General features: G+C 40.3%; 2 protein-coding genes across 7 annotated transcripts in view; one reads left to right on the top strand and one right to left on the bottom strand.

Moving 5' to 3' along the window:
- The window catches only part of SS18 (SS18 subunit of BAF chromatin remodeling complex), a 370,104-nt gene extending 319,645 nt beyond the window's left edge, over nucleotides 1-50,459 (bottom strand). The window contains exons 1-11 of one of the 5 annotated variants that reach the window (XR_009742561.1): nucleotides 50,256-50,455; nucleotides 46,270-46,346; nucleotides 44,877-44,961; nucleotides 32,221-32,374; nucleotides 26,589-26,810; nucleotides 18,777-18,944; nucleotides 17,939-18,043; nucleotides 15,696-15,788; nucleotides 14,840-14,962; nucleotides 12,134-12,267; nucleotides 9,139-10,068 (exon numbers count right to left, since the gene is read on the bottom strand). Coding sequence is in view for 4 of the 5 variants with exons in the window: in XM_061448623.1 (XP_061304607.1) it covers nucleotides 10,042-10,068; nucleotides 12,134-12,267; nucleotides 14,840-14,962; nucleotides 15,696-15,788; nucleotides 17,939-18,043; nucleotides 18,777-18,944; nucleotides 26,589-26,810; nucleotides 32,221-32,374; nucleotides 44,877-44,961; nucleotides 46,270-46,346; nucleotides 50,256-50,324 (1,257 nt within the window). In the remaining variant the exon portion in view is untranslated. Of the gene's footprint in view, nucleotides 1-8,374; nucleotides 10,069-12,133; nucleotides 12,268-14,839; nucleotides 14,963-15,695; nucleotides 15,789-17,938; nucleotides 18,044-18,776; nucleotides 18,945-26,588; nucleotides 26,811-32,220; nucleotides 32,375-44,876; nucleotides 44,962-46,269; nucleotides 46,347-50,255 lie in introns of those variants that run through there. The other 4 variants (XM_061448623.1, XM_061448624.1, XM_061448625.1 and 1 more) reach the window with 4 other exon arrangements.
- A 20,291-nt stretch (nucleotides 50,460-70,750) lies between these two features.
- On the top strand, nucleotides 70,751-142,873 carry TAF4B (TATA-box binding protein associated factor 4b). Of its 2 annotated transcripts, none has more exons than XM_061448622.1 (15): nucleotides 70,751-71,216; nucleotides 85,238-85,386; nucleotides 86,230-86,337; nucleotides 90,543-90,710; nucleotides 90,803-90,925; nucleotides 93,118-93,207; nucleotides 96,741-97,319; nucleotides 102,298-102,430; nucleotides 103,001-103,106; nucleotides 108,470-108,639; nucleotides 111,378-111,508; nucleotides 117,044-117,169; nucleotides 118,194-118,250; nucleotides 130,015-130,134; nucleotides 141,034-142,873. In XM_061448622.1, the coding sequence occupies exons 1-15, from the start codon at nucleotides 70,922-70,924 to the stop codon at nucleotides 141,199-141,201; spliced, it is 2,523 nt and encodes an 840-aa protein (XP_061304606.1). In that variant the 5' UTR covers nucleotides 70,751-70,921; the 3' UTR covers nucleotides 141,202-142,873. The 2 variants fall into 2 exon arrangements, with proteins under 2 accessions (XP_061304606.1, XP_061304605.1); XM_061448621.1 differs by having other exon boundaries at nucleotides 108,467-108,639.
- The last annotated feature ends 1,306 nt before the right edge of the window (nucleotides 142,874-144,179 follow it).

Here is a 144,179-nt window from a genome sequence, read left to right as displayed (position 1 = left end):
AAAATGTGAGGGGATTGGAGATAACAGAAATGTTTGTTTTGCTCCTGTGGTCTCAGATGTTACAGGACGTGTCAAAATATGGATAATATGGTTGTCATCCCACAGTATATCCCCCCCTCCATCGCTCCCAGGTCCCTGTGCTTACTCGCTAGGAAATATCCACAGATGGTGTGAAAATATCTTTTCAGCACTCCTCAGAAGTACCTGCTTTTGTGTACACACCAGTAGCGTGGTCTAAAGCAGCAGGTGTACGTCAATCAAATACCTCTGAAGAACAGTTTCTGCTGAGATCCGTGGCTTGCAGGAACTCTGTTGTGCCACCCCAGTGCTGCCCACCCTAGCAAGTGCAGTTACCCCCTCCCGGCTCAGGCAAGGGTGTCTAGAGAATGGGACCTCTTTTTATGATGGTGACGACAGCACAAGCACTGTCTGCAGCCCCAGATGGCACATCTCCAGCTCAGCTGAAGATGATGGTGGGAGAACATCCTTAGCATCCTTAGATGCTTGGTATTAAAAAGACAAACCACAGAAGACAGTGGTGCTTAAGAATGGCCTATTTAGTAGAGACCTTGGATTCTCATCTCCCCAGAAGCCAGTTTCTCAGCACCAATTGGGAAATTTGCACTGATGCTTAATCAGGTTGAAAATCACTCAGGAGTATGGGACCCACTGAATCCTAACATCGTAAATCTGTGTAGGCAAAGTTAAAAATTAAAGGATGTTTTCTGAAATAAGAAAGGAGGAACAGTGCAACTGAATAGCAGCAGCAATTGATGTCTGAAATGGGAGTTTTACCTACTGGTTTCCCAGCATCCATTTCCATGGGATGAGGCAGCTGGCAGGTTCTCTGCAAGACCATTTATTTACTCCCTTGCCATCACATCCTTTGCTGGAAGTTCATGGCTCCCTCAGTGGCGGTGGGGATTAAAAGTAAAGGTGTAATCTATGTTTGACCTAATATATGTTTTGTACTATAATGAGACAATATACTATTATGGATCTTGTGGTCAGCTCACCGTGTTTGATAAATATGATCAATACATGCTATTCCCCTCTGAGATCCACCCACCATCATCTCTCCATACTCATCTCTTGCCAGTAGTCATCTGGGGATAATTATCCCCACCAAGATCCTACCTCTAATGTGCCCACTGCCTTTCCTCCTGCCATAAATTGGTCTGACATGGGCACTAAGATAACAAATCTAGACTCTATTGTTACTATCGCTGTTACTTTACTAGTTTTTTAATCCTAAAATAGGGGTTGCAATCTCATCATTTGCTGTAAACATAGTAAAGTCATACGTACGTAATGAATCCTTCCTCGTCAGGTAGTTGCATAACTGATTATTCCTACCTAGGTCTAGAAGCAATATCCTAAGCTCGAATACTCTTCAGCAACACTGCCTGCATGTTTTGTTCTTTGTGAAGTAATGGACACCTCCTCCTTTCTACCAGTATCTCTGAATAGTTACAGTTCATTCTGTGGCTTGCCTTTATTTTATTTCAATATGTTCTACTATTACAGAATCATAGAATAGTTAGGGTTGGAAAGGACCTTAAGATCATCTAGTTCTAACCCCCCTGCCATGGGCAGGGACACCTTACGCTACGAGCTTAATCCTAATAATGAGAGCTTTTGATCCTCCACATTGAGACAATTTGTATGTCTACTCATAATACAGTTTCTGTAAGGACTTGCCAGCTCTCTGAACTACTTTTTAGACTTCCCCCCCCAAGACATTTCCTCTTTATTCTCTGAGATTACAGACATTTTTTTTTGTGGAAGTTTGCTGTTTGTTAGGGCTCCTGAGGAAAAGTGGACTCTGACAAATTTCAACTGACAAATTTCACGCAACTCTCAGAGAGATGTTTCAAGACATTACATTCCTACAGGGGTCATGAAACAGCCCACCTAAGAAAGAAGAGAGATTTAATACCTCAGTTCAGCAAAGGCTGTTGTTAGAGCTCACGTCGTTAAGCGTCAGAGAATCCAATCATACAGTTGTTCTTGATACTACAATGCAAAGATAGGCAACATTGGTTCTGCTGTTGAAAACATTATTTGCTCCTCTCCTTCCTTCCAAAAGTAAATTTCTACCTCATCATGATCTTCTAATCACGCTGTCTTTAAGCCCTGATTTGAGAGGTGATTCCTCTTCACTGATGAGAACACAGAAGACCTCTTCCATTTGGCTGCATTCCCCATGCCTTCTGTATCAAAACTCTCCTACGAACCTGCCTGTATTCTACTGCATCCCCTTCCCAAGACATGTTTGTACAGCTACCATTCCCCATTACCATCAACTCCTGCTGGCTCCAAGATATTATTGTATCTCCTGCTCTCAAGACCTACATATGCAGAAGATGGTGCTGGAGAGGGCTGTCCCAGCATGGGCCAGTGACACCAGTCAGTACACCTGTGAAAATCCATGAAGCCCCATATAAAAGGAGTAGCTACATCTCATTGATGTAGTCACAAGTGCCCACAGTCCTGAAACTGTGAATTCTGTGCTTGGTGAGGCTCCACATGACCTTACGGATTCTGCCAGGAGCAGGTGCACTTTGTTGTCCATCTTCCTTGCAGCAGACACTCCAAAGTCATCAACCAGTCCTGCCCCTCTACTCTGCTCTTGTGAGACCTCACCTGGAGTATTGTGTGCACTTCTGGTGTCCTCAACATAAAAAGGACATGGAACTGTTGGAACAAGTCCAGAGAAGGGCCACGAGGATGATCAGGGGACTGGAGCACCTCCTGCATGAAGACAGGCTGAGAAAGTTGGGGCTGTTCAGCTTGGAGGAGAGAAGGCTGCATGGAGACCTCATAGCAGCCTTCCAGTATCTGAAGGGGGCCTATAGGGATGCTGGAGAGGGACTCTTCATTAGGGACTGTAGTGACAGGATGAGGGGTAACGGGTTCAAACTTAACCAGGGGAAGTTTAGATTGGATATAAGAAGGAAATTCTTTCCTGTTAGGGTGGTGAGGCACTGGAATGGGTTGCCCAGGGAAGTTGTGAATGCTCCATCCCTGGCAGTGTTCAAGACCAGGTTGGACGAGGCCTTGGGTGATATGATTTAGCGCAAGGTGTCCCTGCCCACCGCAGGGGGGTTGGAACTTGATGATCTTAAGGTCCTTTCCAACCCTAACTCTTCTATGATTCTATGATTCTAACCACTAAGAAACAGAAGCAAGCCTCACAGGCACCCTCTCCCGCACATGCATTGGTGCTTGGAAATTATTGTGCTCTTTTAGACACTCAGGGAGTAGTCCTCTATATTGGTACTCACCCGAAAGCCCAGCCTCCAAATGATAAGTATGATTTAAATCCACTAATTCATAGCTGTCTCTTGAGCTCAGAGCTTCCTCATAGCAAGAAGGTGGTCTCAAACACACAGGAGGCACTATAGATTATCTTAGCAACAACATGGCCAGCTCCGTAAATACTTGCTATCTCTTCTTTGTCACAGGTATCTTCCAGTATGCCCAGCAGCAATTCTACCTTTGCATCTTTGAAAGGCTTCAAGATGAGTCTTGCCTGCTACCCTTGTAGAAGATGGGCACGGTCAAAAGGTAAGCTGTCATGGCTTATAAAAACAGAACAGATGATTAAAATGGTGCCATGATGAGAGAAACAGCAGCAGAGAATTTCTCAATATTCATGTAAATATACAAACTGTCTGCATGACTGATAGCATAATGTAGGGTAGCCTACGAGTTACTGAGTCATTAGACCAATGTGTTGCAAAGAGACAAATGCACACCAGCCAGCGTGACACCCTGCAGCATTCTCCTGCAACAACTCAGTGGAAACATCAACAGCTCAACAGAAGGTGCTTTGGCCCACCAGCTCACTTCAAAACACTGATTTGAACTGGTCATGCCAACATGCTGCCAAGTGTTCATTCAGATAGCGACCAGCTGTCGGTAGTCACTTCAATAACGGCAATAGGGCAGAGTATCAAGAAAACTTAGTCAGCAGGTCACCTCTATTGTGCTTGGCCCATAGACTTCAAGTCTACTACATTTTAAACTCCAAGTTTCCAAACAGTCAAAAGAACTACTGAAGCAAATTCATTTATCTCCGTGTTCTTTGCTACTTCATCAGTAGAGTGGGTCTCACATAAGACTCCTGGTTGTCTGCCTTCCTTGTTTGCTGCCAGAGAGCAGGAAAACATGAAGCAATGTGAAACTGAAGGGCAATAATACAGGCCATACAGAACTAAGCTTCTGAGGTTATAAAAGTATCAATGCTGTTCTTTATAGCAAGAGCATAGCAACAGTCTTACCAAGCACCAGCGAACACCAGGCTCCATGCATGCACACAAGGTGCTTGTAGCAATTGCAGATACCCTGGTACACACCAAGCATCTATTTATGCTCCTAAAATCAGCCACTTGCCATCAGCCAAGAACTTCAGGGGATGCAACAGAAACCTTCACGCCTGCCTCAGTTTTGCTGTGTTCTTACCTTTCCTGAGCCCACATGGGTACTGAAACAGGTGATAAACAGGAAACCAGTGTCAAGCTAGCAAATACTTCATCATACTCACAGCCAGGCTCTCTGGGCTTAAGAAATGAAAACCTCTGGCTCTTCATAGGCAGAAGAACCCTTTTACCCCAACAGTGAGTTTCTAAATAACGGATTTCATTATAGAAGGCAAACATTTTATCCAAGCTGGAAACATGGGTGGGAGCAAACAGATGTGATTATTTAAGATGCTCAAATGAGAAGAGATAGACCTAAAATGATCCCTTTTGTTGCTGGGAACAAACAAACAAAAAAAGATATACTCATCATTAAGCTCTGAGACTGACACTGTATTAAGTTGGCAAGAAACTCTCTCAACAAGTGAAGCCATAATCAGTATTTAGATAGAAACTAAGAACTGAGGCACTTGTTTATACTGTAGCTCCATAGAAAGGAAGTATAAAGGCCCTGCTGGACTGAGAAAAGATAAGGATGGAAACTGTAAAGTCAGCACTGAATACTGAAGACTAAAAACTCTCCACTTGATTTGAAGTTTGCTAAAAAGCAGACAGGAGGTACCACTGATGGAACTTAATTTCATAAAAACAAAATGTGCATTTCTACCAAGCCTGCCCTAGCAAATGGCATTTTTCTGCAGAAGTATCTGTAATGGCCCTGTGTCAAGATGCCAGCACACTTCTGGCAACACCAACTGCAGTAGGTGATTAGAATTTATGCTGTGTAAAATTAACTTTTAGATTAAATGAAAATTATGAACCAAAATGCAAAAGCATTTATATGGAAATTCACCTACACCACTTATTTAGTGTCAAGGCAAATGAATGTAACACAGTGCTCTGAAGAATTCACAGACTATTAGCTCTGGCTATTCCGGCAGCTTTCTTTCCAGCCCCACAGCTCTTCCCCACCAGAAACCTAAGCTGTACATCTGTGAAGCCACTGACATACTTTTACTACCTTCATTTCATAAGACCAAGTGAAAAACAGGGTAAATTAGAAAACATTATCTCTAGAACACTGCAAAAACCTCCTCTTTAAAATCATCAGATCTAGGCAGGGGAAATCAGACATGGATTAGTCAAGTTTTCCTGAAAAACTTAATCACTGGAAGCTCATGAGAACAGAGTGAAAGCATCCAGCATCTTGCAAGCTTGAAACATAAATATTTCAGTATTCCTATTATTTTGGTGATACATTTTACCACAGTGCAAAAAAAAAATTTTCTGAGCAGAATATCACCACCCAGTTCAGATTTAAATCTAATTCTGCAACCTAAACCAGCCGTCTGCTGCTAATGATGCCCGTTTCCAGGTTTTGCAGGGAGGTTCTTAAAAGTTACGATAAAAAGAAACCTAAATATACTCCCAGTATTTACTGTCAAGGCACCAACAGAAATACTTTCTAAACTCTAACAGGCTGCTTGTTGTATAAAGCTGTGAAGCACAAGGTTTTATATTCTTTCAGAATAAACTGTTTCATCTGATTGAATGTAACTGTGTACATTCTCATATATATATATATGTATCTCTAATACCATTTTTTAAATCTTACTAAGCCCCTGGCTTCAGTAATATCTCTAGGATTGAGTCTGCAGTTGTGCTTGTCATAAAAAGCATCTCCTGTTAGCAATTTTAAAAGTGTTGCCTTTAATTTTCATCACGTGGTCTGCATCCTTGCAAAATTTACACTGTTCTGTACCACTGGTTTATACATGCTGGCTTCTGACGTTCAGAATCCCAAACAAACATACTTCATTTGGTCTTGACCACTCATCACCCACTCATCTTTTTTCTTTGATATGGGAGAGATAAGGACGAACACAACAATTCAGGGGGTTGATAAAACTCTAATCAGTGTTAAGGGACTTTGCCAAGTGCTCCGTATCACTGCTTTTTGAACATTTAGTTTGGTGGCACCGTGACTGGAAGTTTTACTGCTCTAGCCACATAATTTCACCCGACATTTGATTAACTGCATATGAGTAAATTGGTATTAACCCACCCAGAACCTCCTTTGTTGTTCTTTGTAAACACTACCTATTTCTTACCTTCTGCTACAGCCCACTGCATTTCCAAAATGTTTTAAGTCCTGGGTAATCTAAGCAGCACCACTTCTACTTCATCTTGCTACCAGAACATGTATTCTTTTCTCCAATTTATTTGGTGTTCCATCAGTGGTCCTAGTTCTGGCATAACTTACTATCAATCTTCATAATTCTGTATATTTAGCATTTATTCCTACTCTGCCCCCAGCTTGCCTAATTTTCAGGGCTTCACAGTCCACCTTACTGCAGCTTTTCATGGTAGCCACTTCTTGGAGCACTTGAGGCTTTGTGAAAATACAAATAAAGCTCAATTCTATCAGATTGTATTATGATATTTTTACAGTAATTCTAGCGGATTGAGGGTCTTATCATAGAATCAACTAGGTTGGAAAAGACCATTGACATCATCAGGTCCAGGCTCTACCCCAGCACTGCCAAGGCCACCACTAAACCATGTCACTAAGGAAGAGCCTTCCAGCTGAATTCCACCTGGCCTTACTGACGCAACAATTTCTCTTCATTTTGTAAATTTAAGTATTCTTTCCTGTTTTTTTTAATCCAAAATCTGATCTTTTATTTTTTCTTAATCATATTAAAGTGTTTCAGCATCCTCTGTGGTGAAAACTGTAGAAGTACAATGGTATTTTTGCATTAAGTCCTTGCTCCTCTTCAGTCAGGAGCATTTTCTCAAAAATGTTAATCACTTTTAACTTTAGAAGTAATTTTAGATATGAAAGTGGGACTACTTCAAAAAAATATACACATATCCTGCTCTAGAAAGTGGCATGTTTGCTTACTTATGTTACAACATTATGAAGACAACTTCATTTGAAACAGTGAGCCAGCTTCTCCCTTCTGTGAGTCATTCACAGAGCGGGAAAGGAAATAAAAACTGTCTGAGAAGGAAGAGCAAAGTATGATGGCAAAATCACAGCACTATGATAACTGTCACTGAATTCATTAACTCCTTTTTACTTTGAACATCTGTATAGTATCTGTTCACATATATGATCTGCTGTGTCAGTCTCCTTCTTAGGTCTTATTTTCTACATTCTACATGTAAAATGCCAAATGTAACACCTTTCTTACTGGTCTCCTGTTGTTTGGGTTTTATTTAATAAAGAATACTTACTAAAATGAACCCAGTATCGGGCTGTCTTATCCTGGTCCTGTCATGCATTCCTGCTTCTGTTTCGTTTAGGGAAAACTGGTTCTTTTTAATATATAATTTTAGTAGGAATACTTTCATGTGGAGCCTTCTCCTCTAAAGTTGTTCTTCTGGCATTGTATCAGAGGAATAAGGTAATTTTTGTCACCACCAATTAAAAAGTTTTACGAAACAGGACCGTTATAAAACAATTAAACCTTGCAAATGCAGTAGTCTCTAGGAGGGAAACCCTGGAGGAAATTCTGCTTATTAAAACTGCAATTTTAGTTTCCATTAAAAAGGAGAATAAGACAACACAAGATGGGCTGGCAAGACAAATTATTTCTTAATGTCAGTTGAGCTTATTTCAAATGAGATAACATATCTACACCAGGCTGGGTTCAACACATTTTTGCCTCCTCAACTCATTTATCTAATTCAGTCATCTTGATTATAGCCTCATGGACCTTCATTTTCAGAGGAAGAATTTTGTAACAAACAACCTACACAACATGCTGATTACTGAACAGTTAATTCTAATTAACTTGGCTATGGCAAGAGAATTTTGATAAAGTCCTAGAATGCAAATACAGTTTGGTTATTCTGGCCAAACTTCTATAAAATAACCCACAGCAGAGTCTCCAGATGAGACATCAGAGTGATCGGGATCTAATTTAAAGAAACAAATGAGAAAATTAAAATCACAAATAATTTATTCTTCCGTTAGAATTGATGGAGTACAGTTTTAAATAGCGATGAAGTACACAGTGGTGGAAAATTGGCACAGAACCTACAAGCATTTCATTCATAATAATGTTCCTCATGCCGTATCTGTTCAAACCTTGATGTGTATTTTCTATCAACTTTAAGAAAACTGTTTTCCCTTTAAAAATGATGAACAAATTTAAAATCTTGTCTTCCATGTGTGATGTCGTACGTATAATGAATACCAGCTGGTTTTCTGGTTTTAAACCCCAAATATGATCAACTAAAACTGAAATATTGTTTCACCCCTGGGCTAATTTTAAGTTTTGTCCTTTATAAAGGTTGCCAAGAATTCCTGAATGCATATATTCCTGCACAACAGAATATCCATTTATCTGATATACAGTTTCAGGACAGTCTCAAAACCAATTTTTTGTGTGTACTATGCTATTGATCAAGGTGCTGCCTCTATCTCACATGCAACACTATAAGCCGTAACGTAGTTCAAACCAAAATTTGGCATTTATCTCACCAATAGGTTTTATATTTGATGTTATAAAACATCCCTTGGTCTCATGTTAACCGATAAGAAAATGGACACACACAGAAAATGCCCCCTTTCTAAAGATATTATATCTCCCAGTTAGGAAAGTTTAGATAGGTTTTACAAAGTCTTCTAGGCTATTTTGATACATACAAATTATTCAACTAAAGATTAAAATACACTTATACAATACAGTCCTGTCCTCCATACTTTTTTCAAGTTCTTTGCATATTCAAGCCAAGTAAAATTAACACTTGTCATTTTCTTTGTTATTGCAATTATTAAGAGGGATTACAGCTTGCTTTTGCAAAGCTGTGACAAAACACTTGAGAAATAAAACCCAAACATTTACCTTGTTACCCAAAAAATGTTGCAGAAAACTGTCAAACTATGTTAGAAATAATTTTTATAAAACTGCTTCACTCAGAAAAATTGGAAAGCTTAAAAAATTAATCTTTGCACAAGACTATATTATACTGTCCTTAATTATGTTCCCATTTAGATAACTGGGATTCTCATTCTCTTTGTACATGAACCTATCAGTGATGTATGATGTTCTCCATCTTTTTTCACTGTTATCTTTATTGTACACCATTTCGAGATTTATACAATCAAGCACTTATCATGCCTCTACCTATTTTTAAGAGTAGATTTCTTATCCTGCCCAGTGAGTAGTGTACTGTCTTGCATATTCACCACATGAAAAACATAATATACAAAATATTGCTGCTGTAAAAAGTGTGCATTTCCCCTTTTCCCCTACAAAAAAAATCTGTGGAAAAAATATTAAATTCCCATAACCTTCATAAACATACAAAGCTGTTCGCACCTTTCAGTCTGTAACAGTCTATTTGACATATAGTCAACTCACTGCAAATTATGTCATGTATTTTCTGTCCAATATTGCCATCTAGAGTAGAGATGTGAAATCAGTTTCTGAGAATCTACAGTCTTTAACAATTAACCCATAAAGACTGTATACCATAAAACAGCCACAAGATTTTTCCAAAAGCTAGATGGAATGGGAGGTTCTCATCTCAGGAAGATGTCCACAGTGCTGAGGAGACAATATGGCTGCTAAAAGATATTGCCTACTGGAATGTGAGTACTTTTTCACTGTTGGTAATTTCCATACTGACCCTAAAAAAAAAAATTCAAAATACATGATTAGATCACAAGACATATTTTTCCTGTATTAAAAGCTGAAATCAGAAGACCATCCAAATAAACCATGATGTTGTTGAAGATCAAATAACAATAAACAATATGCTGATGTAAGTGGTACAGTTTCATCTCACTAAAAACCCTTTACGTTTTACAAGGAAGACTGATGATGCAGACTGAAATCCAGGATGCTAATTTGATCAAAAGAGTGAAACTTTAAATTCAACAGACTGCTGTGAAATTTGCAAAACACCACCAAAAATAAAATATAGGAGTTACTTCCCACCCAAACTTTGAAAATTATTTCAAAAAGACCAGGTCACTCAAATTCAAAGTAATTTAGGAAATTACCTGCTTTTAGAAATACCTAAAAATATTCATACATCAAACATCACAGAATGGACTGATATATGCATCTCAAAACCCAAGGCACATCCCTGTGAACACAACTAGTCAACATATCCTATGGGAACCAATTATTCCAGGTATCTGATACATAGAATTATTACCCTTATTGATATTCTCTATTTCTTTTGACAGAATGTCATGTACTGCAGAGCAGGGCAGAGGTGAAAGCATCAATGCTACATGCTTGCCATGATCTTTCACACAGGCTTCAAGGCTTGCAGAAACAGGTAGTGTGGTAAAAAGTAAATGTTCTCCAAGCTACTGTCCTGGCACCATTCCATGTTAAGTACCATTTTATGTTGCAATGTCATTTTTTTCCATGAGACAGTCAAAACAACTGCCAGATCAGAATTTAATCAATGCAATACCTATGGGAATGGCTAGTATGAAAGAGAGGCCTTCTATATTTGAGTTTCCCAGTGGAACTTAAGACTGCACAAACTGGAAGAGTAGAGCCCATCTACAGAGAGGGGTATCCAATTCTACTGCAAAGAAAGCTGGAAGAAACTCAGCAAATTGAGATTAAGTTCCCTTGACCCTACATTCACCACATGCGAAGCAATTTTCCACAGCTTATTATTTACAGGAGGAAGTTATTAGTTTAGTGCATAAGCATTTTGTTAATCAAATAATGAGAAGTAATTGTATCTCTAAACTGCCACACTGAAAGAGACAGTTCCTTCTTCCTTGTCTTTACTAATATCTGTAGAAAGCAAGCCAACTGTTCTCCTTTAAATATATGGACAACTGTAGCTATTCTCACTTCCACGGGAAAATTCTTATTGAAAGTTCCACTGATCACCTGCTGACATATCAGGATAAAACACTAGGACCTCAAATTGATCATAATGTACATTTAGCTAATCTCCATTTTATTTATGCAAAGAAAAGTAACAGTGTACATCTTAATGACACTTCTGAACAATTCATATTGCAAAATTGTATTTTTATAGTTTAGTGCCTTCTACAGGAATAAACTTTCCACTTCAGGCTTTTTATACAGAAGCTTTTTTACAGAAGTCCTTCACTAGAACTCCATCCCCGAGTTTTAGGCACTACCTATCTTAGCAGCAATGGAAACAAGCAGTTGATTTCCAGGTCACTTGTTTCCCCTGTTCAGTGTTCATTATACTGCTCAGAGAAAATCTGTGTCAAAACAGGATTCATGTCTGCCCACATGGCTTTACAGTAGAAGGCCATCAGCTGCACACCTGAGGTGTTTCTGCAGCTGGAGAGGAGGCTTAGTGGATTGTGTTTGTGGAAAATAAATTCAACCATTTTTATTGCAAAGCAGTAATGAAGAATGATCCACCATGAGATTTAAGAACCTCATCTATCATATTAGTCATCCACCATGAGGCTTATGAAACAGATCACCTTAATCTTTAAGGTCCAAAAATACTGCCTGGAGTGCCTTACAAAAAATTGCATTAACACTTTGCAAGAGAATGACTAATCATACCTCCAGATAAATGATTCTGGGTAACTCACCAGGAAATAAAATCCAAGAGAGTTGTACATACATACCTGAGAGACCATGTCCTCTAATTCATTAGTTTAAATGTCCACAAGAAACTAAGATTATCAAATAAGTGTGTCAGAATCACAACTTTCTCATCAAATGAAAGAATACCTGGTCATATCCATAAGGCCTCTGCTGTGGTGGCTGTGGTGGCCCAGGCTGAGTGGGCCTGTATCCCCCATACTGCTGGCCTTGTCCTTGTGGATAACTGGGATACTGAGGTCCTGGACCACTCTGGGAGGGGCCTGGAAAACATTAAAATGGAAACAAAAAAAACCAACAAACAAACAAACAAAAAAAGAAAATAGACTGCTTAAAGTGCTAGTAAGAAAAGGAACAGTAAAAGCTTTGAATTTTACAACTGTGCAGGGCTAAGAAGTATCACTACTGTCCAATTAGTTTTCTTCCTACCTAAAAATGTATCAGGGATCAGTAGCCCTCCTCTTACCCTGGAAAGCACCCTGGCTGACAGGGCCTGTGGTCCAATTACAGAAATATTTACCTTTATTTATATATTCATTTTTTATTATGAATGCATGTAGTTTCACACATTGTCACAGGATCATAGGACAGAGAAGAACGAGGCAAGAAATGACAAATCCTAAATATGAGCACTGTTCAGGCTTTGGGGAGACAGGCTCTCCTCCTGCTGTAATGCCACTCCAGTCTTAGAACTTTCTAATGCCAGGAGCAGCCAGATGATCAGCAGTGTTTAGCATCTGGACCCTCTGAAGAGCCTAGCAGGGCTGCACTGCCAGAAGTCAGTTCCCATACCATGGCAGGCAATCATAAATGGCGTATCAGGCAAGCAAGTTACATTCACAAAATGTGAGATGTGACAAATAGTAAATGCTACTGTGGGATGGAAAAAAGCACTCCCTAACTCCATACTCTGCTGGTCATCCTAATTTTTCAGAAAAAAAGATGGAAAATCTCACCACTTGGCTCCAGCCTTTTTTGGCTATAAAAGGAAGCAGTTCTTTTGTCAATACAAACTCTGTTACTATTCACAGGGACTTGGTTTGTCTACCACTGGAAGCTAACCTAACGGTTACTACCATCAGGTTAGTAACCTAAGGCAGCCACATTTGAAAGCAAAATTAACTTAATTCCCTTCCACCTTGGGAAAGATGGCCTACCATCTGCTTCAGTGACACTTCATATGGATTTTTTCCAGTGGATTTAGCTTTTCACCACCACCCCTTAAAAATGGGCAGAGTCCAGGAAATTTGCAACTCTTCAGAAGTGCTTTCTTTTAAACAAAATAATTATTTTTTTTTTTTTTGCTCCCTCAGAAGAAACGGATATGTTTTAGCTGTAATGTCATTCAGTGGTAGGGAGGGTTAGCTTTAGCTATAGGCACTGGACATCAAGATGACATCAGCTGGTAAATCTTTTAGCAATTCTGGATCTATATAACAGTCAAAAAGATGACCTGGAAAAGAAAAGTTCCATAGGCTATTAACATCCACCTCAGGCCTCAAATCTCCTTCACCTATGCAATTTCAGCTTTCTACATGTAATGAAACCTTAAAGGTTGATAATAATATCTGTGATCATGATTTATTTTTGCAAATTAGAATGAAAACTAATATTAAATCAAGCAAAGATACTACAATCCTAAAAAGTGCTGACAAACGAAACTTGGTTTTATTTATTCATGGTCATTCTTTATAGCTGAATTCTAGATATTCAGTGACACATTTTATAAAATAAAAATGGAACATCAGTATCCATTTCTGCTAAAAAATGAAAACTGAGAAGCATGCTATTTGGGTTTACAAATTACGGTGGGTGAGTTCACTCCAACAGATTTCTTCACTCCTTTCCTCCATTTCTTAACCTAAGGTTTTAGAATAAGTCAGATTTCTTTATTTACAAAATTTAGAAGAGTGAGCTAGATGGACCTTCACTTTAATGTTCTTTTTGTTCCTGTGCTCCATTTAGTAGAATATAAGTCCCTAAGTATTATTTTAAAACTATCCATTTGTAACCTCTACAAGGCAAAAACTTGCTAAATCTCAGTGGATCCTCTTAAAATTTAACTCTGTCTCAACGTAACTGGATTTAATGTGTTAACTGGCATTTATCTACACGGCAAACAAGTCATTCATGCACTCCTCGCATACACAACGCTGAAAAAGTTTCAACACCTAAACCTGCAACAAAGCTAAAAGTTAAACATATGAAATTAGGTTTCAAAGATTCCTTATTCTGAAATAAATATGCAGAGCTTTACAATATGCAAGCAAGTAAAACCTGAAAGAGCAGTATTTTCAGTATGCTCTTCTGACCTCAAATTTTCAGATGTAATGCACAGTATTTACACACCAATACTTTAAGTTCCCTGTTTGGGACGCTTTCCTTGAATTTAAGGACTGTATTATCTCACATGCGGCAGTGGATTTCTGATTCCTGCCACACATCAGATGGTTTGCATCACTTGTACAAATTTATGAGGCAACCTCTCTTGAAATCTGCATTGGTAATGCTTATTTGTTTCCTTACTGATCAGGGTATAAATGGCTCTGCCGTTTTTGTGAACTCCTGACAGTGTTCACCTACAGAGGACACAAGAGAGCAGAGTGCTTCTGGGTCTAAATTACAGACATCTTTGTTTTTCTGTGCCACCACACTGTCCCAGACTGACAACACAATCTACTTCCCAAAACATGCTGTCTTCTACGCTTTCTTGTTTTGGCCCAGTGAAATTGTGGGCAGCTTTTTTGCACAATCTTGGCCTTTCAACCAAGTAAAATATGGAATGAATAACATATGTCTCTTCTGCGATTGCTGCCTGTGTCTTCAGGTTCTTACCATAACCCTGCTGTTGTCCTGGATAGCCCTGCTGGCCTGGATATTGCTGCTGTTGTGGTGGATAACCCTGCTGTTGGGGTGGTCCTTGATACGCATCTTGCTGCTGACCATACTGCGAGTTTCCTGTAAGATGATTGCAAGAAAGCAAAAGCTTATAAAGATATCTACTTCATTAATTTTTTTCCCCTCTAAGATGCACAGCCAACAACACAAGAACAAAATGAAAATGCAGTATTGATTTCAAAAACTGAACAAAACAAAGAAAACTCAAACCAAAGAGTAGGAATTCGGCCAAATAAACTGCAGTTAAAGCCAGTATTGCAAAGTTGAACTGCAGCATTTTCAGCATCTCTGCCAAACGAGCATTACATTTACTGGAACATCACAGTCATAAGACCATGACTATGCTAAATAAAAGGAAAAAAAAAAAAAAAGACAAAATTAAGGACAGCTACAAGAGCACAGACTAGCTACACAAGATCAGCAAGCTGTTTCCTAACGGCACTACAATTATACAAAATATATATACACACACAAAAAGATAGACAACTGAACCAACAAATTTATGTTTAAATAAAAATTTCCATTGAGGTAAAAAAAAAAAATAAGTCTCTAGAGTGTTTTAGTCATTTTACTGTTGTTAGAAATTGCAAATTGTGGTTATATATTTTAGGTGTTTGCAAGAAATTATTCTGAACACTTCAAGTTCCCTGCAATTTTCAAGACAGCCAGCAACTAGTATTCTACAAGAGCTTTGCATGGGTATAAGTTGTGTTGTGCAGGAATTTCTGTTCCCGTTGCGGGTGAGGGAGGAAAGGGAATGTATGTGCGTATGTGTGTGAAGGTATATAGATACCTCCTTCGTAGTAATGTTGTGAGGAATCCTCATAAGGCCTATCGTAGCCTTGTTCAGGATACGACGGTTGCTGATAACCGTAATCATTATGACCTACATCAATTCGACAAGAGACAGGAAGAAACGTTAATGGCCTCTGAGTGAAAACCCTCAAAATATTTCATTTCTCAGAAAAATGAAAAAAATTTCAACTGGATATACATGAAAAAGAATTTTCAAATGTATTAGCCAAAGACTTATTAATATGATTTCCTTTCATATTGAATTAACATGTGACAGGAAAAAAAAAAGGCTTAACGCAGTAGTTTTATCAACATCACAGCAAGGGATGGTCTTAACCTACTGATAATCCTTGTTGGAGGGGAGGAGGGGAGTACTTTATCTTTCACTCAAAAAAAAAAAAAAATTTGAAAGCATTTAGGCCTTTCACATGTAAATAACCTGAATTAAATTAGAATGAACAAAGAAAGCAATTATCATACTTTGTCTAACACCTGTTCCGCTGATCTCCAATTCAAAAGCATATGCTAAAAGCAGTGTGAAATATAACAAAAAAAGCTCAATGAAGTTATGAACCACAGTCTACATTAGATTTTGCTTTTAAGCAACAGAAAAACAACATTCTCAAAATTTTTTCTACAAACAGAATTCCTACAAGTCTCAAGAAATCTTTTCCTCTTACATTTCAGTCCTGAGTAGGATCACTGCAAACAAACCTTCCTTTTCTGGCATATCTGATTAAGAATCCAATATATGCAGTAAGCACCCTACCTGTTGTTGCTTTTTATAAGAAATATATTTTATCTTACAGATGACCAAAATATATCTTACTGCTAGCTTCAAGAAAACAAGCCAAAATTATGTTTAAATTTGAAATTAAAATTACACAGATTATATAAATTTGGAATAAAATTTTGGAATTAAAAAGAAATGAGAAAGTTCTAAAACTAAGAAGTCATCATATTTAGTTCTGCTACTCTACCATACATCATTGACTGAATCTAATATAAATGCATACTCATTAAAACAAGTACTACAATACATTCTCTTTAGGTGCTACATGAGTAATAATGAGGTAATGATAAAGACTGACTAGAACAAATAGGTCTTAGAGAAGTAATCTGTGCTGCCACAGAGCTGTTGATGGTAACACTGAATTGCCCTTACTTAAATTGCCTGTAACCCTTTAAAGTTCATGTGCATAACATAAAAGTTCCCAAATGAAAATTTATTGATGAGCTAACGCAACTTGTCAGATAATTAAACAAATAACACATGTAAGCTTATACAGACGTGGGTCAATGTACCTTAAAATCAATTTGATAGAAATTAAAATTCAAACAACCAACTTGTATCCGTTTATTTTCAATGAGTAGCTGCATTGGCAATTACTCTACTTTGCTGTGTGTACATTCTTAAAACATTAACATCTACCACATTCCTTGAACTTTGTAAGATACCATTAAGTTGCGCACACTGTTATCAGAGTAGTCATGAGTCAGCATCTGTGTTCTCCCAGCCTCTGCTCAGCCCAAAAACACGTTAATTGCAACTTTTCTAACTCATAACACAATCTAATAGCCTTCAGCACTCTAAATTCCAAGAAGTAGGAGGACAGATTTATGAAATTCAAAGTTCCAGTCTTGCCTTGAAAGGACTGGGGGGACTTCTAAAGAGGATTCACAATTATGATCTCCCCAGGGCAGGGACCATTTTATCCCTTTGTAGAAATTAAACTGAAGGCCCATACCATAGCAGCAATAACACATTTGTGCAACTTACATGAAAACTAAAACTAAGTTTAAAACCAGAATATTTACAGAAAACCCACATCTTTTTACCAAGTTTTTCAAGTTTGATAAAATCTTTAATAAAAGGATATCGCCCCCTCTCTTAATTACAACAAAATTACAACTGTTTTAATTCAACTCAATTATACTAGATATGCTAAGGAACCCTCCACACTTTTAGATAAACCAATTACAGCACTTCATTTTGAAATACTAAAACTGTTGGTAGAGTTTCAAGTGGGAGTTACAAATTACATGCTTTCAGTAAGTTGTAAAATTAACTTGTCATAGTAACTTAAACTGTAGTAACAATTCTGAATTTGGAAGGTTTTGTAAATGTGAGGTATGACATCCAATTACTATTCTTGCCATATTCCCTAATTTTGGGCATATGACTACATTAGTATTGGGCAGGTATAGAAAATGGGAAAGTTAACATTTATGAGAGATTACCATCAGGGTAATATTGCTGGTTCATGCCTTCTGGAGGACCTTGTCCACCATGACTGTATTGGTCCCCATAATAGTCTTCCTGGCCTGAGTACTGCTGTGGTGGGCCTGAAAAACCACAACCAGTCAATACGTAAATAACTTGTTTTCTCTGTTATAAAGCCTGCTAATTTCTGATTTTAGTATGAGAAATCTTTCTCAAATGTACTCCCCACCCATACTGTTGCATTTCAGACAACATATGTAATCTGGTTTACTTAAAAAAATATAAAAATTAAACTTATCTATCTATATATACACAAACACAGTTGTTTGGCTGCATTAGATTGAGCACATATATAAGAAACTTCAGTTTTGAGCTCATTTTAGCAACATGCGCATAGCAGACTAAGGAGCTAAAAATAAAGTTATTCCTTTTCTAAAAGGACTGGCAAGAAAAAAAAAAGGAAAAAGAAAACAGAGAAGCAAGATTGTGGAACATTGCTCCTTTTTTCATAATTGAGCGAATTCAGAACCAAGCAGGCACTCTGTTCCTTTACTGTACCTATCATTTAAATATTGAAACAGAATTCTGCATCAGCATATCTGAGATGCTGAGTATTTTTACATACTTTTTGTCAGAAAGAACTCAAAACAAAAGAAATACTTGTCTTCACGCTTCATGGTTATACCAGTAATCTGTTCCTGCAAGAACCACCCTTAAAAGGGTAACAAAAAGAGTCCACAAACAGTCTGTGACACCCAATAATTTGATTGAAATTGTAAGCAAGAAAAGTGATTTAAAATAGTTTTAAAGATGGCTATTTAAAGCCAATGTAAAAACACTGAAGTGAAGTCCTACCTTGCTGTGGTGGCCTGTATGGAGGAATCTGCCTCTGACCCATTATGTGATTTCCTTGGTTAACTTGGCCCATCATTCCCATAGGTGGCTGCTGCCCCTGGTAATGCTGGCCACCAGCTTGTGGCATGTTGTATTGCTGGGAGGGAGGCTGCTGGTGCATCATTGGACCTGTAGAAGGAAAAGTAGCAAACACATCTTCTGTAACACATAACCTGCGATTAAACCCTTCAAACAGAACATAGAAAACCCAACCTTTTAAAAATAGACAAAAAAAAAAAAAACTTTGAGGATCTGTTGTTCCTAGACCTATACAAACACAGATGATCAACTCATGAACCATGTTACAAAACAGAACTGCGCCTCCATGAAGCTGCTTTCTAGATGATTTTTCTTCAAACTACTGTCATGATTAAAGCCCAGCTGGTAACTCAGAACCATGCAGCCACTCACTCACTCTCTCTTCCCCCTTATTCCCCCCCCCCCGCCCCCCTCCCAGCCGGATAGAGAAGAGAATCAAAAGCATGTAACTCCCACAGGTTCAGATAAGAACAGTCCAGTAACTAAGGTATAACACAAAACTACTACTGCTACCACCACCTATAATAACAGAAGTAACAAGGGGAGAGAATATAAAACTAAAAAGGGAAGAGAAAAAGAACAATAAACACAGATGATGCACAGTACAACTGCTCACCACCCGCCGACTGATACCCAGCCCAATTCAAGCAGCGATCTGGGCCTCCCAGGTGACTCACCCCAGTTTATATACTGGGCATGACGTGCTGTGGTATGGAATACCCCTTTGGCTAGTTTGGGTCAGGTGTCCTGTCTCTGCTCCCTCCCAGCTTCTTGTGCCCCTCCTCACTGGCAAAGCATGCGAGACCAAAAAGTCCTTGATCGGGGTAAGCATTAATTAGCAACAACTAAAACACTGGTGCGTTATCAGCATTGTTCTCAGACTAAAGACGAAACACAGCACTGCACTCGCTACTAAGACGGAGAAAAATAACTGTTGCAGCTGAGGCCAGGACAACTATATAGACATTAAGTTTACTCATGCACAAAGGTAACTGAAACACTTTCACCATTTTTTGTTTGCTTATTTTAAAAAGCATCTGCAGAGAAAGTGTAGATGAAAACCTGATGGGGAAAACTTGGTAAGTCACAGAAATTATTTAACATTGCCAGCTCCTTAGGAAATAGTTTCAATATACATGTTGTTACAGTCCATCAACAAGCCACTTGGCTCTTATTACAAAATAAAGAATTGTATTCAGCCTGTAAAGACAAACCACATGTACCACTGAGTCAGGCAAGCACACAACAAGCAGTATGCTGAAAAGCCCACAGGAATCCATGCTCTGCCCACCACTGAACAGTCCCAAGCAGCCTGTAACAAAAATCTTCTTTCATACAAAGTTGCACCACATTGCTATGAACCACAGAAAAAGACCAGGAGAGATCAAGTACTTCTCATGTTTTACCAGCTGAGAAAATCTGATTAAGGCTGAACTGAAGAAATGCAAACTTCAGTAATGAAAACAGACAGTAAAGAACACCCTGCTGACATAATACAGCAATTAAAATGATGATTAGGCCATTTCATTATATGAGATTACAGGTTAGGTCAATATGACTTTTAACAAAGAACTCTTTCTTCACTTCCTCTCTAGTACCACTTCAGAAAAGAGTGGATCCGGTATTAAAAATTTGACAAAAGAACTGTGAAAGGAACTGAACTTCTTAACCTATTTTTATAGTGCACTAATTCAAACCACTTAACACATACTAGTGTTATAAGGGTGAAATCCTAAACTTCTTTTGCCCCCCCCCCCCATGTTTTATAAACTATAGACAAGACTAACTAAAAAAAACAAAACAAATCAAAACATCTAACTAGCACAGCCACTCCTTAGCTCCATCCCAGAGGAAAAAAAAGGCATCATCCAGTCTTCTGTGTGCTAGATCTCACCATTGAATTTAATTATTTTTAACTAGGTGCTGGAGTACAAGGAGAAAGTCCTACATGAAACCACTCCACTGAAAATCTACCTAAAGTCAGTACTGACAATGGATTTGTATAAGGAAAGGAATATATAGTCACTTATATCCTGTCTTTGTGGGGTTTCAAGAGAAAGTTAAGCCAAATTAATTAACAGTATGAATTCAAAGGTGTTAGTTAAATCCCATTAAACCCCTGTGTGAAATCTCTCTGTGAGAAGTGGCCTTAGCTCTGTTAAGCTTCATTTTCCTCTGAAGATAAATATTGGCCACTTTTAAAATGATCCAGTTATGCTTCTATCCTTCAGCATGGCAATTTCTGTGCCTGGTTTTCAAGTAAAAAAATGGTTTCAACACAGATACCATAAGTGGTTTTCACTTAGCAAAAATCTATTTAATTTTTTGATCTTCTGAACAAGTAGGTAATTTATATTATTCCATTTCACTGCTCCTCTGTTTGGAAGTACTGAGAAACATTAGGCAGCCTTGCAAAAAAAATAGAAACTTCTTGCCATAATATTCCTAGATCTCAAGAAAGCTTGTTAATTAACAATATTAATATTAGTCACAATACAATGTGATAAAATGCGTTGGGTCCCCATGGTGCAATGTAGAGGTTTTCTGTTTGCTTTTTAAATTAGAACTTCATTAACGCTTTGTAGAGCCACAATGAGAATTCACTACCCTGTATCAGACTGTGCAGTGTGTTAATAACAGAGTGCCTGGCTTCCTTCCAGTTTGGTCCACATCTCCCTCTCTTATTAAGAAGATACCTAAAAGAAGAAACATGTTCTCTATCGTCTCACACAGCGGAACCATTTTATGGGAAAGTTCTGAGGAGCAAGGAGGTTCAAATTTGGTGGCTTGCTGGTTTTTTTTAAATGAAGCCTATAATAAAGCTGATTTATTAATTATATAATACTTAATATGATACAAATCTAACACAGAAAACCCTGACAATTACTCAAGGAAACTGACAACCTAATCTTCAGACATGTAAGGTGAATACTGAGGAACAGAAATGCAAACTAGAAGTGGCTCCCAAATAAACCTACCAAATCAAGACCAGAAGTGTACTGAGGATGAAAGAGCCGCAGAAAAAAAAACCTGTGGTTTAAAAATGTCTCCTTAGCTTTGTCTCTTCTGCTGAAATTCAGATACTGGTGGTAAGTGCTGTGAGAAGACAAGAATAACTGCTGACATGGTTGAAACTTCTGAAGAACCAGTTCTTCATCTCAAACTGAACCATAATTTCAGATGTCACTTATGAAAAAAATACATTAAAAAGAAGTAATACAAAAATATCCCTTAGTTACTAACATTACCTTTCACATTTTACACTAGAGAAAACAGATAAAAGAATGAGCACTGTGGCGCCTGTTTGTACCTTTGTTTTTTCAAGATAGGAGAACTGTGATGTCTTCTGTGTCTAGACACCCTACAAATCCAGCTACAGCATGACTGCATTTCAGAACATAGAGATAATTTTATTTTTCTTTAATAAGCTTGATGTCCAGAAAATTGAGACTGCCACAAGGACGATCAGGGGACTGGAGCATCTCCTGTATGAAGACAGGCTGAGAAAGTTGGGGCTGTTCAGCCTTGAGAAGGGAAGGCTACGTGGAGACCTCACAGCAGTCTTCCAGTACATGAAGGGGGCCAACAACAATGCTGCCCCTGGCAGGGGGGTTGGAAGTAGATGATCTTAAGGTCCTTTTCAACATCATAGCTACTATAAGCAGCTAAGGTATTGCAATGTAATTGCCTGTGCTTACATGGGAATGAAGAGATGGCAAGACATTCACAAAAGGTTCTCAACCTCAGAAATAATTTTAATCTGATCTATCATACCGAAATAGGCTTCTATTTCAGATAACACTGGATGTTCCTATCTTTATGTTCCTTATGTGGACAACAAAAGAATACGAAGTCTGTACCTGCCTCATCTTTGCTGTCACCATGATCTCTTTGTATTTGCTTGTAATTGAAAGAGCTCCAAAACTTTAATGGACTTTTTCTAAGTTTATGTAAATTAAATTGTAATTAAAAATAAAATAAAATAAAAATATGAGCACCAAATTCAACAACTGGTCTTCAGCAAATGACTCAGTCAACAGGGTGCTCTCATGCAGAGCTCACCTGTTAAAAGTAAACTAGTCCCCTGTCTCACCCCAAGCACCTATAATGCTCATTAAATACAAACTGGGGAGTTTGGCAACTTTTCTTCAAATGCTCCAGGCAACAGAACGGAATCCTAGCAAAAGGATCTGAGAAACACAGTCTCTGAGATGGCCAAGCTTAGCAAAAGGATCTGAGGAAAAAAAAAAAGTTTCTGAGATGGCCAAGCCATAAGTTCTTGGTCCTTATTTTTAAAGTATTTGAATTCTGTTACTTATTATTAGTCTCTGGCTGTGACAGATCTGTTCAACAGAAGTTAGAGGAATTTCCACGTAAGTTTCAGGTTCCAGAAAAATCGGGCTTGCACCTTCCATCTGAAAAGTCAGTAACTGGCAAGACTTGAAATATTTCATTGAACAGAAGTAGCTTCCCATGCAAAAGAAGAAATGTACCCATAACAACGGAGTTTCTTCCATATTCACTCAGCTGTGCTGCTTCCTATCTTTTCAGAAAAGGTAGACAATATTCCAGATGGATGACCCAGGCTGCCACAGTAGCTTTTTAATCAAGAGTCATCTACAGTATCTCCCACTTAAAACAATATGCTACTAAAATCCAAAACAACTAAAATTCTTCTTTCAACTGGGCTGACTACATAAAAAACCCAATGCTATCAAATTTTGCTTCTCATTTAACATATTCCTCTGGCTAGCATTTTATAAACTAGTGCAAACCAATAATAAATACAAAGCAGAGACAAAGTAAATCCAATAATGGGTTCTGTTACTATGCATTTTATTTCTTAATTAGCACTTTTTCAATTTTTCTTACTAACACCATCTGCCTCAATATCTGTATATACAGCAAGATGTTTTGCTAGAAAATGCACATAAAAATTATGCTCAAACCACCCAAAAGTTAACATCAAACATTTCTGTGTTACGCTGTCTTTATCTGACAGCGTGCTTGTTTTCCAAAACCACTTGCCTCGTTCAGTACACAATAGATATTACTCACTGAAAAGCTATTTTAATATTTCGCTTCCTCTTAATTGTTCATGTGAGGTGCCATGCCTACTCAAACACTGAAGGAAGACAATTATTAATTTACTCATAGGTTTTCTTAAGGCATTTGTAACTGAATGTCCAAATCTTCATAATGAATATACTTTCACAACACTCCTGTGAAATCAGGTGGTATAATCTTACCATCAGATTAATTCCTCTGCAGATGAGGAACCCATGCAGGAAAAGATTAAGGTCAAAAACATCTACTAATTTTTAACAGCCAACTTGAGATGCAGAGACCTTATCTTGCAGAATATTTAGCATTATATATAGCTAGTGCTCTTATTAACTGACAGACACAGTAGAAACTCTCATTCTCAATATGGATTACCCTTTTACAACAAAAAGGAACAAAGCATGTTTAGGGGTTCACAAATGTCTCCTGAAAAGAACAGAGAGGTTCAGAAATTTTGGTTAATTTCTATTACTGACTGGCAACACACATAACCAGTTCGGAAAGCTTCAAGTCACAATCTGTTTGTTTACTTTCTGTTAAACTGCATCCTAATGCATTTCCTAGTGGTTCATTCTTATTTCTTCACTTAGATGAGAAGCCTGCTCTATCCATGCTTTGCTGAGACCTCTGCCCAGCCACACTAGATCATGGCTACCTACCCAAATCTCAGAGTTTCACAGACTCCCATGACATTTTCCCCCCTGCCATCCTGGAGTGACAAGACAGTAAAGACAGAAAAAATATTACCTCTAATTTGTTACTAAATCTCAATACAGGCATATTAGCTAAAAGCAGAAAATGGAGGAAATGTAGTTAAGTATTTAAAATCTGACTGATTTGGGACAGTATTTTCATTGATACAGCAAGTAGCACCTTGCTGGCATAACAGACAAGTTTCAGAGCCTTGCTCTAAAGCGAGGCGGACAAAAACAAAAAAAAAACCAAAAACCCAAAAACCCCAAAACAAACTGCAACAAAAAACACCACTAAACAAACAAACAAACAAAACCCCAAACAAACAAAACAAAACCAAACCCAAAACCCCAGCCTTGAAGCAGACATCTGGAACGGAAAAAGTGTCAGTCTAAAGGGTCAAAATTTGGAAAAAATAGTTACCCAATTGAAAGCTTACTGTGGCCCTGAGCAGCAGGCAATGGCTCCAGCTCTTGCTCTCACTAGAGAATTTGCTCTTGTTCTTGAACCTGTAATTCGGTTAGATACTGCTTTATTCTTTATTCCCCAAAGCCACTTCAGTACTATTATTTGTTCAGAACAGAAACCTTTTAAGTACCTTTCTGCCTTAACTCTGACTGAGCAATTTTCAAGTTTGACAGAGTAGTGAAAATACAGCAGGGGAATATTACCAGGAAAAGAACTCTACTTTGAGATGGAATAGTCACTAGTCCTAAATTGTAAGCCAATCATACAAAATAAGTTGTTTTCTGCAGACTGACTTAGTGGATGGCTCCCTCACACATACTGCTACATATTTATTGATAACTCTCTGCAACTGAGACATTTTAAAGTGAGCATGCACAGGACTTTTCCAAAGCATCTTACAATGTTCACAAAATTAGTCCATTGTGTACTGCTCAGAATATACAGATAACTTGCCAATTCAGAGAGAGAGTAAAAAATATTCCCCCTTGTGATAGCATCCTCTGCTATATGCCTATCTTTTGTTTCCTCTGCCCTTAAATTTTAAGAAAAATGCCATTAACAATGTGTACAAGGATGGACTCAGACTTGCCACTTTCACTACTGATAAGAAAAATGCAGAAACTTCTGTTTTGTCTTATTTTTGATCTCTTGTTAATTTAGTCTCTTGCTTGTTTTGAACTTTTTGAGTGATATAATAAACAAACCAACCAGTTTCACTTATCTGTCTGTACTCCTCAGGAACAAACGGTCCCAAACTTCTGCAGCATGTCTCCTAGCAGGTGGTACACCCAGATCCAATTAGTAACAGACTTACGTTGACAATACTGCTTGTTGATTTGTAAAGCACATTGATAAGAATATGCAGTATATATATATACAACTCAATAATTTGGTCTGTTGTGATCCTAATGCAGTATTTTAATTGTGCAGTATCCTTGCACTTCAACAGGATACATCATCTCTGTTTATGCTATGCAAATATTACAGATACAAAATTAGTTCTGAGTTTTACTACCTACTCAAGGGTATTTCCTGAAAACATTAGGGAGTAGTGGATTTGTTCCTGGAACTGGATTTTATTTTTTCAAGATTAACAGACATTCCACACTAAAACAACATGCAGCAGAGAACAAGGATTACTTAGGTATAAAAATCTAAAGGCTACCTGACTTTAAATTTTCAATTTACCCAAGAGACTGAAGAGTAGAGATGTATTTTATCAACTCAAGCAATAACAACACTTAGATGGAAGTGTAAAGTCTGAGAAAGATAAACAGCAGTTCAAATTTGTAACTGATGAAAGCAGCTCCAATCCCAGATTCTCACACAATACCTGAAAACAGTTCAATGTCTGCAAATAAATAAAAAGTCACTGACACATGGGAGAATGAAGACGTTGAGTCGTACAAACATGGGTATAGATGCATTTAGAGCCAGAACTCTGCTGGAAAAGAACTTTAAAGATGTCTGTACCTGAGATAAATCCTTTTTACAGAAGCTAACACTTACCTTGGTTTGGTTGCATGTTCATGTTTGGTCTGGGACCGTAGTTGCCCATCGGCTGTCCCTGGCTCATAGTCATCTGGTTCTGCACTGGCATACTCTGAGAGGATGGCACTGAGTGATTATAGCCGCCCATTGACCCATGGCTACTTGAAGGCATGTTCATGGAACTGTTTGTCATATTGAGCTGGTTAGGTCCAGGTCCTTGCATAGGCATATGATTAGGTCCTTCAGAAAGAAAAACAGGGAAGAAGGTTCTACATTAAGTATCATAAAATAAGCAAATATAGTCATACTGAATCACAAAAGTAAATAGAAGTCATTAAATACAATTACATTTTAAAAAAGCTAAAACAGTTCACTCATTATTTCAAAACTTAAAAATAGCAGTAGAAGTTCAGTTCTACTGTGCAATTTTTTTTGTTAAGCAACTGAAGCTAGTACAGCAAAAGTGTAAATTATCACACAGTTCATCTTACATCCATACCATATGCAATCCCAGTCTTTCAGTTTCACACAACAGACCACAAATTCCAACCTGAACTGCACAAGAGCAGTTTAAAAATCAGCCTAGTAGCTCTACTACAACTATGTAATTGTCAATAGCTAAAACATTTCTGTTTATTCAAACAAACCATACTAGACACTTTTCTGCAATGGTTAATCCTCTCTCCCTCTCCCCCTAAAAAAGCTTGACACTACTAACACTGACATGGTGCGAACACATGCAGAATAAAAATGGCTGAAGGCATATTTAATATTGTTTGAAATTTATAATCTGTAGCCATTATTCTGTAACTGTATTTACAGATTACTAGGGTAGGAGATGATGTCTGGAAGGACAGCCACCAAATTATCAGCTCACATCTCATGCTTGCAAAGATGCAAAGGAAGAACAACCTGTTCATAAGATGTCACTGCTCACTGCGGGGGGATTGGACTAGATGGCCTTTGAAGGTTCTTTCCAATCCAAACTATTCTATGATTCTATATACTTATGTACCAGCTACATCCCTTCACCCTTTATCTCCCCTCTTTGTGACAACACAAATTGGCTTGTTCTCTGAATTAAATCTACTCTCAATGGGTATTTTTAAAAGTCTAAACATTACAGTACTATCTTATCGGCTTATTCATTATTTTAGCTGGGGTAAGAAGCTAGTAGGAGTAAAATTAGTAAGAGGTGTGACTGGATATAAATATGACAAGTAAATGAAATGCAAGGATTATGCATATGACAAGCACCACGAGGAGTTTATAAAGATATGTACCACCCAAGAGCATGTGACAGAGTAAGTCAACTGCAAACAAGGCAAGTGCTGATATATATAGAGTTCATCAAGAAGATGCCATGGTTGTCAAACATACCACAGATTTTTTTGTTAAGCTACAAACCCCTAAGAAATACAGAAAACTCTGAAAAGTAACCTAAAAGTAACCATGCCAGAAAAGTTGTAAGAAAATAGTGATTTAGTTACATATCTCCCCTCTGAGGAAAAAAAAAACAAAACCCAAACACCAGAACACGTATCTGCCTTGAGATGTAAACAGCTCCCAAGTTCTGTCTTGGCTAAAGAAACAACTCCACTAATATAGGACAGAATGAATGCAAAAGGAAAGACACAGAGTTGTACACAAGGTCTCAGAGGCAATACCAAATGACCTGCAAACAAAAAAGATGCAGAAGAAAAAGATACCAATGATGAAGGAACACACCTATTAAAAGCCAACATAAAAAACAGAGTAAGTTCAAGAGTATGTTTATCCTTTGCCCTTTTCAAGACACCTTAATGAAACGAACATGTAAGCTTATTTTATCAAAGAAAGTGAAAAAGCTGACAAAGATATCATATATGCAGTTCACTGTTCCTGCAAAACAAGGTGAGCAGAGATTCCTGAACTGTACAAGGGTGGATGCAGCACAAATACAGAAAAAGTAACTCACTGTACAGAATTATGACCATGACAGAGAACTACAGGTGCCTATTCTGTCCTCTCTTCAATTCAACACTGCCTAAATCTGTGAGAACATGAAGACAATTTAATTCTGAGAAAGTGAGATAATCTCTAACCATGAGATCAATCATCAATGTGTTAAAGCTAAGATGAAGAAAAGCATCAGACTGTAGTGCGAAGCAAGTATTGCAGGACTGCCAGAAGATTACCTTCTTAATTTCCTTCCTAAGAAAAGGAATACACAGGGTTAGTGCCAGAAAGTCCAGGCCTGGGAATGGTTTTGTTCCTCTTTGCTCGAGAGGAAGAAACTGTCAATAATGGATCTCAGAGAGCTAGCCAAACACATGGTGGAAAAAGTTTTTAAGACCAGTAATGTAAGAAGCAAAATGAGGAAGGCAAAAATCATCACAAGAGAAAATACGCTGAAAAAATAAAATAACTTCCTTCAAACACTGGTTTACACTGCATGCCTCAGTACCAAAATAGAAGTCACTCATAAGGAAAAGGTGGCATAAGAAATGACAGGCACGTGTCATGCTCTGGGGTCAAAATCAGATAGTTTGTTAGTGAGAAGCCAGAAGACAAGGACAGAGGAAAAGCTATGTCTGTAGTAACAAAAACCCTTGCAAATGAAAAATAGTAAGAACACACTTCACAAATTTATTTAAGTTTGCCAAAATACTGCACAGGGTTCTCCTGCATATAAAGACAACACAGTTATTTTCTATTTCTTTTTTAATACCAGTAAATGAGATAGGAAGAATGGAATATGAACGAAACATGAAGTGTGCATCTGCCATAAAAATAACTGTTTCAAATGCTATACTAATTAGATTCTGTGTTGTAACAAAGTTAGTGGAATAAGTATCTATCTTTACTATAAACAGAAGTCGTTTTTTCTCCTAACCACTTACGGACCATATCTTAGCTCTGAGAAGTTTTAAGCAAGCCTAAGCACATTTGAAAGTACATTTTCAAGACGGAAAGATTACTTGGAGAGAACTTGTTAATACACAAGCACCTGTTATTCAGGAAGGCCACCTACCAAAGTGCCATGACAAAGGTCAGAAAACCCTAAGGCTAGTCTTACCTTCAGCTTTCTACATGTGGTAAAACAAGCTCAAGAAATTGGGAAGGTAACTTGCCACCAGCACAACCCAATTCATAATCTCCTCCCAAATCTAAATGTACTTTATATCACACAAACTCTCAGCGTAAGTCTTCAGACAGTAACTTTTTTGGGTAAAAACCATGATCTGTCACAGGTATAGATAACACTTGGCTCCACTACAGGCTGAAAAAGGTTCACCAGGACTGTCTTTTCTGGTAAAAGGACAGAGATACTCATTTGTCAAGGGATGCAATTAAGGGTTTCAGTAGCACTCTAGGTCCTTTATTAAGTAGAACACAAGTATGAGAAAAATTATCCTCTGCCCTTTAGGAAATGGGACAGGTCTACGCCAGAACTTTAACTCATGCTGTCCATCACTAGGCAGTTCTTTTGATCCTCCTATCAACCCTTTCACCCATACTCAGGCCAATGGAAGCCCATGCTCAGATTAAGCCTTCCAGAAATCCTCAACTGGTATATTTAAGAGCCTTGATTTTATTTCTTCCAGGCTGGTGAACTTGTGGCTGTCAAGCCTAGATTCTCTCAGTTTGCATGTTAGTAACTTTGCTCCTTTTAGAAAGATCACCTATCTCTTCAGATATTTAAGGGTTTATATCTGGCTTCTACCACAAAGCGTCTGCGTAACATTAGAGTAAGAGCCCCATAAACAGAAAGCAAATGCATACACTGCAGATATTATTAGATACATGTCTGTGAAATACAGAAAGGCTCATACACAGGTAAACTAGCAAACAAAAAACCCCAAAACACTCAGTAATCCACTCAACAAAATGATTCTGTTTCCCCTTTTCCAACTATGAACTATGAAATGATTTTAGCATGCCTTTCTGATATTAGAGATGCCCTCATCCTAAACTGTTAATCTTCACATCCTCAGAGACAACTTTAAACAGAAACAGAAGAAACAGATATTCAAAAAAAGGGAGTATGTTGGAAAAAAAGGCTAAATTAAAGCTTAGCTGGAAACTGTATTTAAGTATCCGTCTAGGTGAATACCAAAACAAACCTATTTACCTTTCACATATTTTCGTAAGAGCTCTTTTCTTATTCTATCTAATTACAAAATATGTATGTTTAAGCAGTAACTTTTATCCCCTGTGGCTCTGCAGTAAAGTCATTATGCTCACATTGTGACTTAGTAATCCTTCTCCTTGGGAAAGATCACTATAATAACAATAATATGATTACTCTAGAGGGTCAAAAAGACTGATTTGTGAAAGGCAATGCTATTCTCCATGGGAGCTGATGGATCTTAGATGGATAGAGGACTTCACAACCAGAATATCTCTGACCTACTTAGGGAACAGCATATATCGCTCTTTCCACTTGCAAATGCAGACCATGACCAACATGTATGATGAAAGCAACTTCTTCTCTAGATCTTTTATTACACTTCTCATACACAGTCCCTGGAGGCTATTCAGCTACTCTTCTCAGAAAAGCTGTCACTATCAGGTCCATTTTATCAAGATTTGCACAGAAATTAAAGACTACAGCAATCATTCTATTTTTTACGTTATATTAAGTTTTGCATAGTTATTTACTGTGTTTACTGTCAAGGAGCTTTTCCTTGTGACCACCAAGAGATGAATTTTCAAAGATCCTTTGACAGCAGTTTCCTTTCTTGGAAGTATCAATACCTTGAAGAGCTTTTGTATGAAAACTTCCTCAAAAAAAAAAAAAAAATGAAGGGGTCCTGAACAAAAGCAATCCTGGGAATGCAACTTTAACATGAAAGCCAATTCACATGAAACAGGCAGTACGACTTTATGAGTGGAAATTCTGGGAAACAGCCTCTATATAAAGAAGCAAGCTTTTCCATGGCCTATTCCATTCTGATCTGACTGCTAAAGGGAATAGTTACCCCAAAGCCAGTACTGGCAGGTACAATGTGGAATTTTATCATCTTGTTTCACTGCTTTGTTTCTGACTTCCAAGCACTTTTCTTTTTATTATGAAATAGGATGGCATAAAAACTGACTTAAAATTTACACCTAGAACAATAAGCTGGAGGCCATTTCTTTACAAATCCCTTACGATTCAACACATCTTCAGTCATAAAGAGCACAGAGGATTAGTGAAAGCTGGATGACTTTCTGTATAAAAGCAATGTGTTATTTTTTTACATTTACCCACATTTGAAACGCCCTCTTTGAGGTGTATCTATTTTATTACTATCTAATTATTTAGCTGCAATGATTTCACATTATCTTTTCATGGAAGGATTTGTGTTCACTCAGCCACAGGCCAATACCTTTCCCCAGTAAGCCTTCTAAAGCCAGCTGTACTGCATGGTTTCAAACAGACTAAATTTAGCCAGTTCTGTTCATCAGAGGAATGCTGTGTGTCAGCTACATCAAAGCCCAAGGGCAGCCTGATAAACACTGAATACAGGTCACGTAGCTCTGTAGCTAACAAACTCTAAGAGAGCTCGTACTCCGGGGCATTCAAAGCAGTTTTGTCATCAACAATCTAGTATCCCTTGAGCCCCCATGTCGTTTCAGTTGCCAGGCAACACTGGTGTTAATGTCTTAGAGGAGAAAAACTTACCAGGCATCTGGCCGTTCATCTGGTTCTGCATGTGTGGTGCAGGAGGGCCCCCACCTACCATACCATCTGAAGACATGTTGTGCGAGCGCGGCGGTGGGGGAGGGCCACTCTGACTCATCCCTCCAGGACCCATAGGCATATTCTGTGTGGGTGGCTGAAAGGAGACAGTTTAGTCAAACACAAGAAGCAGTTAGTCTGACAAATATATTATATGTACATATGGTACAGCAGTTGCCTATATTGTTCAGCAGGGTTTGAAAGAAAGCACTGAAACGTGTTTCTTGCTCTTTCTGATAAGGTTAACTCCTCCCAGTATTTATTTTGGTAAAATGCTTAATACTCCAATCAATTTTACATGAAGTATTACATGCAGGCAACACCACAGTACCTTCGAGCACTGCTTTCAAATAGAAAAAATACAAATCAATGCCCCATGAAAAAAATTATATCTGAACAGTTCAAGATTGCTGGGGTCACCCCCTCCCACACACACACAAGCTTTCCCTTCAAAGCAACATTTGTTGAGCAGAAAAACAGCTCTTCATTGTAATTCTCTCGCACCAGTGATTTGTTGCTGTTGCCAGAACTTGCACCAGGACAAAACAGGTACAACATGAGAGGAAAGCCTCTGAATGCTCACAGACTAGCAAAAATTTGCACCTGGTTGTGGTAAAGTGTTTGCGATCTCTTCCCATCTCTCCCCCGAATCGCTGAAGGCCTAGTTCGTAATTCTGTGCCAAACACCCCCTACAGACTGAGAGCACATTAGTGCTGGCCTCCAAAGGTCCAGAGACAGCTGCCTAGAAAGGATGTTTTTGGCAAATTTCCTAATGAAATTGTGAGGAAAATAACTGAATAACCTTGAGAGTTCAAAGAGGGAGAGCAAGAAAAACAATAAATACAAGGGGGAATTTACCAGTAGGTTCTACTCTCAGCAATGTAAGGAGACACAGAAACCGCTGGTAGCCAGCTTCGCTTTCCTAATAAAAACACCTGCGAGACCAAATGATCCTCCTCGCATACCTTAGCCAAACGCTTTCAGGGAATAAAAACCATCTCTGTGAGAGCAAAATCCTGGGTCTTTGGCTTTTGAGGACTCTCTCTAAAAGGCTGTGACTACCCATGCAAAACCCTTCCTGTGACACAATGATGTGTGTATTTTCTATTTCTGTTCAGAGAAAGAGCCAAGAGGGTGAATCCCAAGTTCCTGTCTAGCTAGCCCCCATTATACCCATACCTACTCATCAGGAGGTTGGTAGACAACTAATAATACAGTAGGAAAGAGTAACATTTTCCAAAGGAATACAATGCAGGGCCCCTCTTCGGCCCTGGGGACGGTAGCATCAGGGTAGTAGAGAGACACATACTCACTTGGGTGACAATGAAGAAGGGGAGCAGTACTTATTTATTTTCTCAGCATTTCCTCAAATACCTCAAGCAGATATTATTTTCCCTGCAATAGTTTTAGAAATTCCTTAAAAAATCAGTGAAGGCTTTTTTCAGCAGGAGGAAGAAAAAGGGAGGGAGGAAGGAAAATGGAAGCAAGTAGATGACTTCTCTTACTAAATTCTTTACCTTCCTCCCCAAGGACCTTTTATAAGCAAGTCTTCCTCATCCTATAGCAGAAATGGCAGAAAGTAGAAGAGGTAAGAATGAAAGGCAGCTCTACTCTGAACACTGCAAGTAAAATACTGCTCAGTTTTGCTTGATCTTCCTCCACTAGTGAGCAATCAAAGTAAGAATGCTGCAGTTCAGTCTTTTTTTCCCTTCACTTTCAAGAGCTCTCATCCTGCTTTTGTATCTAAAAAACTATGTAAAACAGAAAAATACACAAAAAAGAAAACAGACTGGTTTTAAGTTTTATTTAGAAAGCATGTTTTGGAATACCAGCAAAACCAACAAACCAACACTGTTGGTATCCACATGAGCAGCTAGAGCTCAGAGCATTAACAACAGCCCCATGTAAGCAGAAAGCAAAGCCAAAAACTCATCCAAGTTGAATTATTTTCAGAATTAAAATGAACTACTTGTATTCCAAATATAAATCATTAGTAAACCCAGTGTTCACAAAACAGGCTGATAATGAAAATACTATGAAGTACTAAAAAATTAGATCTTAGTCAGATTTGAGCTGTCCTGCAGTGTAACTGCACCAGTACAGGCATGCCCTTTTGCATGGAAAGATGGACACACACGCACACACACAAAAATCTCCATTTAAGACAAAACTACATATTCCAACTCTGAAATTCACTCCGGCAGTTTTCAAAATAACTACTGTTTAAGACAAACAGTAACAAACAGCACTGAGAGGGCAGACAACCAAGGACAGGGAAAAAAGCACAAGGATTTTTAAAATCCCATTAGATACAAAACCCCACAAGAAACTTCATAAACTACAAGGAATTGAGAGAACTGAGGGGGTGATTAAAAACACCCCAAAAAGCACTACCAGAAAATAATTTAGCAAGAGGAGCTTCTGGATATGGAAAGAGCCTGAAGACCTGTGTGAACCCACTTAAGATTCTTGAAAACAAGGCAAAAAAAAGATCCAAGCTGCGAAAAACATTTGATATTTCATTAAACTACCCAATAAGATGAAACAAAGTAAATGAACAATGTACAATTCTGGGAATCAAATCTGTGATACATGTTCCCCAAGCTACAAGTAAATGATAAAATAATTAGGGTATTATGAAACTCCAAGGATGATAAAGATGAGTCAGTAAAGTATCAATAAGAGAAGTCAAATCTTTCTATTAGAAATTCTAAAAAAAAATAAAAGTTAAAAACCACTTAGCTGTATGCTTAACAAAAATTTCTTAACACAAGTTTTTGATGAAGCCTTTGCAGAAATATGTTGTCTAGTGGTGTATGCTTCCACTGATCAGAAATGGCTGAAAGGGAAGAAATAAGCAATAACCTTTCATGAAGTTCAAATAAGGAAGGAACATATAGAGGTTCCCTGAAAATATTTGTTAGTAAATACCAACATCTGAAGATGTTGCAAGATTACTGAAAACTGTAGAAGAAAAAAAGTAAGTCAAATAGTGCCAGGGTTCACCATGGATAAATACACAGCAAGTACACTGAATTCCGAACTACTCTTTTTTCAGAAAGGGGAACTCTACTGCAACTAATCCAGAAAATAAGTTAAAAAAATAAAAATTGACCACGACCCAAACAGTTTGGTGGAAAAAAAAACAATTAAAAAAGATCCATAAAGAACTTCTGGATTATCTTCAGTACTTGACGTATTGAAAATAAGGTATAATATGCAAGGAAAAAAAAAAGTCATGGTTTTTGTGATCATGACAGTTCAAGTTGAGAAAAGCAATCACAAAAAGATACTGTGAAAGCAGAAGGATTGCAAAGACAGGTAACCAGTGATTAAAGACTTTGAATGGTATCACCTGAAACAAGTTAAAAAAGGACAAATTTTTTTTTTCTACCTCAAAATGAAATGAACATAAAAAGATACGACAGAAATACAATTTAATGTATGATCCATACAAAAAGTATATCATCCAATTTATGCTTTAACAACAAAGAAAACCCCAGGAGAATAGTTAATAAATTGAGGAATAACATTAAACATACAAGACACTACATAGATCACATAAACTGAGGGATTCATCAACAGAAGACACTAGAAAAAGTTTAAGATATAGAGACAATCGTATATATATAATTAAGACAGTTATATAGGATTTTATACAGTATATTTTGAAACTGTCTTACAAGCCTTCATGTCAGGGTCATAAACCAGTCACTACCTGCTAGTAATTAAAAAGAAATGTCACCTGCAGATATAATTATTCCCCAGTGAAATTTCTCCCAAGTGTTTTTTTCTTTTGGTCACAGACAGAAGAAAGCACAAAAAATTGTTTTAAAACAGCAGCTTCCCTGTATCTATCAGAGTTGATGAAGGTTTTTACAGCTGATAAACTTTTAAATCAGCATAAATTCAGCATATCCCATGCACAGTATTTGAAAGACAAATACTTAACAAAGAAAAAAGAAACTCCCCACCTTTTGTGAAAGGGAAGTTACCCAACAGGAACCCTACACATTGAGTGTAAATATAAAGAGTGAACTGACATCTAAATGCAGTTAGGTTAACAGAACCAAAAGAGAAGCTACTCCCCTCCTGCTGGATGCATGGCAGAAAGGAAATTAAAATAATTGCTGATTTTATTTCCGTTATAAAGCAGCAATTGTTAATTTTTTTACTATCAGTAATAAGTAAATTAAAGAATGAGAAGATGTTAGACACAGCTTCACTTGCTAAACACTCATTTTTGGCTCACTTTCCCAAACACACAGATACTTTATAGCCGCTATGAGCATTTAAAATCTATCTGAGCATAAAACAAATAAATTAAAAGCTATTTTGTCCAACTCTGAAAACCTGAACTTGAGAAAGACTGAAACTAACCTGCAGTGATAACCAAAAAAGGAGACAAGAAAAAGGAAAATAGGAAAAAGAAACAAGACCCATTAGATTTTACCAGACAACTTTTCAGCAAACAAAATCCTACTAAACTCAAAAGTTATTTGAAAGCATACATTTAATGCAATAACCAAACTACATTTTTGTTAGAGGATTTTCTTTTAGATAATAAATCAGATCAAATGCAAGACAGCAAACAATAAAAACTGCCATGGTGGAATTGTACATCTGGAACTTTCATCTATCATCTCTTCTCTTGCCCTATTAGGTTTTTCTTACCATCAGCAGCAGATTGAAAGATTTGGTTATAGAACATCTATTGTTATAAAAACGGAGGTGGAATATCAACTCAATCATCAATAAAATGTGAAAGACAGGAGATACTGTTAAGCACACAATACTGCTAATCAATACAAATAGCAATAGCTATTTGAAATACACTATGGAAAATACAATTTTCATGAAATTCTCTCCAAATAACCATTAAAAGCTACATGGAACACAAACATAAGAGCCTTCTGATCTGTCTGAGAGAAGCTCTAACTCGATTTAATCAATCATCTTTGTTTTCAGTTCTCAAATCCCATTTTCTGTGAAGCAAAATATCCCGTCCCAGGAGATACCCTGCCCTGCTAATATCACATTGCTAATATCACGGCACCTGTCCCAGTCTCAGAGGCAGTACTCTGTTGATAGGTGGTGATGGCACCTGCAGAGTACTTACTGACGTGTCAGACTGGGAAATAAGATCATAAAGCAATACATTTTTGATATTTGAAAGAAACAAGGTTTATTTAATTGGACTACAACTCCTCTTCTGCAAGGCACAGGCTATTCTAGTACTGAGAATATCTTAAATGAAGAAAAAAAAAAAGAAAAAATAATAACTTGTATTAATTCTCCACAAGTGTAATATTTTGGGGTAGGAAGGATTTCTGTGAAATGCACTTATAGTCATGTTTAAACAGTGAAGTTAATTACAAATATAATATGGCCTCTCACTGCTGAGTACTAGTTGTGACACCAGCAGTGAAGAATTCTAAATTCAGAATGACAAGCAGTTTCTAAATCTCAGTACCTTCAAAAACCAGAGAAAATCTGACTTTGTATTTCATCAAAATGTTAAAATAGTGCAAAATGTAATACTTAAAACACTTTGTTTAAAGAGGAAATTGGAACCTTTAGTTATTTCAAATTGCATGTATCACTGTATAAAAGTATTTCTCTGTACAAATATTCTTTAGCATCACTTTAACAACCAGAAAATCTAACCCTAAAATACTTAATGTCCACATAGGAATAGCTCTTCTGATACTTACAAAATAATCACAGAAAATTCTTTTGATATACCTAGAAATCATTTCAATAAAAATTTAAATAGTCTGGTACAAATTCAGATGGGTTTTATTTTAAGTGACTAGAAATATGATCATTGTGGACATTAATTGGGGAACAGTAAGCTATAGAAACTAGATTACTTCAGAGATACTCTGGAATTCCCCCATAAAATGCAGTTCTTATGTGTCCTCAAAAGCAGGCACTTTCTCTTCCACAGCTATTTACCTCCTGCTTCTTTGACTTTGAAGTCGTTTAACATCTGGTCCAGTATTTACAGGTTTTGCCTGCATGCAGTAATCGAAGAGAAAAATTCCACCTCCATTCCAGCTAGAAGGCTTTACACAAATTCAAATAAAGCAGAAAGAATCCTGCAGAACCCTCAGAATGTTTAAATCAGGAAAACAGCAGAACCATACATGCTAAAGGACTCAGCATCTATGTTACCTGACTGCCCAGTACAGCTCTCAGAAAACTGACAAGGGTTGAAATATTTACTGTGCAGGTATGGTACTACAGACAGACAACTCACATCTCCAAGTATGAAAGAAATGCACTTCAGAGCACACTCCTAAATCAAACTGGCTGCTATTTTTACTGATTTCTCAATTAGCCACAGAAGTTAGTAGGCAATAGAAGCATTTTTTTTGTGTACAGTGCACTAGCTCCCCATGTGGACACACCTGACTAGTAATACATGCAAAGTAGCATACAGGAGTTAGCCTGATCATCTTTAAAGTGGAGTATGCTATGAATTCACTTCTAATATGCTAACATCTTAAAGACCGATATTCTGATGTTTGGGGTTTTTTTAATGGAATTGCTGGCTTCAGAAGCTTCCAGTGCTCCCCATTTCCCAGTAGAATCCTTTCAGCTGTGCCAACAAAGCCATTTACACAGTTCTGCAGTTAACGTCCACTAATCCAGAATGAAAATATCCTGCTTTACACCTAATTCATCTGGACTGCTTCTCCGGATCATAACACAACTTTAAAATATCACACAGCAGAACCATAACTGATGAGAGTACAGCTCTTACTATGTCAGCATAACCATTACTATCAAAAGGAAATCTCGTCCAACAACCACCAAACTTCTTTCCAACATTTAAAAGCCTTTCTGGAGCAAAATGAACAACTTGAGAAAGCAATTTTATTACAAGACCATGGCATACATGGATAAACTGAAGATGCACAATCTGAAAACTCTTTTAAAAATGCAGCATACCCAATTCTTTTGCTAAAGGCAGATGACACTGTTGGCCCAGAAAACTGCATACATACAATGAACATGTAGGCATCAGTGTTCACTAAGTGCTCGGAAGTGAAATATCATGAAAAAACCCAAAGAAGGAAAATGGATGCAGATGATCACATGCCAGCCTTGGAGCGAAGACAATTAAGTGATATGGATACACTAGATTTGAGAGCTAGATCATAACACGTTGTTTCTATAACTGGTTATTGCAGTCATACCTGAGAACTAGGCTACTGACAGCAAGAAAGAATTAAACTTCATCTTTAACAGACCCCTAGTACTGCACAATTTCAGGAAAAGTCTTATCTACCATTCCGTTCAAAGCGCTGAGTATCTGAGACTACTAACACAGCAGTCAGGGTGAATTCTTGGAGTAAAGTGGCACTACAACATGAACCTAAATGTCCCACATTTCCCATTTTGTAGTGACAAAGCCAAACTAACGGGGGGCTGGAGACTATTATCAGAGGAGGCTTATCCCATGCGTTTCTTGCTCACAAAACACAGGAATATTTTTTTTCTGATGAAAAAAACAAAATAGCAAATAAAAAGGTAGAGTATGAAGAGCTGGAGAAAGAAATAATTTAAGAAATTATGTTCTACAGGGAGGATGCAAGCACAAATAGATTAGCTTTTATCATTCATGGATTTGCTCTGGCTTGACAGTTTCTAATAACAGTACAGGAATGTGAAGCTTAGTTCTTTTACCCATCCCAACCACAGTGGCTCTACTTGCCAGTAGACTCTACATTTAAAGAGCAGCAGGAAAGTTCCTTGGAGTGTACTCACATACTATGGTATATATAAATGCCACATCTTCCCTTCCTTTCTCAAAAAAATCTGCTACCTAATGTTTCTCTTTTTAAAAGCCTTTAGAAATTATTGTGATTTTTGAAAACTGTTTAACAAACATTTAATCAGAGCAATTATTCTTCAAAATCAAAGCACCACTTCTGACTAATAGCTCACTTGCCTTTTGACAGGAAACATTCAACCTTTCTTTTGCTCTGTTCTCTATTAATTCAATTTACAAGTAGTTGATCTTCAATTTGGCATGGACTTCTGTTCAGAAAGACTAACGCAGGCTAATACACCATACTGCTTTGTGTATCTACTTCAAAACGAATTCAATCAACACAGGAATATTCAATACACACAAAATTAAACCACAGGTTTAAAGACCAATGCCAGCTGTGATCAGCAGGAAGGCAGATACCACAAACATACTTCCTGCTAAATTATCCTGTTTCAGCTCAGATAGAGTTAATTTTCTTCCTAGTAGCTGGTGCAGTGTTGTGTTTTGGTTTTAGCTTGAGAATAATGCTGATAACACACTGATGTTTTAGTTGTTGCTAAGTACTGCTTACCCTGATCAAGGACTTCTCAGTCTCTCATGCTCTGCCAGGGAGGAGGGAACAGAGCAAGGACAGTTGACCTGAACTAGTCAAAGCGATATTCCGCACCACAGAATGTCATGCTCAGCACATAAACAGGGGGAATTGGCTGGGAGCCACTCCATCGCTGCTCAGGGACACACTGGTCACCAGTCGGCAGGGGGCTAGCAAGGATATTGGGCATCACTTCTCAAGTTTTATTCTCCCTCTTTTTTGTCACCTCCCTTTTCATTACAATTATTAATATATTTTATTTCCATTATAGAACTGTTCTTAACCAACAGGCTTGAGCTTTCCCCCCTTAGTTCCCCTCCCCATCCCACTGGAAGGTGGGGGATGTAAGCAAGCAGCTACATGGTACTTAATTGCTGGCTGGGGTTAAACCATGACACTACCACAGATACCAGACTTTCTCAGGCATTTAGTACATAATTGGACAAGAACTTTATTAATTTAGTGTCCCTCTTATCTTCAGCAATGAGAGTTTTATTTGCAGATTTTATTTTAAGCTATTAAAGGTAAGGCATATTTTTCTTTTCTGGATGTGATGTGCAGGTGTCTCTACAACTCTGACAATCAGTTACCTTGGAATTCACTCCACACACAGAGTTTAGCTTGCTACTGTAAGAAACTGGCACTTTCAATGTAAAGGAAAACTAGTATAAGAAGTCAGCAATAATCACAGGTGTTTATTTTTATCACCTTCTTGAAATACATACTGAAAGCAAGTGACCAGCATGCTGACAGAAGGGAAGCTGCATTATGTAAGAAAAACAGTGGGAAAAGAAAAAAAACACTTTTTCTGTGTTTAAAGGAACCAAGACAAATGTTCCTAATCAAATCATTCCTGCAGACCTCAACATTTGCCTCTTTTGAAACTAATGCCAAAATGAAGAGGCAGGACAAAGTACCTCTTCTACTTTTCCCATAAAGTGATGGTCATATTTGTTCTCTCATGCAGATTTAGCAAAATGAAGACACATGGGGGAGGGAAAATGTCCAAGTGGAAAAGTTTGTTGTTTGGATGGGTGTTTGGGTTTCATTGTTTTGGTTTCCCCCCTCTCCCCATTCAATAGATTGCAAGTACTTTTTAATGCCACTAAAGTGCCCTCTCTCAAGAAAACAAAAAATAGAAGTCCAGGAGGATGAGACGCCGATTCTGCAGTTTGAGATTTAGTGTGTTCAGAAACACATGCACGTAATACTTCCCTCCTATTTTTTGGAGGTTTTCTTGGAAGCCCTAGTGAAAAACTTACATTGCATTTTTGGTCTCTACAGTTCAAAGAGACTCCCTTAAAAGTAGCACCAATGAAAAACAAAAGAATGCAAGTGTTGTGTTCCTCACAATACTAGCCCTTTGGGAGAAGCTAGCTTATCCCATATGGGGGCAGTAAACAGACTTTTAATTGTTCTCCAAGAAAGAGACTACCTGCTGTAACTCAGGAAGCAGCTGCACAAAGCTTCATCAACTCCATACATGGACTCAGCCACTACTCTCAGCCAGCTGGGATGACACCCCAAAACAGCCCTGCCCTCAATAACGCTGCTGTTCACATGGGCGAGGGAAGACTGGTTGACTCATGGAGATTAACCTCATACCTCTTCTGATGAGAAGAAAGGACTCTTACCCCTGAAGTCGTAATTTAATACTCTAAATTTATGATGTATACAAAGACAGCAGAAGCTTCGTTATGACACTGGAGTTTCAAAGTCTTTCTAGCTCCCACACCCTGTAATGCTTGCTTCATCTGTTTCACCTCTTCCTCAGTTGCAGGCCCCCTTTATAGAAGCCTTTCTCTGCATAACACAGTTGTTTCACTATACTTTTGTTTAGCATAAGATCTACCTTGTTTTCTCCAGGCAATATCACAGTTTCAGGAAGGATACACAGTCACTTGTTTAGAATAGCACATTCTAAAAGATGTGGAGAGAGGCACTGAAGCTGACTACAAAAATTCTTCCCCAACAATATATTGCATTAAGTCTGAGTAGTATTGTGAGAGGGTACAACAAAGTTATCATAAGGCTCAAGCCATTTTAGCTTATATTAAAAATTCAATGACCCTAATCATTTAGGTCTTCCGTTTAGTGTGACTGCTATCTTAACAGCATAATTCCCTTTTCAACCTCATTTTACCACAGAACATTTTATAAGAAGCAATAGTTAAAGTTACAAAATTTCTTGAGACTGTATATTTACCTAATTAAAACAACAAGAAAATTTAAACAAAAGAGAACATGTAGTTTTCTCGGGGAACAACCTTCCAGATATGTATTGATCAGACAGAATCCAGCTTCAGAAGCTTATCCAGACCCAAGCTCTTCCATGTTAAGTGGGGAACTGCAACGGTAGTACATGAAGTTCATGTATTTTACTATCAAAAACAGTAGATGTTTACACACACAGTATCTTGCTCCATATCTAACTGTTGCCACCCACAACCCTTGAATTTACTAAGACTGTTCAACAGCTGACACAGAAGCATGGTGAACAGAAACATAATACTTCCAAGTCAACTTGAGCCTCATCAGCTCTTAAACAGAAATCCAATATAGGAAAAGGGTCTGAAGCAGTTTACCTTGCACTGAAAAAGACAGTAGCACAGTCGCTCACATGTTCCCAAATCCTTCTGACCAAAATTTGTTGGGAAAACAGTTTTAAAAACATTTAAAAAATGTAATTTTATTACCGCATTTCAGGCAAACCTTCAAAGAGTTATTTGACTTGGTAGGTCAGAGCACCTACAAAAAATCTGTCTGAATTAACTCTGTATTTAAGTTTCAAAGGAAAATCATGAAGCTACTTTTTTATTTCCCCCTCAGTTGTCCAAAGGGGACTCTCCACCTCCCACACACAAAGACACACTACACTATTTTCTCATTACTTACATTCAAGATCAGAAACGCACTTCAGTCCTGATCTGCAAAAGTCTTCCCTGGCCCTATCTTCATTTTGTTAAGAAGAGAATGTCATCACATTCAACCTTAAGAACTGGGCTGCTCACCAGAGACTAGGATAAGGTCAAATTCATTTCCAGTTGTCATCAGAACCAGGATATGAATTAAGCCTCCAAAAAACATATTAGTTGAGTAATTCACACAGCCCTCTTAAAGGTTTTTCTTCCCCTCCCCCTTTTCCCCCACTACAAGCATGGATTTATAAAAAGAGAAACCTCCACAGGCACAACAGGTTGGATATAATGAAGCACTGTTTCTGTAGTCCTCTAGGTACCAACTTGAAAGGATGCTTTGCTAGTAGCAATGATTGGAGAACACTTCTCCAGAGACCAAAGAAAAAGTAATTCAATTTCAGCTGGTGAAAACTAGTATCTAGGAATGGCTGTTTTATAGACATTCTTTTTAGCTTCATATTACAGAAATGAATCAAGACTATATTAATTCAAGAAAAGTCTTATTACTAAAAACCAAAGAACTTCCTTGTGTTACTCACAATGAACTCCCCAAGCTTTCTGATTAACACAAAAAGCAAACAAATAGCAAGCTATTTTAACATTTGTTGTATTTTTCCTTACTGCTGCATAAACAATAGAAAGGAGGAAAAAACTGAGGTATCTTATAAAGAGTTTGGGAATTCCAGATTTAAAAAAGATAGCAAGTAATATCCAAGAAATGATTCATTTGTAAAGTGATGCAGTGTTTCAGGTTAAGCCTGTACAACCTTGTATCTTGTATATTATCATTATTCACCTTAGAAAGTGTTGCTTTCTGTTTGAAGAGAGAGGCAAAGAATGAAACTCACCTAGAGTACAGAAAAGCAGACAAAGATGTACCCAACCCCATTCCACTGAGGCAAAAGAATAGGTGATATTCCGGGGGGGAAGGGGGGGGGAACAAAACAAAAAAAAAGTAAGAAATTCCATACCCAAACACCTTTCCCTAGTGTAAAGGTAAAAACAGAGTACTGCTGTAGAAGCCAAAAGCCACACCACTACATTAACTATGAGGCAGGCCAGATTAAACATGCACTGCATGGTTAACTCACAGTAACAGTCTTCAGTTAAGTCAGATTTTGAGCAGTGAGATTACTCCAAATACAGCATGAGGAGGCACTGCATCACGTATTCACTCTACAGTAAATCAGAGGCCAAATGTCTGGTCATTACCTCAAACACTTCTGTTTGGTTTAGGGTTTTTTTTTTCCCCTCCAGGAACCCAAATGAAATCTATTCCCTACTTTTGCACTATTTTGTACTTACTGCTGGTAGTAGAGACTGCATGTTCTGGTTGGAGTCAGCTATAGTGGCTAGGTAAACCAAGTTTGTATGCAGCATCTGCTGATACCTATCAAAATAAACAACAGCAAAATAGATCCTAAGTCATAAACGCAGCAACATCAGAATTTACTTTAATTCTATATATGTAAATAAAGTTACCTATATAAAACAAGATTCATGGGACTTGCATGAGTACCATTATTAAGAATGAAAAGCCTTTTCCCCTCACATTTACCTATTACCCAGTCTTTCCCAAATGTCTCCACCAAATCTGTGCTTTTATCTTTTCTACAACTTCTCTTTTCTTACAACAAATCTAAAGCTGGATGACACTGTTCTTACCTATTTCACTTCCTGCCCCAAAATAAGTCACTAAGAGACACGGAGTTTGTCTGTGTCTGTATGGTGTCACTGCCATCACAAACACTTGGGAAAGACAGCTATTATGCCCCCAGATACATGGTATCTGGATCAACGTGAACTGTGCACAAGAACCGTGCAAACATTTCATCAGGAGGACCCTGATATTTGGAAGTTTGCTATGGAACCAATGATTTTTCTTCTTCAGAACCACATTCTGGAGTCTCCACATCCATTCCACAGTCACAAAAATAACCCTGAAAGCAGGAACAGACTACAAATACATCACTACAGGCTTGCAAACAGCTTAATATAGTAACAGTGCTACAATAAAAGCACCTACTTAAAGCAAAAATACCTACTATTTATGACCCCCTCCTACTCCCAAATTACCGGTTCTCTTAGTAAGGACTCAAGTAATACTGTGATGCTCTGTCTGTCACATTTGTGATTTTGTATTTGTCAAATTACATGAGCATTCCATGCCAGAAAAAAAAATGGAAAATAGTATTTCTTAGTAATTCACTCCTTCCACAGTTCTCTCGGATCACTCTTTAGAGACCACGCTAGACAGTAAGACTACATAAGATATTCTGCAAGCCAAACTCTAAGACAAGCTGGTTTGTTCTTGGGCAAGTGGTAAGAAGGTGGTTTTCAAACATGCTGTCAGGAAGAAAGTCCATCCCTACATGATTTTGCAATGTTTGAAAAGAAAACTGCCTTTTTTCCAAAGTGTAATGATGATACTGACGAAAAAGATCTTGGGTATACAGTCCCCACTTTTATGAGCATCACATAACAAACCTGAAGTAGGCAAGCTGCAACACTGAAAAGTGACAGAAATGACAGTCATATGGCAAACAAAAATACCCCTAAATTTTAAGTGTAATATCTGTAGCAATACTTTTCTTCTCTTCACAGTACAGTTCCCCTACAAGGTGAACTAAACAAATCAAGAACAGTTATCTAGATGGAAATTCACCCAGTCCACAGTAGATTTGGATTAAGGTCTTACTGAGAGCATTCAGACGTCTTTCCTTTGTTCTGATAGTCCATTATACACTGAATAAGATGGTTATTTTCATCCAACATCTGAAACAATAAAGAAGTTTGGTGTAAGTTTCATGTTCTTTGTGGAAAGGAACTGAAGATAAGTTTAAATCTTGCTCCTCAGAGCTTTTATAAATAGCCAAAATTGAATATTCCAAAAAGTTCTACTTAATCAATTACACACAGAACACTCATTTGCTCCCATTTCCCCCCTCCAATTAGTTTTACAGATTTCAGTTTAAGGGTGTCTTATCACTATTAGAGCTACATTTGTGGAACTTCCCCTCTGAATACCAATGCTTGTTCTGCAGCAAGTTCTTAGGAAGTTTTCCAAGTTTTGCATATCTTTGATCTCTACAAAGAATTTACTTAAAAACTTATTCCTCAAATTTCCCTTTTTATTCCAAAGCCTGCATATGTTCATAAATTTAACATGAAAAGACACTGAAATTGTCATTGGTAGAAACTGAGCTTACCAGACAGGTCTGTTTCCGGGAAACAGACTGGAAAGCAAGTCCATATTTGCTTTAAGAATCTCTAATTAAGCTGCATTTTATAAGTATCCTGTATAATGTGCACAATAGATCTATTATACTTAAGAACTGTCCAGGAATATTAACATATATGAATTAATTTTCTGACAAAAGAAAAAAAAGATGTTCTAAAATCATAGGAAGTTACAGATCTCATTCCTTTCTATAAAAGCTCATGAATTCAAGGGGTTTCAAGCTCCATAAAGAGGGGGGGGGGGGGGGGGGAAGTGTTCGGTTTCCTATGGCTGCATATCCCCCCCCCTCATGTCTTTTGAACCATTCTCCTGCATTCTGATCAGACAAGAGGCAGCAGAACCATGGCTAATCTGAGCTACCAGCCAAGTTATCCAAGTCAGATGAACTAAAAGTGCAAGGCACCCCTGCCCATGGCAGGGGAGTTCGAACTAGTTGATCATGGAATAGTTAAGGATGGAAAGGACCTCCCTCTGCCATGGGCAGGTACGCTTCACACTTGACAATGTCAACCAAGGCTCCATCCATCCTGGCCTTGAACACTGCGAGGGATACAGCATTTACAACTTCTTTGGGCAACTTGTGCCAGTGCCTCACCACACTCACAGCAAAGAACTTCTTCCTTATATCCAACCTGAACTTTCCCTGTCTAAGTCTGAACACATTACCCCTTGTCCTATCACTACAGTCCCTAATGAAAAGCCCCTCTCCAGCACCCTTGTAGGCCCCCTTCAGATACTGGAAGGCTGCTATGAGGTCTCCACGCAGCCTTCTGTTCTCCAGGCTGAACAGCCCCAGCTTTCTCAGCCTATCTTCATACGGGAGGTGCTCCAGTCCCCTGATCATCCTCGTGGCCTCCTCTGGACTTGTTCCAACAGCTCCATGTCTTTTTTATGTTGAAGAAAAAAAAAAACTGTACACAACACTCCAAGTGAGGTCTCACAAGAGCAGAGTAGACAGGAAGGATCACCTCCTTCGACCTGCTGATCATGCTGCTTTTGATGCAGGCCCGGATACAGTTGGCTTTCTGGGCTATGAGTGCACACTGAAGCCAGCTCATGTTCATTTTCTCATTCACCAACACCCCCAAGTCCTTTTCCTCAGACCTGCTCTGAATCACTTCTCCACCCAACTTGCAGCTGTGCCTGGAATTGCCCCAACCCCTTCCAACCCAAACCACCCTATGATTCTAAGAAATGGAAAAAGTTTGCATTGATTTATCCCTTTTCTTCCTCCCAGGGGAAAAGCTACTCTACTCAGCTGCTGAATTTCACAAAACTAGCAGGAATCACTTCCAAGACTCTTCCCCACACAGCTGAGACTTGCCAAAATGCTCATGCTTCAATAAGGAAAGCACAATAGTGTCATTACATCACCTTTTTTTTCAAGGAATCCAACCTAAACAAATTCTATGCAGGAAAAAAAAAAAAAAAAAGAAAAAGTACTGAAAGTTTTTCTTCTTCTTCTGACTAATCCATCTCTAGTACGAAAAGGGTATGGAGTTGGAAACCTTACGCAGTCAGTCTGTCCAGGATTTCTATCCATGTAAGAATGAGCCAATCGGTGAAGACTTCCTAAAGTCAAACCGGTAATTCACAAGAACTGACTAGAACAACCCCTGAGCAATTATTTTGCCCAAAACTACTGGATCTGGAAACACTATTATTAAGCACTAAACACAGAAAGAACTGCAGTATTTTGAGTTACTGTCTGAGCCTCAGAAACTAAGCAGTTGCATATCCTGAAGAATCATAGAACCATAGAATAGTTAGGGTTGGAAAGGACCTTAAGATCTAGTTCCAACTCATGAACACACTGCTACACAGACACATTTCACACTCACCAAATTTTACATGCAACACAATGGCCACTTTTACCACAAAAAATAAGGAAAAAGGGGCTAACACTTCTGATACCAAAGTCTAGCACAGGACTTACAAAGGAAGCCTTGAATCAAGGCTCTCCTCAGAATGTCTCCTACCTTCCAGAGGAAGGCAGCACATACTTAAGGCTTAGCAGACAGGTACACCTTGAGAAGGCCAGTTAAGCTGGTTGCATTCTTTACTGCAGCTATGTACGTGCGACCTCTTGGGGGAAGGGAAAAAGGAAAGGAGTGCTGGGGCCAAGAGGAAAACAAACAAGAAGGAATACAACTATATCCTAGACACGGCTACAGGCACTATTTCATACAGGTTTGATCAAGCAGCTTCTGATAGAAAACTGAAATAGTTCTCTGAAAGAATTATAAACACCTACCACCAAAAGAGAATTCAGTTTCCAGCTGCATGAAGACACCTCCAGGGCTTATGACAGCTTATGTACATTACAAAGATTCTTCAGCTTTAACTATCCGAGGGTTTTGCTAGCACATCACCATCAAATTAATGGTTTGACTACAGTACAAGAAAAACTTAATTGTCTGCATTCTCCATACACACATCAGTGACCAGTCTCTACCAACTACCCTCAGGCAGGTTTATACCCAGTGGGTATGTATTTTTCATATACACTTCTCAAACACTGACTTCTGCTTCAGTATCCTGCAGGTCTCTTATAACTCTAGGGTCTTCTTTAAGATCCCAATACCTGCAACACCCACCTTGTAGGCACTCATTCTTTGCTAGATCAGAGGTTAGCTACATGGACCCAAAAGGCTCTTACACAGGAGCTTGCAATAATCTGACATCTGTCTGATTCATGGCTATTTACAGTGGTAACAGTGCAAGTCTTGAACTGAGTTTCCAAATACCACCAAGTTACCATTGAACATGCTCCTTCACTTCTGCCAATACGAAGGAACCTGGATTATTACAAATCCTGTACATGCCTTACTTCGATTCCTCAGGGAGTTAACTTGCTCCCTCCCACAACAACTTAAATGGAGTCGTCCGGAGCTGTCATTGGCTCCGACCATAATGTTCTTTAATAACACTTCAGGCTGGGAGGGGGGGAGCCTTAAAACTAGACGGACCAAGTTTGGGAGTGCTCAGCACAGGCTGAGCCCAGGTCAGGCAGGGTTTAGGAACACCCCGGCTGAAGTCCGGTTTTTAGGCACGCCTCAAAGGAAAGAGTTACTTCACTCCTCCAGTTCCCCACGGTGCTAGGCTGAGTCCTTACGGGTTAAATCACGCCCGCCGCCCCGCGAGCGCTCAGGACAGGAGAGAAACATCGGCCCCTCCAAGGCCTCCACGCGTCCTATGCCCTGAGACCGCCGAACAAGTGCGAAAGTGCAGAGTAGCAGCGCTTTGTCAACCACCTCCGCCGGGCTGGGCCGTCCCCTGCCCCGACCACAACGCAACGAGGTCAGGCCGCCCCCCACCTCCCAGCGGCGGGGCCTTGGCGTTCCGGGGTGCCGCCGCCATCCCGTTCTCCGGGCGGCCCGGCGGCAGGAAGCAGCTGCAGCCCCCAGGCCCGGCCCGGCCCACTCTTCTCCTGTGGCCCTCACCTTCTGTATGGCGGCCGGCGTGATCTCGCCCTTGCCCCGCTGTCTCGGGGCCGCGAACGCCACCGACATGTCTGGCCGCTAGCAGGAGGGTCCGCCCCCGCCGCCCGCTCACGCGCCCCGCGCACCCAGCAACGGCGGGAGGCGGCAGCGATCCGGGAAGAACGCGGAGCGCGAGGGGGGGGGGGCGGGGGCCCAGCGGGAAGGCCCATCCCCATCCCGCCGGGGAAGCATTAAGGAAGGACCAGCTGCTCCTCCCACTTTCCACTGACAGGAGGGAGCCCAGTGAGACCTTGGCCGCATTGCACCGCTCGGCTAAAACAACGGGACCGAGAGTTGGAGCCGCGCCGTTTAGACGTGACCTCCAGTTGTCACGCGACTTTCTTGGCCACCCCTCTCCTTCTGTCAGCGTTGGTACGTTCCTGCCCCACGCGCCTCAGAGCCGGACAGGCAGCGAAGTGGTACGGCCGGCGGGGGGATGGGAGCGCTGCGGTGCGCACGTTACGGGGGACGCTCTCCGGCTGTGCCGAGCGGCGCGCTCTCCTCCCCCCTCCACCCGCAGCGGCAGTTGGTTGCACCCAGGCAGCGCACTCTGGAGGCCGCGCGGGGCGGGGCTGAGGGAGGCACCTGAGGGAGGTGCCGGGCGGTGGAGGCGGCTGCGGCTTCGGTGAGGCACCGCCCGGCCCGGCCCGGCCCGCCCCGCCCCGCCCCGGAGGGCAGCTTGGAGGCGCGGGCCCGGTGCTAACCGCCGGGGGAGGTGGTGGTGCCGCCCTTGCCGCTTCTGCCGTTTGCGGTGCCGTTCCTTCAGCAGCGCCTGTGTTGGCAACGCTGACAGGTGGGGGGAAACAAACTGTGAAGGGAAAGTTGGAGGGGAGCAGCTGCGCTCGTGGGTGTGCGGCGGCTTTCCCTACCGCCCCCGGCTGCTGCAGCTTCCCTGGCATGAGTACGAGATGGTGTAAGGAGAAGCAGTTACTGCTGCAACTTTAAATAAATTATAGACGCTGAAATTGCTAAAAACTCGCCTTGATTTTTTTCAGTGAGGCCTTTGGAGGCAGTGTCGGTTTGCAAAGTCAGACTGTCTGTACAAGGATGAGAGTTTCAAAGCGTCATCGTAGAGCTATAGAATGTTTTGGGTTGGGAGGGACCTTAAAGATCATCCAGTTCTAACCCCCTGCTGGTTCCTGGGCACATCCCCTGCTCTCGGTTTGTATGTTTTTCAAGTGCCTCACTACAAGCCCTGAGGATTGTCTCCTTTCCAAGCTGTAGCCTTCTGTAAACTGCTTTCCGCTCTCGCAGTTCACAGAGGCATGTGCTGCTGTTGCTGATGGGACACTGCTCAGTAACATGACACAACACCATAAAAAGTGAATCTTGTTCCTTACTCAGTGCATTGCTTGTTCTGTTTCTCAGCTATTGCTGGCTGAAGTCCCTGGCTGTTCCCTCAAGCCCTAACCCTTCTGATTAGAGCACACATTTGTCAGTGGCATCCATGGCCACCCCGTGGCTGTACAGCTGCTTCCCAACTGTCATTCTCTCCCCTCAGACTGTTCCTAGGCTGGCTCCTTTCCCTAGCCCCATGAAGATCACTGTTCCTAGCTCTGCCGCTGTAGGATATACTGAGACCGCCCATCACCCTCTGCTTTTTTTCTTCGACAGCCAGTTCCCAGGCTGTTGGCTCCAAGCTGTTCCTGTATTCCTACAGCATCCCTTTCTCCAAAGGCCCACCACCTGGGCCTGATGCTCTCTGTTACCAAAATGGCACTGCTTCTGCCCTGTCTCTTCAGATTATACAGGACCCTGACTTGATGTGATACTGATTTGGCTTGCTCTCCTCTCCAGAAAAGGTCTCTCACCCAGTCCTTGCACTGTACGTCATGCCAAGGAGGAGGAATGATGCCAGCATATCCATTATGCTGTGTTGCTAACCATTTCACTCATCACCATGGTATCTGGGACCATTTTTTGGACTAGTAGGTTGTTTGGTTGGGTTTTTTTTCTGTCTCCCACACACACTTTATCATCATCATCACTATTCCACTTGTAGGGAATCAAAAGCAAAAAAAAAGAAAGGGTTGAAGAAACCTTTTTTTTCTAAAGTTGATATGCTTCATGGTGATTCATGGTTATTATGGTAGGATCTTGGAATGAACTTATAAGATAACTGCCCTAATAGCTCTGTGCTCAAACTGATACTATTTCTAGTTACTACAAACAACAACAAAGAATCATAGGAATGAAAAATGCAAGACAGCCATGGCCCAATGTATGTAATCAGAGGTACGATCTCCTAGCCAGTTGCAAATAGAATTAGGAGGATTTATTTCTTCAGCAGAAGTATATACTTGGCTCTGGAGAGCTGGTGACGTGTCTGAAAGTGCCCCAAGGCTGCAGGCATCTTCAGCAACTGGATGGCAAGCATATTCTCACTGGGAATTCCCCAAAATGTTTTCCTCTTCCCACAAGTCTAACATCTTGCTCTCATAGTCTGGTTACCCAACCACTGTTTATAAAATACTTCACATTGGGGTTTCTTGGTAATCACAGCGTTTGACACAATGTGGGTACGATGTCAGGCACATACATACTGCTTTTAAGATCATAGAACCCTAGAATGGTTTGGGTTGGAAGGGACCTTAATGATCATCCAGTTCCAACCCCCTCCCATAAGCAGGGGCACCTTCCACTAGACGAGATAGCTCAAAGCCCCATCCAACCTGGCCTTGAACACTGCCAGGAATAGGGCAGCCACAGCTTCTCTGGACAACCTGTGCCAGTGCATCACCACCCTCACAATAAAGAAATTATTCGTAATGTTTAATCTAAATCTACCCTCCTTCAGCTTAAAGCCATTCCCCCTTGTCCTATCAATCTGAATGTTCCATCATATTCTTCCACATTTTCAGGTTGGTTTTGCATACAGGAAAAAAAATAGGCTTGAAGGATGCCACAGATGATGAACCTTAAAATTAAAGGAGTAACTTCTTATTGTATTTCCTAAAATGATACAAATTAAATATGTGAAACTTTTTAGCACATGCCTACTTCCATGCAAAATACAGAAGAACAATGTTTGAGATTCAACTGCATCAATTTTTAGAGGAAGATATAAGATCATTAATTTGTAGTAATTAAAACCATCTCCTTGCCTAATTTTGTCTGATGATTAAATTAATTTCCCTCTGTGATGATTTTTCATTCATATGTTTCTCATTTTTGACCTCCACACACATAAATAGCAACAGATCTAAAGAAATGTTGAAAAAAAGACTGCAGCTCCCTTTTCTTTTACCATGGAAAGGGAAATTCACACTCAGAATCAACATTTAAATGATGGCACAGATGCATACAAGCAGGAAAATAGATAGCTGCAATGGAAATGGGCCACATGTCTCAGAACACATAACCACAACAGGGTGTCTCTTTTACGACTTTCTTAATGCACTGCAATATGCCTGGATATCAAAGGACATATGGTATATTTCCTCTTTAATTGCACATTTCTTTGCTCTTGTGAGTTACTCACAACCTTAACATTATTTAATTGTAATTTAGATGCATAAATCTAGACCATCATCAAGAGTCTGAAATGCAAATATGTTTCAGTCGGATCTTTCTTCCAGCTCTGTTCCAACTTTTGTCAGTGTAGTGTCTTTTTTTGTTGATGTGCATTTGAGTATGTCATATTACGGGGGGGAGAAAAATGTGTAGAAGGAGGAGGATGGGTCCTTTTCCAAGATGTTTTCATCATGTTTCCAACTCATATTTGTCAGTAACAAGTAGTAGGTAGAGATAGAGTTCCTGAGACTAGGGTCTGGAAAACATTAACATTTAGTTCCTAGCAAAAACTATTTGTTTGAAATTAAATGCTAACAGCAGAGCAATTTTAGTCCTCTCAGGATTGTGTCAGAATTCCTCATTGCAGATAAATTCATTTAGTTTTGGAGAAACCTATAATATTTGCAGCAATCCAGTCTTCCAACAATTCTGAGAAAAAAATGGTAAGTGATCTTCAGTTTCTGTATTTTTTGCCATTTTTATTATCTGAGTTTCCATAAATTCCCTGGAATAGGAGAGAGAAGTAAGAGAAGGAAGCCACAGACTTCCCCATCCATAAGTGGGAAAATGCAGAATGCTGATTCATCAACATTTTCAAATTTGCATGTAAAATGAAAAATTCAAATCTAGCATTTACAAAGCTATATATACAGCAAAGAGGACAGCAAATAATGCTATGGTAGCACCATCTGCTTAAACCTGCTCAACTAAAGGTCTTCTCATGAAAGTTGAGATTAGCTCTTGAGAGTTAGACATTTCTCAGGCAAAGCCTTTAACATGTTGGTGACAGCACCTCATTTTGTGCATTCACTTCAAGTTGACAAAAATAACCCCATGTTCTCTACTATGATAGCTCAAGATCTATCCTGTTAATAGGCTGAGAGGGTGAATTTGAGCCTCTTTTTCAGGGTAGAATACTTTTACATCTTTTAACTAAAAAACCAACGGGTGTTCGCACACTTGTTTTGTAACATCAGCAATGCAATCAGGTAACAGGGCAAGTCCCAAGGAAGGAGTGTCTTTCGGTAGATGAAAAAGGAAGACAGCAAAGGGAAGAAATGCAATTTCTGGTATAGTATTTCTTCATCAGCTGATCTTGGTGTAAACTCATAACTTTAGTGGCATATCCTGTGTGCCCAGTCTGTGTTGATTCACCTTGTTGTAAAATGGAGCTTGCCCTTGAAGGTCTGCCTACGTAAATGCTTGTATTGGAAATAGTTTTGAAAATAGTTTATGGAACAGGTTGCCAAAAGAAGTGGTGAATGCTCCATCCCTGGCAGTGTTCCAAGGCCAGGTTGAATAGGGCCTTAGGTGACATGGTCTAGGGTAAAGCATCCCTGCCCATGGCAGAGGGGTTGGAACTGAATGACCTTAAGGTCCTTTCCAATGCCAACTACTCTATGATTCTGTTTAAAAAACAATAACTTGTTATCAAAATACACAACAATATCAGAGTGGTCTTAGGGTAAATGGTGCTTTTTTATCTTCCTAAAAGTGATGATACTAACAGGATAAATTTGTCTTCAATTTATTCTGTCAGCTTCTTGGGTGTTCTTTTTTTCTCAGTTTTGTCATTTATATTCTGCACTGGCTACTATGTAGAATATTAATAAGAAGTAGCACCTGAAATGCAAGTCTGTTTCTGGTGTAAAGGACCCATACAGATATGCCCACTACAAGGATATTGGTGGCTCTGACATATTCCAGAGGAGCAATAAAAAAAAAAAAAACAACAGAAAAAAAGCAATAAAAAATCCAGAAAAAATAATCATTGGAGTGCTAAATTTTTACTTCTAGTATCTGTCATGTTAGTCTGCAAATATAAATATTTAGACTACAGAAACTCACAGCGGGTTCAGCAGTTGGCACTGATGGGAGTAAGTGCAACGGCTGCAGTGAGAAAATCTTTCCATGCCCTGATTTTATTCTTCAAAAGGGAATCTCCAGCAACTAGGAACGTATGCTGTAAATAAAGGATAGCAGCACATGTAATCTGAGTCTCCTTAGAGCTGAAATTTTTCAAGAATTCTTAGAGGTTAATATTTTATTTTGGGACACAGAAGCAAAGTGCTGTACATCACTAACTTCCTCATTTTTTGAATGTTGAAAGCAAAGCAGAAAACATAAACAGAAGGCACTGCCAAGAGGTGCTGAAGAAAAGGTAGCAATGATCTTGGTAATCACTGAACATGCAGGTCTGTTGAAAGGCAATATGTTTGCAATGGAGAGGTACACTATTCTCCTGGAGATGCTGCTGAGGACTCTCACTTCTGCATCATCTGCATCATCTTCAATTACTGCCTTCTCAAGACTCATAACCATGAAGGACAGAGGAGATGACTGAATGACTACAGTACTTTTACAAATCCACAACTTACTAAGGAAGTATAGGAAGTGCAAATTATGTGAAGTGCAATTTTCTTTCAAACAGTTTGATCCCATGACCTAAAAAAGACCTCCCTCCTTCTGCTGGCAGTGCTCTTTCCATTACTGCCCAAAATGCTGTTGGCCTTTGCTGCAAGGGCACATTGCTGGCTCACATTCACCTTTTCCATCAGGACTCGTGAGTCTTTTCTGCAAAACTGCTCTTCGACAGTCATCTCCCGGCACGTACTGGTGCATTGGTTGTTCCTCCCCAGGTGCAGGACTTTGCACTTCCCGTTGTGAAACTTTATAAGGTCCACATCTGCCTATTTCTTCAACCAGTTGAGGTCCTTTGAATGGCAGCACAAACACTTGGTGTGTCAGCCACTCCTCCCAGTCTTGAAACATCTGCAGAGTTGCTGAGAGTCCACTCTCTGCCATCATCCACATCATAAATGAAGTTAAACAGTATTGGCCCCAGTATTGACCCCTAAGATATATCACTGATGACTGCCCCCCCCCCCCCAGCTGGACTCCATGGTACTGACCACAACCCTATGAGCCTGTACACTTATTTAGTCTATAACTTCATCAGTTTGCCCATGAGAAGGTTATGGGACATACTGTCTAAAGGCTTACTAAGGTTGCTCTCCCCTTTCTGCATGCTCAGACAGTGTCTCTGTATTCCTTAAAATCAGCTGTCCCTACTTCCACCTCTGGTGTGCTTCCTTTTTATATTTGGGGTTTTGTCAGGAGCTGCTTGTTTATCCCTGCAGGCCTCCTCACTTGTGTTCATGCAAGCAGGCCTCCTTGCACCCATGCATTTGTGTTTCATTTCAGGCGGGAGCAAAAAGGAAGAGAACAGGAGGCTGCATCCATGGGGAGAAGTATGGCCTGCAGGGATGATAGCTGCTGGGGTGCTGCTCTTTCCCTGTTATGCCACTGAGGAAAACAGGTGTATAACTGATCCAGTGAGGCATATGGATGACAAAATGAATACTAGAAGTCAACACAGTTACTATTTTCTTTCTATTTTACTATGTTGCTTACAGACAATTACAGTAAATTCCTCTTTTTAGGGTAGTCCAAAGGCAGTTTACCTATTTCTAACACGCATCCCTTTTTGCTTTCATTTTAAGACAAGGGAAGACCCACGCATATAGTTCCTCCCTTGCAAATACTCCTATACGTGTGCTCCTGGCTGGTGGCACTTCTTCCTTCTCTTTCTGCTTTACCCTAGGCACTGTCATCATACTTGGTGTCCTTGCTGATACTTCTTTGACCCCTTTTGAGTTGACTCAACTCACTAACCTAACAATAAGAAACACTTCATTTACTTTTTGAATTGATTCAGTGTGCAACAGTATGAATCCCATAACTCTGTGAGGGAAAGGGGGAGTAGAGGAGAAGTTGGGAGAGGAAATGGAACTGTCCTTTTTTTGGTGGTCAGACCATCATTACCACCCACCAAAGGTGCAATTTGATGTTACACCTAACCAACTGTGCATGCAAGCCACTACTGAAGCAAACAGTCCTAAATTCATGATCTGATGCAAAGTGAATTCTTTTTTTGGTGAATTGTCCCAAATAACTGTATTGTTAAATACAGTTCAGGGGAAGCTGCAGGAATGTCTGCATGGAAGTGGCTGGGAAGAACAGAACTGCTGGTTTTTGTGTCAATCTCCATTTAGCTCATGCTACCAGGATGTGAAACCATCCTCTTTGCATGCTTTCAGAGGGGGTGAAAACAAAACTCAGCTTGTCAAAAGAAATTTAGTTGTAAGTTGGGTGAACACACTGATCTGACTTAGCAACTGCAGAACAGCGGAGCGAATGAGAAGATGCAATGAGGGACAGGAGATGGGGCAAATCTCTCTTGATAGCAGTGTGCTCATAGCTTGGCTGATGCTGAACATGGAGCTCCCAAGATAGGGATTCCAAGTGATAGAAGAAATTTTCAGCTTTTTGTAGTAAACAGCTCGCCAAAATGATCCAACTTAAAAAAAAGATACAACCAAATTTAAATATTTATCTTTTACTTTCTGAAGCTGGGTGTTTTCACTGGTCTCACAAGCAGGTGAAATTGTGGGAGAATGGGAGAATGAGTAGTTATACCAATAAGTGAATAATTGACTAGGAAATTGGGAAATTGGGAATCTACTCAACTGGCTTTATTGTCAGGAAAGTTAAAATGTGAAACTGTGCCTTGGATTTTCTACAGTAGCATGTAATCAAGAAGAATAAGGAGGTACCTCAGCATCTCTCTCTTCTTCACACTATTATGGTGCTATAACTCCCATTTCCTGGTAGTGTGGGATAGAAAGGGTGGTACAATACCAAAACCGTGTAATGTGGTACGGTAGGAAGCAGGGCACTTCTTACATGTGGTTTTGGAGGTGCTAAATATATGTTTAATTATGTAGGTTAATTTTCTGCAAACTTAAAACTGTTATGGCCTGAAATTTACTTAAAATTCCTGTTTCTCAGATAGCATAAGGCTACCTCTGTGTGCTGTTTTGAATTTGTTCCTGTCTTCATCTGCATTGTTTTTCAGCAGTTTTTTACTAAAAAACGAAAAAAGGTGTAATGGTTTGCTCCTTTTTGAATAATAATAATTTGTTGATAATTAATTAAAGAGGCTGTGTGATGACTTTACCCTTATGATTATGCAGACCTAGCTACTGGTGCCAGAATAGTGATTAACAGCACCATAAACTGACTCTTGAGGGTCCAGTCACAGAATCTATCACACACTGCTTTGCAACTTTAGCAGGTAAGCAGCAAACAACTGTTCCTTATATGTATAGATCTGTGAATATTGTATAATTTGGAAATAATAACACAGTGACCAGATATTTTTACTGTATAAAGAGTTGAGATAAAAATATAAAAGTAAAAACAAAACCAGAGAGCATTGTGAAAGGTCAAACTAAATGTAAAACTCACAGATAGAGATTCTTATTTTCAAATACTTTAAGACTAGCAGAACACCTGTGAGCAGGCTGATTGCAACCATCTGAGATGTTCCTTCAAATCTTTTCACAACTGTGCCTGAGATCATGTTAAAGGATAACCTCATTAAGCCTTAACTCCTGTAGCCTGTGTGGTTTTAACAGGGAGTAGTTTCTTTACAGTGAAGCCTGTTTTGCCTCAGTTACTTAGGTGTGATTTGAGCAAAGCTGCACAACCAGAACACTGACCACAAACTAATGTCTGAAGATCAGAAATAAGCTATTGATGGACTGGAAATGAAAATGTTTATGTTGAATACCTGCATCTAGCCTTTTCAGTCTTGTGCTTTCCTGGTGTATTCTGACAGTCAATTTTTTAATTTTCTGGGATGCCAAAACTGTTCAGCTTTCCTAGGGTGCTACACACAAAGCAATGGATGTAGACGTCTTGGTATTGCCTGCCTTGACTGTGGGCTTTGATAGCAGTGGGAGTCTTGAACTACACCAGACAGATCCATCTGGTACCTACCAGTCTTGGAAGATAAGTGTCGACTTTATGTGTGTTATAAATAGTCTGTAAGTATCTAAGTACTTATATGTAAATACTGCATATATGGACTGCATGCAGAATCAATTTTATATTTAGAAGTTTTTGCGTAGTCAGTGCATGTCTCTCACACTGGTTGTTGAATTCTGAACCTAACTGCAACAGAAGGAAGGTTCAAGCCAAGTCACTGAAGCATGCTTGGCTTTGGAAACAAAGTTACAATAATCTGTAGCCAAAATACATCAAGAGATGTAAAAGCTTTACAAAGGCTTAATGCTTGCTGCAAGAAATTGTAGCCTGTTCATGCAGGAAAATAATATCCATCCGATGTGTTTTGTCTTTCTTTGTGTTTCTTTTGTTCACTTGTCATTTTTTATAGACACTTTTCTATAGAGATACTTAAAATTTGCATATCTGCTGAATTTGAAAGAACACAAATTGCAGCTAGGCCATTAGTGGAGTTTTGTACCAGAGAATTTTTGAGTCATACCTTGCTCTTGATCACAGGTTTTTGCAATTGACTCAAGCAGGACTGGAACAACCACGGCATATGGCCTATGCACACTAGCAGCTCTCCCTGTCGGTGTTGCAGCTGTGCTGCAGGAAGCAGTATCAAGAGAGCAATCTGGATGATTATATTCAGGCTTCCATTCCAATTGCTGGGAAACTGTTGAATATGTTGGTTGGTCACGGAGGCAATGACCAAGAGTAGAAGTAATATTATTAAATTAAGACAGGTAGAGGCAGGGTTGAGGAAGTCCTCTGGCTAAAGGAACGGGCACACGACTCCAAGTGGTGTCATCCATACTTCGTACTCAGTCAATCAGATATTTACCACCTCAGTTTACTGGAGTAATGTCACTGCTGAGTTTGTGCCTAATGGTTGCCGAAAGCTCTTACAATGTGTGAGCTCATGGGGTACTCCTCATTAGTGAACAAAATTGCCAAAGCACACTTTTTGTCCCTTGAGACCACATTTGTACCAGACTCTCCTTACCCCCAAAATGAGCCAGCTGTATCACAGCTCCCCATGTGTGCCAGAAGCCATTGTAGCAATAGAGATAACCAGGCTCTGTATCCATCCACTGATGACTTTCAAGTTCTGGCATAGGTATAGCTAAGGCAGCTGAAAGTTTCTGGGGTGGGTTAGTCTATACCAACAGGAGTAACGTGCACCTTCACTGCTCAGGCGGCTTTGGATTAATTCTGTTTTGTAAGTAGCTACCAAACTTGGTGGGAGAAAAGGTTGGAGAGAGATAGTATGCCAGCATGTCGTAATAGTTTCCATACTTTGGTTATGTATAAATGGGAGAAATTTTTCTGCAGAAGAGACTAAAACTCCCCCAGACTTACAAGTGTATGTGCCTTGGTGAAGGCAAAATCAAAGATCACATTTGCTGTGAGGCAAAAAACTGAAGGGCTTAAGAAGCCTTTAACATCTTAAACTAGTTTTATGTTTTGTTGCATATTTTATTCATTTCTCTGTCCACCAATAAAATAAAAAATCCAAAGAAAAAGCTAAATAATGAATATCACTTCTGTATTGACCTATCTTTGTTTCCAAGTGTAGTTTTGTCATATAAGTATTCCTCATTACTGTGTTGATAGTGTAAATGCTAGTTTGATCAAATTGATATTTTTTGCCATTTTTTCTGACACCTTTTAATGTGGTTGATGGCTTTAACATAGCTGCTAGAATTGGCAAGTAAGTAAACACTTTGCATTGTTTCTAGTTAAGCAACTTTGTGTGGAAAGTTGCCTTTTAGATAATTTAATATGTAGGATAATAGCCATTCTTGCTGTTAACATTCTCTCTCTCCCGATTCCCCTTTTGCTCTGAGATTTGGATTCTTAACGCAAAGTTTATGGACAGAAGGTAACAAGAAGTCCTAATTCCTCCTTTCCTAATTATTGCATGTTTGTTAGTTTTTATTTTTCCCAAGGTGAGTGTAGAGTAGAATCATAGCATCATAGAATAGAGTAGCAGAATTACTTACTGATGCAAGTGGAAGTATTTTTGCTTTGCAGTCTCCTATTGTTCTATACTGTGATGTGCCCATCACGTTTTCTTGGTTTCCTGTCCCTACCTGTAGTTGCTTCTTATTCCCTAGTTTTGCCTCAAGAATGTAGTTAATTGGATTATGGTTCATGTTTTCTGCTTGATTCCCAAGAGCCAGAAAGGAGGGAAGTCCTAGCCACCATCTGCTTTTTTCACATCCTGTGGATTTCTTTCATCTCTAATGAATTCAGACCAAAACACAGGCCACTGTGCTCATGAGCTGACATTATACTGCAAAGGTGGTTTTGAGCTAGCTGAGAAAGAGTTCTGGAGCATGCAGATAGATATTGGATAGGTCAAGCAATGAGCCCATGAAAAGCTGAGGATTTACAGAATCTGACAACTGGTTTATTAATGACAGTATTCTAAACTTGAAAAGAAAAACAACTTTCTGAATGTACTTTATTCACTGTGAACAGTGCAACACACTGTTCTTGTCATTCTAATTTTAATATGAGAAAATGCCGATGGAACCTTGTCTGCAGGACTGACAGAGATGTGTTGGCAGTTGAGCCAGATATGGTGAGTTGACTAAGCCATGGCATGGATGGAGATGATCATAATCCACTTCTCAGTAAACCCACATGAAACTTCTGCCTACCTTACACTTCCCTTTTTCATGAACAAATGTTAGTGATTTTTTTTATTAGTAGTACATTAGAATAACTTTATTATTATTAAATGTCAGAGAGGGAAAGATAATCCTTGAATCACTACAAATATTTATTAACCGGATACTGGAAGAAAAGACAATAGCTGCAGCACTAGAAGCCACTCTTGCTCACTACACACGTGCACACTTCAATTCACTGGGGAGCTCTGACAGCAATTTAGATGCCAATGAAACTGGAAAAGGTTTTGAACTCTGTTTGAGAGAAACCCTGTGCATATCTTTTTACAGTTTTGAAATTTCTGTCCTTCCTTTAGTTCTACATCAAAAGAGGTTTTGGCAAACACAGAGTTGCTAGAACAGTTTACATAAACATGACTGGCATTAAACACATTTATGTTCCCAGATACCTTAAGATCAAGCACTGAAACATTAGCAGAGTCCAAGTAGAAGCTGCAAGGGGAAATCATTGACCTTGCAGACAGGCAAGTTGTGCACTGCATATTGCATAGTGGTAGTGAAGGAGTCCCAGTATGAATTGTTTACAATTGGTTGATTACAGCAGGTAAGTTAATGTATGTGGTGGTGAGATTTTTAACTTCCTTTCTGTCCTCCACAGGCCAACACAATTGGTGACAGTGCTAAAACCGGGGAAGAGTTTTTGGAAAATAACTACCCAGGGGAAGCTACAGGAGCTCAAAAGAACACCACTGCATTAGCAGTTAGCTTTTCAAAGAAGAAATCCAGTACAAAGCACATAATGCTTGAAGAAAAGCTTGAGCTTCTTTCCTTCATGAAATTGTGAAACATTTGGTAAATATACTTAAGTTTAATGATTTCATTGTATGCTATGGTGCAAAATTTGGTGGAAAAAACACTGAACTTGCTATAATAAGATGAAACTAGCCAAGACAGATGTGTTAATGACTTTATAGGAAACAATGATATAACTGGTACACAGCATCTTCTCACAGAAATTATTCCAGGTGACACCTGTGCATTCAACTTGATGTATGAAATCTCCCCTAACATCTGGTCGTACAATGTTAGGTGACTTTTGTAGTGTCTCTGTAGATTGATAGTGCTGGGAGCTATAGTGATTGCAGCTAATTTGTAATAGTGTAAAACACTGTTGGGAACATTCCATGCAGGAAGCAGTGTAGGAAGGTGTATGGCAACCTGCTAGTTGTGTGGGTTCTATTAGATGTTATTGCTGTCTTTGAAAATGTCAAAAATGATAGCAGTGTTTTATCCAGAGTGATTCTTATCACAGTATTTCTGACATGCTGTGGTCTCTTCATAGCTTAATAGAGTCTGTTCCTATCACAAATGGAAAATACAGGCTTTAGAGAATATACAAAAGTTTACACTACAAAGGTTACCAGAATACATGATTTTAATTTTTTGATTAGTTACTTCAATACTTACCACATACTACAAAGTATTGCCAGCAGATTGATAGAGGTCGTCCTCTCTGCTCAGCATTGGTGAGGCCGCAGCTGGACTGATGGGTGCAGTTCCAGACCCTGCAGTATAAGGGAGACATGGACAAACTGGAAAGAGTCCAGTGAAGGGCCCTGAAGATGGTGAAGATGATCTCTCCTATGAGGAAAGGCTGAGAGAGCTGGGACTGCTTACCCTGGAGAAGTGAAGGCACCAGGGGACCCAGTCAATGTCTATAAATACCTGAAGGGAGGGTATGAAGAGGATGGAGCCAGGCTTTTGTCCATGGTGCCCAGCAGCAGGACCTGAGGTAGCAGTCTGAAACAACAGGAGCTTTTCTCTAAACACCAGGATATACATTTTTTGTTTGGTTTGGGTTTTTTTGTTTTTTGTTTTTTCTTTTTTTCTTGTGCTCAGAGTTTAAAATACCCCTCCACCCCTTCAAAAAGGGGGGAAGTAGGAATATAAATCTTATTATTCACCAAAAGTGATAAAAAGATAAACCCAGGTATTCTTTGCAGACACTTCTCATTTTTGATCAAGCAAACCAGCTCATTCGAAACATCCACAGAACTACTACTAAAAGTAAGGAAGATTGCAGTTCCAGGTTCAGAAATCATGTATTTCCATGCTTTAATGCTTTGTGTGTGTTAAGGGTGAATCAAATTATGAATTCCCAGTGGAAGACCAGCAGTTCAGCTAAAAAACCTGCACCTCCTTAATCCAAGATAATATACAAACACAGGGAGGTGGAAATTAAGTGCACCACTCCAGCAATAGTTTCCTACAACGTGACACTTATGAGGATAAAGAAAAACAAGGACACAACCTTGTCATTTGAAGGAGAATTCTAATAGCTGGCATAACTACCCATGTGTTTATAAAAAGCTTAGAAACACAATTAAATATATTACATATATTTAAATTTGGGAAAGTACCTAGTGGAGTGTATTTCCTACTGACATCTGAGCTTGTTTAATACTAGTACACAGTATGAAAGAACAGGAAGACACCTATATGCCACACAGAATTCCAGTCTCTGTGTAAGGAGGTAGGTGAACACTAACACCCGTTTTAATTTGTCTGCAGTTGAATTTCAGTTTTTACCGGTGTAGTTTATGTTACAGCTTTTGCTCAGCCTTACTGTGGCTGGTGTTAAGCAGTGGGAAGGGGATGCAGCCCTGTTTAGCCCCTCTGGCAACTCCACTACTGGCTGTTGGTGGTCTTTTAATTCAACAGCACCTGACTCATATGTGATTCTGACTGAATCGCTTTGAAATGCTTTACAAATATTTAGCAGCACCATTTTTGCTGCTAAATAGATTAACTAAATAGGATGTAACTAAATAGATTAGAGCATCACAACTGGTAATCAGTGGTATTAATCATTTTGTCTTACTCAGCTTTCTAGTGCAAAAGATACTGAAATGCAAGTTGCAGAAATAGGGAAGGGAAAACGTCTGAGAAGAAAAAAAGAATAATACCCAAGTCACAGAACAATGATAATAGCTGTTATGTCTGTGAAGTTCTAAGAGGCAGTAACTGCCTCCAGTGCACAGAGGTGCTGAATTAACCTGTTTCTTCTTAAGCTGAGTTCTGTATGTTTCCTGAAACTCGATGGAGCTACAGTTGTGCTAAACTCAGTATGCTTGCACTGTGTAAAGAGGCATATATTCACATACTCCTTTTTTTTTTGTCTTGCACATGTATTTGCCACAGAAAGTTACTAATGTTTTTCCAGAAGCTGATGACTGCCCTCAGTTGGTGTTACAGGACATGTAAAATCCGTCAACAGAACCCCAGAATTTTTTCCCCTTTCCTACTGTTACTTCACTGAGAAGATGGCTGGTCTCTGAAACAGGCTCCCCAGGGAAGCGGTCATAGCACCAAGCCTGTTACAGTTCAAGGAGCATCTGGACAACATTCTTTGTCAGATGGTTTAGTTTTAGGTCATCCTGTGAGGAGCAGGGTATTGGACTCTGTGATCCTTATGCGTCCCTTCCAACTTAAGATATTCTATGATTCTGTAACTTTTTGCAAATGGGATAGTTAGTGGTCAGTGGTATTACAAGTCCAGTAAAGTACTGATTTTATGTTCTGTTTCATTTACTAAGTGTTGTAACTCTGTACAATGACAAATAGAAAAAAAGGTCACGTAACCCATGACAAATAGATTAGCACTATCACTTTACATAATGCTGTATTATTACAGGCCACTGCAGCTGCAGTGATAAACCTGCTTGCTTTTAGTGAATTATACTGGACAGCAAGTACAACTTATTAATACAGTTATGTAAGTCTTAAAATGGTAAATCTTAGCTTATTTATTTATTTATTTATTTCTCTTTCTGTTCCACTGAGAATTAATTTGTGTCCAATGGCTAAGCCTTTCCCCTGGAAGTGTTCAAGGACAGGTTGGACAAGGCTTTGAGCAACTTGGTCTAGTGGAAGGTGTCCCTGCCCATGGCAGGGGGGTTGGAACTAGATGACCTTTAAGGTCCCTTCCAACCCAAATCATTCTGTGATCTATGATTTTAACTCTGCCTATTCCCTGTTACTGTCTGTTTTCAGCCACCCATTTCTATTGCTTGTACCCATTCCTCCCTTCTTTCTCTGTCCCTTAAAGCCTAGCCTATGAGGTATGTGTGCTTCCCTGACCCTCCAAACCTCATTACATCACTTCTGTGGCTTCATGATGTAGCTTTGGGTTTCCCAAACAAGCAGCCAAGTAGCCTTTCCTCTGCTGGGACTTAACATGTCCCACTGTACAGCTAAGTTCCCTGTTCAGTTAGCTCTCTTGTTATGAGTAGGTCACTACAGTCACCCAAGCTTTACGGCTTAGAATAATGTAAAAGTATATGCCTAATTATTTTGTTGTACTTTCCTGATGTAGTTTTAAATGATGTATAAGGTTTTAAAAGCCACTGTGGATTGTACCTCATGGAACAAAGAGTTTGACTTACATAAATGTGATGCTTGATTGGCATTTGTGACCTAAATGTCCAAAAAAAGCTGGCACATCCATAAAAGATCATCAGTTGAGACAGAAAAAAAAGAGCAGACTGTAACACTGACTGTAAAGTAAGAAAAAAAATCTACTTAAATTGCAAACTTGATGTAGGGGTGGGATTACTGAGGATATTAAATACCCAGCTGTGATTTCACTTTGTTGTTATAATTAATAAATAAATTCACATTTGCAACTGTGTTCCCATGACCTAATCTTTTTAGCCATATCTTCTATGCTGGCACCTCCAGTTAACCCATTCTCATTTGTTTATTTATTTTTTAAATGAAAATTTCTATTCTGTGAATTTTACTGTTCTTAACTACAGTATCTCATTTATTTCAGTATCTTTTCCTGAAGAGCAAGTGTTCTTTGTTACTATTAAACTTGTTTCATGGTAAGCTTTTATTTTTTCCCATTAACTATTTTAACTAATGAGATTAAATCTTCACACCTTTTTCTTCCCTTTATGTTGCTGTTCCATGCTTAAGTTAATTCCACAGTGCTGCCAGGTCTCTGTCATTTAAGAAAAGCTTAAGGCAAATGTTACAAGTTTCTCATTCCAGCTAATTTACTGGTAGTATTTAATTGACGATTTATCAATCGGGGAAATAAAACTTTTGTAAATTGGATCACTGACAGATTAAAAACCCTAAAGCATATTAGATGGGTTTATTGGGATTGTAGGAAACTAAAACCAAAGCACTGGATGTGAAACTGATGTAAAATCTTAAGGACTTTATGGAGGTCCATCTTCAGAAGAGTTGAGACCTGCTGTCTGGACAGAAATTTTGGAGGGTGGATGTTTGGTTTCAAATATGCTATTTGAAAGCCTCAAGAAAGTTTAGAACAGCAGAGACCGATTAAGTCTATGCTGTATAGGTCTTGGCTGTTGAAAACAGGCTACACAGACCAAACTCCAGGCAGTATATAACCTAATGACTCCTGGAGAAGAAATCTTAACTGTTGTCTGCAGTTATGCTTTCCTGTGCCCAGATGGTAAAGAATATACTTCTACGTGAACATCAGATTAATCTATTCACTGGTTATCTGAAGTAGCAAAGCACGTCAATTTGCCAAGGCTCAGCATTCATGGAATGAACACTTGGATGTATCTTTGTCTGACTTCAAAAAGCAGTCACCATGTTCATCAGTATCTCCTGGATAAGGTCGTGGCAGGCAGGAGAAGCTGCAGACAAGATGATGACTTTAGTCAGAGTTTTTCAGTGCATGGGTTTTCTTTGGTCGTAGCAGTCACCCAAGAAAATAAAGATCATTTAAAAATAAAACCAACAAGCTCCAGGTAGTAACAAAAATAACCTTCCTCCATGTGCTGTAACTTGTTCAATTATGAAAATGCTTTAAAAATTCCAGATTACTTATTCCTTGCTATTCTGAGTTTTTGCATTTCTCTTAACTTGGGTAATAAAGACTGCATACTAGTAATGTTTAGTCCTTATTGTAACACATTTTTCCAGTGTTGTAAAAAGACTCTTCCTTTTATTTCCTGTGCAGTTTCATAGAATGATGAGTGCATCTACTTTATTTGGAGAGGACACTTATGGCACTTTGTTAGCCCAGTATTTTTTTAAGACATGCATATTTCTAAATCTTCTAGGCTTTGTGCACTGGTTAGTTTTTCTTTTCTCTTTATTATCATTGTGCTATAATACCTTTTCCTGTGTTGTCTTTCATGTAACTTCCTTTGCCTCTTTTGCAGCCTCCTTATGTTTTTCTCTCACTATGCTGTATTTTCAACTTCCTCTTTCCACATTCTGCTGTGCCTCGCAGCTTTAGTGCATACCTTCTGTCTCCTTCAGCTGTTTCTGTCTCTTCCAGATATGCTTTCACTCCTGAACATTTGCACGGGGATCTCAAAGATTCCTTCAGAATCTGAATGGCCCCAACAAGAGGAAAAACTCGGCCTTAAGTAATAAGCCAGTTGTTCTTCTGAAGTCCAAGAAGAGTGGGCAGTGTGCTTTCCCTTGCATCGTCCTGCTACTGGTCACTGTTGGTCTTTACTGGAACTACAGCTTCCATGTCTCCTGGTCTCTGAACATCCTTTGGCAGGTGGGAGATAACTCACTGTACCCTGGTCGTTACTCTGCGTGTAATGCAGCTTCCTATGTGTTAAGAAGTGATGTAATTTGCTCAGAGCTCTAAGGGGTACACAGAGACTGCCTCCCTCCTGTGTTACCATCTTGCCTGCTCTCACTCTTGGGAATTGTAACCACTGCTGCTGCTGTCACCCATTTTGGATTTTGGGATGAGTTTGTTCTGGAATGGCAGGCACAACGAGAGCTGAGGTAAGGCAAAGAGCTGCAGCGATGAGGGAGAAGGGATGACATGTGAGAGAGAAAACACTGTGTTTGGATCCTAAATAGGGTTGGGGTTTTGTGTTCCTGCATATAGGCTTGAATGACAGTGTTTCTTATCTCGTATGTTGTGAATGCAGGTGTGATAGCTGCACTTTCTGCAATCTGTCAAAGCTACCAGTGTAGCAATAGTGAAAGCACAGCAGGGCAAACTTGACATGCATGTAAAAGATTCAGGCACTCAGCCTGCCGGTCCTTCATGGCTGTTGTTACCAGTACTAGTGGAGCTTGAGAGGGTACAGTTGTGACTGCACTGGAAATCAATGTGGCCATATGCTTTCAGTTCTCATCTCAAGCAATTTCTGTTCTGTAGCTGTATCAGTTAAAATGCTGACTGCATTTTAAAGTAGTGATGCTATGGAATCAAGCAAGGCTGAGAAAGGATATGGTCAAAGAGAGGAGTGTTTCCTTTGCTCCCTCAGACTCGGAAAACAGCAGAGCATGGAACTGCACTTATTTGGGCATGGTTCATCTATTGGGGCATGGAAAAAAAATGTGTGTACATTCTTACATTCTGTTCACATGTTACGTGATCTTCAGCGTATCATCAAGTATTAGAGTTTATTGTCTATGTTTCTATCTGAAAAATGTAGTTTCAGAGGGTAATCAAAAGGAAATTTTTTTCTCTCCTAACATTTTGTCAGACTCTGCTTTTTGCACCTCTATAAGGAACTGTACATCAGGCCTTGGTTTTATAGTCATCTTATATGTTGTGCTCAACTTGGGCATATGGGCAACACCCCTCAAGTTTTATGGGTAAAGAGAAACAAGTGCATAAGCATCCTTCAAAACCTACTGGAATTTAGCCCAAACTTGGTTATGATATACCACTGTATTACTGAAGGTCATGCTAACATCCCAGTCAAACGAGCAAAGACTTTCAGCTACACTCTACTGACTTTAAAGGCTGTGTTATGCATCTCCTATTAACCATCACATTTGCTTTACAGGGGAGGCAGGTGGCACGTCCCTCCTCAGCCCTCCTCCACATCGAGCCCTGGGCCTGAAGGTCAAACGGGACATCCCTGTCCCCCTTCCTTCTCACAGGTACGCGCTGCTTTCTCCTTTTCGGCCTGTCGGCAAGTTCAGCCGCGCTCCTGAGCATAACGCGACACGGGGATCCTTACCCTCGCTGGCGCTCCCGTTCTCAGAGGCAGCGCAGAACACCTGCAGCCCCGCTCTGCCGCAGGGAGGCGGCCGACTGCAGGCACAGCGCCCGGCTTTACCTTCCCGAACTACTAAACCCTACGCCGCGGGCGCAGGCTGGGACAGCAGCCGGGACCCGCAACGAGGGGCGGGGGGGACAGCTGCTCCCTCCCGTCTCCCTGTGAGGAGACCCTCCCTGTCCCGCAGGCCGCCGCCGGGACTCCCGTGGTGCCGCCGCATTGACCAGAGCCGGGCTCCGCCACCGCGTGGCTCGGTAAACACCACAGGAGCGCGGGCTCCGAGGAGCGCCGGGGCCGGGCCGGGCCGAGCGCCGCCGCAGTAGGTCGCGCTTGGCGGCGTGGGCCCGCCCTTTGCCCGTCCTCCCACCGCCCTCTCCCGCCCGCCCGGCCTCCTTCCCTCCCTCCCGCCGCCGGCAGGGGAGGCCGGGCCGGCCGGGCCCACGTGCGCGGCGCCCGGAGCCGGTAGAGCGCGGTCACCATGTGTTTCCCCGAGCGAGCCGGCGGCCGGGGCAGCGCCTGAGCGTCCTCTGCCCGCGATGCTGCGGGGCTACGCAACGCGGCCGTCCCCCGTCCCGTCGCCTCCTCCTCCTCCATGAGCACCTCGGCGGCGGCCCCCGTCAGGCTGATGCCCGGCGGGCACCCGGAGCAGGCGGCCACCGCCGCGCCGCCCCCCGCACTTCCCGGCACCCCTGCCGCCGACAGCCTCGCCGCCAAGGTACCCGGCGGCCCGGCGCCCTCCGCCGCCCCTCAGCCGCCGCGCCTGGCGGCTAGCACCGGCGGCCCCCCGGCGGTACGGGTGGTCTCCACCGGGGGCCCACGGCCAGTGGCACCCAGGGGTCCGCACGCCACCACTCTCCAGTTACCGGCCAACTTCCAGCTGTCCCCAGGTGAGTGAGCCCGTGTCGCGGCTGAGCGGGCATGTCGCTGCCTGGGAGCGGGTCGGGAGGATGGACGGACGGCCACCATACCCTTGGTGCTAGGGACGAGCCGTAGCGAAAGACGGACGAACGGGCTGACGAGGCAGTCCCCGCTGCGGGAGGGAGCTTTCCGGGGCTGCCCCGAAAGTTTGGGGCGAGTTGCTGTTCTGCACCGAACTTGTGGGAATTAGGGTGTTCGCCTGGCCTTCAGGGCACAGGAGGCGGGAATGGGTGAAGCACTGGGGATGCTTGTGTGGAAGGATGGATCTGGAAGTCTCTGGATTAGGGCAACTTTTTTACTTTGCTGTATAGCACGAGGAGCAGGAGGACTAAGCAAAAAAAAACAGCGGCCAAGTTGCCTTAATTTGTGACTTAGAAAAGACTAGATCGAGGCTTTCGTGGAACTCGGGTGAACGAGTGACGCCGAGAAGTGGGAGCGTGTGTTAAGAGACTGACTGCAAAGTAACTCCTGCTCCCACTGTGAGTCACACGGCTCTTAGGCCCCCTCTAAGCAAGCTGTCCTGTTAGAATCGTTCTCACTGTTAACAGTCAGGCCGATGTGAAGTGTTACTGGAGCAGCAGCAAAGAAAATACTAATGTAGGAATCATGTAGTGCTGATAAAGATGGCTTGATAAGGGCTCCTACCTGGCACTGTCTCGCAAGAGGAAGAAGGTACTGTCCATTCTAAACTTCCCCGTCAGGCTGTATTTAAATGCCCCCCCTTTTTTTTTTTCCCTTACAAAACCCCCCCAAAAAAGTGAGTTTGTTTCCACTGGTCTTGTTCTCAGTGTATTGAGACCCAAGATGTAATGTAATCACTTGATTGCCATTTGTTGCTATAATTATTTCTTGCCAGGATGGTGCCTTTGTTGGAGCAATCTGTTGCAATTACTTTCAGGTAGGATTTTGCCTGAAAGGATGACTGGTTTTACATTTCATTCCTGTGCTGCTGGTGCATATTTGCATTTTTGTTTTCGTTTTTTCTTTTATTCTTTATGTTCTTCCCCCTCCCTCCCCATCTTTATCAAAGACCTGCAGCTCTCAAGGAAATATATAATGCTAATGTAATTAGAAAAATAAATGTTTTTAATCAGTAAGTTTCACTGTAGATTTCCCAGCACTCACATGATGATGCTATAATGTCTGAGTAGTCAGCAGTCAAGGATGAGGCTAAATCCTTGCCAACTTTCCTCTGAAATGAATCGTGATGGAAATATATTAATTCTTTTGTAGTAGGTCTCCCCAGATGTTCATTGTTTCTATCTAATAGTTCATTTTCTGGAATGTATTGGCATTCAGTTAAACATCATTCCATGGGGGTGAATGCTAATGCAAGTTGCTTGTAATTTGGGAACTACAAATTAGCAAAACTTTTGCTTTCTGTAGTAGCTTGGGGCTGATTGCATCAAGGAATGCTGCTGTCATCTGATTTGCATCGTGGCAATAGGCAAGCATAACAAAAGTAGCGTTACCCCTTGGTTGCATCAGCTTATTTTCCTTTCTCCTGGGACAAGAAGCAAAGTGATCAGACTTTGTATTGGAAGTTCAGAGGTGCTGGTAGTGTGCAGCCTTGTCAATGTAGCTGTACGGAGTTTGCTGCTCCAGAAGGAGCACAGAAGTTGTCATATCTCAAATGGATCAGTGTTTCCGGGAAACCTATCTAAATAATTGTCCTAAGAACAATGTGAAAGTGCATTCTGGCTATAACAAGCATTAGGATTCCACCTCTGTCTTCTATGTGGATTCAATATGTAATGAATAATCAAATCATTCAGGAATTTAAATGCAAGATGAATAGCATTAAATATACAAGCGGTAGTCTCCTTAAAAAAGGAAGTGGAATAAACCAACGAACTTTTAGGCTTGGAAAGTTTTTGTTTCAAATAAACGGCAAAATCTCTAGCCAAGCAGTATAAAATAGAAAAGGGGTAATGCACTTGGCTTTAAAATCATGGCACTGAACCTGGGGCACCTGCTAAGAAAAATGCGTATGGAAAGCATCCTCCCCCTGAGTTTCAAAGGGAGGTACTTGAACTAGCTTGTTTGGAGGAAGGCTGGACAGCACTGCCCTTACTGGTCATCCTGAAGTACTCATGAACGGTTTGTGGCCTGGAGTTTACATTGCCCCTGTGCTTCTACAGGACTGCAGTCTGGGAAGGGAAGGGCATCAAGGAGACTGTATTTGTGCTTGGAGGACAGCGAGTCATGGATTTAGGCTGTTCTTTCTCTTCCATCTCTACCTCCCCCTCTCTCTTGTCCAGAATAAAGCCAGGAGGGAGGGATGGGAAGGACAGATGACTGGGTATGACTTTTCACTTCTCTGAGCACAGATTGTCCCTCTGCCCAGTACCACTTTACCCAGTTGTGCAGGAAAGATCATTGAGCCTCCCAAGTTCTGCGCATCTCGCAGGACCCAGGCTTGCTCATGAGTAGCAAAGGTTTTTTGTCACTGTCCTGGGTTCAGCTTTAAGTTATTTTTTTCTCCTTCCTAGTAGCTGGTGCAGTGCTGTGTAGAGGAGATGCTGCCTTTGAACATCAAGCCCATCACCTTCCAATGGTGCCGGTTTTCAGCTGAGTAGCCAAATGCTTAGACCAGCTAATCCTCCTTCACGCTGAGGGTATCTCCTGTACCAGCAGTCAGGAGGTGTTAAGTCCAGCCTTATGTCTGCCCACCACCAGGGGTTTTAGCACTCAGCAGAACTCCAGCAGGGGACCGTATCCTCATATACAGGGACAAATTGTGCTTTGAAGGTTTGGTTGTGGTATTTTCATCTGGCATGCTGTCAGCTCATAGACTGAATGGTTGGGCTGTATCTTCCTAAATGGAGGGCATTTGTATGATGTACTGAAGGAACCCTTTCTCAGTTGCCCTTTCTGTTGACAAGAACATGACAATAGCATTTCAGAGGGCTTGTAACAGTATGTGGTGCTGGCAGTGAGCAGAGTGGCATGGTGAGTGCAGTACTGCCTCAGTCCTGAGTTCTGCTCTTTGTGTGGTCTGTGCTGATGCTTGCAAAACTGTGAATATCTTGTGTCATGGACCATCTGCTTAACAAATTGGGTCTTCGGTTAACTTGAGCTTAATGTTGGGAGCAAAAATGGTTTGGTTGTGCTGTAAACAGGAAGAAATAGTTAAAGGCTTAGGAAAGGGAAGGAGTGGCAAGTTTTCGATGGGCCATGACAAATGTCTTTATCTCACCTTGGTGTCTTTGGGCCCTGCACCACTTTGGAGACATGGAAGGTAGAGCAAGAGCATAAAAACACACAGAGAATGTTGTTCCTTGATTTCTTCTTTACTTTTCTTGACTTAGCTTTTTGTCACTTCTCTGTTCTTGCAGCTTTCATTCTGGCCCTGGCCCTGGAATGTCCAGGCAGGCATTCAGAGGCCAATTAGCAAATCTATCTGCTTCTCTTGTGGAGGGATAAAGCAACAAAGGGCTCGACTGAATGCTAGGGATCCACCATTGTTTACCTTAGGATCTGCTTACAGCAGGAAGCTCTTCAAAAAGAGCTTACCTGATCCTGCTGCTGCTACTGTCAGGGCTATGACAGCAGCTGCCAGCGTTCTTCACTGTAGCATCAGCTGCCTCTGCTGTGTGTATTTCTGTTTTATGCTTTCTGTTATTGCTAACACCAGTGGGCCTGAGGAAGTGTGGGGTCAGCAAAGAGAAGTTGCCCTGCGTCTGCCTTCATTTGCACTAGTAAGCTGGTGCAAGACACGGCTGTTGTAGTTTCTTCGGCACCTGACTTGGAGGGGGATGGCAACAGGTACAGGTCCTTGGTTTCTGTGTGCAGCTCGGTTATCTTTGGATGTTTTCGCCTTGTCCCTGGCAGGTTTTCCACTGCCTACAGCTTATCAAGGCTGATAGTGGGTAACTGCTCAGGAGGCAGAACCGCTGCTTATGGCAGGGGGCAGGCAGTCGGCATGCGGACACCTGCAGGTGGGAGGGAGAGGACTGATGTGGGTATCCCAAAGCTGCGGGGGGGGAGGGGGGGTACAGTGCCTGATCTCATCAGGTTTCTCTTAATTGGATATAGAAAGGTTGGTGAACATCTGGATGCTGCTGCCTTCTGCTCTTGAAGTTGGCCTAGTACCTCTCAAGTGCAGTACTCCTCCTCCTCCTCTTCGTGTTGTAGTTATGTCTTGGTTGTAAAACCACACAAGGAATTCGTTATTTTCATATTCCCACTTTGGAATAGGAGAAATGCTGATTTTAAAATACTGCTTAATTTGTATTATGTTTGAGTAAGTAGGAGGAGGCTATCTAAAGATTTCTTGTTTCAGCATGCCAGAAAAAAAGACCCTAGAAAATCCTTCAAGGTCTGCAGTTTCTGGATGTTAATAATATCATGAAGTCTGAACATAATACTTGTTCTGTAGGATGACCAGTAGGAGCTAAATAATACATGGTTGCAACCTTTTATATCCCAATAGCATCTGTTTAGCAGGTTTATACAGATAGATAGATTCTTTGCAAACTTTTCACATTAGGCAACACCAGTCAACTTTATTTACTTATTTCTGAGGAGGGATCAGCAAAGCTTCGTCAGGCTTGAGGAACTAAGTTAAACTTAAAAGTAAGTAAATGTCTTCTGCTGTAAGAAAGCAGAAATTTCAGCTGCCCTGTGGGACTTGATTTTGCTTTCAGGACTGAATGTGTCTAGCAAACCATGCCTTCTTATCATTAAATGCATAGTCCTGTGGGAATTAAGATTTAAATCTTGGCAGAAGTTATAAAGCCAGCTTCTAGATTTACGATTTTCACAAGACCCAGATGCGTTCTGAATAGTGAAGCGCTGAAATAAGGTGCTTAGCAAAATTAATGTTAAATCCTGTTCAGATTTTGCAATCAATTGGAATGTATTGCAAAAGTTTCCAGCTACAGATTGGTGAATAGTAAACTTTTTTAGTCCTTAGAAGGGAGAGAATGTGAGCCTGAGTTCTGTGGCTTTTGCAATATTTAAAGGACCCCTCAGCTTGTAGAAGTAAAAATGGCATCATCTACATACAAGTGACAGCTGGAAGAAGTACTAATTGTATTTCATCATTCTTTTCCCAGAGATGCTGATAAAGTAGGTAAGCTCATGAGTTGTCATGTTGAGTAGTTTTCAGTGCCAGATACTTTTTAAAGTTGTCTTAGAGAACCAACTATTTGTCATGCCATGTGGTAGAAATCTGTGCTGTGTTTAGTGGGTAGGATTCGATTTTACAGTTGTATATGTGAGTGTTGCTTAAAGTTGCAAAGCTTCTGATGACTATCAAAGATGAGTAATAAGTACGGCCTGAACCACTTAGACAAAAACCCAAAAGCAAATACTTCTTTCCTTAATTCTTTTTGCTTGAAGCCAACTTCTATGAAAGCTAACTTCTCTGAAAACTATGATGACTTCAGAAGAAAAATGTATATAATTGCAAAGTGGAAGAGATCACAGTAGATGTTTTTAAGTGGTTTGCTATTCAAATTATCAGGATTAAGATGTGTTCTGCCATCTGGGTCACCTTTTGAACAAAGTCCACTAACTGATCTTTTGCACCAGCATATTGATAGTCTCTGATCACAACTGAAGCAAGATAAAAACGGCAGCAGATGGAATATCCTTGATGCTGATGAGAAAATCTAGGGTCTGTTAAGGCTGGAGATCTCAGTCATCTTACTGGGGTGATTTGGTGAACTAAGAATGGTCAGATGTAATGATGGTACTTGGTTTTCATAGCTTGTGTTTGCAGACCTCTTCTAAGTGCATGATTCCAGTTTGGTGGAGGCAGAGGAGATTGCTTTGTTAGTACTGGCTGCTCCTAGGAGTTGCCTGGGAAATCAAAGTTCCTTGCTCCAGGTCCAGCTGACTGCTCGGTGGTGTCTTACTTGGCAGTCTGCTTGGGGCAACTGATGGTGTGTGCTGGAGGGGGTAAGTCTATTCAGACCACCTTCATATATGTGGCTTGCATACTAGCCACTTGATAAATATCACACTATTTTTATGATAGTTTCCACAGTATAAGTGTAGGCAGAAGCTAATGCTTCCATGAAGGTTTTGCGGTCTTCTGCAAGAATTTTTGTTTGCTCCATCCCACTTAGAGCTGGGTGGTAATCAGTGTTAAAATTCAGTGTTAAACACTTGTTTGGCCTCTCCGAAATAAGTGAAAATCCATCCAAAGTGAGGTGAGTACGTATTTCTAGAGGAAATTAAGTGAAATTTAGCCTTCTGCTAGTCCTCATGTGAACACCAAGGAAACAAGTGTTCCATTGCAAAATTAATCTCTATTGAGTTGATTCTCTTCTTATTTAAAGGAGACAGAGATTTAAAGGGGACTGATGTGGTCCTTTATTAGAACTCTAACAAGACAGCTGTTACGTTTTTAGCATCTGTTGGTTCAAAATCAAGTTTTATCCTACAACACTCTGTAAATTTCAGTTTTCTCTGTAGCAGCTCAGTTTTCTAGAAATGTTAAGTGCAAGATGTTAGCATACTTTCTGGTCCTTACGGATATGGCTGCAATGTGCCAAGGATCTAACTTGCTGTTTAAAGAATTTGACTCCAGAGAATACTAGGAGTACACAGGAAACTAGAAGAGGTTGTAGTGTATAGATTCAGTGCCTTTTCCAGTGCACTAAGAATTGTCTTGAAAGTAAGGAAGTGTCACTTTGACTCTTTTGAGGGACTGTTTCGCTTCTATCAGCTCTGCAAATATTTGAAGATCCTTCGTGAGGTAACTTGGGTCCCAGGGAACTTTTAAGTCGGAGCATCTTATCTGTAGACAATCCTGAAATTCTCTGATTACTGGGTAGGAAAGCAACCAAGTCTCAAGTAGCAAAGTTGCAAACCACAAAGATGAGGTGGGGAAACGCTGATGGGAAATGATCCCAATTGCTGAAAGACATGGCCCAAGGACAAGAGCTAGATGTTTTCACAGTATCAAGCAAGACTCTGCGTTGTGGAGCACATTGGACAGGAATCTCATGTGCCTACACACAATAAAACCAAAACCTCTTGGGATTTGAGTGTAATAAATATACTTTGAGTTCGAATAGAAACAGTAGTGCCATCTTGGAACTATGCCTAGAAAACATCTATGACCTGTCAGTTACTTACAGCCCCTTCAAGAATCAATGCAATGTCCAGATTTTCTTTAGATGGTTTGTATGGACATCTGTTGTTTGCTATAAATAAAAGGGACAGTTGTATTTTTGCACAAGAGTCCTACTGTAACTGTAAAATTGTGTGGATATAAATATATTCTCAAGTAATGAAGCTCAATTGTGTGTGCAGTCAAGGAGAGCTGAAACAGGGGCCTGTATTCTGTGAAAAGGCATCAGCATTATGGGGGCCCAATTGCTAGTCTGTTAAATAGATACTCAACTGGGCACCAAAATGCATTGGTGAACAGCTAGCCTTTAACAGCTTGGATAAAACTTAGTGGTGAAGCAGCATGTGAAACTTTACTTCAGACTTTTGCATTTTTAGCACTTAGTATCTAGTTCCTGGAGGAAGGGAGGGAGAGGAGACATTGTTTATGCTCTTCAGAAAGATGCATGGTGTCCATTATTCCAAACTATGTGAAACAATAGGTTATCAGACTCTGTTCCATCCTGCTTAGAAGAGATACCATCATTCCTTTCCTGGCTTCCTGTATTTGACAAGGCTGTGTCTGTACTGGATTTTTCAGAAGCTGGTGCCCAGAACCTTGCTAGAGAAAGGTTGGAGTTCCTGGAGACTTCCCTGGGGCTGTGTGCCCCTCAAGCTCTTAGTGCGACAGAGCTGTGGTGGTGGTTTGAATAGCTGCTCACAGGAACCCAGGCAATCTGGGGGACATTAATGCTAGTGAAACAGTGCTATCAACTGGACAGTGATGTCTGTGGTTAGGGCTAGTCCCTGGCTGGTGCAACCTTAAAAGTTTCAGTCAGAGTCTACAAGAATTTGCAATGTAGTGTTTATGCAGTTGGGAAAGATGCAATCAACTTCTTTAATGAACTTGTGGGAATAACATTGTATTGCATTTTACTTAGGTTGTCTATGTTCTGTTGTGGCATGAAAACATACTGGGATTATGCCTTTTGAACTTTTCTTCTGACCTGGAAATTAGTGAACTACATGTCTTGGGGAGAGCAAGGTGCCTTTCACTGGAACTCAGAATTGGGCATCTCATTTGTGAGACTACGATATCTACACGCTAGATAGTCAAAGACCTGTTAATACAAAAACTTCCCTAGAACAGAGGAAAAGAGCACAGAGGGTGATTTCTGAGATATGTCCATACTTTGTCTGAAAACATGCAGCCCAAACATGTTAGAGAGATTATGCAGGTAATGTAAAAGTTAAGTCACTTCAGTGTCAAACTTGCCTATTGTGTCTTTCGCAGTTATTTCATTAACGCATTCTGCCTCTTTAGCAGTCAGTCTACAATAAAACACCACCTTGATATGATCACTGCCTAAACACTCTGGGTCTCTAATAGTGTCCAGTCTGGGTCTGTCTTATTCAGCCCTGTACTGTGTTTTTGTAGCTTTAAATGATGTGTTCTGTGGGGCTCAATAAATGGGGTTGAAGAAGGAAAAATGCTTTTTTTTATTATTTTTTTTTTAAGAATGCCTTTAGTTGGGTTAAGAAACTTAAAAACCAATATTCCTTTCTACTTGCCATTTAGTTTCCTGCTAAAACATCCCCTTTAAAGCTTGGTCTTACTTTGTAACTGCCTTAAAAGCTATCCCTTTATTTTCAGTAGTTTATTGAAAGAATGAGATTTGTTTAGGAACAGAGGGCACTGAAACATTACTGTTGTAAAACATTTTTGCTGTTCACTTACCATTCTGGGACCTGAAAGTCTCATTTAGCCCTGTATTTGTAATTGGAGTTAAAGTGTTGGCTACATACCTGATGCAGGCACCCCTTGTTTTGAAATAAGCTAAATTTTATCCTTCTTTGAAAGTGGCTGTTGTAACTTGTGTTCTCTTAAAATGGGTTGTATCTAATGCAGTTAGTTCTTGCTTGTACTTTATTTTAGGAGCAAGAGGCTTATTTTTGTTTCCTCGTGTTGCTCCCCAGCCAGCAGTTCTGAAGGGCTGTTGTGTTGAGCAGTTTTGTTGGAAACCATGTAATCAAAGTCATGGCTTAACTCGACAACTCAGCTTCATGTGTAACATGTGGTCTATCTCCACTGGAGCACACCTGCTGTCTGGCTCATCTCAGGAGATTCCTTCTGGATGTTCCCCTTCAGAAACAGCCTCAGGCTTGTCTTATGTGGTGAAAGTTGTCCTTATGTGGGATGCTTGGTGTTCAGTGCTGATAGATGAAACCCTGAGCTTTGGTTGGCAGCACAGCTTACATTAACAATAGTGTGGTTTCCTTGACACCATTCCCTGAACTACAGTGAAGCCCGTGCACGTGGCCTTATGTTCAGTGACATAAACTGATCTCTGCCATGATCCCACAGCATCTTGTTCATGTCTCTGGTGAATTTTGGTTCTCTCTCTGTAGTTGTGATGAAGAGGTATCTGGAAGCTGCTGCTCCTTCTAACCTCTGTTTCTTGATTCCAGGTTGAATGCTAAACACAGCTACAGCTTAGAAAATTTGAAGTGTATTCTAACCAAGTTCTGAAAAAGCTGGATTTCCTTATTGGTGGTACTGGGACAACAAAAAACTCATAGTTGAGGTATCTCAGGTTTGAACAGCAAATAGAATTTTAATAGAAGGCCTCTGGTTTTCCTTGGCACACACTATTGGCATGCCTAGGAAGAGGCTATTGTAGGTTGTGGCTGCCTGAGCTTTGCAGGAATGATGCTGGGCACTCTTTCTGGAGGCATGGTTCCTGGAGCTCCTGTTCCAGGAGGTCAGGTCACTGGGGAGAAAGGGCATAGGTCTCAATGAGACCTCTTTAAGGTATGAAGCTATAGCATGGCTGCTCTTGAGTAGCTCTGGAGCAAGCTGAGCTGGGGTTTGGTTGTCAGTTCCTTCCCCTTCAGACTTGCTGAAGGAAAGTGTGCAGGGAACAAAGGGCTGAAATAGCTGATTTTAGTTTAACTGTCCTGTCTGGCAGTCAGGAGAAAAATAACTTTCCAAAGGATTTTTTTTCTTGGCAGGATAGGCAGAATATACCCAGAGGCAGAAGTCTCAATTCATTTTAAAAAGGGCTGTTTGTTAATCTGCGAGACACCAGAGTCCTCCAGCAAAACATGCAAGAACTCATCCCTGCTGGTAACCAGTCACTTTAGGTTTTCTGTTTGTGACTGGAAAATGGGAAGAGCCTTGTAGCCTTACTCTTACTATCAAAGTGCATAATTGATGAGAAAGTTTTTCCTGTTCTCTGAAAGAACTTTGGTAAAACCATCTTTCTTGGAAGTATTGCCTGAAAGAGGGCACCTTTGGCCAAAAATTGCTTTCTAGTGAATGTAACAGCTCTTGATAAGAAATATTATCTTCCCCCCCCCCCCCAAGTGAAGAATGTGGATTCTTGCACTTATCTTCATTTCTGGTAGCTGCATGGGTCTGTTTATGTGACCTTTTTATTGATAACCTCAAGGTTACCGTCACCTGTTGTTCCCTGTTTCAAAGTTGTGCAGATGTATGTGGTGTATAAGACTTCAGACATTGAGTTTGAATACCATGGATCCTTTTCTTCTGGCAGAATACACTTCCCGTGTCTCCTCTTCGAGTCTGCACTACTGACTTCAGTGTCGGGTTGTTGCTTTTGTTTCAAGGCAGAAAGGGTGTATCAAAAGATTGGCAGTATTTTTAAGTCATGAAAGTATACATAAATTATGGCAACCAGAAGTAAAAAAAATAAATGCCGTTCTCAACAGCTTTCAAACTGTTTCAGACAATCCATGTGCCAGTTTACTGTCACTTCATGACAGTAGGTTGTAACTGTCCAGAATCGTGTTTCATGCTTGAAGTAATGTCTTGTGGCTCTTCACTGTACAAATCTGTAGCTATGACAGCCATTTCAAATTTGTTTTCAGCTTTATTCGTGCTAGCATCAGGAATTTACAGTATTAAGCCTACAAAAGCCAGTTAGTAGATTACTATGATGCTGGGTTTGTTGATTTTGTGAGTTGTATTTTTGCTAGCTGTCAGAAGAGCTGCTGACATGAAAAGGCTACCAGCATATTAAAAATTTTGCCTGTCATGGTTAAGCCGAACCCAGGACACTGCCAAATGGAACAGATATAGGGAAATAACGTTTGTTCCAAGTGGAACAGGTTCTTACCATAACTTACATGGAAGTAGACAGGTATCATCTCAGTCATATATTCCAATCAAGGCTATAACCACTGGAGTGGCCTTAGGTAACTTCTATGGATGCTTGCACCAAGAACAAGCCTAAAGTTACTTTACAGTGTTCTGGTGAAGTATGGATGTCCTTACATTGACTAATCCTGTTACTAGGAGGAAAGTTGATTTATATTTCAGGGCACAGTGCTGTTGGTGATGTTCAAATGTAAGGGACTGCTGGGACTTGTTAATAGTTTAGTGGTTGTTTTTCGTTTACTTTTGTTTTTTGAGATGTTCATGAATTTGCATGTGAACTGTACTGTATTTGTATAAGCTTGCTAGCTGTATTGCCCTTGAGCCAATTTTGTCAAGGAAATTCTCCCCCATTCAAGTGACTGAAGGATGGGATACTCTTCAGGCAGTCTCCATCTCTGCCAAATGTTACCTGAAACTTCTGAAGAGTTTCAACTAAGAGCAGGAAAAAAGCTCCAACCCTTATAACCGAGTTGACTGGCAATGATGCTGTTTCTGGTATGCAGTACAATTCAGATAAGTAGAAGTTGTGCTTTTGACAGCTTGGCTTAAAAAACAAATTTAATGAGTAGTGACAAAATAGCCAGCTATCTGAAAGCAAACCACTTAATGCATTCCAAATCTCTAAGGGAATTAAATGATAAACTTATATGTGCCCTCTCAAAGAGTAGAGCTAGCAATGACATTTTTAAGCAAGTTTAGGAAAGAAAAGCCTTAAACCTCCAGTAGCAACATTTTGCCATCCTGAATGTAGACCTACAGAGAAAAGCTATTGCTATCAAAATGTGTGGTAACGTCAGCTCTCTTCTCTTAGAATCTACATGAGCGTGTAATGTGAACAAGGAAAAAACTGCCCTTTTTCTGACTTATGATGAGTCAGATGCCACAAATCACTGAATAAGATGACATGAAAAGAGAATTAGAAATCTGATCTGTTTTCTGTGATTACAGTTATTCATTTATTAAATTAGAAGATCCATCTGTACCTGAATATAGTTATAGTCAAGACTTCAGTGGAGGAGGAGAAAGCTGAGTTGTCAGATGGAGTAACAGGATTTTTCTGCGTATGCAACTGTCTTGTGCATCTGCCCCATCTAGTAAAGGCTGCTTGAGAAAGGAAGGAATGTCTAGATGCTGCTCTTGCAGTCTCAGTTTCTGTGTGCCATGTAAATGGCAATATGTTGATGTTAGAGTTTTATACCATATTTTGTGTTGTCTTGCAATAATCCTCTTATGTTTTTAGATGTGGAGGATGAAAAGCTGTTTCTAAGCATGTGGTTATAGCTTGATCTTTTTTCTTTTTAAACAGAACCCAACTTGCAGAGCTTGTGGCTTTTCCTGTTGCATTCATTTAAACTTAGACAGAAGCAGTGTATTGTACACTGCTGGCAGTGTACAGACTGGCAGAAGTCTGTATTGTACAGAATGTTTTGACAGCTTCCCGACTAACCACGTGGTAAAAAGACTATTTCATTGATGCAGCCTTGTTTTACGCTAGGCAAGATCGTGCGTGTGCATGGGAGATCTGGTTTGTTTTTTATTTTTCAGATACTGGATAACTCATGAGAAAGTTTAATAAAGCCTTTAAGTGAGGTGTTAGAGGATGGTGGTTTTAGTGGTGGACTCTGCAGCAGCTGCTGTTGAAGGTAAAGGAGATGTGAGGCACCAGCAAAGGTAGGATGCAATGTAGCTGCTCCCTTGAAGGATCTGAAGCCCTTCAGACCAGGGATCCAGCTGGCATTTTGTGTTTTCGATCCTGATGAAACTCTGGATTTTCCACTAGCCCTTAGGGGAGGAGGAGGCTTGGGTAGCCGAATGGTTTCCAAACGCAGGGAACATGGGACTGTGTTGTGGCATCTGACTGATTCTCATTAAGGTGGTTTTCACTTGAAAGCTTTAGTAGAAATGTTCATTATTTATCTGTTTAACTGCTTATCATTATAGCTGATGGGGTATGAGAAAGGTGGTAAGAGTTGAATCATGATGGGCTGACACTGCTGTAGGTTTGAAAGGAAAACAAGGAAGGAAACAAGGCAGAAGTCTCTTTCCCCCCCCTTTTTTTTTTCTTTTTTCTCTTTCCTGTTGGAATCTCCCTATTTGGTTGTAAGCTGGTTTGATTAAAAACATTCATTTTAATGCTTCTGAACAGACCCTTAACAGAGGGACAGCTTCAAATATGGCCTTGGCTTTAACTGGACACCTCTGCTCTCTGACTGATGGGGATTGTCTTGATATAGGCAGGTGCACTGGTACTAATCAGGTTTCAGTTCCCATTGCAGGTTTTCTCTAAATCGTATCTTCACCAGCTATGTGCCTAGATGTTCAGAAAGTAAAAATGTGTAGAGGCAGCCAAGTATGATAGTGGTGATGAATTTTGCAGGTTGAAGAACAGCTTAAAGGAGTTGCTGTTAAAGTAATTGCCGAGTGTGTGGGGTTTGTCTGTCTTTTTAATGTCCAGGATATCTTTTTGACTCAAATGATGCACTTTGCATCTTGTATGCATATAGTGTTTTGATGTGGCTGTCTAGTTAAGTTTTTCTCTTGGCTTTAAGAATTGTTTTCTGTCATAAAATGCAGAGTAAAGCTGATGTATGCTTAGCTCTTACATATCTTGGCAGCTGTTCCTTGGAGTAAGAAAATAAATATTACATTACCTTATCAGTGTGGTCTAGTTATTTCTTCCACAGAAGCATAGGAAAGCCGTAATACTGCTTAATTTTTAACAGTCTGGATGTTTTTCTCCAACAGGAACAGTTCTTATCAGAAGCAGTAGTGGCCAGCTAATGCTAGTATCTCAACAAGCAATAGCACAAGCACAGAATCAGCCACAAAATAACACAAGTGTGAGACCATCTGTACCGACCACCACACCTGCAATCAGAATATGTGCTGTACAGGTAACTGCTCTTATAGCTTTAATTTGATGTAGCTGTATGTTATGTAGTTCCAACAGGGTTTGCAAAGAAGTTAGGGAGGGCTAAATAAGCATTTGAACACTTTCTGAGCAGCATGATGGTGTTTGGTTTTGCACATAAGCATCACCATGTACTTTGCTTTCTCAGTTTTAAAAAAATCCTGCTGGCCATTACATATGGTATAGTTCAAATTAAGGAGTGTCTCACTGATGATGATGACGATATAAAGGGTTTTAAGAAAAAAACTCACCACTTCCTCCCCTCCTGTCCCCCCCCCCAAAAAAAACCCAAACCACCACAACAAAAATAAACCCCACCCAACCCCAAATGAAAAAAACCCTGCTTGAATGGTTACTGTTAATAACTGCAGCCTTGCAGTCCTCTGGTTGGATGCTTCTGTAAGGCTAAGTGGAACTGAGGACCTTTTCCATGTCCCCAGGATGTGCCTCCTTCCCTGAGCTCTGATGGCTGTTTACTTTCACCTCTTTTAATGTGGTCAGCACGTAAAAGTGGGTACAAAAATGTGACTATCTGCATATTTCTTGCCAGTATGCTCATCCTTTAACTGTTTTATTCTGATTAGGCATTATGTCTAAATGCCTCTGCATCAGTTCTTGAGTATTAAACTGGTAGACAGACAGCTTCGTTGAAAGTAATTAAACTATATGGACTATGTGAGTGATGCCTATTGTTACTGTAGGAGTAGGTGTCCTGGTTTATATTGGACAAGAGCAGATATTAACTTCAATGTCAGTTTTGTCACTGATTTGTCTGACAGCTGTTCCCTTCACATGTATAATTATTTTTTTCTTAATTATTTTTGAGAACTCTGCTACCCAGTTACTAAAGAAAGTAGCAGCTACTTCTGTGAAAACAGTATCTCAGACAACAAATGCTGTGGCTTCTACTGTTCAGCCACTTGCTGTAATACAGGTAGGTGGCAATTTTTATAATGTGGTGGAATAAGAATAAGTGAGAGAACTGAAGAAGATACAGATGCATTCTTGTTATTTCTTACTCTAATCAGTTTTTCAGTAAGCTTGATAACTTCTGTCCTCACAATAAATTATTTCCTGAATGTCTTTTTTAAATGCATAATTTTATTATGCTTCTGCCAGTGTATGTCAGATCATTTCATCTCACTACAGTAAAAAACCACATGAACAATGGATAGAATAAATAGTTCAGAGAGCCATTTCCAGTGCTTTTGTACCCTGTGACAGAGCTCCTTCAAGCTGAAGCCTTTCTGGGAAATGGAGAATTCCTAATGCTCTCTGTTGGCATTCCCTGATTCCTTAGGGGAAAAAAAAGTATACCTAAGATGATGTTGGGTGGAAAATGAGCTGTCTGCACCATTCAAGCTGTTTTTCATATGTAGGGTTCTTTTTTTCCTCTTGTTAAAAACTGAAGGAAGGTCATAACTGAAGACCTCTGTTCTCCAATTGAGTTTGGTAGACAGATTCCACAAATATGACTGTGAATAGACAGTCTCATTTCCTAGGTTTTATTTCTGTTTTTCCAGAGAAAAATGTTGTAGGACTCTTTTGAAGAAGCTCTTGCTACCTGAAGGGTATGAGAATTTCAGATACAGTTCGTCCCCTGTTCTTGGGGACCAGAGTTCTGGATAAATATGTGTGATGAAAAGAAAACTACTTCTTTCTGCAGCTGAAGTTTTCTGTTCTTATCGTAATCTGGCAGTCAAATTGGGAAGAAGTCTGGCTTGTAAATACATTTTGTGAACACAAGCTTGACGAAGACAAGCCTGCAGCTGTTGACCAAGCACTCAGTAAATGAGCAGGGTCAGTCATTAAAAAAAAGCCTTGCTGGATGTATGCTCTCGACCTTGAGGGTATTTGAATTATTGGGGGATATGTTTCCTGACAGTGGTAACTAGCAGTCTGACTTAAAAATTCATCATCCTGCTGTTCTTCTTACCAGCAACTGAAAGTTACTCACAGCTCTGATCTTTTTTCTTCTCACTACAGGTGGATAATGCTGGGGCTAGAGGGGAAAACTTAGATGCCTCTTAATACATTTTCTATTTTGCTTAGAATGGAAACAACATATGCTTTGTGTCTAAGAACAGTAATGGATAACCCTTACCCGGTTTTATTTTGGAATACTAGCTTGCAAACCATGTGCTTGCGATCTGTGCATAGAGATCTTCAGGATATAAAAGCAAGTCATCAGGTATACTACCCTTGCACTGCGTAGAAGAGGCGAAGTTCATCCATCATCTAATGGGTGAATCTGCCTGCATCTTCACACTCTTGTGTGGATAAGCTTTGAGATTCATCAGGCTATTAACTTTTCCCTTTTTAACTTATATCTGCCTTTGACTTGGTTCTTCTATACTTTCTTAGTTGTGTTCTTCTGAGATATTTAAAGAGGTAGACATGGAGTAAGTAGAATAAGCTATACCTTTTTCTGTTGTAGAAACTGAAAGACTTCTAATGAGCCATGGGGCTGAATTTAAATAGCAGGAATGATGACTGTAGGAAAAATTAATAGCGCTGTTTTGTTTGGAGTGGCTTCCTTGGAGCCCCTCTGTTTTGCAGAGGATTGTAAAGCCCTCTGTACAACCTCCTTGTACAATAAAGAGTAAATAGGTGCAGTATGGAGATATACCACCATTACAGGGTCACTTCACTCCTCATGCTGGGATGGACAAGAGAAGAGTGATGGCAAGGGAATCTCTGCATAAGGTTGCAGGAACCTTAGTCTGGGGAAGGGAGAGCCTGGGGGTCTGATTTCCTTGGCAGTGATTCATTTATCAGTCCAAAAAGAATTTGCTGATGTTAATTGTGACAGATTTTTTGAGGTCACTAGGCGAGGAGTGTTGGTGCAGAAGCACGATGTCATCACAAAAAGTGGGAGACACCGGAGAGGAAATTATCCTTGGCTTGGTTGTGTATCTCCTCTGTGAAGTACTAATTGGAACACTACCATCTGCAAACCTCTTGTCTAGTTGCTGACTCCAGGATTATTCTCCTCATCTACAAAAACATTTCTGTTTTTTGACATTCCTCAATGTTTAAGCTCTGAGGTTAGACAAAATACCTGCACATTTTTATTTTTTACCTTCTTCCCAGATGGAGTAACTAAGCTGCAAAGTATCTAATTAGCATCACGCTGGGGCACTTTTATTTAGATGCAGAGCATTTCTTCTCTTGAAATGACTTCAAAATATGCAGGATTAATGCCATTTTTTGTGGTGACTATTTCTCTGTTGCTCAAAGTGAGAATGAGAGTTGTCAGTAGTGAAAAAGGCTAAGGGCAGATGACAGAAGTTAATTCCCATATACTCATCTTCCTGGGAAAAAGATCCAGCAGACTTCCTGTTGTTCCCTCCCTCAGTTGATAAAATGCCGTTCTGGTCTTGATGTGTAAACATGCTGGAATTTGCAAGAGATCAGCTCCTGCGAACCTCATGTTTTCGACTTCTAAATGCCCAGGGCATTGCAGCTTGGCAGATCTGTGCTCTGTCCCCTTCCGTCTTCCTCCCATCCATCTGTTTGTGGGATTCTCGTGCCCAGTTTTCCTCCCTGTGGTCTTAGAGCTGTTGAGCCTCATCCTTGGAAGAGGCAGTGGTGGCAAAGATCCTGCAGAGAGCTATTAAAGTGTTACCAACAGTGGGAGCCTAAGCTGGAATGCTTTCTGGTAGCTGCCTGCTTCTTTCATGTCAAGCTGGCAGCAGCGTGGGGAGGGGGGACACCCACCCAGGAAAAATATAATTTATAAATAAATCAATAAAGTGACAGTGTTGTGGTTTAGCTTTATATGTTTGTTTGTTAATTCTCCCTATCCTGAAAGACTTAAATGCCCTTTGATATTCTACATGATGTCTGTCCTGCTCTGCTTTTTGTTTTATCCATGGTAAGGGTGTTAAGCACTTATGTTACTGTCTTATCATTAATGCAATTAGCAAGTAATAATTTGTGACTGTTGCACTAAACTGGGGCATTTAAATGTGTTAAGAGTCAGTGAAAGCAATTGTGTTGTGCAGATCTCAACCTAGAGTTTCACCTACAAACCCAGACTTTTCCTTTCTCTTGAGAAGGTTGGAGGGAAAACAGCACCCAGCTTCAGGTTTCAAATGCTAACCTGAAACTCTTGCTTTTCTGTAAGCTGCAGGTTCAGTCTGGCTTTTTAGTGTTCAAGTTGAGAAATCAAAAGTAGTAGGTGTTGTAGAGGCAAAATCTTTTACTCATTGTATTCTGTTGTATCAGAAGAACTGTACTGGGGTTTTTGGGGTGTGGGTTGGTGTGATTTTTTTTTTTTTTAATTTTTTTTTATTTCTTTAAAATCTGAAGTAGAAACACTTCAGTTTAGTAGATTTTCTTCTGGAAAATACTACTTAGTCTGATTTGCAAAGGTGAGAGGCAATTTTGTTCTTGTTTTTTCCTAAACCTTTATTACTCCTGTTGCTGGAGCTTCTGAATCTGTTGGTAAATTCTAATGAGATTTTAAAAAGGGTTCCCTACATAACTGAATTTTGTGGGGATTTATGTCTGGGCAGAGGAGAGAGATCCAAATTGCTGGCTGCAAAGAAAAGCAGGAAGAACTGGTTAGGTGCATTTGCTCACCTGGCTGCTTTTGCTGGAACAATGCATCCTTCCAAAGTGGACATGATGCCTTTTGCCTACTGTGCATGTGGTAGGAAGAGTAAGGGATATTGCAATTAGGAGAGAAACTGTAGGGGAAGAGGGGAAGATAAATAATCACTAAAGATCTTATTTTTCTTCAGAGTATAATCACCTGGCTTAGCATTGTCCAAAATTCATTAGTCTTAGAATGCAGGAGCCTGGCAAAGTTAGTACATTGGTTTCTGCAATACAATTACTTTTCTCACTGCACTTGGAAGTTGCAGGCGATACTTCAGTCTGAGTGAGCCTTTGCCGTTTTTTCTCCCTGCTCTTAATTTAAAAACAAAATTATGGCTGTGGAGGTTCAGTCACTTCCTGTATTAAATAGAGCATCTCAAAGCACATAAATCAAAGCTTTAAAACAAAGATAAATGTTGTTTATTTATGTTTCAAATAGTAGTGTGGAGGGAGGGTGCTACCTTGTACACTAGCAGAATACAGTATGTTTGTCATGTTAGTCTTTGGTTGAAAAGTGTTAATTTTTCTTTCCAGACAGCAGCTGCAACAGCTACTGTTACTACAGTTACTGCTGTAAAGCCTTCGAGTACTGGAACACCTGTAAAACTTCCAGTTACAGGACCACCTGCACAAGCTATCTCCCAAAAGGCAGTCTCTGTGAAAGCAGAGGGCACAGCAGTAGCACAGACCAGTGCTTCTACAGTAAGGGGAAAAAAAAAATTTTAATTAACATTCTCTATATTCATCAGAGGTTGGAGTGCCAGTGCAACATCTTCTCTTTATTTCCACACTAGGAGATGCTAGAGAATGTGAAGAAATGCAAGAATTTTCTTGCTACATTAATAAAACTGGCATCTAGTGGACCTCAAGCCCCTGAGACAGGGCAGAATGTGAAGAATCTGGTGCAAAATCTACTGGTGAGACTGTTTATTTATTTGTTCATTGTTTTTAACAAAGTCTGAAAGTCAGCATCATTTGTGTTACTGGTTTTGACATTGACTTCATCATAGGTTTGTTCCTTGTCTTTTTTTATTTTCCTTTTATTTTTTTGTAAACAGCTGAAGAGTTGGACTTGCAGCTGAGTGCATCTGACCCTTTAAGCCTTACAGTATAACTCTTAATTTAACTGTGTTTAAAAACATGTTGTATTGCCCACCACTTCCTATTTCATTTTATGCTTGCAGGTAACTGACAGCAGAAAGAGTTGATAGCGTTAACACAGCTTCTGGGTCTAAGCTGCTTTTTTTTATTTTATCATGTTGATACAGTATTGAGTCCTCAATGGCAAAAGTACTACTGTGGAGGTTGTAGTGCAGTGCTAAGTCCATACTACTTATTTTATTATTATTACTTTTTTACATCCTACTTTATTCTAAGACAGAACTGATTTACATGTTGATAGTGAAGCTCCTGTGGAACAAGCATGATATTATCTATGTCTTCAGACAGTGAGATGGAGAAAATAACATGGTGGCTGCCAACCTGTCTCTCTCCTTGCAGGTGGCTTCCTTATGCTGTTTTGTGCTGCACCCCAGCGCAGCTGGGTTTTCTTGGTAACGATTTCTCCTGCCACTTCTTGTCTTGGCATTTGACCGCTGCTGCTGTTCTGTTGTTCCACCTTAGCAGAAGGCTGTGGGCTGGTGGAGGGGGTGCCTTTGCTAGTGGTACCAAAGGGCTTTTCAGACTAGAAAAGTATGGTATAGACAAGAAGTGTAATTCAGAGAGCAGATTGTTTGAAGACGCAGCCTTGCAAGAGTTTGAGTCCTTTGCCTTTGTGTCCCTGCTGGACTCCTTCTTCTGTAGGAAAATACTAGAATTGTTCCTTACTGTGCTTACAGTACTTTATTTTTAAGTACAGTTGTTACCAGACATTAATACATCGTTAACTGTGCACTTGTTTGCTTTTTGTAGTACTTTAAAATATGCTATTCTTCTGCCATTCAGTATGCTACATGATTTGAAGGTAAAATAAATAAATAAATGTTTTGTACATGTGAGGGAAATGGCAGCTGTGAAGTAAAATGGTCCTTAAGGCAACATCTTGTGAAGTGGGTGTCAAGAGCCTTGTATGCACTGAGATGTTGTATACCAAATCACTGCATCAGTGCAACCTTGGTGAACTGCATCTAAAGCTCAGTGAGACCTAACAGGCAGCAGATCAAATGACTAGATAAGAGAGCTGATGCAAGTTCTGTCTGTGACTATACAGTCCTTAAAACTCCTGCTCTGGTCATGTAGCTCCTGGGATGGTGGTTCTGAATGAGAATATGGCTGAAAGGAGCAATTTCTCTGTAGAGACAGAGATTGGTGCTGGGTTCCTCTTCCTTGTATGTCTGTACCTTCTCGGAGGACTTAATTTTCTTGGGGACTCTGTGGCAGGGTCTCACATGGGAGGGTGAGAAAGGGCAGCAGTGTCTGGGGCTAGCTATCACCTTAGCCCCATCATAGTGACACTGAAGTAATATAAGCAGAGGGTCTCAGAAGTCTGCTGCAGCTTCCTAACACTGCCGAGCCCTTGAGTCAGGTGTTTGTGCTGGGGGAAGAGTGGAAAGCATTAAGAAAGTAGACTCTACAGGCCAGAAGACTGTTTCTGTAGTGGTATGCAGGAGTGATGTTCTAATGTTCAATTTCTGCTGCTTTTGAAAAACAGTGTTAAGTGTTCTGCTTTATTATGCTAGGTATACATTAGACTAGAATTGTCTTACAAAACCTACTGAGTTGTCTTTTGACCCTGGTTTCTTTAAATTGATCTCTACTCGGATAAACTACCTCTAAAGAAAAAAGTACTCAAAGTAGATTTTAAATATCTCTGCGTAACAGCAAGGTACTCAAATGGATCAGTACTGCTTGTTTCTGTCAGTTCACTTCAGTGTGTTAACTGCTTATAATTGAAGAAAGTAATTTAATTTGGTAATAGTATATTTAAATTACAACATCATTCTATCTTAAAACATTTTGTTTAAAACTACAGGAGGAGAAAAGCAATTGAGTACTGAAATTGAACAATTCAATGATCATTTAAATTTTCATGAATTTTTGATACATCTGGGAGAAAAATATGGTAGATTCATAGTTATAACTTACCATCATAATTATACTTTCCTCTTAGGAAGCAAAAATTGAACCAGAAGAATTTACAAAAAAGCTATACATAGAGCTCAAGTCATCTCCACAACCATATTTAGTTCCTTTTCTCAAGGTAAGTGTCTGGATATGTAATATTTATTGAGGGGAGGGAGGAGGACAAGAAAAGAAAATCAAGAGAGAGCATTCTAATAGGTGTTTTCTCAGGTTACTTGAGGAAATGGTAGTTAACCTGGCCCTGTGTGACTATTACTCTTGGAAAGACAATTTTTTTGGTGACAGAAGAGTTCAGAGGAGTGATTTATGCTGTGTTCTTAAATTGGAGAGTAATTACCCTCTAAGTCATTATCAGAGACTAATGTTTTTAAACTGGTGCATCTCTAGTAGAGCAACTATACAAAGATGACCTCTTACTTTCTCGTCAAAACTAGCTATTCTGAGTTCTAATACACAAGACTGACAACAGTGGCTGTGTACAGTTTATGCAGCATTTAATCTCAAGAGTATCTACACAAAGCTATTCATATGCCTGCTAGTTTGTGTTTAACTGGAGGCAAAAGAATACACCACCGTTTCTCCAGAAAGGGTCTGACAGGGCTACTGCAGATTAGGAAAAGTAACCAAGGACAACTCTTACTTCCATTCAAGCAACTAATCATGTAAATTAAAAATTCTGTCTTAACGCTTCTAATCATATGGTAGAATGGTAGTAATAAAATAAAAATTTAACATGCTTATTGCACAGCAAGCATTAAATCCCAGTGGAAGCATGTAAAACTTGGCTACAATTATTTAATTGCAGTGTATGCACTATTCTTAGGCTTGATACATGTGTACTTTTCCTTGGCATTCCTTATAGGCATGACGGAGAATTGAGGAAGAATAGTTAAGTGGTGAAGCTGAGATAAAGGTTTTCTGGACCTTGTCCTCTTCTTTAGTATTTGACAGCACATATAACAACGCATGTGGTAATATTGTACTGCTTTAAATGGCTGGTGTTTGTCTGACACTCTAACAAAAATACTCATTCCATACTTGAACAATCTTGAAATGCTCTGCTAGCAAGTTTGCCGTGAGTCTTGGAGACTACAGTAATTTCTGCGAGGCTTGATGGAAAATTTTGGTCACTTACTTATTCTTTTAGAAGCACACAGCTTAGAGTATGGGCTTTCCTGCACCCAGTGTATCTCTGGCTTCAGAAGGACCAGGCTGTGAGTGTAGGGTCAGTGTGACTGGCAGTGGTTTCCTATGAGCTGTGTGGAGTCTTAGCAGAGCCCTACTGACTACCAGGGCAAGTTTGGCTTCAGAAGTAGCATAGCTGTTTCCTGCAGGGGCCCTGGCTATGAAAGCCACTGGACGTGGGCTGACTGTGCTTGCATGGGGCCAGCTTAGGCATTCCTGTGTTCCCAAAACAGTTCAGTTGAACCTCAGAAGCTTTGTGCAGACCCAGCTTGAATCTGGCACAGCTAGACCTTGTCTGGGGCTGGTGAGCCCTGTAGAGGAGTGGAGGGGTGGCTGCACTGCACTTGCAAATGCGTCCTTCCTTGGAGTCCCCCAAGGGGTTTTTAGCTCAGGCACAGCACTGTCCTCATGCACTTACAGAATTGCTCAACCTGAGCTAATGAGTCATCCCACAATGTGGAGAGCTGCTACACTTGGGACACAGACCTCTAAGCAGCTCAACAGGAGTTAAGTTGGGTTTATCAGCATGGATCAGACCCTGACCCATCACAGTAGAGCCACCGCGGCATGCTGCCAGGTACTGGCATCATCCAGGCTTTTCTGTTTTGGGCAGTATCTGTACCCCCTAATCCTTGACAAGATGCTCTCTCCCTGTTGTACACTTATGTTAACAAAGAAAGACTGGGATTTCAGATACATTTAAACATCATTGTGATCAAAGTTAGCTGACTTTGTAGTGTTACCCATCCTTTAAAACATCTTGCGCTCTGGTTGTTTTATGTGAAATACTTTAAGGTTGATGCACCTGAGTTGGGTCTGGTCTGTAGCTCTGAGCAGCTATAACAGGACTGAGTGCCAAATGGAAGCTGACTTCAGGAGCACTTCTCTAAAGCGCCACAAGGATCTGTGCTGGCCTTGTTGTGGGGGAAACACTTGCAGCTTGATTCTGGAAAGAAATGTGGTACGGCTTGTTGCCAATTTACTTTTAGCTAGTGAAGTGGAATTTTAGGGAGGACTCTCTAGAGTTGTCTTATCTTTGAGCTGCAGGATTTTGATGAAATTGGTGCACATTTTGTTTTGTCTGTTCCAGTAGGTGGAAAAGTACAGTGACTTTGGCTGTGAAGCCTGCTTGATTTTTCAAATCTCTGATGGATGCTTTTGGTAAACAAATTGCATCAGGAGCATGTGGAATGCTGAGCAGCCTTTTGAAAGAAAAGGAAGTGAATGTTAAACATAGGCATGCTGCAGAAGGTGCAGGCGTGCAAACAATTTGTTCACTTGTGTATTAGCGTGTGAGGCACATTCCTTTTGTATGAAGCCCAGAGCAACAGCACTATGCTGCAGACTCTGCTGCAAACTTCAAAACTGACAAAGGTATAAAAAAAAGGGGGGAGTTGTGAGAATATACAGGTGGTTGCAGAACTGATTTCATAGAATCATAGAATAGTTAGGGTTGGAAAGGACCTTAAGATCATCAAGTTCCAACCCCCCTGCCATGGGCAGGGACACCTCACACTAAACCGTATCACCCAAGGCCTCATCCAACCTGGTCTTAAGTGCTGCCAGGGATGGAGCATTCACAACCTCTCTGGGCAACCTATTCCAGTGCCTCACCACCCTAACAGGAAAGAACTTCCTCCTTATATCCAATTTAAACTTCCCCTGTTTAAGTTTTAACCCATTACACCTTGTCCTATCACTACAGTCCCTAATGAAGAGTCCCTCCCCAGCATCCCTATAGGCCCCCTGAGCCATAACAGGTTGTACATAGTCAAGGAGAAAAATCTTTAGAGGGCTTGAAGATTATTCTGTCCATAACCTTCTCAAACACAGCTGTAGTGAAAATGAAGAGTTGTCATATACCTTTACTGATGTTTGTTCTCCTGTTGCAAAGAACTGTCTGGCTTAAGTCGTGCTGCTGGAGCAATACAGACATTATTAAAGTGGTATCCCCCCCTAGTGTAGATACAGCTGTATTGGTATAGAAGTGCTCCCGTCTTCAGAGCTTGTTTCTGACTTTGATGGATAGTTTGTAGTTCTTTGTCAGATACACTTGGTGGAATAAACACAGCTGTTACAATATAGCAGGGTTTTTTGCAAAACAAATAAAAAAAAAAAAGGCAGTTAGAATGGCCTTACTATGACACATAAATTCCAAACTGAAAAATCTGAACAAGAGAACCAGGTTATGGGTGAGTTTCCTATAGATGGGGTTTGCTATGTGCAGTGAAGCCATTGTGACTGTTGACCTTTGTTCAGCCTGCGTTGGTGATTCTTGTGGTCTTCACTGAGCAGTAGCATCATCAAGTTAAGGGTCCCTGAATTCTAGCAAAACTTGTTTGAAGTAAGCAGTTCATTGTCTTTTGAGAAATTAAATTAGAATATGAGGATTTAGTTGCTAATGTATCAGTACTGTGGAAGGTTCTGTTAATATTACATCAACTGTTTTTTTGTTTTTTCTTCTAGAAAAGCATGTTTGCTTTACGGCAGCTAATGCCCAATGCTCAGAGCTTTATCCAGCAGTGTATGCAGCAGCCAGCTCCAACCCCAGAAGCTGTTTTGACTTGTATCTCTGCAGCACCAGCTACTTCGAGGGGGGTGGTAACCTCAGCTGTAGCAACAACTTCTCTTCCAGTTATAAAACCAGTATCTGCCTCTGTAACAGTCACAGCCTCTCCAGTTATAAAACCAGTCCTTGTCAGTGCATCAGCGACAGCATCTCTGCAGACCGTAAAGTCTGTTCCTTCCTCTGCAGTGGTGACAGCATCTCTTCGGCCTGCAGCTTCAGTCCTCACCACCACGACAGCAACATCAGGGCTGACTGCTATCCAAACTGTCAAGCCAGTCTTTACCTCTGTGGTACCAACGTCCACTCTCCAGTCTCCAAAGCCAGTGCTGGTCTCCACAGTGGCATCTTCAGCAACGTCCCCTCTCCAGCATCTGAAATCAGTCACTGGAACCCCAATCACTATCAAAATCTCACAGCCGAACTCTGTTGCTGCACAGTCAGTGGGTGCTCAGCAAGTGGTTAAAGTGAAACAGTTGGTAAGATGAGTTTCTCTGTGTCTCTGTAACCGGGCTTCTTCTACAATTTTGTAAAGAGGATACAAATTTTGGATCTTAGCTGGGCTTTTTTCCTAAACTTATGAAATCAGTCTGCCAAGAGCTAACCAGAAGCTAGTCTGTCATAAGTTAATCAGTTATGTTTGTCATAGTTTAGGGATACTGAGCCCTTGCTGGAAAGGTGAAAGCCAACCTGTAAGCTTTGGTCTCTTGCAAGACAGGCTAACCACCAGACCAGATACAGAGCTGGAGACATGAGGAAATACGAGTTCTGACCACCGCTATGTGTGCAGCTAGGATAAGTTGGCATTTGAAAGAAAAGGCATGCCGTGCTAGTGTCAGAAACAGAAAGTGCTCATGGGATGCTTGTGTTAATTACTATTAGATGCTCTGTTAGGGCTGTACCTTGGCTAGCCAGCAGGGATTCCAGTCTCTCTACCAGTTCCTACCCTGGATACACCTGGATACTTTGCAGGCACAGGTGACTTGATGATGTTCAAACTAGCTGAATGAGCTTTTCAGAGTGGAGTTCTGACCTCCACATTTACTAAGACATGTTAATTATGAAGTCATCCAAAAGTGAGGGTTTTTTTTCTATTAGGCCTCATTAGCTAACAGATTTGAGGAGAAATAAATGTCTTATTAAAACAATACCTTCAAAAGCAATGTGTTTTTTGTCTTGGCACAGGTTAACCTCTTGCTATTGTTAATATTAAGTACCAGCAAACTGTGGATCGCAGATATACCCCAAAGACCAATGTTGTGAAATACATGAGGTTTGGTTTCTGGGTGTTTGAGATACCAAGTAGTATGTCGTTTAACTGGCTTACCTGTAAGTAATGTTCCCAAGTATTTCAAGACAACAGTCTCCCTTTGGCAGTTAAAGAACTCCAGTTCTTGAATAGGACTTCCTTGTAAAGATTTCTTCCCTAAAAGGAGGGAAAACATTAGACTTGCTGTGAAGCCAGATTTAGTTTTCACAGGTATAGTAGGACATTTAGTGTGTGAATTTCCTATGTAATTCATTGTGTATACTTGATTTAACAGTATGCAGACCCCTAAAATGTTTTGCTTTTTTAGTTTTCTTCTTTTCAAAGTATGTAAGTGTCCTGGTTTCAGCTGGGATATAGTTATGGTGGTGGATGTAATGCAAGAATCCTGGATTCTAAATAAAGAGCTTATGCTACCAGCTTTTCACCTTTCCAGACTTGCTTAAAAGGAGCATCATATCTTGGAGAAGATGAGGGGTCCTTTTTATGTGTTTGTTTTAAAAACTAAGAAATAAACCCCACCATAACCAGTTATAAGCATATGCACTGATAGTCTTCAATAGTAATAGATAAAGCCAAATTGGAAAAGGAGTTGATACCCTTACTGTCTTTGAGGATTCAATTTGAAATTCCAGCCAGAAGAAAATGGGGGCTTCTTAGGTTCTACAAAGGCTGGAGAGCAGTTTGTTGGCTACACAGCAAGCCATGTAATCCAGGGGAAAGGTTGACCATCTGCACAAATAGATGAGGAAGCTTAACTCTACACTGGGGAGTCAAAACACTTCTTGAGTATGATATTGATGAACTAAAGAAGTTACTCCTGCTTTTTCCACTGCTGCATTGTGGCAGCCTGTTGCAATTCTTTTTCTTCACTGTGCCTTGAAAACACTGACTTGCATATAAAACATGTTTTTATCCTCATTTGGGTAGATCCCAGGCACCGTGATTAAAATACTTGCTGTAGAAAGGCTGAGTTGACCACTTTGCAGCTTAGCCTTATCAGGAGCTTGGTGTTTGTTCAGAAAACACGTTAGCACAAAGAGCAAGTTAGTAGAAGTGGCTGTATCTTCTTGGGCTTCCCTTGATGCCTTTCCTTGAAAGGACAGAGGATCTGTTTCCTCCCACAAGAAAACAAATCTGGACCTCCCCTCCCTAACAGAAGGGTCCTGCTGGCAGCTGAAAGGAAGCACATGCCAGCTGTGCAAATCTGTCCATATAATGGTGCCAGCAATTTCTTTCCCTTTCCAGCCCACAGAGTTGTCTGATGCCATGCACTCCCTCTACATACCCATTTCTAATTTAGGACTCTTGTGCCTGATGGATGTGAATTGAACTTTCAAGTGCCAGCTCTGTTGTAATATTGGTGGTGCTTAAGAATGCAGTACTGCAGTATTTTAGTATCAAAATTGTGACCAGAGTGATGCACCGTGTAACTTTCATTTCCGCAGTGTGATTATCAAAACTCTAGGTTTGTATGGTGGATGCAGAGGGACCTGTTCTTCGGGAATGCTGTTGGGATTGATTGCATGCCTGTGCTGTGAGTTGCGCTCTTGGAAGGGTTCCCTCCTGATGACTTTTTTTTATACAGCCTCATTTAAGGGCATTGGCTCACAAAGAAGTTTCATCTTGGAAATAAGGCTTGTCTTGCTGCCGTATTTCTTTATCTCCTGATAAAGTACAATAAATGAAAATTTACATTACCAGCTGCTGGCCCCCAATGGCAGGAAAGTTGCTGTGAGACTACAACTTCATGATAAGCTTAAAGAACAAGAGTTTTACGGTGTAGTCCCCACAATTACCAGTGAGACGCACCCCCTGGACATTGCTAACGATTGAAGCAAGAAGTGAAGTGCTTGTGCTGTTCCAGCTACTTGTTCTTAGTGAGTTGTTAGTTGAGTCCCTTCAGAGCTGAGCTTTCTTGAATAGAGAGTCTCTGTTATTTTTCAAGAGATTTTTGTCCTGGATGTATGCTTTTGCATTCAGCTGGTGAATCTTCCTTCCTGAAGCAGTCCTTGAGGTGTGTGATGGTACCTCAACGTTCCTCTGCTTCTCTCTGAATTTTGCTTTATGAATGTAGAACAGATGCAAGTAAGGCTAATCAGAGTCTCTCTCAGGCAGCTGACTTTATGCTATTGTCTGGATGTTGCATTGTAATTTTGTTTTACTTAAGAGTGTTGGTGCTTTTTATTCCGATGTCTCTGTCAACCTCCTTAATGGGGCACAAAGGAACAGTCCTTTTGCTTTATTACTTCTTGCTGCTAACCTGAAGAGACAATAACTCTTTCTCATAGGTATTACCTACTTCTGTAATACTTCTTTCTGCCTTTAGATCCTTGTTGAAATTTCTAGCATTGTTGCCCTCCCTGTAGCAACTCCCAAGGACTTCCAGCTTCTGTTAGTCTAGCAGCTAAAATGGCAACAGAAAATTAGCTTTACTTCCAATACTTCCTTTCCGTGTCTTGTTGATCTAGTCTCTTCGGTTACTTGGCTTATTTCCCAACCTCCACCTAGACTGTTGATTTAACATTGCCAGTCTCTGTTCTTTTGTCTGCTGTACCTTAATCTTGAATGCTGCCATTTCCTCCTGTGCTGTTTCAGTGTTTCGATGCTGAAGATGAAGCATCATTCTCACTGGTGGTAGGGAGGATCTCTTGGTGCGTGTCAGAGTGCTGGCAGAGCCATGCGAGTAGTTTGTCCAAGCTGATCGGTCGGTGGCTTAGTAATTACCTGAACACCTAAATGCTGCTGTTAATGTTATTTACAACTTCCAGCACATGGAAACTGGGTCTCTCAGGAGGATCTAACTGCACTTTGGTAAAACACGTGGCAGCTAATGTTCATGTCTGTATTACTTCATGATCAAGTGCTGGGTGTGTGAGCCTTGACTCGGTCCACAGTCTGCCCATGCATGTACTCCCATGGTTCTTTCCTTTTCTGGCACTTAGGTTTCTTCTCAAGAGCTGTCTGTTTGTTGTCTGGTTCTTAGACACCACCTTCAGCTCAGTTATTCTACTTTCCTGTTGCTATGCCAAACCCTGATGCTATTAATATGGGCATGGGTGGGGTGTATCTTGAGTATTTGATACACGAAATGCCTCTTTTTGCGAATGAGTGATGCTTATCCTGATGATGTTTACTGACAAATATGAAGCTAGATGACAGCAGGAGACAGACTAATTTCTGAAGTATAATAAATTATTTTTGTAATTGAACTTATGCAGTGTTGCTATACAAGCACTCTTTAGACTTTCTGAAGTCAGAAAAAAAGATGTAGAGGAGAAAACGTAGCTTCTTGATTCCAGAACTTCCTTTATATTAGCTTTTGCTGACAAAAAGTAGGATTAAATCTGAAGATGTTGATAATTTTGTGTTTTGCTAAAAGCACATCTTTCTATTACTTGTAATCAAGAACTTTTCCAAAGGATGTAACAAAAGCTGCAGCCCATATTCTGCTAGCTAGGAGGCTTGGAAATGGGGTTTTAGGGGTAGGGAAATTTTGTTACTTTCTTGCATTTTAATATGTGCCCCTGAAGAGGAAGAATTAGTATTTATGGGCTGTGCCTGTAGGCCAGTGTGACAACATCCTGCTGTCTGGTTTTATTTCTTTCAAGAGCCTCTTTAAACAAAACAATCATCCCCTTTCCTTTTTACCCTTCAGCAGCATACTGATGTTTTTGTGTAGAGGCTGTACTCACTATAGGTGTTGCTGGTTAGTACTTCATGTTCCAGCTAACTGATATGTTCAGTTTACTTTTGCTTAACACTTTGAAATGCAGCATCTCAATGTACAATTGATGTTGCAGCTCTAAAAATGCCGTAGTAACTTTACAGTGTATACTCTTCATTCTTGACAGGAAAAGGATTTCATGTTTGACTTCTAACTGTTTTGGTGTTCTCTCTTTTTAACTAGGTGTATATGATACCTACCCTTTTGAACTTTTTGGCCCACAGACTCAATATTCAACTGTCTTGTTAAGCAGGACTTACGTAGAGGAAAGTCTCTAAGTGTAATGGATTGTGTAATACTCAGTGGAACTTGTCTAATATGGTTTTCAGTAAAGGTGAAGTATCTGTTAGAACTTACTGAGCTGGAGCTTAAAGCTAAATGAACATGTTAATACATTGACACTATTTACTTCTATGTATGTTTAGCTCTTCTCACTCTGTGATATTGTATATTGCACTTCCAGGTAGTCCAACAACCATCAGGGACCATTGTAAAGCAAGTATCTTCACTCCCGCAACCCTCAACACTGACCCTACAGACATCTCAGAAAAGCATGCCACTGAATACACTTGTTCAAACTAGCCAGTTTCCTGCAGGTAAAGTGAAGCCTTTTTAATGGAGAAGGGAGAAGACTGCTGAAGTATAGAAATAAGTGCAGGCTGTTCGTGGATTGTAGGAATATAAGAAGGTGGTTGTCTGTTGGGAGCAGCCAGCTCCGTGTGATAAGTTGAACATCTTTGCTTGGAGCTCTGATGAGAGTGCCATGTCAACTTCTGGAACCTGTTACAAGCATGTCAGCCAAACATATGTACTTGTTAAAAATACTGTGAGTAAGCTCCTTGCAGTGAAATTCCTTTAAACCGTGATGCTTTTGAGAATTGTGTTCCTTCCACAGGTCCAGGTTGATGCATAATACGAGTTTGTCTCAGGCAGCCGGTTTTCACTAAAACCTTTCACTGGTCAGCAGAGAGGAGGGTGTTTGCTGGCATTGTGTAGTGGTTTGGGCCATACCGAACATGTAGAATGTAAGATTCTAGAGTGTTTAGTTTTCCATGGACCTGAGTAGTCATTGAGACTGCAGTAGCCTTTGCTAGAAGCATGAAGTGATTAAACAGTTGTTTTAGCATTTTGCTTTCTACCATGGCATGTTCTTTGTTTTGTTTTAGGTTCCATTCTGAAACAAATTACCTTGCCAGGAAATAAAATTCTGTCGCTTCAAGCATCTCCTGTTCAGAAAGCTGAAATAAAAGCAAATGGAGCAACATCCTTCAGGTAAAAATAAACAATATCAGAAGTTTACTATAGGAAGGAACAAAAGAAACAGACAGTGTAGAAGTGGGAACAGAACCCAAATCAAAGCAACTTTCTTTAGAAACTTGTTTATGATAGGTGTTTTTCAATTTATAATACCAGTTGGGAAGGGAAAACCTAAAACTTTTGACTTCATATCAGATGTTAACTATTTTTAATATACGAAAGCTATCTTGATGAGGTTGGGTTTTTATCATGCTGTCACAAGAGTGTAATTATATAAACAGTGTGCATCACTATGTACCACTTTTTCACTTGTAGAGGAGGCATATTTGATCTCCATCCTATGAGTACTATTAACTAATCTAAAGCAGTTATCTTGTATTAAAAGCTTTCTGTAGAACTAAAGCAGATATAACCTGTTTTTTACAGATGGAAAGATAGCATTGAACTGTTATTTGGACTGGTTGGTAACCTGTCTAAAGCTCTGTGCTGTATTTCAAAATCTTTTATTAATTCCTCTTACAAGCTTGTTCCTGTATGTAGAGGTGAAAGTCTTTGACTACACCACTAATTATGACTTCTGGCACATTCTCCTAGGCATTTAGATTACAAGAGTGCTTAAAGCTTTTAGTTCTGGTAACTGATTAACTTTTCAAAAGCCGAAATTATTTTTGTAGCTCTGAAATGTCATGTTGCAACAGAGGTACAGACTGCTGTAAGCATTATAAACTTACGACTTTAAGGCAAGCATGAATTTGCTCTTCTGGAGATAAAAGCAGACACACCACCTTTGTCTTGTTGACCAGTTGACTTCTCATCTCTTGAAAGCTACATACAGCTTTGTGTGCACTGATACAAGACAGAGGGCTGTTGTTGTTTATAGTATATAGTAAACACCAGAATACAGGTAGCCAGAAGTTGAAATAAAAAGCTGATGTTAAAGCAGTAGCTCTGTTCAGCTGCCTCAAGCTCTTATGAAATACACTTCGGAATATAATTTGGGATGTAATTTTGGGTAGTGATGTTTGGGAAAAAGAAAATCACTTCATAAATATAATTAATAGAAAAAAAGCCAAAACAACATACAAATTAAATAAATAAAAAAAGGGAACTTTTTTTTCTCTTCCAGTTGGAATATATTAACTGTCTTACATGAAAAAGTTTGAATTCTTGAAGCTCCTTCTCCAAATTGTTGAATTCTTAGTGTAGGAAAAACTCTGTTTTTACAGTGTGATCCAAGATGGATTTCTGCTTTTGCTTTTGGATTATGATTTTCAAAGTAGCTTAATTTCATGAGAGTTCATATTTAAAATCTCTAACTCACCTTAGATTTTTCTAAGAAGCATCTTATATCCCTGGTTCTTCTTCTATTCACTGCTATAACCAAAATTTCCAACTGCAAAACCTACATACGAGTATCCTCTTATATCTATACCTGGGCAGTGTGTACCTGAGCTTTTGGCTTCCCTCCATCAAGTGTGTATGTTCTCCAAGCAGGCCTAACACCACATAGGGTTAATCTGGCCTGGGCAATAGATGTTCCCCAGTAAGCTGTGCAGTGGGTTTTTGCCTTCTGTCTTGACTTTCAGTATTCCCAGCAGAGCTGTTCTTTGCGACCTGTGATCCATCATGCATGACTGGCTGATCATGTGTGAGGTGGAGAGAAGCACCATGGCCCCCTTTTGTGATGAGACTCATTACGGGCAGAGAGTGTGTCTTGTAATTGATGTGACTGTACATGTGGCACTTCAGACTGTATACTCTCATTGCAGTATGTCACTGAGCCTGGCTCCCTCTGCTACTGTGTGACGTGGTTAGGTTAGGATTCGAGCTCGAGTGTACTCACTAAGCTGTACTTAATAGGCTGGTTTAGGTTGACCATGTCTGCTCCTTAATGGGCTGGTTTAGGTTGCTTGAAATGAGCAGTAATAAAGATGGTGATTTCTTATCTCCCAATTGAAAAAAAAAAAAAAGAAAAAAAACTTCTAGAAATTATTTCAGCTAGGCATGTGCTTAGTGTCCCTGTCACTTGATTGCCACATAGCGTGTATTGTAAAGTCTGTTTTAAAAGCATCAAGATTTTATAAACTGCTTTGTATACTTCTGTAAAGTATATGCTAGAGCACTCTGGAAAAAATGAGACACATATTTGCATCTTTGTGCATCTATTCTGTCTAATAGAGTTGTTCTCCAAAGCACATACAACTCTGGCTTCTGTGCATTTTGTCCAGAAGGGACTAGCAATCTCAGTCAGAAGACAAACAGGAGCGAGGCAGCAGAGTGGAGAACGTCTGGGCAGCTGCTCCTTCTCCCTCATGCTGGTGGTGAGCGCTGGTGGTTCTTGCCCCAGTGGAGTTGTCTGTGATCGTGCAGGGAGGTTTGGGTGACACAGGCCATACTCGTTTTCCCTTTTGACTGTTACATAAAATGGATTCAGAAGAATACACGTGCGTTGGTCGAACACCAGAGGGTGCCACAGCCTCACTTTTCAAGCCAGTACGGGCACATTTGTAGATGTGTGGTGCATCTGCATTGCTTGCACCTCTTTTCCAAGAGAACGTTCAGTATAAGTGTCAAAACTGACTTCATACAGGGTAGCACTCTCTGTTCTGTTTCCCCATTGTCCTAATAAACTTAAATCACTGGAGACTTAAAACAGCTGGGGGAGTTTTTTCTTGTTGTTTCTGCGTGTGATACGTGAAATATAAAAAGCATTGAAGGAGGTGGTGTGGAAGACGGGCTTTATGGGAGGGATTGCTGAAAATGAAAGCAAGTCAGTATCCAACAGGAATGCGTGTGTGTGTATGCTCTGGAATATTTTAAATTTGTCACTTTAGTAGAATGATTTCTGTCGCTTACTTGAAGTACATGATACCTTACCTAAAATGAGTGAGGTTTGTTGGAACAGCAAAGGAAAAAGAATAGTAAAAAGTACAAACTTCACGTGGCTTCTGAAACTTATGTTTTCTTTAGTGAGTACTACTTCTAAGGAAATGTAATTGTAGTTTCCTTGGGTTAGGTAAAATAAGTGCAAATTAATCTTCCATCAAGGCTAGTGACGTGGTGATTTAATGCAGAGTTATGAAGAAATTAGAACTGGTCCTTAAAAACAGTACAGGTAAAGATGTCTGCTTGCATGTAAGCTCTTGTACGTGTGTACTCACAAGAGAGATGGTGAGAAATGGAAATATGCATGGAAGTATTAAAGAAAATAGTGAACTGCTAAAGGGAAACTCAGGTATGTAGAAAGGTGGACTGATATGTAGTGTAGAAGTTTACCTCCTTCATGTTGAGTATTTGGCGTATGTGGCCAGGTTGAAAGCTAAAATGATTCCCTGAAACTGTGTACTATACAGTTGTACCTGAGATGCAAGCATCCGTACCTGGATTTTGTAAATAGCTCCACTGGGGTAATGTCAGGTTCCAGCATCTAGCCCCAATATCTTCTGATGTGGTTCTTGGTGCTAGTAGGCTGATTTTTATAATCCCCTTTATCAGCAAATTGGTGGCAGTCTCCACTTCTTGTCTCTGCCATCAGCAAAATAGTGGTCATTAAGAAGAGGAAAGAGGAGTGTACTTGTGATAATCAGTTAGCACTCAATTATCATGCAGTGAAGTTTCATTTACACACTTGTTGAAAGATCAGGGTCTCTGTTAGGCTGATAGGGCATGACTATATGCTCAGTTGCTGGGTGTGAAAGGGTAGGGGGAGAGAAACAGTTCTGGCAGTGTTAACTTCAGCTTTGAATCCTGATCATGGTCATCTAACTGCTCTGACAGTCCTGGGGTTTACTGCTTTTAGCATGATGGATTTGGGGCACAAGCCTAGTCAGGAAGCTATCATGTCTAGTTAGACTTAATGAATGAAGCTGGTTTGAGAATCCTTTGGGTATCTATTCCTGAGTGAATCACTTTTGTATAACTTCCAGCCATGAGTGCACACAAATAAATAGGAGGAGTAGGGAAAGGCTGGACTCCTTTCCTAGCCAGGCTTATCTCCAGAAATTTGTGGTAGACAACTTGCACCACAGAAACTTACTGAAGCCCAAATGAGAAGATCCCTAAGGAAAAAAATCCCAACACTTTCTTGTGTGTTTTGAATATGGCTCAAACCCAACCTACATTTTAATAACATCAGCTTCTACCCATTGCCAGCCCTAAGAGATCACATTTCACTTAAGAAAGGCGTATTTCTGGCTAACCCCTTGTTCAAGAGTGAGGTAGGCCACACAGTATTTTCTGAAGGTGAACTTTATCAAACCTTGCCAGAGTATACTCTTCAAGAGGAGAAGAGCGTGTTTTAGTTTTGTTTTCTTTGTTTTTCAAATTAAAAGACCTTCAGATTGAGTGCTTTCACTTGTCTTTATTAATATTGCAGACGTCTATTCTGGATTGGTTCTTGAAGCCACTGTCAGGGCCTTTGCCACTTTATGAAGAAAGAGAAGACTTTCTCTTGGTGATTTAAACTTACTTGAAAATAACTTGGATTTTTTCACTGCCAAAGTTCTGACATATCTTTTCCCATATAAGATTCATTCAGTATTTTAACTTAAATGATCTTTTTTTTTTCTTTTTTTAAAAAAAAAAGAAAGCTGAGGCACACAGGCTATTTGCTTAACATGAGCTTTGCTGTGAGTATGTGTTAGTGCTCAGTATGCCAGATTTGAGGTTTTATTTCAAACAGGTAGTCCAAAACTGCTACAGCAGAATCCAACAAATGGAGCTGGAGCTAGAGCTCTGCTGCTGTTCTTCAAAAGCATGACATTCCCCGTGCTATATACATAAGTACTGTATGATAGGACTCATTCAAAGGGCAAGGTCTGGGTTGGTTCTAGTATATAGACAAAGGAGTGTTTGTATGTTATTTTTTAAGAAAATTCACTAAAAGAAAAGCAAAGATCAGGTCCATGCTAACATGCCTGTGCTGTAAGCTTCAGTTCATAGGGTAGGCAACTCAGTTAGAAAGTGGGCTTCTTTATCAGTCAATATCCACTTTCCTTCAGCACTTAGTTCTACCTGATGAATTGGAGTTTTGAAACAAATTTAAAGCTGTAAGAGTGGTAGTGCAGGGCAGGGGGGTTTTGGAAACTTTTAATCCAGGTTTACCTCGGTCCCTGGCTTTTGAGCTCACTCAGAATTTCAGTTTCATATAAAGGATTTGCATGCCTAGCAACTGAGGCATTAGTTAATCTAATGTTTGAGAGGCACTTCACTGAAGTGTGAAAGCTGTTAACTTCCACCTGTCCTTGTCCACACCCACACTAAACATCTATTGTATAGGGGTAGCCTCCAAGATACGCAGTGTGGCTGTTGATAGTCAAGAGGCTTTTTCTTTCTGTCTATTCTGAGCAAGCATTAAGTGTTGTTTTTCTCTTTAGTAGAGTTGAAGATGACATAAATGATGTGACTTCTATGGCTGGGGTCAATCTGAACGAGGAGAATGCATGCATTTTGGCAACAAACTCTGAGCTCATTGGTACTGTGATCCGCTCTTGTGCAGACGAACCTTTTCTCTCCTCAGAAGCACTTCAGAAGAAGATCTTGAACATAGGTGAGAATAAAGTGTGTGCAACAGATATGTATGGACGTAGCATTTCCTTGCCTGCTTCATTAGCTAGCCTCCAGTCTTTGAAGGAGGAGCTGGAACTACTTCGATCTATCATCTCAAGTCATGTGTTTCTACCAAAATATATTGAGTTTTTACTTCTGCTTCTAGGAAACAGCTCTTCTGTAAGGTTTTCTTTTACATGTAAATAGTCTGAAGCACAACCAGAAGAAACAAACTGGTGCCACTTTATCATGTGAGAAGCGAGCAACTTTATGACTCTTAAACTTAATGGAACACTTAATAACTGTATAGATGCTGGTGTCAAAACACTTTGTGTGCTTTTCTATTTCTGCAGCTCCCAACTTGATGCATTACACTGACTTTCCTAATGGTTTTTGCATTCCTCAGCCTGCTCAGGTATATGTATTCTATTGACCAACATTAAAAGTTTCAAACTGCCAATACACACAGGGCAGACCTTAGTTTATAACTCTTTCCATGGAAAAAAAAATAATTTTATGTGAAAGAGACATTAAAGGTGTTTATCTGTATCACTGAATAATACTGGAATGTATGTTAAATGCCTGTGACTAAACTCTGATAGGAAGCTTTTAGTGTATATATTATTTCAGCTGTTGGTTTCTGAGCAAAATAACAACTGTTGCTTAGCAATGTTGTGTTATGTCAGCGCAGGTGCATGTATTTGTATAGCACCACGCTGATTGGTACCACTGCCGTCTACAGCAAACTGGATGAATATTGCTCAACTCCATGCGCGTGCTCTCTGCCTGGTAGCTTGCCATACTGGAACAGTGAGTTTTACAGCTGATCATTCAAGAAAGCCTGTTGTTTGTACATGCAGTCGTAATTCTGTCACAGTGGTTTAACTACATGATCATAAAATCTTTCTGTTTCTACATGCAACTGGTTCTTGGTCCAAACTGAGCAGCTAGCATGTGATGAGCATGTAGCCTGCAAATGCTACCTGTTACCTCCATACATCCTGCACTAGTGCAGATATGCCATCTGAGCTGTATACAGCATAGTTGAAGGAAGGAAGTGCTGTGTTAGTAGTGGAAAAGAGACAATACACATCAGAGCTGGTGCCTAGAAGACTTTCCCAAAATTCAGTAGAACATTAACCAGTCATTCAGGGGAAGTGGGTATAAGGAAAAATGAAGAGCTGTACAAAAACATAAAGTGCTTCTAGAATAATTTTCTTGTTTGGGGTATGAAGACAATTCGTTGAAAGATGGATGAATACAAGCCTGGCTGTTTCATGGCTGGCATGGTAGCTGTTTCACATTACTAATAATTCATGTTGTAAATGAAGAGCATTTTGATTGCAAGAAAAATATTACAGTCAGGGAATACAGCAATTCAGAAAATGAACACTTCTGCTTTTGAACCAAACCCTTTTTGGTTTAGAAATTGTGTGTGTGAAGGGAGGTCTTGAGATTTGGGATGTTTTATTTTGTCTTCAAGTTGGCATACTAAAATGTATTCTGATAGTCTAATGAGAAACTGCTGCGGAAGTGTTGAAAGGTGCTTGAACAAAATGAGCTTTGCACTCGGCTAGGGTAGAGGCCAGTGCTCACTGGCCAAGATCAAGTAGCGGGAACACTTAGATTATATCTGGGAAAGCATTGTAGATTCTCCCTGTCTCACAAGACTGTTTTTCATTTTCAGTTAAAGTAGCAAAAGCAAATGAAATAGGTGATTAGTTTTTTTTTTTACTGTGGAGTGTTTATCCATTCTTAACACTCTGCTTGGTAATAAATACTGAAATGGGTTTTGAAGGCGTGCTATATATTGCATCATAAAATATTACAGCTGCTGTAAATGCAGCGAGGGGCAAGGGAAAGTGCTTCTGACAGGTACAGCATATGAGGCATGTGAAACTGCTGCCTGCTGTGCCTACCAGGGAAAAATCATTGCCATCGAGGTGTCTTGACAGAGTCGCGCTGAGTGATCGATGGTGTCAACCATGGGCAGGCTTCTCCGTTGGCAGCCTGCAGCAGCGGGAAGGTTGCAGAGGTGATGCCCAGCTCTGGGTGCGGGGCTGGCACAGCTTTGCCTGGAGCTGTCACCAGCCTCGGTCGCAGCTGCTGAAATGCAGAGAGGCAGCAGCAGCCCGCGAGAAAAGGTTGAAGGTGATGGCATGATGACCCTGGCTGGACTTGATCTGTGTTGTCTGAGCCACTGCCATGGGATGGTTGGGTCTGTCTGCCCTGTGCTGGTTGGCTGAGGCAGGTGAGAGGGTCCTGCCCCAGCCAACCTGCCCTGAGTGGGCTGCAAAAATCATCTCTGCTCATTGAATAAATGTCATGAGTTGTTAACAAGCATGGTGTCAAGCAGGGCACAATGTAATTCTCTATTTTTTTTAATTACTGGAATTAACAGAATATGGCACTAATTTCTACAGCTACCACTTTTCCCCCTCCCCGAACATGAAGCTTGATTTGTGTTCTTATTAACTTTGTCCTATAAATGACCTTGCAAGGAGAGTGGTTCTGGAGGCTAAGTGAAACAATGTCTATATTTTCTGAAGCTCCAGGCTAAGTTTTATTAATGTAATGTCTAAGATCTTTGAAGTTGTGACTTTACCAGGAAAATCATAATCTCCAAACCTTTATTCATAATGGGTATGACTTCCAGGGGGAACAGAATACCTGCTGTGCTAATTATTTCAATTATCAGCTACTACTAAAACACGTAATGGATTTTCTCTGCTTCCACAGGTAAAAGGCATGACATTATGGAACTTAACTCTGATGTTGTGAACTTGATCTCCCATGCTACACAGGAGAGATTACGAGGGCTCCTAGAAAAGCTAACTGTAATTGCTCAGCACAGAGTGTCAACCCACAAGGTAAAGGAAATCATTAAGCAAGTTTTGCACCAAAGTTTTCCTGCTTTGCAGCCTCGAAGGTAAACCCCTTCCAAGTATAGCCACATCATACGCAGTATGCGTGTTTGCAGTATCTACCAAAGGCTGGTTTTAACTGTTTTTAGCCTCTAACTGGTCCTTAGGTTTTCCATTCAGCTTGTTGGATAGATGCTTTTAAAACCCAATGTAAGAGTAAATGCATGTGTTTCTTCTCTTCCACAAAAGTGGTGCCTGTTACACAAAAATTTGTTTTTCATAGTTAAATGTAAAGCTATATTTGAATGCTCTTGGTGGTCAGGTTGATTTAGGGGCTTGTGTTTGCTTTATGCGTTTACTGTTGATGAAACTGCAATACTGGCTCAGTAAAAAAGCCTTGGGAAACTGAATGGAGTATTTTATTTTTAGAATGTGCTCCATGTGAAGGCAGAGACCTCTTACAAGTTTCCAGAACTCTTTTTCTGCCAGTGCTACTTAAAATTCCCTCCCCTCCTTGTATTAGCTCCATTCAGTATGAAGTAAATTAGGTTCCAGTGAGCCAGTATCCCTTAAGATGCTTGTATGGTACAAACGGGAAGCAATAACATACTGGCCAAAATAGTTGGGTTTTTTTTGTCATTCAGTAATAAGATATGAGTCCACACATTTTCAGTATCAAGCAGGTTTAGCTTATTGGGTTTTTTTACAGGAACTTAATGAAATTTAACAAGAGCTACTAACTGGTGGGATAGGAGTTATTTTTGACTGAACACTTTTTATAGGCTTTTAAGCACTGAAGAAGCAATAGTAAAGAGCAGAAACTCCCTGGAATCTTTCAAGTATTTATAGTGATGTCTGGAGCAGTTGGAGTATGTTGTTCCTTGCCAGAAGAAGACATGGTAGAAAAAGAAAATCAATGCAGAAAAAGAATAGAGTTTTTAATGAGAAGTCTTTAGAAATCTGTACATGTTCTATGTTGTCTTTCTGAAGTGGGAGATCCAGTAATGATCCTGAGCAAAAGTGAGCTGGAAGTTGAAGTCCTGGGTAACCAGTAGGACTTTGTGTCCTGCAGACAGGGAATGTTCTTGGACAGTGGGCTTGATAGGGCTGATTTCTTTCTCATTGAACTAAAGCAGTAGGAAAACTGATAGTTTTTTGTCTGATTGAATTGCCAGGAGCAATGGTAAGATTGCAGTCTTACAATAAGCTTTCTTGTCCTTTTTTTCCTCATGAACAAAACAAACAAGTAATGGGCATAATAATCCTAGAGGCACAGGGACCCTCTTCTGTCAGGAATATGGTATTACACTACGGGAGTGTCTTTAGGATTATGTTTGTGAGTAATAATATTGTGAAGGATGCTGACAGTCTTTTAAATGTTCAAGAGCAGAACACTACAGAGTTTTGGAGCCCTGTTAGGTATTTATTTATGTATTTACACAGCCCTGTATTCCACTTCCCCCAGTGCTTCCCCATTGTCTTTTCCCTCTAGGCTATTAATAGGTATCAGTGTGCAATGTGGGCATTGTGTTTTTCAGAGAATTTTCCAGAGCCTTTTCAAGTTGCCCTGTAAGGCTTTGTATTTGCTTATGTCCATGACAAAAAGACGTACAGTAATGGGGATAGGTGTGGTGAAAGTAGGGTAAGTATTGCTAGGGTAGAAGTTGGTATAAAAAGCTAGTAATTCATGGGATCAGACTTGGGAAACTCTTCTTCCCTGTTTGCTCAGCTCATGCCTAGCAACTTACATCTGATTGGTACCCCTGCAGAGAGAGTGAGTTGGCAGAGTAAAAGCTTCATATCATGCAGCCATATTTGCCAACTTTTGCCCCCTTTTTTACTAAATTTTGGAGCAAGGAGATAGAGGAGTCTGTCTTTGGAAGTCACTAACTTAATTGTGATAAAACTATCATGGCAGTCTCTTTATCTGAAGGAGGAATAGCTTGTCAGATTGTTGTAAACTGCTCTCTGTTGCGATTCTTGTTGCAGTGCCTTTATAGAGCCTTGCTAAGACCACAGAAGTAATTAGCTTGCTGGTTTGGTTCCTTGGCTGCTTCCCTCCTACAGTCTGGAGAACTGCTGAGGTATAAGAGTATGTATGTGACATAATATGATACCCAAAACCAGAATTAATAATGACAGAGTACAGTGATTAAAAAAATGTTTCTTATGTGGATGGGTTCAGCACAGCGTGACTGCTGTGTTCCTGTGTTTGGAGCCCATGAGCGCATGAGAGGCATGGCACCATGCTGTGCTACAAACATTGCTTCATGCAAACATTTTCCCCACATGCAGTAGCAGTAAAATACTGCAGCCCTAAACTACACTATCTGTAGGGTGATGTGGTGTGTCACGGAACTGGTTTTAGGGGTAAGCTTTAAACATAGCAAGGAGAGAGCACTCCTAGATGTGGTAACAGCCAGCCTTTTCCTACGTACCCCATGCCGCCAGCAAACTGCGGAGTACAGAAATAACTTACCGGAAGCTTTTCTGTTATTAACCTGGTTCAGGAGTTGACTATATAAAGCCAGAGCTTAGTAAGTTCTCACATAGTAGCTGAACATCTGCAACCGCTTGTCCCTGCTCTGTCCTCAGCCAGGCTGTTCAATGTGACTTAAACTGTTCAGATTTTGTGGGAGACCTGGTCTTTGTGGGATTCTTTCCACTTCTTTCCTGGTGGACTGAAGTGAAGCACAGCTTTGCTGTGTGTGGTTTTTCCTTTCTGCCCCTGGACATACAATACATTCCTGGTGCTAAAACGCAAGTACCTGAGCCAGGTTTCAGGTTCATTTACAGGTATGTGACAATCTAAGAAGGAAGTTACAAATCACAGACAAGACGTATAGCTGCTGTTGAATTTGTTGCTAGTTCTCTTCTTGCTAAAGATGTACCTGGGAAAGCTTTGCTTCAAAGCTGCGTGTCTCAAATACGTGTAAACCTAACGTAAAAAGTTTGGTAGGAATTGGCTGTTCTTTAGAGCACATCTGTGGTGGAGTCTTGACTGTACGCGTTTCCTTATTTCATTTGATGGGGAAAAAAAAGCATGGAAAAATTAATTTTATAACAAGATTATATAGATGTGCTATTGTTGTTTGAAAGCAATAATTTATTTTAGGACAGCAGAATAACTTTCTTTCACTTTTGGTGAACTGCAGATTAAGTGTAGCTCAGATAAAGTAAAAACAACATTTTAACTGTCAGATATACAAGGCTAGCCTTCACATGTACTAATCTAACCATGCTCTCTATTGTGGTTATGTGCTTTATCAATAGTTTAAATTCTGTCTATGATTACACTTTTAACTTTAGTTTGGTTGGGATTGCACTATTGTAGCTGGGGACACTTTGGCCTTATATAAGGAAATTAAATTGTTGCATGAACAACTGAATCCAACTTGCTCCATCATAACAATAATAGCTATAATTTATGAACAGGTATATAACCTAATGTTTTCTGTCTAAGCAATTCAGTGCTAAATGATTATAGATAACAAGTTTATTTTGGACGAAATATAACTATAGGTGTTTCTCTTCTAAAAATTCCTGAAATTAAAGTATCTTAAACCAGTTGTTGATGAGCTGAAATACTATTACGGATGCACCCATTTCTTGTCCCATATAAGAAAATGGTAGAGTGCTCCTGGTTGAGAGGCTTGCATTTCTAATTGGCATAACGTCTTGGATTTGGCTTTAAAAATGTAATCTGACTCTGACTTTGAGCTTTCCAAAGCAAAATTCTTCTAAACTTTGGAAAAAATAATCTTCTGGTAATACAGCCTTCTTCTTTGCCCCTTTAAAAGGATTGTGGCATGGTGGTGGATTATTATAAACTGCTGTTTCAAAACAAATTGTACTAATGTACTGAGACTGACTCAAAGCAGTGTATGTTTTGTGGGGAGCAGTTGGGAAAAAACCTTGAGTAGGAACAGAAGAAGGGGGAAAGGTCGTTTGGACTTTTTGCAGAGCCATAGACTCGTCTTTGGAAAGCCTCCTTGGTTGCAACACATGGTGTGGTCTGAGCCACAATTGGTGATACGTGACAAAGTGGTGGCTCATTGAAAAGGACCAAACTTAATACCAGAGGAGGGATTGATTTCATTCTTTGGCTGGGTTGTGAGAATTCAGATCAGGAGACAATGGTGCTCCACAAGACGGCTTTTACTTTCCTTACAGCTTTTAAAAGTGTATGACTGAGTGTGGGAAGAAAAGCCTGAGTATAGTGTGTTTGAGAACTAAAAATTTAGCATCTGAAGTCACTGAGAGTCCGTAAGCTTAAAATATACCCTTGCCTGAAAAATAGCTGTAAAACATTGTATTCTTACGCCAGAATAGTTGTGTGTCAAGGTTGCTTCATTAAAAATGTGAAATTGGGGTAGGATGGAAAGAAGGGTTGCTGAAAGTACATAGTGTGTTTGACTGATAAAAGCTCAAGGATGAATTTCCCAGGAGCAGACAAGTTCACAAAGTAATGGGGAAAGAAGATGACTCTAAGACATGCATTAAAGAGTGGTACAAACAGGTGGCACAGACATGCCTCATCTAGAATGGGCTCCCTGCCTTGTTTTGCCTAATGCACTCTGGCCAACACACGGCTTAAACTGCTCCTCCAGAGACAGGCTGAATAGTAAAAACAAGCTTTTCATTGCCAGTTGACCATGTTTTAGATCTTTCTTTGTCGTCTTTCATAGCTAAAGTAAAGTTAAACTCAAGCTTTCCAGTGAGGGTAAAAATAGTGTGAAAACCAAACTACTAATTGCTGGGTTTTAGACCAAAAGGACCTTAGTTGTGTTTCGATGCATACACGTCCAGTTACTGTTGGAACAAGTCATTATTTTTCACTAGCCCAGCTTTGTACAGGAGCCGGACCAGATGACTTCCAGAGGTCACCTTTCAACGTAAACTGTTCTATAACTTGAGAGCATCCACTGTGGCAAAAATACTTATTACTAAAGCTGCAATAAACCCTATATAATTTACCTCACTGTCTACACCCACAAGACTCATTATAACTAGCTCTAAACCATAAAACCTCGTTTCGGAAATACTAGGTGATGCTTATTTAAAACTCTGGATTATGTCTGTAACTACAATGCCAAACACTCAAATGACAAATTTCACTTTTTCTCTTATTAAAGGGGAAAGGATATGAGATTCTGTTGCTTTACAGTTGGGGTTTTTTTCCTCTCTTAACCTGTCCAAAAGGCAGTCTTGTATGTATGTTTACTGGGTATGAAGTTGCTGTTTAAAACAAAATTTTAGCCTTTAAATCTAAAAGACTTTATTCTTGTCAGTATAGACTTGTTCAGTAACCTCTTAGTAGTTACTTGTTCAGTAACCTCTTAGTCATCACAAATGCCAAGAAACATACTTCAGTGGAGAGATTTGTAAATGACTGCCTACCACCTGAAGTCTTTCTGAAACAGCCTACATTTGCTGGCTTTGAAAAATAGCGTTGTTCTTGTCAGATTGTTCCCATTGGGCTTATTAGCCCTAGTGGTGTATATGAAAGCCTGGTTGTCTATAACAAACTTCTGTTTCCAGGGGAGTGATAGCTACATCGTATCTAGTGACACCAGAGCACAGCTGAGATTTCTTGAAGAGCTTGATCACCTAGAAAAACGGAGAAGGGATGAAGAGGAACGTGAAATGTTGCTTCGAGCAGCCAAGGTAAGAACTTCACTTCTTGCTTTCCAAGGAAATAGTGTTCTTTAGACTGGCAAACAACTTCACGTTTCTCCTATTTCTGCTTTAAATGTAGTCACCCTGTAACAGGAAATCTGTAATATTTAGGACAGCTTAGGCTATACAAAAAAGGATTTTAGCTTTTTAAATTCCTAAAAAAAAAAAAAAATAAATGAAAGTTCTTTCACATGTGTGGTGGTGTGAACTCTTCTTTTGCTGGTCAAAATGAAATAAAAGCAGTATTCATATAGCCATAAACGTTCTTCCTGTCTCTGTTTCTGGCTCAGTATGTCATTCTCCATCACGTACTGAGCACTGAAAATATGGGTTCACTATCTCACCAAGCTGGAGCCTGGTGAGATCTCACCATCCTGCCATGGGTATTTATTCTCTGTAGTCAAGATCAGAAGGCTAGCCTTGGAGCTGGCCTTGGAGCTGGTACCCTAGCATCTGCGAACCCCAATGTAGCCACTGCTAGTACAGCAAAAGTACCCTTCTTCCCCCTTCCCTCTTCTCAAGAGCAGGAGGAAAAAAAAAATCCATAGATGTTACTCCATCAGGTGTGACTTGATCCCTTTTCTGTGTTTCTGTTTTGTTTCAAGCTGAATTCTGAAGCCCCTTGGGTGGAAGCCTAATCTTGAGTTGAAAGAATCATGTTGTACTTGCATGAGTACGACTCCCTTTCTTTCCTATACTTCCTGTCCTTTTTAAGTGTCTGCTGCTGACATGAACAACATCATGCCTAGACTGGACCTGACTGACAGTGTTAGCATCATTTTCAGCTTAATCTTGCTTCAGGCTAGAGCAGAGGCAGCTGGCCCAGATGAGGAGGGGGGTGCGTGTATGTGTGCAGAGGGGGAGGGAAGCCAGTCTGGATTGAGGCATTCGCCCCTGGAGCTAAATCTTTCAATCACCAGAGAAAATTGTCATTTATTAAATATTTAACGGATACGATGGTGTTTGGATGCCAGTAATTTCTGTTCAATTTTTTTCCCTCTTCCTTTGGTAGAGCCGTTCCAATAAAGAAGATCCAGAGCAACTGCGGTTAAAGCAGAAAGCAAAAGAGGTAGGACTTTCCAGTTACCATGCTTGCCTTTGTGTGTTGAGAGAAGGTTGGCAGCCCTGTCCTGGCAATTAGGTCAGGGTTTATTTTGCTGCTGCATACCATTTGCAGAGGCCTTGGGGAAGGACAGGAACTGCCACAGGCAAGGGCAGTGCTTCAAATGAGGTCAATGAATTATGAGCTCTCTTTCTTTACATTTTATTTTTGTAGTTTCAGTCCTGTCTAGAAATGGTCCTTTGTAAACTGCAGCAGTTCACTTGGTAGGAATATAATGTGGGATTAAGGAAAAAAAAAAAAAAACCAGAAAGAAACTTTGAGATTTAGCATCTGGGACTGTACAATAGGCTACGTTTTTCCAGGGTAATTGTTCGTTTTGTAAATCTGATACTGCTTATAATTCTTTGGCTGGGAGGCGGTACTGGGATTTAGTTTTAAATGGAAAACGCCTCTGGCTTTTAATTTTCTGGGCCCAGCAGTTTTCTGTTCTGGAATGGAGCCCTTGTTTCACACAGTTCATGTTTAGCTGCAGGGGTTTTAGTTTATAGCTTAGACTGGTTAAGCTTTTACTCCCAGAGGCCTCTGCATAGCAACTGTAGAAATCAACAAATAAGTTCATTTATGTCTGCAGCCTCCTCTCAGTAGCTGACTTTTTACATTTCCCAATATCCATTTCCTGACTTTTCTAGCCTGGGAGAAAAAAGCTCCACTAATTGGAGCTTATTTTAATTGAGCCTTAATATTGGATCTCACTGGAGTTGCCCCCAGAGCTACTGGGAACAGAATGAAATGAAAGTACCTAAGGTTGAAGATGTGTGTGCATGTGTATGTGTGTGTGAAATTTTTCACTTGACCTACAGATTCTTTTCCCTGCTGAATAAATCATCAAGCCTGTTCACATTTCTGATTAAGGATCTGACAGCAGACGATAATAAAGACAATTGAGGTGTGAGACGTGTGATACAGAGCTGAAGAAATTGGTTTCTATAGTTACTTGACTGATTTCATGCAATTTTTAAGGATCTTTGTGCTAAATGAGAGTGATTTTCTGAGCAACCTTTTTCCTTAACTGTGCCTCTTGAACTATGAAATTCGTTGTTGCTTAACATTGCTGCACTTGGCTCCTAGGTGCCAGCAGCAGCAGCAGCAGGTTATTTATGAATGCTTTAAAGGCCCTTATTGTTTGGATTAATGTAGGAGCCCAGGCAAAACAAATGGAAATCCAGTAAAATAGTATCAGAATCGATGCTCTGGATTTGCACCATAGTAAAAGAAATTTGTAAAATAAGAGGAGAGAGAAGGAACTTGCTTTATTATCTCTCTTTTAATTCTTTCTTTCTGCTTATAACTCTTTCTTCATGCTTCCAATCTGTGAGTACCGAGTTGCCCTAAAGCCCTTCCCAGTTTGCCCCTAGTGCTACCAGTATCAACACTCAGTTGGTGATGCTAATTTGGATGTAGGTGGCTTTACCTCTGTATCATTTGGTCATTTCTAGAGATTCTTTCTTTTAATACGACACTGCAAAGCAATTAGTTTATGCAGCTTCTTTTCCCTTTTCCCCTAATGTGTAGGTAAGGGAGGTTGAAACTAGATGATCTTAAGGTCCTTTGCAACCCTAACCATTCTACGATTCTGTCGTCTTGAAAAATACTCAGTGATCTGGATATTTAGGACAGACAGAAGTTAGGTATGTGATCTGCGTCTTTTTTTTTTTTTTATCTCTTTTAAAAAGTGGCATATAGGTGTACAGAAAAGGAGCTAATGGAGTGGAGAAGGTATTTAAGTTTAGCACTTGGTTTTCTACTAAGTGCTTGAGTAGACCTCCTTCAGTGCATCTTATCTTGTGCCAGACGAACACAGCCTTCATCGCACTTGTACTGCGTATTTCTCCATGCAGTGCTGCTCTGAGTGATGGTCTCCAACTGCTTCACTAAAAGATGCAGCAGCGGATATGCCTCTTGGACAACAAAGATCCTTGTGTCAGTATTGCACTGGCTTCTGTCCTGCTGCTTTGTTTTCTAGGAATGAGGCAGCAGAACTTCTCCAGGCTTCACATGCCACATGGGAAGCCCACCTTCTGTGCCAGGGGTGTTTTCTTATCTGTGAGACCATCTCGACCTTGAGTGGAAGTGAGCCCAAATGTAGCTGGTTAGTTTGGGTGCTTCATTGACAGTTTGGATATAAATGCATTAAAAAATGTAAGTAGAGCTGGAATAAGAGCAAAATAAGAATCAACAAATATCCCAAGGCTGAAACTGGTAAGACAGAAGTACAGTATACTGGGATGACAGTGTGAAGTGGCTCACCATTGTCTGTCTGTCTGTCTTATCAGATTGTAATTATAGTCTGCTCCTAAGAAACCAAACTTGGGATCTTAGATACCTCTGTCAGCTGGAATCGGATCCTTTCCAGTCCACTCTGGTTGAGTATCCACTGGAAAGCCTGATCTGAGTGTCTGCTTATAGTTCTTTAAAAATGAATATGTACCTTCCTTCCTTAAAGCTGTCTTTTATCTGTTGATGATGACGCCTCAGGGGAAGGGAGAGGGTGTAGCGTAATGGCACTGGAACATGTTCTAAAGTGAAGTTTCCCCAAATGCAGGCTGTACATCCTAACAATGAATACTTACAAATCCAGGATGTGCTGTCATCCAGCAGCTGGAGGCAACATCTTAACATTGCTGGAAGTATATCCAGAGACTCTGCAGTGGATTCTTTTATCCAAAAGGCTATACATAATTGCTGTGACCTTTTCATTCCTTTTTGCGTGACCTATTGCCTCGAACTTCCCCTATGCCAAGTCATTTACTTTCCTATATTCTTAGTCTATGTAGCTTGCTATGAATTAAGTCTTTATTTACTTTCTTTCCCCTTTCACCTGTTTCAGTAGATTTTAATACCTGTGGAAAGTGCATTCCTTCTGAGGCAGCTGCAAGGCTTGCCCCAAGCTGCTCCTTTGTGCACTCAAGAATTTTGTCCTTTCTCACCTCATGGGCCTGCTCTTTGTGCAACACCATTCCTGAAGTCTGAGTAAATGACCTCTGCTTTTCATTCAGCCTTATCTGTCACTTCAAGCTGAGAGGATACAGTCCTCGCATTGTCCCTGATGCTTGTACTTTTAAACCGTAACTGGTTTTAGGTGTCTTCTGTTATTTCCTCTTCTACTTTCAACTGTACTTCCAGCTACAAAGAATATGTTCACTCGATGCAATTCTTGTAGCTGTATTTATACTTCCTCTGGGTTCATGCCTTTTCTGAAAGGAGTTTACTTAAATTGACCAAGTGTAGGATACTGTCAAATGTGCAAGTATGCTATATGAACAGTGCATCCCAGAAGACCTGTGAAAATGTCAGTATTAAACAGTGTGTACTGTAAATTTAATTATAAACCCTAATCTTTTGTACTTCCGTCTTATCTTCAAAAGTGAGTGTGCTTGTAATATGGCTTCAGGAAGCTTAAGGCTGAACCTGGACAAATCTTTCAGATTATATGTGTGCAAGATTGCTGCTTCGGGTTGAGCAGGTATCATACTGATAGCATCTTTGCTTATTCTGTAGTATCTACCTTCCTCTGCTCTTACCTTGTGGTACCTTGCAGCATTTATCATTGGATAGAGGTGAGCAGCCACATCCTGGATTAAGGGAGAGAGCATGTGGAGCAAGCACCTGATGGACAGCAGACTTACCTGCCCCATTCCTTGCTCTTCAGGCAGCTCTGCTCACTTATGACTGCACAGATCCTCCTTTGTTTCTGCCTGCTTGATGCATTTGTGCATTTCCCTGGTACGGTTTTGACACAGATGTCACAAGACGGCAGTAGATGAGGTGCTGAGAAAATTCAATACCTTTAGTATCAACTGGCTGGGAGGAAAATAGCAAACCTGAGGGTTTTTTTTGCAGCGGCAAAACAAACCCTATCAAAAAACATAAAACAAAAAGCCTGCATGATTCCAGTGAGTTCCTGGTTGCTATATAGTAATGACTGACTCTTCCCCTTATTTCCTTTCTCATTCTCAGATAACAACTAACCTGATTCGTTGCTGCTCTCGCTACTGTCTCCAACCCATGTTTTCAAGCTGATTGTTTCCTTTTTCCCCCACACCTCTTATGCAGCTTCTATATTTAGTCTTCTGGACTTAACGATTCAAATTCTTTAAGACCAACCACTCTTGTGGCAGGGAAAAAGGAAACTCCCTAGTTAACCACAGCCTCTCAAAAAAACAAAGAAGATGCTGTGAGCAAAATAACATCTCATTGTGATCGGTTGGCTTTTTATGAGCCTTTAGTGACATCCTGAAAGCTTCTGCTTAATTATCTGATTTATATTATCTTTATTGTTCTGTTAGTGTTTATTACCTGCTTCTGCATGTTTTGAGGAAAAAAAAGAAAGCAAAAAAACCAAACATGGTTATTGAACAAACATACATTTTGTTACCTGCACTGTAACCCTACAAATCACAAAAGACTGTCATCAGCGATTTTGTGTTACGAGTCTTGCGGAAGGTCAGGGATGGAAATCCTGTGTAGTGTTAGATTATCATATTGTTATATTATGTGGCATTCATATTGGTGTTTGGAAGGAGTGTAAGAAAACAGCAGCTGAGATACTGCATCAGATAGATACCCTAAAACCATCTGGAAGCTGGTAGAAACTGTCTTTCATCTGATGAAAACCAAAAACTCCCTCAAAACTCCATTAAGCCTGTTCTTGGATTGTCAGATAATAGTCTTTTCTCAGTTTCTCTGAGAGACTGTAATGGACATGTAATGAGCTGAAAGGATGGCCCTGGATTAGAAGCTTGCTAATAGAGGAAATTTTAGGACTAGAAGTATGACAAAATCATGAAAATGGAGAGCCAGAGAGTTCTGTGCCAAGAGCAAGTGTTGGGTGCACTGCATGATGAGATAGAGAAATCTGCGGGTGGAAGATGAGTCTTAAACATTCTCTTGCTTTGAGACCTCAAGCATGAGTGAATATGCAGTGTTACAGAAGATAAAAATCATTCAAAATACCATGTATTTGGGAGAACTGTGATTGATTGGTTTTAAAGTAATGTCTTGCAAGGGTTGGACACTGTCCCATTGTGATAATGCAGGTCTGCTGACCATCACTGAGCAGCCATCTCACAAGTGATAGCATCTGAAACAAAAACTACAGAATATACTGCTTTGGGGTGGCATCCTGCAGCCGCCTTCTTGGTCTTGCAATAAAAGTAGCCTAGGCAGTGTCTGAAAACACATGTAAAGAGCTCATTGCTGGATGCTACATATCCTGGAAGTTCCGTGATCCTTGAAGCAAGGCAAGCTGATGGGATTGCACATGGCATGCTCCAGGTGGTCTAGAATACACAGAAATGCATCAGTAATTGTTAAACAAACCAGAACACTGGTAAAAGTCAACACACATTCCACACCTGGGAAATTCAAGAATGGAGAAGAACAAGGAGTGAGGAAGTCACTGCACCCTGGATTTTTTTCCCGTAAATTTTATGGGGAGTTAATTATTTGTATGTTAGGGAATATCAGATATCAGCTGAAGGATTTCTTTCCCCCCGACCCTGTGGGTAGGTTGCTTTATGGCTATCCTTGAGAAATTTACTGTTGTTATCCAAAGCATCCTATTGCACCCTTTAGTTCCTAGACAGACAAGGCACCTGAACCTGGGGGAACGCAGCCATGGTAGGGCCTGTTCTGCCACAGAAGCATATATGTGGAATATTAACCTGAAAGAAATTTACAGAATTATGTACAGCCCTATTATAAGTTAGGACCACATATTAAACTAGTGCATGCTCTTCTGCCTTTCTGCTGTTAAATCTAAATTACAACAGAGGGAAAAGTCAGTGGAAACTAATTGTATGGCTAATTAAAACAGTTTGAAAGGAAGCAATTGTGAGAAGAGAAATTGCATTATAGGCAAGAGGAGAGGATGGTAAATGTTTAAATATGCAGCTTTCAAATGTCAGTTTTCCTCAGAGAATGCCCCCCATATGAGAAGTCTGCTATTCAGCTGCATTCAACCTGTAGGGCAGAAAGTTTTGTACAGGGAAGGTAGAGGCTGGAGGCAGTAATGACAACCAGTGCAAGAGTCTTGGGATTGAAAACAGATTTTTAAGGTTTATTTTTCATTTTCGTCACAAGTTCCATAAAATGCTTAAAGGGAATTTGAAAAAAATTGGAGTGCTTTCTTCCAAAGACAATGAAGGCAGAAGCAACTGAGAAGAGCAGAAAACTTTCAAAGCGCTAAATGGAGGACACAATGAAACCCAGTGAAACTTTGGAAAAGCTAGTCAGAAAATAATGGAGAGAAAGAAGAGAGAGAAGTCATTTAGTGGGATAAGTGGCCCCACTTAAAAGGCACCTCAGTATTTAGTTCTTTAAAATTTACAGTAAAGGGTGATAGTAAAGACCCATGTAGGTGTTCAGGTTCCTTTTTCACTGGTGCAGTCTATTAAAAATACATATTGATGGTTGGTCACAGTTGCTTTGACGTACTTTGAATTTTAATGTTCATTAATTTATTGTTGGGGTTTTTTTTTGTTGTTTTTTTTTTGTGGATGCAGAAACAAAGAAGCAGAAAGCTTCTGCCTCTTTGGTATGCCTATATTCCTTGCTTTTTTTTCCCCCTGCAAGTCTTATACAAATTCTTGTTCATCTGCTTTAGTGCTTTTATTACTCCTGATGTACTTATTGCTGGATAGCACACATAACCCTTAGGCATACATTAACTTGTCTTCAGCCTTCCCTGGTTCCCTTTCCTGCCAGTTCTTCTGTTACTTTAAATATTTATTTAATCTGTCCCATTCTCTTATCCGCCTACAATGTCATATGTGGAGACATCCCCACTTTTTGCTTCATATTAAACTCAGTATCCTGTACATATACTTCTTAGTCTTTCCCTTACATTAATTATAACCAAGTCAAGAGCTGTGGTGTGTAGGTTCCCCATCTGTCTTACCAGCATTTCTTCTGAGCTCATCTACATCCATATTGCTGTATTTATTTGTTATTGCATTGCCAAGATTATTTTTTTTTAAGTATAAATTCCTAGGATTCTAAGTCGAGATAAGAAACCTCTTCATTTATTTCCTAGCACTTTGAGTATCGAAGCTCTGTATAAGTGGACAATGGTATGAATTTCTTCAGACGTATGCTGTCTGCCAGCATTGTGCTGGACAAGTGCCTTCTGTTTTGGTTTTTCTGTGGCCCCAGTCCTATTACTGCTCTGTGAGCCCTGGCTAATACAGATGCTTAATTTCTTATCTCTGTCTTTTTCTAAAGGTAAACCTTCCCCAGTAAAACTGTTCTTGAGGATCTAGAGAGCAAAGGTTTCATGTGCTTTGTCTTCTATGAAAGCTTATACCAAATACTTCAGTTGTGTTGAAGGGATTCTTCCCGTTAGGGAAACAGTGCTTAGGGAAAATCTTGCAAAATTTCCATGACTTGAACTAATGGAGCTCTGATAATGTGAACAATCGCATACCATGCAGTTTGTGACAGGTAGAGTTTTAAACTAACTTGCAGTATTGCTTTAAAAAAAAAAGTCTCAGCATCTCATAGCTGAAGTACTTCTTGTCTTCTCATGGAACTTGAAATTTAATTTTTAATATTAAAATGCCACAAAAATGTCACTGGTGTAGTAGTAAAAATAGATTTTGCACATTTTCTGAAATGTGGAGTGTGAGACATAAGTGAGATAGAATTTCCATGAGCAGGAAAAGAAATATTTTTCTCAGTAGAGGATTGAGTACAGAACAGAGAGGTCAATTTTAAAACCTTTCATTTTGTGTGATTACAGCCATGCTGCAAATGCCATTTCACTATAAGGGAGGACTTTAAATCATACCTTATTTCTTGATTTGTGCTGCAGGTCAGATTAACTAAAACGGTTATTGTGTCACCCTAGAGATTCCAGCTTGCTGCAAGACCAGACTTTAAACCCTATTTTTATTATTAAAAAGGCCAGCAGCAACAAAGACTATTTTACAAGTTCTGAGACGTTTTCATAGCAATTTGATCTTTATACACAAGTTTTTAAAACTCTTTGTACTGCAATTCTTAGCATATGTAAAAATAAGAAAGGGGGGAGAAGGAGCATGAACTTCATTTGCTTCTTGCCTGGAGACTCTTCCCTCTCAATGCCCATCTTGAGGAATGAATTTTGAAAAGAATGTGTGTTGGACTCCTGTGTTGTGGTGGAATAGCAGCACCTTTCAGCAGATTCAAGTAGGTTGGGTTGAGGGGAAACCTGGTAGTTTGTGGGTCTAATGTATGGTGCAAGTTCCCCTTGCTCCTCCTGAGTTGCCATTACACACTTCTGTCTTCAAGAGAAAACAAATCATCTAGTTTCAAGATACAAACCTGGGTATGACAGTTTCTATTTATATTCTATTTTAGTCAGAGACACCAACATTAATAAAACTGGCCCCTGGAAGGGAAACAATACTAGATGCAGCTTCTCTATGTTATATTTTAATAAAGTATATATGCTACTTTTACTGTCTGTCACTTGCTGCACTGCTCTTTCTGCCCTAACATGTGTGCTACAAAACTGTTAAAGACAGATTTGACTCTACATAGTTGCCTCTTGCTCTTTCCTAAACTCGTTTAGGAAAATCTGGCAGTATTTAGCCAGCCAGAATCCTCGGGTATCCCTTGACGTTATCTGCTTGCTTTCTCCTGATCCTGTGCTTTCAACTGCTCACACAATGTTTGGACATTTAATCCCACACTATTTAATGGAACAAAACTTGAGGAAAAAATTATTTTCGCTGGCTTCAGCAGGGTAATTTGGATGTCTGCCCATATTGCTTAATGGGGATCTGTTGAGTCCATTATGGAGATTGAGTGTTTAAATTCATTTGTCTTAATTATGTTCTCAGAAAAATCCCCGAGATGCCTACCTAGAATGCAACAAGACTATGATTTCTTTTTTCCTTTTGCTCCAAAACTATGGTGAGATTCTGCCTGATTTGAAAAATCCTCTGACTGTTTCCAAGGTTGAAAATGTACTGAGGGGAGTAGATGATGACATGCATTTCCAGTATTGTCTTGGGAACTGCATTGTCAAAAGGCGCACCAGTCCCGTTTCTGGAAGGGTCATCTTTTCCTTACTGTTCACCAAGTGGCATCCTGTTTGGTTATCTGCCAGCATTGCCCTCCAGCAGCAGTGCTTGCTTCTGCAGGGTGTCTGGTGACAGCAAGCTTTGTCAGCTTGAATTGTGTGGGGTAAATGGGGATGGTGCCCGGGCACTACCCAGTCCTCAGCCAGTGGGGCATTCTGCCACTCTGCCAAGAGGCATTCAACCCACTCAGTCCCCTGTACCTTGTGCTGATTGCCAGCCCCCCTTGGTATTATCATAAAATCAAAATGGTTTGGGTTGGAAGGGAACTTAAAGATCATCTAGTTTGAGGACACCTTCCACTAGTCCAGGTTGCTCAAAGCCCTATCCAGCCTGGCCATGAACACTGCCAGCCACAGCTTCTCTGGGCAACCTGTGCCAGTGCATCACCACCCTCTTAGTGAACAATTTCTTCCTAATACCTAACGCAAATCTCCCATCTTTCAGTTTAAAGCCATTTCCCTTTGTTCTGTCACAACCTGCCCTTGTAAAAAGTCCCTTGTCCTTAGTCTTTACCATGGCTGCCCATGAACATGAGCTGTAAAAAAGGTGATGCGGTCTTCTTTCAATGCTTTTCAAGCCAGTGACCAAATGTTCAGCAGCCACCCCTTTTTGACATATTTAACTCCACTGAGCTGGTTTTATGTGTTTTGTAGGTTGATGGAGAGGGGGGATATGTTTTCTAATGACTCCCAGGGATGGAAGTATAAGGTTAGGCTAATAAAGATTTCTGTTTTGTTCTCTTGTTTTAAGTTAAATGGTTTTTAAAGTCCTCTTCATTTTAAGTGTAATGATTCTTAAAAAGTAAAGCAGATAATCTTCCCCCTTCTGTCTTTGTTTGCCACTGTAGCCTTTTGGAAATTTGCCCCGGAGGAATGCCATGTGCATGGCATGTTGTAACGCCTCTTCTCTTGGCAAGGAGACTGTGGTGTACATGCATCTACTGTGACGACTGAACTACATTGCTAGTAGGAAGGTGTACTTCTACAGGGATGCTCTGTAGTTGCCTGTAAGCCAGAGTAGCTGCAGGTGTTGGAGGCCTGGGCAGCTGGGGCTGGAAGTCAGCACATGCCTCTGCTAAAGAGTCTTGGTGTTTTATTCTTCCCAGTCAACCCAGGGAATGATGAAGATGTCACATGAAAATAGTTCATAAGCCTCAGTGTTTCACATAATTTGTGAAGTTTTGGGTTACTACTTTGGATGTAATCTGATTTTCCCCCATCCCTGATTGTTTGCAGTGTCTTCCTGACTTGCATTTTATGCAAGTAGGCTGGCTGGAGGTAGCCTAAGACAATTGCAGAACTCCGGAAGTTTTCAAGTTTAACTGATATAAAACCTCACAGTCTCTAAAATATTATTGAAAGCAATACTATATGCTTTGAAACAAAGCCAAACAAACCCCCACTCAGAATGGAATTAAATCTGATAAATAAGGTTATAAGTGATTTCACTGCACGCAAAAGTAAGAATAGGTTGTCTGATAAGTGAATGATGGTATCTGGCACTGAAAAAGTGCTACTGCTTTTCTGTAAGTAAAAGCCTACGTAGTGTGATCAAAGCTGACTTACAAACAGTGTTGTTTTCGTAACTGAAACATGAGCATGGGCCAGGGAGCTGCTCTAGTTGTATGTCAGATCACCTAAAGGTTATCATCAAACCCAGAAGTTTATGTTTAAGGACAACCTCAACCAGAGTAAACAGAAAAGCTTCCTTCTCTACAGAGAAGAGAGCGTTGCCTTCCACCCATGCTCCAAGTGGGACAGCTAGCAGATCTGAAAGCAGTGTGGTTGCATTATTAAGATGGCCAATCCAAGCTACTAAATCTGTTGGCAGATTTGAGCAGTTTGAGCTCTAAGGCAGCTGGTATCTATATCAAATAGAATGAAGGAGTATGTACCTGGAATTCAGACATAAAACTTTTTTTTTTTTTCCTTAGTCCTCTTGACTATGGGGTTTTCTCCCATCTGAAGTTTACCTGAGGGGTTGTTTCTAAGGATTTTTTGTGTGTTGAACAGCTTTTGGAGATGAGTGAGAATAGATGCATGCAGTGTATCTCTAACTTGCTTCAGGTATGCCTAAACATTCAGATGTGTTCTGAGGAAAGAGAAAAAATGAACTGACGGCATCCTGTTCACTTGATTATAAGATGCTTCAAAATAGCAACGTTGGGTGCTGGGTTCAGGTAATACAGCATGAAGAAATTGAGTGTCTTGCTTGTGCAGTCATGAATTGAGATCTTGAATTAAGAATATGCCCAGTTCAAAGAACTTGGTAACTGCAAATTTTAATACTGATCTGGCCTCAAACCAGTTCTGATCATGTTTTCTATTAATCAGAAATGGTAACGCTTATGAGCTGAGGAACCAGCAGCAAAGCTGCTGTTAAGGCCACGTTGATACCGCAATGCAGACTCCATGAAAATTGTTATTTACCCAGTGCTACTACCTATAGGGTCGTTAGCATTTCAAGGCTCTGAGCATGACTGAGTACTGGAATTTGTCAAAAGTGTCTGGAAAGACAGGAGAAGATCCTGTGAAATACATTCTTTCAGTAGGGGCTGCAGAGCTGTCTGAAGTTGCCATAAAGAGAACAAGACCTTTACAGTACTGTGTGTCATAATTAATGTAGGTGTTTTCTTTTTAAATTAGATGCAACAGTTGGAGTTAGCACAAATACAACAAAGAGAAGCCAACCTCACAGCTTTGGCAGCCATTGGATCAAGGAAGAAAAGACCACTGGATTCAGCAAATGTTGGGCCTGGGCTGGAGGTATGTAGATGGCTTACAATTACTTGCATGGTGCTGAATCTCCATACTGAATTATTTTTATCTTTCTTTGTAGGAGGAAGTGAGGATTCTCTTACCAAAATGGCTGGTTGCATACTGTAAGAAAACTAGCCTGTGTGTTAGACACTTGAAAGGATTGTTTCTGGTAAATTTGATGGGGATGTTTACTTGTGTGTATAGGAAGAACTGTGGATAAGAGCACTGTGTACGGACTGAATGAAATGATGGCTCGGAGGAACTTCCATCTGCATGGGAGGGTAACAAAGCTATGGTGATTTTTCACAGCAGCTAGTTGCCATGGCCCCTCAGTTTTGCTCACGATGGCTATTTTGGATGGCTTTTGAAATGGCTCTTGCTTTCACATTTGGCTGTGGACCTTCTTCCACACATAGTGCATAGGCATTCTTTTCAAGTGAACTGTGAGTTCACCTTGGCTAGATCCCCCCAACAACCAATAAATAAATAAAGCTAGGCCATTCAGCTCCTGCAGCAAGACAGATTATCTTTTCTGGCTCATGCTGCATTTTAAAATTTCCTTGAAGGTGCTTTTAACAAATCTTTGTCTGAACAAATCTCTCAGTGTTGTGTTGGAGATTAAATTTCTGGGACCTGGGAAACCTGTGGGACTGTAGAAGTTCTTTCCAAGGAAACTGACAGCCTGCTTTTGTTAAGAGGCCATCATCTTGGCTGGAGACAGGACAAGTGTATTGCAGGCTGCCATTCAAGTGTTGTTGCCAGTTTTGCCCCTTTTTCTCATAAAGCTTTAATATTGCTCAAGTGGATGGCTGGTTGGTGGCTGACCCAAGCACAGTGAGCAGAAGCCTGGAAAGTAACTCTGATGTGGAGGAAGTGGTAGTAAAGTTGTCCTTTTTGATAAACCTTACATCTTTTTCATTAAGTCTTTTTCATTGTTGTGGCTTAGGAAGCTAAAGTAGATGCTAGGATTGAAAACACTCCAGCATTTTTGCATATTGTGGTCTGGAAGGACCTTGTATGAAGCTCAGTTATTTGCAGTGTAACTGAGACAATGGTGGCATCTGTCCTGTAGTTTTTCCCTCAGCCTGGACTGTGACGAGAGACCTGTCTAAGGAGCCGAGGTAGACTTGTTTTTCTGATTTTTATTTGTTTTCCTGACATGGAGACACAATTAGCTCCTTGAATGCTTCGTTTACTGCAAGTGAAGGAATCTGTACCTAACAAGCTGCAGAAAGCAGCGTTCCCAGCTTTTGAGCAGCTATTCTTCATTTCTTTGAAGTTTTTTAATGTACTTTCACATCAGGCTGAAGGTATAGCTACTTTTTTATAACACCACTGGAAAAACTTGAAAAAATGAGTCTAGCACAAGAATGACTTTCCCCATCCTTTTCTCCTCTTCCCCCGAGCTTCTATCGAGTAACTATTCCTGTTCTTCGTAGTGGTTTTCTATAATTATTGCCGGATTTGTTTCTGAATATTTAACAAGTCTGCCTGTTAGGTACTTTTCAGTTATTTCTCATCGTCTGCTGTGTGTCTGCTTTATTAAAAGCTTCATAAGATTATGCCAGAATGAGACAGATAAGTGTTGCTATTAAAAGGTGGTGATCCATTATTTACATTGCCAGTTTGAAAGAACATGGACATAACATGCCTCAAACTGACCGTAAGCCTTGGCAGTATTTCATTGTCACAAACTTACCTGCTGTATTTTAAGATGCTTCTCATATAGGTTGCTTTATTAGACTGAGTTGTAAGGGCAGTAGGTGGAAGCAATTCTGCCACTGAAACTACTTTTCTCACATGCAATCTTGCATTCTTCCAGTACCTGGTACTTAGGCTTCATGCTACCAGAAAGCAATTCTCTGCAGACCTTCTTTTCTTTTTTGTGAAATTATGCAGAATAGCAAACTTCGGAGGGATGTTTAGATTTAGATGTTTAAGTGTCCAAATATATCTGAGAAGGATTTATAATGGGCTTAAGACTTCTCATGTGGAATAAAGAATGGTTTTGACAAACACTCTAATTCAAGAAGCAGAACATTTGTAATACATTCATGATAACATGGCAAAACATCCTAAGCAGTAAACAACATTCCATTCTTCAAAGATGAAAGGAGGTCTTTGAAACTGAAAGCAAGTACAATATGGCCTTAGGCTGATGCACAATTGGGCATCTTTAAAATCATCTTTTTGGGCAACCTGTCTGAGAATAATTTAAACAGGCAGGATGTACTTTCTCATTTCAAATTGCAAATAGAGACAGCTTTACTCTCAAGTAATCTTAAATGTCAGAACTTTCTGACTGCAATGGCAAGGAGTAAATCTCTGGATAATACTCCTGTGACCTTTTTTTTTAAGCTTGGTATCTCAGTAGACAGGAATAATGGAAGAAGTTATTCCTGGATATGAGTGATCTTCTGACAGTATTGAATGAAATCACTGGTGCTAACTGCATTAAGTTTTTTAACTCAAGACTTAAACTTTCCTTGGATAATGTTCTTTGTACAATGCTTATGTTTCTTACATCCATATTAGACCAAAGTTGACTCTGTTCAGCCTCTTCTTGCTGTTGCCTACTGCAGTAATTAAAGGAAAGGAATTGTTTCAAGCCATTATTGATGTAAAAAGAAGCCCTAAGGTATTTCAGGAGACAGGGAAGAAATAATCAGTTATAGTATGTATTAAAAAAAGTGAAACTCTGTAAGCAAATTTGTTTCTTATTTGGCTTTCATTATTCAGACCAAAATGTAATGAGTACTGGAAGAGAGCAGCTTAGCAGACTGTGTTGGTATGGATCTGCTTCCTTCTGTTTCAGTGTGAAGGGCATTTTGTTAGAATACCATGTTTCCTTTCTCCACAGGCAAGTATCTGTGTTTAATTGGGATGGTTTTTCAGCCCTAGGTATCTGTTTCTCTGCATTGTACTACCTGACTTTGCATCTTGTCTGGAAAGTCTTTTTCCTGTGGTAGTTGAGTGCCTGAATTCTGCGCGTTCATTTTATCTTGTTATTTGAAATTCTGCTTTCTGTACTTGGTCTTTTAGGGAGACCTGTTATGGATTATTTTAATTTGGGAACTAGCACATGCGGTGACAGAAGCATTTGCTTTACAGCTAGAAGCCTGCTTACCAGAAGCCACATCACTTCATAGTGTGGCAGGTAACAAATAAACAGGTTCTTGCCCCAAGGAGTCTGTCAAGTAATTTGGACCTAAAAGCAATATAAAAAGGGTGAGCTCTATCTTGCCATGATTATTGCTTATGTATCCCTAAACTTGAAGTAGCAGTAGGGACAAATCCATGATGTTCATGGAATGGAAAAATAAGGCTAATGCTCTAGGCCTAATTAAAAAAGAAAAAGGCATCAGTATAATGGGAGCTCTTTTCTCCTTGTTGGAAACACTGGTTTGGGTAGTTCTGCTTGTTCTTTTCACTGCAACTTAACATTTGAATTGTATTGTTCAGAAAGAGCAATTTGAGAAAGCCCTGGTAAGAAAATCTCCGTATTGTGAAAATGTGTGAATTGCTGCTGCTTGTATTCCAGAGGTGGTGATACCTTCATCTCTCTCATTGTGGTCCCTCTGGACACTTTTGGATACAGTGAGGAAGAGAGGCCTTTGGATTTGATTCATGTGCATTTTTGGGTTTGTGTATCTGTTACCCACCTCTTCTCCCTCCCTCCCGCAGTTTGGAGGCATGTGGTGAACAGTAATAAATTAAAGGGTGGGAAGAACTGAAAAATATCTCATCTTGAGAAGGGAGAACACTTCTAAAACAAATCAAGAAAAAGTAAACTTGAAGCCACAGACTCATTTTCCCAATTCTGTGTTCTGTCTCATAGTGTTTATTGTTTGGTAACATGCCCCATAATGTTTCCAATGCTGACAAATAGCCAAAGATATTTTTGGATTAAGTTTTATTGCTTTTCTGATGACAAAGCTACTTTGAAAACAGCTTTGTCTCATTCTCACCGCAGTTCTGAGCCCTTAAACTTTCTTTGCTTTTATCCAAAGGTGTTCTGGGTCCAAGGTAGTCTTTGACCTTGAACTGAGAGCTGTATGTTTGTGTGGTTTCATGCAGCAAGGAGGGGAAAAAGCCTATATATGGCTAGGAGACTTGGCTGTTGCTCTTACGGTCAGCTTCTGAAGACTGTGGTGGGAGCATTGTTCTGCTTTATACAGGAAAACTCAGGTGGATGCCTGCACTTCTGTGTAATTTTTACATTAACTACTTGGAAGTGGTGCAGTCTGTCTTGCCCTGAAGTGCTGCTGTTGGTGTGTGCTTCACTTGCCTTCTTCCAGGTTGGTCACATTGACTGACTGAGGGGTAAATCTGGGTTAAATATTCTTTCTTCTGCCTGATCCAGTTTCAAAGGAAATTGCTCCCTCCCAGACACTGTTTGTGCCTGTTCTGTCCACTGCCAAGGCTGGCTACTGTTACAAAGCGTGGGTCTTGCCTTGCCACCTGTAGTCTAGCTCTGCTGTAGAAACTTAAGCTACTGCAAGTAGCTGCTACAGAAGCAAATGGTGCAGCTGACATCCTCAGGTCAGTGCAGAGCCATTCAAGTACTGTCTTTTTTGTCAAACTCCTAGCTCTGATCAACATACTTAAAATAATGTGATACTTCCAGGGTGATCTAACACAGCATTTCACAAATAAGCTTGTATTCTTCTGGGAAGAAGTTTGGCAGGAAATGGAAGAAATGCCTTGTTTACCACACTGGTCATCGTTCCATTTTAAATATTGATTGTGAGTGGAGAAAATAACTCTCCAGATCTCTTCTAGGGCTAGGTCTCTGCCACATCTGATCATTGTTAGTAGAACTTAAACTTACCTGCCTTGCTTTACAGCTTAGGATGTTGGAATGCATGCTGATTAAATATATTCTGTATATGGTGCTTGTTTAAGCTTTAGAAACACTCTTTAGGTTGACCTAGGAAGAATTAAACCTCTGAGCAGCAAGCCCTTTTCTGCAGAATGAAAGAAAACCCCAACTCTTCTTAATGATTGGAGAAGAGAGGTTGTTTTGGGCTTTTTTTTTTTCCCACTGTGTGACAATCAAATTGCTTTCAGGTTTTTTGACATTTTCAGGAGGGATGTGTGATAGTTAAGTGTTATGTGGCTTTACACTCTTAAAAGCAGTAGCTGTAGAAATTACTGCCACCTTTTTGGCCATAAGCTCTTCTGATGAGAGGACCCACTAGCGCAATTCATCCACTTCAGAATTGTTAAGGATGTGATTGTGTCTAAACGTGAGTTAAATGCAGAAGTTGGCTCTGTAGTGAATCATGACAGATTTGCTGTTCCCTGTATATCCATAGGGTGCAGAGAGGCTGCTGGCTGGTGCTTGGCAGTGGTATGTGATAGTCTGCTAAAATAATTTCTTAAAAGCTGCAGAAAATGAACTTAAACGCAATCACTTCAAATTGGACCTAGACTGACTTGCATGTAAGTAGGTGTTCAGAGCCAGGTTACAAAATCTGTTTCTATACTTGAGGGGTTTCTCTCAGTTTGTGTCTCTACAACCCCTTGGTCTGTAGGTCTAAAGCAGAGGGCAGTGTTGGTGTGGGGAAGGGGTGGAGGGGGACGAGTAAGGCTTTTCGCTTATGCTTAACATATGCAGACTCTTGATTTCAGTTTCCGTTTCTTATTCAAGCTATCAGACAATGGAAGAGTCTACAGTGGGGTCATACCTTGGGGAAAGAGGGGAGCTGAAAGTGTTACTGCAATTATAAAATATGTCTTCAGCATCTTAATATCTGCTACAAGATGAACACATAGATATGTGCTTATCTAAGTACAAAGAACAACCCTGTCAGCTAGAGAGTTTCAGTTTCAGTGCTGATTTTCCTGGCTGCTGTCAGTCTAGGCCATACAATTGATGTGAATTTTTCCCCATGTAAATAGGGCAAAAATATTCTCATCTGCCATTCACACACTTCAGAAATACAGTTCATTGGCCCATATTGTGCCTTCTCTGTGATAGGGATGAACTTAATTCTTCTTATGTGTGAAAGATATCTGCAATTTAAATGACTAATTGCATTGTAGCTTTAGGCTGAACATATTGGTAATGTGCAAATGTTGATGACATGTGAAGGGTCAAGAGATTTATAATTTAGTTGACAATACATTGCTTAAAATGAAGTGGCAAAGAGCCAGAAAATTTTAGCTTAATAATTGTCTATTAACTAACATGACATATTTGTATAGTATTCATTACCTCCAGGTACAGATTAAGCATCTGATGTACCCATACAAAGTGACATGCGTACATGAATCTTGGGCATAATAGTGAATAAACTGACATTACATTCACAGTAATTTGTTTCAATATGTAAAACATGTTGTTGCCTACTTTTTAAAGGACTTGTAGGAATGTTGCAATGAAATCTGAGGAAAAATGTGTAGTTCAACAGAGTTCTCTATTACATAGATCTGACAGCTTCATGCTGCAGATAACATCATAAATATACATGTTTGTTTTCAGCTCCATGAGAAGCAGCCTGGAAAAAGATCTAAAGCCTTTCAGTCATTGGATTGATCTACCCTAATGGTCTATAAGGTTAAAAAAAAACCCAGCTCTCCCAAATCCCAACCACTTAACATAACCAACTTTATTTTTAAAAAAGAATCATGTAAATATTGAGTAATGTGGTATTTAGTATTGTGAATGTGAGAATGTTTCTATTAGGGTGAGGTTTGTTAGAAAAGGGAGCATCAGTAGGCTGGCTTGTAACCAAAGTGTTATCAACTTCTTTCACTTTGTTTTCTCAGGCTTAAATCAGGCACTTATTTGTGCGAGCAAAACTGTCACAGTTCTGACAGGGTCTCTTTGTTCCCCCTTGCTGCTGAGGGAGACCCAGGAAAGTGTTTTTGTGCTCCACAGTGTGTTAATGGCTTTTTAACCTTTTTTCCTCCTGTGAGACAGGAATGTGTCCTGTGTTTTACAGCTGAGAAATTGCCATACAGGGTACACTAGATACCACCAACCTCAGTGTGACCGCAGGTGACAGAGCTGGGGGTTGAACCTGGATGCTTTTGGCTCTGACTCGCCAGGTGCTCTTACCACCTTTTACCACCTTCTGACAATGTCTCTGCTGCACACAGCTGTAATATTTCAGTGTTTGGAGATGTCATTGAAAACTCTAGTGACTTTGCTTCCTTCTGCTGGTGGTGCTCTTTATAGTGTGCAGCAGAGCTGCAATGACAGTTTGCTCTCTTAGGATCTTAGCTCTGGGACTGGGGTATGTTTATGCCACACCAGAAGCTGAAATGAGAACTCTTGGCTTGACTTTTGACTGAACGCTTTGCTCTCTTAAAGTGCCCCCCTCTCAAGAGTTTAAAGCTTTACAATTGATTGGTGTGAAGCCATTGAATTTGAGAAGGGAGCCAGGAACAGCTCACTGAGCCTCACCTGAACTTGATGGGAGGGAAGTTGTCTGCTGACCCCTCTGAACTTTGTTTCAAGGCCTGTAGAATAGCTCTGTGCAACTTTGATATCCATGTCAATATTTGTGATGCAGACTTGTAGGTCACGTACTCCAGGTACCTCGGAGACTAGGAATAAGGTGGTAATGGTAGCTCAGGTAAATTAAGAGCCTCGGTGCAAACTGTGGCTCTGGATCAACTTCGTTCTTGCCTTTTCAGAGTTGGTATTTAATTCTCAGTCCAGCCACTGGAGGGAGCTCTAGAGATCTTAAAACAAGTTTCAAGAGCAACCCCAACAAAACTAGCTGCGCAGCAGGCATGGGACTGCAACAGGAGCTCCACAGTATATTCTGCTGCCCAGATCAGTGAGAGCAACTGATCTCTGGCACTGTGTATCAAAGGCTCTAAGGATGAAGAAAGGGCGACAGCACGTTGCTTTGGCAAAGTTGCTGATTTGGCTTGACTCTGAGGATAGGCCAAAAGCAGGACTGCTACCGTTGTGGCCTCCTGGGGCTGTTTTTAAGCCAGCTGGTGTTCTTGTTGCTATGAAGGGTGGTTTCCAGTGCCATTGCCGCAGCACCTTACCTGGCATATGAAGGGGGTCTGTCAGCTGTTGGTACCCAGGTTGACTGGTCATATCTGTGCTGGCAGTTGCCCTTCCTGGGCTGCATGTCTCTGTCATTTCTCTTTCAGAAGGAAAGTGGGGTGCTGGGGGTTCAGTGGAAGTCAGCAACTTCAGGATATGGCTGACATCAGTTGCTAGTTAAGGCACTAATAATTAGATGCTACAGAACAGGGAGTGCAGGCTGGTGGCAGCACCCTTTGCTAACATTGGATCTACAGGGACACACTTCATATTCACTTACCTTTGTATTTGTCTGTAGCCTGGTTGAAAAGTAGCACTTGTCACTTCCTCTCAGAAGAGGCTGTCTTGGGGGTAGGCTGAAAACTTTTGCAGTGAAGAATCCCCCAATACAGCAAGGTGCAAGAAGCAGTTGCTGCCCGACTGGAAGGAACATAATAGAGATGTCTGGGAGCAGACTGGTTTTCTAAACAGAGTATTTAAGGTCTCAGAAGCAGTGTGAGGGAGCTTCTGTGCAGGAAGGGGTATATGAGATGTAAGGGAGAGGTCTTCTGGCTATTGCCTAGGGCCAGACAAGATCAACCTTCTGCCCAACAGGAAGTTTTGGTTCTCTGAATGTTTTACTACAAAAAGTTAGGCCTCCTCCCCCTCCACTGCTTGGTCCAAAACCAAACCATGAAAGACCAATGTTTTGATGCAGCTGTGGAGGACAGTAGCTAAATGGAGTTAGTGCTCATCTCCCTATAAACTTAGAGTGAGTCCCCCAGTATAGTCCCAGTCTGGTCTGGAATGACCTAGGCTGTCTGTTGGCTTCTTTAATTTTAAACCTTTTGAGGCTTTGAGAGAAGGACCTTTTCTTTTAACTCGGATGTGGTAACAGCTGTTGATTGCTTTAGATGTATTCAGTAACTGTTCAAAGAGCTCCTGGCCTCTGTAATGCTCTACTCAGTAGCTCTGATAAACTGATATGATGCTACATGGAACTTAGAAGTATGAACTGTCTGGTTTAGCAAACAAGATTCCAGGACAAGCTTTGGATGCGTTATTGCAGTGTAACATCACTTTACATCTCTGCACTGGGCATGATGGGTAAGAATTTAAGAATAAACAAATCCATAACTCTGTCTCAAATGCAGGCAGCTTGGCACTTCTGCCCTATTGTAGCATCTCGCAGCTCCCAACAGCATCCAAAGCAGGCTGGGGGATTTGTGCTGCCTGCCTCCTTTTTGTAAGGGAGTGAACAGGATTGAGGTGGCTTTGTTTGGTGTCCCTTTAAAGGTAAGACTTCTAGTCTAATAGCTGTTTAGAGAGAAAATACTTTCACCTCAGTAAAGTTCTTTGAATTATAAAGGACATTGCTGTTGGGTTACTGAAAACCCTTGGGGTTTGTTTCATTTATAACATTGCCTCGGGCCTTCTGCTGCATCCTGTTGGATTGACCTCCTTTTCAACCCGTGCTGGCAGCTGCATTGCAGAGTTATCTTTTCCCTGGATCCTTCAGGGTTGTCATATGACAAACTTGAACTGTGACCCTTTTGTGTCTTACCAGGCCAGCAGTGCCCTCTCCGTGCGATGTGGCCAGCAGTCTTCCCCATGCACACATTTGTTCCAAGCCATTTAACAAACTGAAAGTTTCAAATGATGGCGTTTCGTACTGTTTAATAATATTGACTGTAAAGCAAATGAAATGGTGCTGAATACCCTGCATGTTGCTAGGAAGAAATACAGCTTGCATTTCTGCAGTATGCCCTGGGTTTTCTGTGGTTAGTGTGTGCTCTCTGGTGAATCTCTTTTATTTTTTAAATAAATTTCAATGCTTCCCCCCAAACAACAGTGGCATTCGGTGCTACAGATAGTCCAGCACTGGTATTTGTTTCTAATGTATGGGGGTTTTAACCAGATTTCTCTAAGCAAAGTGGGCAAAGTCATTTTGCAGAAGTCTTGCGGAGAGTGTTAGGGTAAGAACTGATATAGTTAACACAGCAACCAAGCAGCACCATCTCCAAGTGGTGTTGATGCTGGCAGGCATTGCCTTCCTGAAGTTACAGAGACTGAGCACTCGTATTTGTACAAATTGCATTCATTACCAAGAACCCTCCAGTAGTGATAAGAGACTGGCTGTGCAGCATAGATTGGCTCCAAGATAAGTAGCCAGTCTATTGTGCAGCTCATGGTAATCTTCCTCCTCCCTGCCCCTAATAATAAATCTTGGGGCATTTTGGAATGCGTGGGGGTTGCTCATTGCAGTAGCCTGAATGTATAACTACTCAACATCATCATCTCCTACCAATTGTGCTTTCATAACCAAGTGAGCAGCCGACTGAGATGGATAAACTCAGATACAGTGTTCTGAACATGCTTTGACTGTGTGTATTTGTTGCTCCCTTAAAGGACAATTCACAGGTGATGGCCAGGGTAAGAGTTTCTTCTGCCTGTGTTCCAAGACTAGAGCCCACTCGCAGTGATGGTCTTCTTCAAGAAAAGATACAAACATCTGGCTTAGGGGTCTGCAAGTGGGAGTAACAGCTGTGCGTAGGAACTGTGGTAGTACCTTCTTCATAGTTAGCTTGTTCTTTCTCAGTGCAAGTGTCTGTGTTATATGACTTCAGTGAAATGGCAGTTATTCACCTTACCATAACAGTATAGTTTTAAAGAAAGATTTGTCTAAAGAAAAAAATTTTCTGTCTGCTTTGACTGAAGTAAAGCTGCAACTGGCAAGTGCTTGCTTTGTCTTTTAAACTATCTAATGTGCAAGGACTGGGTTTCAACATGTAAAGCTGAACATCAGCAGGCTAGGTTTATGCAAGCAGGCAGTATAATCCAACAAGTTCTGTTAAAAACATGTATTTACATGGAATTGTAATAATTTTTTTCTCTGTCTCTCCCCCATTTAGGGTTTGAAGGGCAATGGAGTTGCTCCTGGATCATCAGGTTTTAGCCTTACGAAACAGCTGCTCTGTCCAAGAATAACCCGTGTCTGTCTCAGGGACTTGATATTCTGCATGGAACAAGAGAGGGAGATGAAGCATTCTCTAACCTTGTACCATGCTCTTCTGAAGTGATTTGAATTTTACATTTCACCTTGCTGTCTACTGCCAAAGAAAACACTGAAGCATTGTTGCACTGTCTTGAAATTCCAATTTCTGGAAAATGATCCGTTGTAAGGATAACTCTTGTTTACAGATAAACATTTTTATTAAATGCCTAAACTAGCTAGGGGTTTTAATAATACTTGGCTTAAACCAGTCTCTAAACCAGTGAAGACACTGAGCTGCACACACAAGCACTTGACTACTACCTGCTTGCATTTAACTGTCATGCAGGGTCTGAGGGCTTGATATATGTCCCTAGTTCATCTCTGTTGCTTTCTTCAGTACTCCACAGTCTGCCACATCTGTTCTACATGTAGTGCCTTCTTTGAATCCAACTTTATTTAGGGAAACAAGTAACACTTTAAATGCCCAGCATGGCAACTGTAATCGTGAACCAGCAGTCAGTCAATATGCTAACGTATTGCCTATCAGACTCAGCATCTCCTTACTTTTGGGGGTTTATAATTACTACTGGATGCTCATTTGTGAAAAGCAAAGTAACAAGCAAAAGGAGTGTGGGGTGTTTTCTCCCCCTCACCTTGCCTCAACTGCCCTCCCCCTTTCCTCTGAGAAAGTGACTTGGGAAGGTGAACAAATTGGTGGTTCTTGTGATTAAAGTACGTTAGACAGTGTAGTTAGGACATACTTTGGGGAAAATCTGGAGTTAGTAAACTTGAATACAAGGAGTGAAAGACCCTAAAAAGGAAGACTAAACAGAAGAAACAGTTTATCTTTCTGTAGCATTCAACTTGAGCATAGATGTAGAAAGAAATTAACAAAAGCAACCTTTACTGACTAAAAAAGGGGAAATCTTGAGGTGCATTGTAACTTTGCAGCTGGAGACTCTCTTAAGGAGAAAAGCGGTGTTTACAAACCATCGGATTCACTGCTTTATTGAAAATACTGATTTGATACCTTAATGTGCTGTAACAGGGAAAATTACCAAATAGAAAGTATTTAGGCAGTTGCCTGGTTTCCATTCAGTGAGGAGGAGGAGGACTCCAAATTATTGAGACTGCTAGGATAGATACAGAGATTTTGTACTTGCTTGGCTTGTGGTGGAAGGAATACCCTCAGGGTCACCCTTCTCCCCAGCCTCCAAACTTTTTGCCTCCCGTGACACAGTGCAGTATAGCATGGCTGTTTCCCAGGATTGGTGGGAAAGGTACTGACTGTATTGAATGGCTTCCTGCTGAAACTGTTTTCTTTCAAGAAATGAGCTTCCTATGGTTACTTGGCATGCTACTTCAAAACTTGAAGCGATGATTCAAACACCTTCCACTTTCAGAACCACTGCAGATAGTTACCAAATTCATTAAGTTTTGAATCTGTTATGGGTCTTTTTTTTTTCGTTGGAACAGTAGTAAACAAATCTAGTAAATGAATGCTGTAATTATTTATATATGTATATATAGCATATATATATATATAAAAGAAGAGCAGTACTTTGAGTAAGCTATAGTTTGCAAGATATTGATGGCATCAGGCAAAATTGTTTTGTATAATTAAATGCTTAGCTTTACTTTTTATGTAAAGTGCAGCATTTTCCATATTTGTGTACTGTATCTTATTGAGCAGATGTTTAAAATTATTTTAAATACTGCATCAAAGCAATTATTTTATTAAAAATAATAAATCGGTATCTTTGTTTCCTAACATGAGAAATTCAGCATCTGAAGCAGTCATCACCATGACTAATGGCGTGGCTCTGAGAGAGAACCCTGTCTGTCTGCCCATCACAGTGCTTGGCACGGTTGCCTCACGTGACATATTAGTGATAAACATCTATATTTTAAGGTTCTTAAACAGAATGAGGTGACAGAGTAGATGATTACTTGAAGGGGTAGTGGGCAGGGAGAAAAAGCAACCTCTCGTTTGTCTGATTTCCCACAGTCAGTCAGTGCAGAGGCTGGGTTTTGTTGTTGGTTGGGGTTTTTTTAACAGCTGGGCAGAGGCGAGTGCTTTGCACATGTTCTGGGCAGTAAAAACACAGACTTCAGCAATGTGCAGTGGAAGCATTGTCCTGAGTTATTTTTAAAGCAACTCTCAATTAATTAAGTGCAGGCTGGAGAACAAAGATGAGCATCTGCACATTGGCCTGCCTCTTCATCATCTTTAAACCAGTGCGATACTGAAATGAAAGATGTTGGAGAAAATAATTGATAACTAGGTACATAAAAAGTATGATAGATGGTTCAAGTGCAATGTAGATTGCATGCTTTCACTGTTGCCCAGCTCTTTCACCAGTAGTCTACCACCTCCCCCCACCCCAACCCCCAAAAAATTATGCTTTAGTAGCATAAATACTTTGAGTAGCAGACGTTTTCAGGAAGGTTTCTCAGCAGGTCTTTAGGGCTACTGTCAGACAGGACAGAGAAGGCCTTGGTGCAAATACTAAAAGTACTTGTCTCCCTCCCAAGGGTTCAGCCTACCTCTCATTCAAGCGCAACTTCACTTCCAAGAATAGGAAGTGTCCTCTAGAGTGGCACTTAGGAGACACTTGGGCTTTACTCATGCACAGTAGGAATAGAAGGAGCGTTAACCAGCAGTTCACTTCCCCCCTTCCTGCAATCTTACTGCGCTTTATGGGAATACTAAAATCCCAGTCACAAGGTGATGAGGACAAGCCCTGCCATCACGGTCCCTTGCTTCTTGCTTCTTGGCACGCTCATATTCAAGCATGGGAGCCTAGCAGCGGAGCTGTCTATGCCGCTGGTGCTGCGAGGGTTCTAAAGCTTGCTCCAGGCACTTCTTGCTGTCCAGATGGTCTGCTAGCCTAGTGGCACCTAGCTATCTGGGCAGCTATCCCTGGCATTCAAGTATTCAGCCTTTAGGGAAAACACTGATACAGTTGTGGCGGGAAAAGCTGTTGTCGCTGGCTCTTGACTACTACTTGTCTTAGCAGTGTAGTATGCCAAGTTTTGTATGTTACGTGGTAACAAAAGGGG

The sequence above is a fragment of the Pezoporus flaviventris genome, unplaced genomic scaffold, assembly GCF_033815535.1.
Source record: "Pezoporus flaviventris isolate CSIRO_AGI_PZ_B2104156 unplaced genomic scaffold, CSIRO_AGI_Pfla_v1 ptg000007l, whole genome shotgun sequence".
Lineage (NCBI taxonomy): Eukaryota > Metazoa > Chordata > Aves > Psittaciformes > Psittacidae > Pezoporus > Pezoporus flaviventris.
The sequence above is the reverse complement of the archived record's forward strand: the minus strand, read 5'-3'. Positions and strand labels throughout refer to the sequence as shown.

Coding starts and splice junctions, on each gene's coding strand:
- TAF4B (XM_061448621.1), top strand. CDS start 70,922: ATGAGCACCTCGGCGGCGGCCCCCGTCAGGCTGATGCCCGGCGGGCAC. Junction 71,217..85,237: donor CAACTTCCAGCTGTCCCCAG/GTGAGTGAGCCC, acceptor TTTCTCCAACAG/GAACAGTTCTTATCAGAAGC. Junction 130,135..141,033: donor ATGTTGGGCCTGGGCTGGAG/GTATGTAGATGG, acceptor TCCCCCATTTAG/GGTTTGAAGGGCAATGGAGT.